The sequence below is a fragment of the Mugil cephalus genome, chromosome 19, assembly GCF_022458985.1.
Source record: "Mugil cephalus isolate CIBA_MC_2020 chromosome 19, CIBA_Mcephalus_1.1, whole genome shotgun sequence".
Classification (NCBI taxonomy): Eukaryota; Metazoa; Chordata; class Actinopteri; order Mugiliformes; family Mugilidae; genus Mugil; species Mugil cephalus.
This window is the reverse complement of record NC_061788.1, coordinates 8,742,645-8,883,922: the sequence shown is the minus strand read 5'-3', so window position 1 is coordinate 8,883,922 and position 141,278 is coordinate 8,742,645. Positions and strand designations below refer to the sequence as shown.

The following is a 141,278-nucleotide window of genomic DNA, read 5'->3' as shown; positions in this document are numbered from 1 at the left end:
TCGCCTGTCTATCGCAGGCCTAACACAGATAAAACACAACCACTCATACTCACCCCTGGAGTCAATTTAGAGTCACTCATTAGCCTAACCCTAACCCTAACCTAACCTAACCTAACCTAACCTAACCTAACCTAACCAAACCTAATCTAACCTAACCTAACCTAACCTAACCTAACCTAACAAGCTAATTGGTACCTGTGGAAAACCCACAAGGACACAAAAGAGAACATGCAACCTCCACCTAAACTACTGTTTGGTTTTTGCTAAGGTAACATATTTTTGTTAGACCAAGGTTCACCTTTGGCTCTGTTAGAGGAGCCAAGGTCAACACAATCGCTTACTTCTACGTCTATCATTTGGTACTCTAAGTGCTTTCCAGTCACAGTGACACCTCCACCCATTTGCAAACACAAGCACACACCAGTGCCAAGCCCTGTGATCACCTAGGAGTTCAGTGTCATGCTGTCATGAGTCTTCCTCATGTGACATGTTCTGGGGATTGAACCACTAATCCTACTTACCTACTGTCAAGGTTCTATGTCTGTCTTTTATTTTGTGATCATGTTTTGAAGTTCCCTATTTTATTTTGTCAAGGTATCTAGTTTCCTCTCTGTCCTATCTCCATGTGGTTGGTCGTGTGTGTCTGGGTCATGTCTTGTGTTTCCTGTTTTATTTTGTTAAGTTTCTGGGTTTCCTGTTTTGTGCCTCCTTGTCTCGTGATTGTTAATTGGTTTCTCCTGTGTTGATTGCCCTCATGTGTCTCACCTGTGTCTTGTCATCCCTCAGCCCTCATGTGTATATATGTCCTGCTTTTCCCTTCGTTCCTTGTCGTGTTGTCAATGTTAGCTTAATGCCTTCATGTCATGTTCCATGTTTCCACATCATGTTGATGATTTCTTTAGATTTTTGGATTTTGCATTTTCCTGCCATGCTTGCAGCGCCTTTTGTTTGTTATTAAATACTTTTTGTTTGAACATCGTGCCTCATCTATAGTCCTGCATCTGGGTCCTCACCCCAACACCCATCCCCCTTGCCACCCACTGCCACAGTCGCACACAACCCAACCAAAAGCTGACCTGATCGACGCTTTGGAATTTGGCATGAAGACTGAAGGAAAAGCGGCCAAAAAGTTCCCGGAATATGACCGATGGATGGATGGGAAAGTCAGTGCTAGTAAAATATCCCATAGTGAAAGTGTTTCTACTCTGCACACAATAAGCACTGCATCTCACTGCAAGATATTGTGCATAAGTTCAAAGTGGATGATGAGAGCAGGTGGTGGACAGGTGTAAAGTGAGCTGGAGAAGATCAGTGTGTGTGTGTGTGTGTGTCTGGTCGAATCTTAAAAATGTTTGCACATATGGTAAGAGTTTCTGTACAGGCACGTACATTCTCCGGTCACTTATCTTATAGAATTAAATCCCAACTTCTGTTCGGGACTTGGAGTTGGCCCGTTTCAAGCCCTGTTTTGTGCCCGTCCCAGGAAAAGAGAAAGTGCAGCGTCTCAGAACTGATTCATCATTTCGGTTGTGATCCTTAAACATGGGCTCAAGAAAAATGTCTGCGAGAGCACCGTTCTCACAGACGCAGACACACACACACACACGCACGCATTAATAACACCACGTGCGGTCAGCACATCTCTTTGAATCTCAACCTGATCTTCTCTTCTCACCCCATAATCTCATCTTTCTCCCACAATGCACTTCCTGCCTCTTCACCTATTCCTGTTTCCTCTAAGCCGAGAACATCTCAGCCTTGCTTTGAAATCAGGAAATGAAAGAAAGTCTCAGTTTTTGGCAGAGTGAGGGACCATTCTTCCATGAACACCGTATGATAAAGGTTACAGAGTCACAGTAAGAGATAGAGCATCGCTGTTTTCAAGAAAAGGCTTATTCCCATTGGTGGATGGCTTTTTTTCCCCCACTGAGTAAAGCTCCCAGTGAATGATATGGCCTGTCTGTGTTGACAGGCTGGAGATAAGGAAGTGCCCTCAGGTATTAGTTGTCATTCCTTTTCACCAGGAAAAGAGCTGAGAGTACCAACCTTATTCCTCCCCCCCTCCCCACCCTTTCTCCTCACTGGAGCACCTTTTCCTCCTCTCTTGGATGAATAGAGAAATTCACAACAACAAAGCCTTCCACTCTCATTAAGTCAGCCGCAAAGCCAAGCACCACCAAGGAGCACAATATCTGAGGCAGATGAGTAATCCCCCCCGCTCAATCTAGAAGCTGGCACAGAATTTCAAATGTCCATAATAACTGTAGGAGAAGGAAGTGAGGGACACACACAAACATGCGCGGCACACACACACACGCACTGTGATGAAAATAAATGTGTTATTGACCATTAGCCCACTGCAGCAGAGCAGAACTAAAATGTCCTTCATCTCAGGATGTCACACTGTGAGCGAGAGCATGTGAATGTTGGTGCCCTCAAAACCAGCATCTTCGGCAGCACAGGCGTTCGCTCCGGTCAGATTCTCGACTATTTAGCGACCTTGGCTCTCAAGATGACATTTTAATAAACGATCTGCTCGTTCGAAATGAGAAATAATCTCATGAGAATGCGGCCTGGGCGAAAAAAATATATATGCAGATATGCCAAAGTGGTGTGCTAATTACAGAGAAAGACAGGCCGTTACAGCTCCGACTCGAAGCGCCGCAATACATTTTGATACACTTTGTCCTTCTTTTGCGTATTCAGCAGCAGAACAAGAAGGTGAGAGAAGGCCCTTGCCTTCTATTGGTAAAGCCATTTAGCTTCTGCCCGTCTTGGAAATATGGAGCTGAAACGCAGCGATGACTCAGCTGTTTTTGCCCAGGGAATGAATCATTCATCATGGCCGCCAGCGTGGTCCAGGACCGGGATGGAGGGATGGAGGGGAGGAGGAGGAGGACGAGGAGGAGGGGGTTGAAGGGAGGTCGATCAGGACCTGATGGCAAGTTCCTCTGCTGACTCCACATCCAGCTTACGAGGCTATAGACGTAGCTGCTGGCGCCTGATGCTGCTGCTGCTGCGGATGGTGTGAGGATAAAGAGGGGTGGAAGAAAAGGGCGCTGAGCAGAACACGTTTTCATCATCATTAACGGAAAGCTTCACTTACACACGTTGGGGGGGAAACAGGAGATTGAAGAGTGGCCGTGTAAAGAAAACTGTTTCTTTAAGAGGGGCACAGGCGAGACAATCCTTTCACCAGACGAGAACATTAATATCGGGCTATTTTTAAACCCCAGAATTATCTTCAATGGTGATTTTAGCATTAAATTCTGCTAAATATTTGTCATCATTATCATTATAACTTACAGTCAGAAACAGGTCCACACCCCATATGAAGTATATGTCCACTTCCCATACTTACCTATAAAGGCTTCCTGTCCTTCTCTGTTCATCTCAGTTCTTCCCCCACCCTCTCGAGTGGCTCACCTTTCTTTCTTCCTCTTCCATCTTTTATTAGAGGAACCATTGGGACAAGGACCCAACCTGAGTCTCACTCCCAGAGTTATTCCACCCCCTCACATCCCATCTCTTTCACCCCTCTCATCCTTCCCTCATGTCCTGAACTTCCTCGCATCAATTAAGATGCGGCCTTTGTTTGTGAATAGACCGGTGTATGGTTTCGTATTGATCTAAATGTGACTGCTTCAAAAGACTGAGCATAACCTCTGAACTGAAGACACTGAGCGTTCTTGAATACCAAGTACGGAAAGTTTGTGCTTTAGCTTGACTGAAGTCAAAGGACAGCAGGAGGACGAAGCTATTCTGTAATTGGAATAGAATCATACTTGATGACGCCAGCGAAATCCAATCCGAGATACTCAGCTGTCCTAAGTTCACACAAGTTACCATAACATACCGTGCGTCCTCCATAAAACGGGTGCGGCGCGAATGCACCTGGACATTTGGACTGTACTCAGTTGGACGCGTACTTTGAACAACTACTTTGTGGTGATGTTACATCACAAAGTCAAGAAGGAACACGGTTCCTGCAGTGCAGACAAGAACACAAAGTGAAAAACGTCCACCGAGAGCTTAATGTTGGGCCATATGACGTGATGTGACAACAAATGTTTGTTTGAAATTTGTTATTTTCCCCTCTGTCGGTGAGGATAAGGCTGCAGAAGCCCTGAGGGAAATGTGTGATTACAGATAGAAAAACATTACGTGCAGGTCCCTTGGATGGAAGTTAAACACATTTGAAGCTCATCTACCATCCAGACTTACTTTTCACTTTGCTATTTTAAGGACCTGCTACTTCCTTATTTGGCATTTGGCAAGACTTTTTAAATTAAATACAATATAACCCAATTCCTAGTGATGCACTGGACTACGTACAAGACAGTTTGACTGGCCTGCGCAGGGTCTTGACCTTATCCTTCTTCAGCGCCTGTGGAATGAGTAAGAACAGTGGCTGTAATCCAGACTTTATCGCTCAACAGTAGTGTCTGACCTCACTAATGCAATTGCGGCTGCCGGCTGAAGGGGAGAAATCCCTAAAGAAATACCAATGGACACTCTCATTCATCCTGGGCTTCTAATGCATTTTAAGGACATCTTCTGGCGCCCTGACGTTTTATTGCAAGATATTTTTCACAGCTTTACTGTGAATAATCATCCATACGTTTTGTGCATCTGTGTGACGTCACCCAAGTTGCCAGACCGCCTATGGAACACACACATAATCCACGTACTTTGATGCAGTTTCCCTTTTACCGCAATCTGGCACCCCACAAACCTGAATATGCTCCCTGCACCAGCAACACAAGTTGTGTGCTGAATGAATTAACTAGATTACCTTAGCTGTTGTCAAAAATATCCCAGCAGAACAGCATTCCAGCAAAAAAACTAAAAAAACAGTGTTGGGCTGATCAGGTTTACTGTACACCGATCAGATATAACATCATGACCACCTTCCCAATATTGAAAAAAGTCCCAGAAGACTGCAGGCTGCTGTAAAAGCACTCTTTTGAGAATAGATCCAAATACCTTTGGCCACATGGTGTAGCTGTACGTGTTCTTGTTGTGTATTATTTGTCACATTATTTGTAACATCTGCCTGATTAATGGGCAGCACTTTGTCGGGAAGTTGGGAAGTCTTTCAAGAATCCCGTCGTCCTCCGAAGAACTCGTCTGCTGTGCTGTGCCTCGGATTGGCGCGAGCTTAGTTACATCCTGGTAGGACAACCTCACCCAGAGGGCTGGGGAGAAGACGGGAAGAGAGGGGAGGGGAGTCGACGGCAAAAAGGAAAAGAGGGCCGAAGAAAAGAGACAGAGCATATTAGGGAATATGAGGAGAGCAAAAGTGCAGAGTCGAGCTTAGGAGAGGCATCAAGTGACCTCCTCCCTCTCCATTGTTGAAGAACATAAGAGTGAGGCTGGCCAGAGGCCACCAAAGGGGTAGAATACATTAGAAACCAGGCAGAAAGAGAGAGGAGCAACGAGTGAGGCACGAATAGAGAGACCTCACGCTTTTTGTGTAGTAACAGCAAACATCAATACTAGCTGAGCTAATAATGCTTTTTATGCAGGCTGAGCTCTGTCATTGTGTCACAGGTCAAGTTGATTGTGTAAACTGGGCCAAGAGTGTGTGTGTGTGTTAAACAAAAATTTTACAGATGTGGTTTCTTCCAAAGGAAGTGGACAGGGATGAAGAATGAGGATCAGATTCATGAGAATTATGAGAATAGGAACAGGAAGTGGATGATGACACAAAGGAAATCCCTGGAGAGGACGGGGAAACAGGTGGCGGCACCATGTGATCGAGGCAGACGAGCATGTGGAGTTCAGACTCAGAGTTCAGAGGAATGATGCTTCCAGAATCAGCAGATGTGTTATATTGTTGTCTTCTCAATCAACAAGTCTCAGCCTCAATCCTGCGTCAAGTCTGGAAGCGGAATCACTGGATTTTGTCCCAAATGTTTGAAGTCTGTTGAAAATGCATAATGCCTATACCTACTCTGTACTCTGTTTAGTAGAAAATAAGCTCGAGGTTGTAAAATATCCAGCGAAGAACCCAGAGTTTGCATACGTATACAGACATTTATTTCAGTAACTCTGATTTTAAAAGTAATTAGGTAGATGATGAGCATGTTTTTACTACTGATTTTGTATCATGAACTTTGTGGTTAGGCGTGAATGTAGTGGGAAAATCATGTTTATGGCATGTTTTTATATAACTCACCCATTTAAAGTATCTCACTGCATGCATTATTCGGGGTGTGGCCTCTTTGACTGACATGGATTGCAGTTCAGGCACTTCCAAGATAACAATTGGTTGGAGCCTCTAAACTAAGTGTGAAAGTGATTAGGATTCCCTTGGGAATTTAAACACTTTTGTCATTGCTATTTAGAGACACTGCAGAAAACAAGAGAAAGGGCTTTGCAAAATCGTGATGATAGGGTTGCAGCACAATAAATAAAAGAAATAATACACGTGGCAAAGTCGAGTATTATCCCTTGCCAGCCCTGCTCCATTTTTGTAAATCAGTGTTTCAAATCCTTGCGCCACCTCCAGCACCAAGGACGAGCTCCAGCATGATGCGTGCACTGATCGGTGGGTGAATGGCTCTCAGCTGCCCTCCACGAAGGGGCTGCATGATTTCGCGGTGACCAGAGAAGGGGGGAAAAAAAAAAAGAAAAGAAAAAGGGCAACCATCTGCTCTGGAAGCCTGTGAGAGGCAGTAGCTCCTCTTCTAAGGCCCCTATGGAGTTACCCGTAAGCCTACCAGGGTTACTGTTAACATGCTACTTACTGTAAACGGAGGTTTGTTTGCACAGTGTCACGGTGGAAAGCCTCTGCAGTGTGTGCACAGTCTGCGGTGCATCTTGTCCTAGTCAGACTTTCTTGTCTTACTTTCTGCAAGAAATGTTTCATATCTGGCTTTAACGCAGCTTCTCTCAACATGACGAACTCACAATGAAACAAATACATTCTATTGGACAAATACGGCTTGCTTATTTTATTGCTAAAGCTGCTGGAACTGTATGACCTCTGGATCCTCTCTGAATCTTTTTTTTCAAGGCTTTGCACCTCTTTCTTGAGCTCCCGGTGATCAGACGTGCACTATAGAAATCAATACAAGTGGAGATAATAACAAAAACAGGCACACTGTAACGTCAAAGTGCCAACACATATCGAGACAACATAGGCAATCTCTATAATCGCTATAATTCACAGGCATTGATTTTAAAGCACGGTCCAATTTACCCAAACATCATTTGTCTCATCAGTGAAGTACATACTGTTTTGTCCACCACAGCTCGAATCTCTCTGTGTTTTTTCCACCACACCAGAGGGAGCCCCTGTCACTGCTGCTGCCACGTTTTGTCCCCCTGCACCTTCCGGCGCCTTTATCCCTTATGATAAATTAACGGCGGGTGATGATGATGGATATCACCGTGCCAAGGTAACTGCCATTATGGAGCGGTGATTGAGGACCGGTCAAGCGGAGCTGTTGTTTATACTGTCTCCCTGGTGTAAAGTGCTGGTGTGGGGCCTGTGCGATGACAAGGGTCATTAGCTAGGAGAAGGTCACCGGTGTTAAGCTTATACACTTAAATGTGATCAAGACTAATATGCAGCGGAAAGAGGTGAACCGCCATAGCGCCCCATGTGAAATGGGTTCAGTGATAAGGGGGAAAAATGAAAAAACTGAAAAATGGAATGATTTATTTTAACCTCCTATTTAGAATTCATAATCTGTACATAAACTATACAGTATGTGCACTATAAAGTATTTTAAATATTTATAATGTATTTGTCATGTCTGGACTAAGGTAATGGTACATAATGACTCTTCATACCAGCAGGTGGCAGACGCCTGTGTTCATTCATTCAAAAGGAAAAACCGGTACTGCTACTATTAGCTGGGAGGCTAGGAATTAAGGAAGAGCAACAAACGGACGTGTAGAGCTGGTCCCCGGAATCATGCTCATGATCAGTTGGTAATGTCAGGGCTTTAAGGAAGGGACTTTCCACGCAACGATGGCCTGGTTAGATTTGAGTGCTCAAAGGTCAACATGATCTCCCAAAACACATTTTAACAAAAAAAAAAAAATGTATGTGTGTGGGAGTCTAGAATGTTCACTTCTTCTTCCTTTGAAGGAAAACCCAGATAGGGAGCTTAAGGTTTCTCTGGTAGTTCACCACAAACTCATTGAATCTGCTGATGCTTGCGCTTTAGGAGGTGGTGGTGGTGCTGGCTGCGTCATGTGATGAAGCTCTCAATCAGTTCTCTGTTCTCCTCTGTACAAATAGCCTCACTGGAAGTGAGTCGCCAGAGTCATTCACCATGTATGCTCACTTGCCACTTTATTAGGTACACCTGTTCAATTGCTTGTTAACACAAATAGCTAATCAGTCAATCACGTGGCAGCAGTTCAATGCATTTAGGCATGTAGAGGTGATCAAGACAACTTGCTGAAGCTCAAACTGAGCATCAGAATGGGAAAGAAAGGGGATTTAAGTGACTTTGACGGTTCAGGCTGGTGGTGGTGGTGTAATGGTTTTATTGGCACACTTTGGGCCCTTTAGTACAAACTGAGCATGTTTTAAATGCCACAGCCTACCTGAGTATTGTTGCTGACCATGTCCATCCCTTTATGACCACAGTGTACCCATCTTCTGACGGCTACTTCCAGCAGGATAATGCACAATGTCACAAAGCTCATATCATCTCAAACTGGTTTCTGGAACATGAAAATAAGTTCACTGTACTCCAATGGCCTCCACAGTCGCCAGATCTCAGTCCAGTAGAGCACCTTTGGGATGTGGTGGAATGGGAAAGCAGACAAATCTGCAGCAACTGTGTGATGCTATCATGTCAATATGGACCAAATTATCTGAGGAATGTTTCCATCACCTTGTTGTCAGTATGTCACGAAGAATTAAGGCAGTACTGAAGGCAAAACGGGCTCCAACATTTTACCAGCAAGGTGTACCTAATAAAGTGGCTGGTGAGTGTGGACAGGCATGTATCCAAAGTGCAACTTGACTGGCTTGAAGTGGCAGTAGTTCTAATCTTTGTACAAACAAAGCGACACTTGCTTCATATTTTAGATTCCTCCAAGTAGATACAATTTGCTATGATGGCATCATTGCGCAATATCGACCAGCTTCGAGTACAATATTCAGAACGTTAAGCCCACATCAATGCTTCCCAGAGTTCAAGCAGCAGAGACATCTCAACACGAGCGGTTCGGAAGAGGCTGCATGACTCAGGCCTTCATTTGCCGGAGAACATGTCATGGAAACTCTTGTGTTTGAAAACTGATGATACTCATGAGACTGAAAGAGTGAATCAGATCCAGTTCAAGTATTTTCCGTCAGTATACAGTTTATAGATGAGTTTACAAAATAATGTAGAATGTAGAAGACACCTTCCGAGAAACAAATGGACATTAGATCAGTACAAAACTGAAATTAAAAGTTTGAAATGATTAAAAACAAAAACAAAAATTGAGTAAGTAGGTGTGCTTTGAACTATACTACTCAAAATGTATGTATCTGTATGTGTCTCTGTATGTGTCTCTCATTCATTATCTGTTGCAGTTGCTGCATAAACAAGTTTCCACTGCACAGTTGTTAAAGCTGGCTGACAAGTTCTTATTCTTCTTCTTGAAATAAGCCTGGTTAACCTTTCAATCTTTTCAGGAAATGCAACTGAGTATCACGTCTGGAGAAAGAGGGGAGAGGAAACGCTGCTAACACAAGTTTCAGCCAATGTTTGAAAATGATAACCATCACACATAAAGAGTGTTTCAGTAGCAGAAAGCGTGTATATGCTGCATAGTCAGCTTCTCAGGAACAAAGGAGCAGGGTGAATGTGTGAAGCATGAAAGCGCTATGAAACGACTCACCTTCTGGGGCGGTAAAGAAAAACACGAGATAAATGTTTTAATTAATTCTTTTTTTAATTCGGGCCTTCAGCCACAAGTTTGTGAGGGTGCTTTTTAAACATCTTATTTCCTTTTTTTGGTGGCACTGTTGCTACTTGTTCTGGCCAGGTATGCCAAGTCATTCTGCTCAGAACAGGTTAGACAACTCGCTGGCTTCACAGCACCATTTCCCATACTGTTCAGTGTCAGTTTGGTCTCTCCATTCAGTCATAGTTTTACTCAGTTTGATCTTATGTAGAGTAAACCTCTGTACAGCCTCACCTTTAAGTTGTTCTTATTTGAACTTTTGAACCATTGTCAGTAAGAGGCTCCAGTCTCAATCTCTATATCTTAATCTCAAACAGATGAGGTGGACTAGGATAAAATCTACCATCAATTTACAATACAGTCTTAACTTCTGTCCCCTTCTGAAGTTTCAACACTATTCACACTTGGTAGGCTTTGACTGATAATGTCTCGTTAGAGCACCATTCATAGGGAAAAAGGACAGGTACAAACAGCTCCCCTCAATGATAGACACGTATCTGGCCGTTAAAGGAAATAAGTTGAACCAGGTTGTTTACAGAAACAAGTCAAGCAAGAAACCCACAGAGCTTTCCTATTTAACTCTCAAACTTCCCACCAGTACCTTAGAACTGAAGAAGAACTGAAGAGTAGTGAAACATCTTCTCAAAAGTCTACATGAAGTTACCTTTTTAAAACCCCTGCATTGATCCTGTGACTCTGTGGTTAGTACTAATTCCTCCCATCGAGAAGGTCCAGGTTCAAGTCCAGCTCGGGCCTTTCTGGGTGGAGTGTCCATATTCTCCCTGTCTTCATGGGGTTTCTCCAGGTACTCCGGTTTCCTCCCGCCCTCCAAAGACATGCTTGTTATGTTGATTGGTGATTCGAAATTGACCCTAGGTGTGAGTGTGAATTGTTGCCTCTTGGTTGTCTCTGTGTTAGCCCTGCGATAGACTGGCGACCTGTTCAGGGTGTACCCTGCCTCTTGCCCGATTTCCTTCACAACCATACAGAAGCACGAGCTGGAACGAAATTATGCACTCAGGTCCTGGGTGAGATGAGATGAGACCATGCCTGGATCACTGAGAACCTTCACAGACAGAAATCTTCGTTCATCTTTAGATATGATCAGTGCTCCGGCCCGAGCAGTGCTCCAAGCTGTTAAATGTTTTGGTGTAAGCATACGTCAGCCATAACGAAGAGGAAAATTCACAGACTGACTTCAGCAGGGCTTTTTAATAAGGAAACTATAACATCCACAACTGTAGCCTGTTCAGCTTTTACGTGGCATTCAGATGTCATCCTTACATTTTAAGTATCAGCTCAAGGAAGTATAATTCATCAAACTTTAGCATCATAACAACCTAATCCTAAATCACAGACTCAACACTCCAATGCAAAAGGCAGTAATGTACCGTAAACATTCTTTTTCCAATTGCCTAAAAGATGAAGCAGTAATCTAGACTCACTGCAACTACTAATTGTGATAAAACCATCAAATTATCTTATTTCTGTTTATTCTTGGCGTTTTCTGATCAGAGAGGGTCAAATTCAAGAAAAGGGGATTAGAGAGAGAGGATTAGGAGATTGTTATTTCTGTCTAATTACATTAGCTTTTTGGATACTTTATTATTTTCCTAGTTGTTAAAAGTCTTTAAATTGATGGACCAGCTGTCCTGTTTCATTGTATTTGCAGCTAATTGCTAATGTTTGTCTTTTAGCGTCTTGGTCATATAACGTCCCTACATACGTCCCTACATCACTTTGCTCAGTCAGTTATTTCTCTTCAGTTTAGTTACGATGGCCTGAATTTTATGTTTAGCCGACACCTCTTTATACCTGCAATCTCGGTCCCTCGCAGTGATGTTGAGCTTGTGGTTGAACAAGAACTTAAAATCCCATAAACAAATGGGGCTAGCTAAAGATTAGCTACATTGTCCACACAGATAGCACTCTGCCAAGATCAGAAATGGGCGTAATGTTAAGCTAACGTAGCCTGATGTCTGTCACAAAACACCTGTAAATACTTGTTAGATTTGATACATGTGACCTAGAGTTTGTTTAAAGACAATTGAACAGAAGTGGGCAGAATAAATTAATGCTAATTAGTTTGTGTAAATTAATTTAAATGTAAAATACCTTTGTTGTGTGATGAGTAATGCATTTTAAATAACAGCTAATTACATCTTCCACGTAACTTCTCTAGCACAGACAGCAATAACAGTATTTTGATGCAACAAGAAACAGCAGCTTTATTTCCATCATTAAGCTCTGCATTCAGCTCACCACTCTCGACGCCTCCACCTCTCACTTTCCTTACAGTACTTCTCCTGTCTGTCATTTCCTCTCTTTTACCTTTACACCACGTCGCTCAATTATATTTATTCATGCATGTCTTGGTTGATATACAGTATGAATATTCTTATTAGATGCTGTCGTCGAGGCCCATTCCTTTATGGAGCCCTGAATTTATATTCATGACCGCAGATGCACACTCGAAGGTGTGTAATGATGGAGGAGTCATGTCCTACCACACGAGGCTATAGAGGGAATAATATTTGTTATGTTTGCATCAGCTGGAATGAGCCAGTGTTGCATGCACGGGATGACACCTTCACTCAGATTGGGGTGGGGTGGGGGTGGGGGTGGGGGGGTATATTAGATTTGTGTGTGACTCACAGTGGTTTTTGATCATCTAGTCTCACATGTGATGCAAGTCTAATGTAGGAGAGTTGTTTGTTGTTCGGGGAGGAATATTAGATTTGAGAAGGTGACGCAGTCGAGGAAGAACTTTATTTTAAGGATGTTCAAGCAACAAATGTGTTCATGTAAACATTTTAATGTCACAAATGCATTCAATTAGGGATGCTTTTTGGCTGACAGGTGCAATTAAAGAGAAAATAAATAGAAAAAAACATGAATGTGGAGACCAAGAAAGACAACAGGGAGGGGAGCAACCTTCTATTTTGACATTATGACTGTGTTGCTTAAATATAATTTATCTCTACAATCACTGGATCCCATGCTAAGGTTCCATTACAATGCATCATTAATACACATGTACGCACATGCACATAAATAAAAGGGTCTTATGTGTCAGAGTAACAACTAGATAACAACAGAGAGAGAATAAATGAGAAAATAACAGGTAGAGTTAGCTAAAAAGAAAAAGTAATTGTCAATGTACGTGTGTCCTTTGCACCGATGCTCTCCCACAAATAATTAAGGAAAAAATAATTAATTCCTGATCATTTATTTTGAGCTGGCCATTCACAGGAGAGAACAGGGTCGCAGGAAACAACATGTCCCTGGCAGCAGAGAAAGCAAGTGAGTGGCTGTGAAGGAGGAAACAGGCTAGCTGGGGAACATGCTAAAGGTAAGGCTAGCTGAGTGGTTTTAGTAGTTAGTAGTCTCTTGGTTGAAAGTCACACGGTTGTGTGGTGGCAGCGTGGGTGGTGACTCCAGGATGCTAGAACCCACTGTTAATCATTCTTGAGGTGTGGCCTTGAGGCCCAAAGGGAGGTGCCAACTTAATAACCCCGATGATGTGCCGCATGCTGCTTACTGCTTTTGGCTAGGCTAGTTAGCTGGTGTCTACTTGTTGGTTGCTAGTTGGTAGCTGATGGCTGGACTGGACTTCTGATTTGTTTTGTTTCAGATTTTTGGCACTAGGGAGAAGTGTTGGTTGAAATTTAATCGCATATCCCATTACTTCTAACAGAAAACGCCCCCTACTGTCAGGATGGTTGGCTAGTTAGCTTGGTGTCTTCTTGTTGGTTGCTAGTTGGTAGCTGACTGCTAGCCTGCTGGTCGGTTTTCAGTTGGACTGGCCTTCTAAGTGTGTTTTGCCTCGGATCTTGGCATTGTAACATCTCATCCTGTGCAATAATGAATGACTTGTGACAGTGAGTGAGATCAAGCAGACACCTCAAATGTCAGTCTTTTTGAATTAGATTTACAGATAAACTGCATTACGTTTTCATTTACCTTGGCATGTAGATAGCGCAGCGAATGAAATATTGTGACGTTTTGAGCTAAAACCTACACCTCCCATAATGGAGTTTAGCAGCATGTTTTCATTAAGGCCTCAGCATGATCCTCTGTTGGTTGTCCACCACACTTAAGCCAGATTTATGGTTCTGTGTCAGATTTAAGCTGCAGGTACTTGAGGTACACCGCTCCAGAAACAGAAATAATGACTGCGGCAGCACAAGTCCAACATCTGTGAGCATGCAATCATAAATGCTTATCGTGCTGTAGCTGTAGTAGCTTCTCGCAGAACAAGAACAAAAGCTTTACTGTGGGAAACCAGTTCTCACACTTGCTCACAAGCCCAGTCACTGGGTAGGAATATGTGCACTTCCTGTTTCACTTCTTTACTTTTACAGTGGTCTATGTGTTTCTGCTGTGAAGCTTTTCTATTGTTTACTAAATTACCTTGTTCTCTTTTATGTCTATATACTGTAAGTATCAGTAAGAAGAAGAGAAGGCAGCTGTACAGTAGTTGATATTTGTGAGGCATGCAAGACAGTTCAATTATGAAGGCTCACAGGTGCCCCTTTTTCAGTTTTCTCAGACATGAAAAAATACAGAGGCCTTATATAACTAGTTTTACTTTTAGAAGCTTACAAAGAAAGGGTTTGGATATCTTTGATCCTATAAATCATCAGGAAATTTGTCTACCACTGGTGTGGATTTCAAACGGCTGCCAGTTTGTCCAGGACTGTCAACTCCTGTCAGCAGGATCAGCATGTAAATGTGTTGGTGTCAAGTGCATCCATCTGATAGAGAGAGATTGCACAAATTTGACCTGAGTGGGAGGTTTGCCAGGAAAAAAAGCTTTCGCTGTCCAAAAAGAGCATTAAAAGAAAACTACAGCTTGCCAAATAACATAGACTAGACTTCTTTGGAATAATGTGCTCTGGATAGATGAATCAAAGAGTATTTTGGTCGGTTTGACCAAAGACAGCTTTTCTGGAGAGGGACCTCATACCAACAGTGAAGCAAGATGATGAAAGTGTTATGATTTTCTCTTTCTTTGTTGTCTCGACAACTGTGCCGCTTTCAGCTTTTGATTCAACCATGAATTCTGCATGCCTGTAGGTAATAAGAAGCCATTTGTCCAAAGGATAATGATTCTTAGCACGCAGACTAATCCACCAAGGAATGGCTCAAGTTTATTGAATGGCCAAGGCAAGGAAAACAAAAGCTAGACCTGAATCAAAGTGAACTGTTGAGTTAAGGATTGATAAACCAAAGAGTCCATGTGGCGTTGTTCAAGTACACCACGCTTATCTGTAGGCCTGTATCATGTGAAAAGATCCCTGCAGTTTCCACACTGTGTGTATTTTTCAAGCAACAGAGGGCATCATTGTGGACTTCCCTGGCTGCAGTGGAGGCAGTGTCACATTTTGTCAGTCATCACAGCCTCCACCATGTGACAGTGGATCCAAACTAGGCCTACGTACACTAATGCCAAACATCTGCTTGCATTCCTCAATTGTCTCTTGGTGTTTTATTCCGGAAGCAGAGGGAGGTGATGCCGGTCAGTGAAGTCCTGCCGCAACATCTGGAGCAATGTCAGTTTCCACTGATCCATATACTGCCTCACTGAAATCCCAAGAATCCCCAGTGTTCCTTCAAACCAGATCTCAGGTTTTTAACACCACATTTTTTTTGTCCACTGTGAGAGAGGAAGGTGTTGGATCAAAATCCCAATACATCACAGGCAATGCTGGCCAGGCTTGTAGATACAAACCTCTGGTATGTCTCAGTCCTGAGGTGGAATGCTAGGACAAAGTAAATACGGGATTAAAAAAAAATCAAAACTCAACCTGAAATATAATCTTTTGGTTCTTCCAACCGAGAAAAAAAAAATCTCTGACAGATGGAGAGACAGATGAACAGTGATGCAACAAGTCCAGATAGGTAGACAGACAAACAGATGGATAAACAGAGTAGCGGCAGACAAAAACACTGGGTTTAATATAAAGGAGAAAATATGAAGGAGTAAAAAACACAATGTTCCACTTTGGAAATTTGAGGGCGAAAACAGCAATTCCCTTCCTGAAGAATAGATTGTCAATATGACTACCAGCTGCCATAGAGCGACACCTTTGTGACAGGTCTGAGATTGGAAATATGATTGGCTAATCCTGCAGGATGAGCCGAAATGCAGAGTCTTTCTGAAGACCAAGGTAAACTTTGTTGAGGACGGGGAGTTAATTGAAGTGTCACTCCATTCCCTATTTGAATGACATCCGGGACAAATGAGAATCACTGTTCCCTGCTCGCACACTCCCCCCTGCTCTGCATAAATCTCTGTTTGGAGGTCACTGACTGAAAACAGCATCCGGTCAGTTAGTTCACACCAATATCTTTTAGCCACTCTCAGGCATAAAATGGTAGCTTGGCTTTATCTGCTGCCAGTGGGCTTGACTGACATGCATATTAGCTCCTTTCTCCCAAGGCTCTGAAAACACATCATATTTTCCGAAACTTTCATTTTCTCTATTCAGATTACGGCCACATCGAGGTGTCTCGGTTGCATACTAATTGCACGCCGCTCACCTCTGAGAACGAGCAAGACATCTATGCGAGGAGCCAACTATTTTTCACTGTCTCTGTCGCAATAAAAAGTGTCACCCAAGACAGGTTCCCGAATAGCAAAGATCCGTCGTCATCCGTGGAGAACGGGCTTAGATCAAAACATGGACGAAATGTGATTGTTTGGGGACAAAATGTCTACGTGGTAATATAAACACAGCCTCCCCTCATCTGCAAACCCAGCAAAACCACCTTTTGTTCCCCTCGTCCTCTGATGATATCCCCGAATCCCGAGTGTTGTTGCTTCCCTTTCCCAATTCTAATTCTACAGCAATCACCTTTGCTTTTGTTTCTCGGTTAAACGACAAAACCAAGCTCCTTGTTTTCTCCCCTGAAGGCTAGCAGCATTCCTCTGATACGTCTTCCTGCCTCTTTTCCGGCAAAGAGAAAAGATGATCACTAATAAAAATGAAAATGCCAGACTGACATGTAAAAATGTCACATTTCTAAAGAGGAGCCAAATGTGTCTCCAGCACATGTGTACAAATAGAAATAAGTGGTTTGGAAGAGTGAAGGAAATTTGAAAGGCGTAGATTAAATTTGATCAGATTTTGTAGTATCAATAAGGCTTCTCCAAGGTAAGACTTCAGGGATTGGAGAGGTTGTTCACAAATCTACTATGTCTACAAACCTTTTCAATAATATACAGTAGACGAGGGAAAATCTCCAAGGAGAATAAGAGATCCAAAAGAACAGGAAATGTAAATAAACAATGAAGAATCCAGAAATTCTGTTTTGTTGGTCTTTTTTTTTTATTTATTTATTTTTTTTTTATAGATGGCAGGCATGTGACGCAATATGGCCTGAGCAGACCGTGTATTTTGGATGAAATGAGTAAGATGGTGTGTGTCCTTGTCCGTGTGTGGCTTAGGACGGTATGAGTAACATCATGGCGAGCACGTGGAGCCAGAGGATGCATGAGTCGCGCTGGAAGACGAGGCAACACAGCTGCAAGAGAAACTCAAGACAGACCACAACAACTAAAACCAAAGCTCGCATTGTTCTTCCTGTAAGACGCTGTCTGGAATGTTTTCCTCATATGTGTATGTTTTTACTTGGAAGAGGCAAAAGTGGATTTCAAATCGAAAAAATGCAAAAAAAGGTACATACACAAGTTCAATTCGGTGATATGGAGAGTTAATACGCAGCTGAGCATTATACTCTACTACTTTCCTTATGCAATGACTTTGAACCAAAATAAATGAGTGAAACGTGAGCATTTTGTCCTCGCAGTCCACATGATTTGGAAGCTTGAGCAGAAGTTGAACACAGGTAATCGAAGCTGGCCACCTGAGATCGGGTTACCCAAGACCAGGATGTTAAAGCAAGGTCTGAACAGGGCCATGAGACTGGCTTCCTTTTTTCATTAGCACCTCATATATGATTTCACTGTTGAAGCCCAGCCCTTTTTAGCATTTGATTTAAATGGGGTGGTAAAAATCATTAAAATACCTATTGGTGTAATGCAATAGAGTTCTGCAGCACAATGAACTAATTGCATCAAGACCTCTGTAACAAATAAACATGGAGGGTGTAGGAAGGCAACCAAAACAAACTGTTGTTCAGTCACATTTTTTTTTAACAGGTAATTACGCCTCGGATGGGCCAGTGAAATACAAAAGTAATAAATGCTTACTATGAGCCTGCTTAGCTCATTATTTTTCAGTGTTTGTTGAACCTCTTGACCTGTAATGTGTCTCAAAAAAAGCTAAAATCCATTATCAGCTTTGTCATCCAAGTTTGTAAACTGAGCTTAAATCAGGAGCAGGCCCTTTAACTCTCAGAAGCTGAAACTGCTGTTTCAATTCATTATTCCAGTAAATATTTGATGAAGTGCCCTATTAATGAATACATTTGCACAGTAATAGGTGTTTCCCGCCTCTTTGTCTCTCAAATGCTTGAGATGTGTTTTAAGGAGCCATTATTAGGTTGGATCTGACAGAAATCTAAAGTGCCTAGACAACAGATGGAGCCAAAGTTACTACAACCGGATAAAGGTTGAATTGGTAAAAAAAAAAAAAAAAAAAAGAAAGAAAACTTTTACTGATGTGAACTGTTTTTGTTCCTGCATGGGCGGAAAGTGTCAATCTAACAGAGATCATTTAAAAACAAACGTGCATAAGTCTGAAGACACACTAAGCCTTGTTGCCGTGACACAGATGTCTGGCAGGTGCAAGTTGTCAGAGGAGCAGCAGAGTCTATAAATATGAATATTAATGTACAGTAGAAGCTGCATTATTATGCTAAAACCACTGCGTCCTTCTGTCTGATGCAGATTTACAGCTCCAAGTGCACGAATCTCCACTGCACTGTCAGTTCAGTGCGTCAACTTTTATTTTGAAATCTTTTAAGAGGAAGAGGAGAAAAAGAAAAAAAGCACGAGACGACACTTGCAAAACATAATACTGGATTAGGTCGCTGTATGTTTTAAAAGACATTATCATTTCTTGCTGGCCTGTTGCACAAAGTCTCCAGCCCCTGCTGGCTTCCTCTGACACATGGCGTGTGTGTTGCGAGAGAGAAAAAGAGAGGGCGAGGGGCCTGACAAAAGAAATGTCTGAGTGAATTGAATGAAGGCTAAATCTGCCCATCAATAAGCAGCTTGGGCCTGTGCCATGACGACCACATGCCTCCCTACAGATGCAGCACTTAAAAAAAAACAAAAAAAAAAACGATACATCTGGATCTCAAATTATGAGTGCGAATGTGTGTGTGTGTGCGCGAGCAAGCAACTTGGTGCTCCTTCCAACAAGGATTAAACTCTCAGACATAGACTCATCTAATCACTGGTGGCCCAAATGGAGAGAGAAAATCCAATCCCCTCCCAGCAAAGTGTGATCACAAGCACACAGAGAAGCAAATGTGCTCCACAGAGCACGGCTGGATGAAGAGCTCCCCCTCTTTCAGGCCAGTAACCATTGAATTTAAAGGATTACGCACATTACCAAAAACACTACCACTCACTCCCTCATACTCCTGCAATGCAACGGTGGCTGGGCAAAAGTACAATGTACAATGTACAAGTAGAGGCATCCAACTATGGAGTTACCACATTAAAATATGAATTTAAATGTCTCCATGTAACTAAACGCTCTTAAATGCTTGTAAGTGGATTTAGACCAGAGGTTAGTAATTACTACACCTACTATACAAACACAAGCCCCATGCTTACCAGTGTTCATGTAGTATATTTTCTTCAAAACAACAAAGTGCTGATGGGGAAAAAATTATTTCAATTCTTCAAATGGACAAGGATTTTACAAATAATCATAATAGAAGGTGGAAAAGGGTAAACATGGAAATTAATATTCAAAAAAGCAGAATGGGGTATACACCCAGCAACACATACATATACACAATCATACAAATGGCCAAAAAAAAATGGTTATTGTTCGATGCTGCAGCAATACTCCTCATCTGTCATTCATGCCAATAGAGCACGGTGAATTGAAGTGAAATTAAGAGGAATGGCAGGGGAGGAAAGGGAAAGGAAGATGGAACCAATCTGACTTGGCTTTGATTGAATCTTGCACAGACAGTGGCCAGATACACCTGGGTTCCTCTGTTCATCTGAATCCCAATATTACCCCTGAATATAAAGCATCAGAAATTTGACAAGCAGCCTCCAGTGTTTCTGAGATAAGGTGGTCCTCCTCCAGACGCAGTTCAGATTTATTTTTACAAAGGCGCCGCCTGTGTAAGCTGTACTGCCCTCCGACATGATTAGAGAAGAGCACAAACAGCAATATGAGAAAACAAAACAAAAAAATGCACAGAAACGAGCAAGAATATGAGAAATCCTGTTTTTGTTTATGACAGTAATTGTGCAAAATGAATCTCTTTTCCATTCTGCCCAGCTGTAAAGCATCTTGGGGGAACTTGCGGCAGTTCTCCTGTGGAAAAGTGGTGTCACTCAAGTAGAAAATGTTTCCATCAGTGTTAACAAATGCAAATGCATATACTTTCCACTGATGCGTACCCACCTACACTACTAAGATTTTTTTGCTTATTTAAAGCAGATACTGCAGCTCAGAAGTCACTCGGTTCATCTTAAGATGTTGTTTTGTTGACATCGTTCTCAAATGCCATCCTACTAAACTGAGAGAAAATGAATGCATTATTCAAAAGCTAGTCAACCGTTTTGATTGAGTACAACCGCAGAAACGTACAGTCGTGGTGGAGATCGAACAATCTGCTATTTGTTTTAGTGCAAATGTTTGATGTGTTTAATTGACCATATCATACCATATCAGGACCGTAACACATATAATCAGATTTTATCTTATATGCACACAGTCATACGTGGCAATGCACGTTTCAAGAATACAATCACTAAAACCTGAGCAGAACAAATCTTCACTGAGACAATTATTCATAAATGTTACATTAATTACTGCAAAGAGGGAAACTGTGGTCGTGTTGAGTGTCTTTTAATTAAATAGCACTCTCCTTGTGGATCTTTGGCTTTTTTTGCATTAACACAGGCCTGCAAAACAAAGGCAGAGTGGAAAAGACGAAAGTGTGATAATAGTCTCATGGATTTGTTAACATCTACAGCAGCTTCATAAAGTATTCAAACCCCTTTGCTTTTTGCACACGCTGTTGCACTGTAAATGAAACTGGCATTAAACAAAGTCGTCATTGTTTTTCTGTGAATCTACATCCGAAGTGAAAGTGAAAGTGAAATCTGTTCCATTTACAAAATCTTCTCTTTCAAATCCTTGTCGTTTGCTTTACCCTGCAAGACCTGAACGTCCACATGCGCTTAAAAAAGCTTGCGGTATTTGAGTTACCGCAACTAACCGATGGACAAAATTCAAAGCGTGGCTGAACACTGGGAAGTTGCGCTTTCTGGGGGGGAAAAAAGCTGCCATTACAGTAATTATGACACACCGCTGATGTCGGCTGGAGGTTGGGGAGCGAGACCAGTGAGCTTTGGAAGAGAGAGTTGTTTGGAGGAATTTGTTGGTAAAAAGCAAAAAGTAAACTTGGTAAAAAGGTTATTTATACCCTTGAGATGTCACAAAGGTCTTCCAGACAAAAGGACAACTTCCCAGTGTTCAGTCACAGTTTGAATTTTCTTCAACAGAGCAAACCACTGTGTTAAAGTTACAGTAATTCAAATACAGACAGATACTTGTGTGCATATGAGAAGCTGCGTTTAAAGTTGCACGTCAGGACCAGAAAAACAGGTCATCCACTTTGTAGACCTCGACGATTTGAATGTCCCCAGTACAGTGACCTCAAAAAGAGTGAAATGAAAGAAGTTTGAAAACCACCAGCAAACTTCCTATTGAACCTCGTGGTGATGAAATGTATGTCTCACTGACTCTTCAGACACGTACGTAGATGCAGGAAGCGTGACACGGCCTAAGCAGTTTAATTACAGCAGGTCCTTGATCAGGGAGGTGACCTCTCAAAGGGCTGTGACATTTGGCATTGTTGGGCCGATATTGGGTCGTCAGTCGATTCGACGTGTCCAGCATTTTTACAACATGATCACGTGGAAAGAATAAACTGTAGAACAACTTCTCGGGTTGCTTCAAGATTCCAACATTGTTCTATGCAACAGTTTGTAGCTCCCCCATCCTCCCATGTAATAGTTTCAATGACAAAGACTACTGATACTCTGCCACTGTCTGTCACACTCTTTGAGGTGTGTTCAAGTGCAATTTTTTTTTTCCAGGTACAGGCAACGTACCTCTCAGCAGCTCTATGTCAATGAGGACTTCATCATTAAGCAACTGGCAACATTCGCTACTGAGTGAAAGGGTACAGAACAGCCTGCTCTGTACCTCGGAGCACAGGGAATCATAATCTGAGTCTATGAGTCAAAAACTGAAGCGTTGGCGTGGAGCTCTGAGCTCTCACCACTGACCACCATGTGACAATGAAAGATCACATGAGCTGTGACCAAGGGAAGTCACATTTTGGTCAGATCTGAGGAAGAATGAACGTAGTCATATTCAGAGATGTTCTTGAAGGAAAACCCATTCCAGCACATACGTGACTCAAGATTGATCAGCTAGACAGTCTCCAAAAATATACCGGGAAATGATGCCTATTTTCTTGATTTAAAAATACGTTGACAGCATAGAGAAGAAGAAATGAAAAGCAGAATGGTGCTTTAAGGGTTTACATTCGCACAGTACCACCAAGGAAGCATCTGACTGGTTTCAAATTTATTTTTGCAGCATGGCACTGACAATACAGCCATGGTCATAACTATCTTCAGTGACAAGAAGAACAAGGAGTCCTACAACAGATGGTGTTCAACCATTGATGTCAGCACCAGCGATTAAGTCAGGAATTGCAGGAACAGACAAAAGCTACTGAAACAGTGACACTGAGCAATGGTATGTACACAAAAGGATGTGTTTAAACTGTGCAAACGTAAGCTGCAGAAATTGAATCAAGATTATCTGATGGTCTTAGTGAAGGATTGTGGGAAGAAATGATTCTTGTGTTTGCTTGTTGTCGTTTGCATCTGCTTGTTTGCTTGATTTGTATTCAGCAGTGAAAGGAAAGACCTTATGTTTTCTGACTGTGAATGTGTCCTGAACATAGGGCTCCATGTTGGCACCAATGATTTGCCAGCAAATTAAAAGAGATTGACAGATGGATCTCTTGAGGTGCAGTCATTCGTGCGAAGGGAGAAAAGCAGAGGGGGAGGAGAACACATCCTTGGGAGGCACCACTGCCGATTGTTAGAGTGCAATGGTTGCTCGGATCTGTCGAGAAGTTTGTGATCCATTGACAGGCAGGCTGGCACAGTTAGCTTGGTATTTAGAGCAGATGATTTCTACGATGATTGTGTTGAATACCAAGTCCAAGGATCCTTCTGTGTTGCTCCTTCATCCCTTATCCAAGGAAAAAATGTGATAGTTGTTGTTTTTTTTTTTTTTAACTGGTACAAAGAGGGAGTGGACTTCAAATTGTTTCCATGTTCTGTTGAAGACCTGCACGGAGATGGGGGCCAGGTGATCGGTACAGACTTTCAGACAGAGGGAATCAACTCAATATGGGCCAGGTGGCTTCTTGATCTTCTGCCTCTACGTAGGTAAGGCGGTTAGTGATGAGGGGAGATGGGATGGCAGTAGATGCAGATGGCTGTTTGATGTCTGAGTCAGAGTTTCTAAGGGGCGCGAGAGCTGACAGTAAAACACATTGAAGTTGCTGGCCGGTAGATGGTTCTCCACAGCGTGGGGGGATGGTGCGCACTGACTCATGGTTTGCTTGTTGAAAACTAACTTTTCAAGTTTTCAGTGTAGCATTTCTTTGCCGCTTTGATCCATTCTGTCAGTGTTTCTGGTTTGGCAGTGCTCACTACTTTAGTCCTCTGCCTTGGTCTGATAAGGCTGTCTCAGATTTTCCTGTTAACCACCATTTATTGATGTTCCACTGACGGCTTTAGTCAGCACACACAAGCTGTAGCAGCTGTTGTAACAATAATTCGTTGCTTGTGGATTGCTTGTTTTATCATTTCACTCACAGCAAGGGTCACTTCCTCCATAATGCAAATTTCCATAGTAATACCTCCTCATAACCTACCCCATAGCTCCTGATAGATTCTTTTTTTCTTCTTCAGCTCTACAATACAGGTCCAATTTCGATAGCTTCAAATACCAAGAAAATTATCCCTACCTTTGCTGTGACATTCACCATGCCTTGTTGTCAAATCAATAACTTCATAATGACGCCCTGTGAGGATTTTTGATTGAACTGGGAGAGGATTAGACTTTAGAAGACCGCAGCTCCAACTCACCAATTCAGAAGCTGTAACCCAGATTCAGACACTGCAACATCGGATTGCAACCACATTCCCACAATTTTCTCTGATAAAATCTCAACCTATGCATACCTCCTGCAACCCTCCTGTCATTTTCACCTGGTTACATCAGCAGCTCTATGCGTGAGCCATTTGGCCATGCAAAATTAATGACTGTAAACTTTTTTAATGGACTGAGCTGGGTGTATGTTTCTCTGTGTGTGTGCACTGTATATAGACTTGTGCACATGCTGTGCAAGAGGATGTGGATTATAACACCTCTGCTTCTGTTTTATGAGCAGAAACTATAATCCACACCTTCCAGCTGCTAATTCTTGACTCACCTCATACTAGGGCTGGGGGAGAGTGTGATAGCAGTGTGACACAGTTTCACGAAGGATTTTATTTTCCTATTTTAGTAAAATAAACAGTGAAATTAAGGTTTGAAAAGAGGTGACTTGCCATGTTTTTATTTGGTGAAATTGCCACAAAGATCATTCCAGTGTGATAATGATTCCTACGTTACGGTTCTCCAGGGACCAATAATGTGTGGCTATTACCCTAATACTGCAATATTTGTGGGGTTTGGCCGTTTAATAATATCACTTAAGTTCCAATAGCCAAATAGGACATGAGGACATGGGATTATCTGCTGCTCTGAGTTAAGCAGTGTCTTTATTTGTCATCACCACATCTGGACAAGCAGCGCTAGTATTACGTTACTGTGAAACCAGTACAGAAGCTGATCATATCATAAGACATATGTTTAATTTATTTCCTTTTATGACACACGGAAACTGTTTCAGCCTGCTGTGGAGAGTTGAATCCGTCTGTGAAGGCTCCTAGTCATCCAGGTCATGCTATATCTAAAAAGCATTTAAGGAAGGCAACTAGACTTGTAGAGTTACTTGGAAGATGTCTTGCCACTCATCCGAATAGCATCTTCAGTTCCAAGAAGGAACTTAAATAGCAACATCTGTGGGTGTAGCCCATCAGGAAAAAAAAAAACAAAAAAACAAAACTTGTTTGACTTGTTTCTCTAACGACCAGAAAGTGGGAGTTAATTCTGCTGGAAACATAACAGAAGAAGAAGTCATTTAATATAAAAAGATGTCACAGACAGACACATGTGTCATTGTTTTGTTACGGCAGTTTTGCTATCATCATGTTTCTGCCCCTGTGAAGGTGAGCACGTCACCTGATATATCTTGATTGTACTCATTCCACTCGCAGAGGAAGGATCAAATCTAGCGTTTACTCCTCCTCTTCTCCTTCTTTTCCTTTCAACTGTTGCCACAGAGAACCATTAGCTTCCTCCTCTAGACTTACTGCCTGGCAGCTCTAACCTTGACTACTATATTCACTATATCCCTCACCATCTCAACCTCTCTAACTTCATAGACGAAAAACATCTCACGTGAGCTGTCCCTCACGCCCAGAGACATCTTCAGCTCTGCTGCCTCCAGCCCTTTGCCCTAAACCATGCAACATCCCCAGTCTCACCACTGCCCTGTAAACCTTTACCTTACATTCTTCCTGGTACTCATTTATCACACACAACTGTCACCTTTCTCCACCCATTCTAAAAGTGCTCATACTTTCCTATTACAGGGACTATCAAAGCTTTACACCACGTCTCTCAATCTGACTGAAGGCTCCTTCCAGCCAGACTGGATTGATCCAGTCTTTTCCGACTGAGGTGGTTACATGCAGCATTTTTGCTCTGATTTGCCTTTCACAGCTGCTGGTTATTTCTCAGATGTTGCAAGCTAGGCAAACTAGCTGTAACTTTCCAAGCGTGGTTTTCATTTTCCTAGTAGACACTAGTTAGCCTAGCTGGCTAGCATCCAGATGCTGAAGTATTATTTTAGTTGGCATTTCTTGGCATATAAAGCGAGAATTCAAACTGGAGTTCAACTACTCGTGTAAATAAGCATTTATACGCTATATGCAGAGATTACACAAATGCATGTCTGAACACTGCCAGATTAAACTAGTCGGAACAAAGACCAACACACACACACAAAGATCCACACCTCTGCTCACAAACTTTCCATCTAACACACACACATACAGAAGGGAACTGTCGGCCCATGTGAGAGCCCTATACAAGTTCTCATATCTCTCATCCAAAAGGACATCCTCTTTGAAAAGCCTCGCCAACAGACACGCCATTTTATTTGTCCTTATAATTTTGGCTTAGCGCAGCTGACAAGTGTGATGTCCTTTTACACACCGGCTGAGGGTGGGGGGGGGGAGAAAGTGCTGACATGGACACTTGTCCCATGAATTTTGTGCCAGCAACGAGAATCTGCTGACGCCGCCGACTGTCTCAGGAAGAAATCTCAACAAAGAAGTGAAATTAAATGCCGACAACTTCTACTGTGCTTTCTGGAATTACGTCCCGGCTTTAATATTTCATACCTGCTGCCTATGTCCTCTACATTTTTATATTAGCGTCTGTCCTTAGAAGAACCTGGTCCAAGAGTCAAGGAAGAAAATTAGCCAAAAACTGTGTCTGAAAAACCATTCATTTAGATTTTTTGATTGTTGAATTTTGATGAAGAATAGTAGAGACCATTTTGGAATTATCCAGAAATCAAGTGAAACAACCAACCAGTCATTTTGGAGGATATGGGTCGCTATGTTGACTGGAGTCTTTGATTTTTTTTGTGCAAGATTTGACCTGAAGGAAAAAGAAAAATCACAAATATGGTAACTGTCATTTTGACCGGGCATGTACATTTCCGAACACCGCTGCCGGTTTTCCGTCCCGTTATCGGAAATAAAATAGCATGCTATGAGAATGAATTAATTCTGATTTGTAAAGCTTAATCAAGGACGTTTTTTAAAAGTCCTCATATGCAGTTTTTCAGAACACCACAGCCCTGTGTTTGTTATGGTTTCTCAGCCTCAGGATGGTGCATGCTTTTCATTTATTTCTCCTGATTGCATGACATCCTTGGTGGAGAGATGTGACCTTGGAGAGGCAGTGGCATCTTGTAGCGCTGTGGGTGCAACGCAGATATCCTCTTTATGAGTCGCCGTGCCTCGTACAATGGTGCCGTTTTACAAATTCATGGTTTTTGCAAAGGAAATGTTCCGTGTTATCGTCGCAGTATGTCCCTTTGTGTTTACTGACAGCTTACAATGCTCTAATAAAATAGGACTGGAAGCAAGAACTCATTTTCAATCTTACCAAGACAAAGCCCTCAGAGGCTTGTTGAAAACCTGCTATAGAGAGAGTAAATCAGTCTGTCAGTCTCCTCAGTAGGCTAAATATACATATCAGTTTCTATTGTCAGTCTGAAGACATAATCTGCTTTAGGCCTGTTGACTTTGGGGGACCACTTTGGGACCACTGAGCAGGAATCTTAATGATCTTCTGATTTTTTTCATAGTGTCATAAGTTTTCTTTCACTCAGTGAACTATCTCAACTTTAGTAGTCTACTGAATAACTGGTCCTGTAAGGCCATCGTGACATTGAGATTTGTGGCTGGGAAGAATCGTCAGGTCGCCAAAAATTTCTGCCAACGCATAATAGTCCAGAGATGTTTAACTTGGTAAATATTATAGACCCCTTCACAGTTTGTAAACAATGTGACGTGTTTTTAGGGGTGGGGCTTAGCTGGAGGCAAAACATCTCAAACACTATAGCTTGTAAATGGCGGTTAGCACATTTCAACAGATTTGTTTTTGCCAAAAATGGACGAGGAAAACGCATATTTTAGAGAATATATTAATACACTCACTCCCCGAGACCTTGAGTGTTATTTTAAAAAGTTGACTTGGACTGATGGGACTACATTCACCAACCCTTACACTCTCACTCACTGGATGGACGATTTGAGCAAAGGAGGACACAGGGGGGACGAAGTCTGGTCTGTTTTTATCAAGTGAAACCTCTCCTACAAAGATATTAGAATAAGTGGAGAGTAATGTAGTAAATGCAACTTCTACTTGGACACCCCTGAAACATGCAAGTAACATTGTGTTACCTGGTTACATTAGCATTAGCATTAGCATGCATCAAGAATAAATAATCCAAATAATGATCACAATATAGTTTAACCTATAACATTATCGAGCCTGAAAATGATTATGTACTAGACATTAATCTGACCTGATATCACGTGTGCGCTGCAAACAGAGTGTTGTTGTTGATAATTGTCTCACTCCAGACTTTTCTTTTAATCACACAGTTAACAGTAATAGTGTTTGCCTCAAGTTTCCCTCCATTTTGCCTCCAGCTAACGTTGTAACGTCACAGTGACGCACGCCATGAAGAGGTCTATACCTGCTAAACACCGGCAAATTTCAGTAGCATTTTCACTTTAATAACACTAATGTGATTGTTAGCTTGCTGACAATAGCATTTAGCCCCAAGTCCAGTTGTGACTGTACTGACAGCCCTCCCAATCATTTGAGTATAACCAGTCTACAGGTGTAGGCTGGCGACAGTACATTAAAACTAAGGTTTGGCAACAACTGCTACAACACAGTCAGATGCAAAAAAAAAAAAAAATAGAGCATAGTACCTGACTGATTTCTACTGATTCGCAACCAATCAGTGGTAGTAGAAAAGGTTGTCAGTGTTGAGTTTTACAAACAGTTGTGCAATGCTTTGGCACCTGATAAGCCTTCAAACGCATCAGTCTGAGACCATAAATGAAATTCCTGGGTCAAATTTCACGTTTGGACACACCTCCACCAATCCAGCCGCCTGTGCTCTTTTAACACGTTTCTGCTTCTGGTCTGAATCTCCACCGAGTGCAGCCTCACAGAGCTGTTGGCGTGGCTGTTGATTGTTGTTCTGCCGTTATAAGCATGTCTCGTGCTGCAGTTGTGTCCCAGGCAACAACTTGTGACGCCTATCAAAGTCACATGTGTATTGTGCTGAAGGGCAAAGGTTCAGTCCTGTCAAATCTACATGAGAATGGCCGAGAATAGGTTGGATTCTGTCAAATTTTCGCATCTGGGAAGATAGATGAGTAGGGGCCACACAGGGAGTCAGCACAGTAATAGACCAGGGAGAAAATACAGCAGTGGAAATATATTTGATGGTAGGCAACAACTATGATTAGCAACCAAACCAAGCAGAAGGAAAATATGAAGCTGAAGGAGTGGTATATGGATATGAGTGCTTGGAGCTGGGAAGTTGGTTTCAAGAGATTTAAAGAATGACTTAAAATATTTGTTGAGTAAAGCACTGATCTGAAAAAGAGTTAAGTCTGTGAAGAACCATTTCAGGACATGAAGAACATCAGCTAGAAACGTACTCCTCGGCCGCCAGAAACATTTCAATCAAAAATTTTACACTGAGCTATTAGTCAATAGAGATGTTGGAGACGTTATGCCCGCAGGAAAGTCTGTCCTTTGTGTCAGGCTAAGGATATCTAAAAGGCGAAGACAGTGTTTTTTCAGGAGAGTTGGTCTGGAGAACAGAAGAGCAGAAAGAAGAAGAAAAAATCAAATATTTCTTAGTGATTGAGGTGTGATTGTTAGCAATCCATGTTGGTGCCGTGTTTGTATCTCTCCTGCACTCTCAACTCTCCCTGTATTAGTTGAGATGCTTTTAAGGGGGGCTGACAGCAAAATGGATTAAATGGGGTTTGCTGACGGAATACATATCAAATCTGAGGGCATGCAATTGTGGGCTGCGGCATTTGCAAGGCTTATGACTTCTGCTGAGGCTGTGGATCCATCATGCCTTGCCTGCTTTCCTCTTCTCCTTATATTCAGATGTGGAGGAAAAGAGAAGGAGCAGAGGGAGAGGGAAAGGGAAAGAGCTCTTGATCACCTGCTTTGTCTGAAGTGAGTCACCTTGCAAATATATGAATAGCAAATGCAGGGAAAGTAATCTAGTGGCACACTGGTACATCCTCCTATTTGCATACCTGCCAGCCCCTGTAGTTAGCTCCTGCGTTTCAGGACATGGCACCTCAAAAAATGCAAAGGTATGCATATATTTTCTTCCCTTTTTCTTCTTCCTCAGCCTCCTTTGTCTCCTTCCCAGTCCTGTCCATCTTTTCCCCTCCTCTGTTTGCTTTCTCTCTCCTCGCCACACCATCCACACACCCCCAACCTCACTCATCCTTTTTTTTTTCCCTGTGTGTCCCTCAGACATCAGGGTGTATTTCCCCCCTGGCAGGATGCATGACAGGGGAGCAGGTGGAACGGAGAGCAAATGACAAATCTCTCTCTCCGTCCTTTCCTGAATATCTCTCACTCTCTCTTTCACCATCTCACCTACTGTCCTGCCAGAGGCCCTCCTCAGCCTTCCTTCCTCCCTCCTTCCCATCCTATCTGACCACATTGATATTCAAATGTGTCCAGGCTGCATTCCACCTTCTCTCATCGTGAAGGTCTCGTCTAACCGCCGAGGGAGAAGGAAGCCGGGCTGACGCTCCCACGCAGATTCCTAATCCACAACTGGACACACAAGAATGTCACAAGCTGTAGGTTTTGGATCTAACCTAAGATCTGTAAAACGGCTTAAAGTGGTTAATAAAAGATCGTGTAGCTGCTTCAGTGAGAAAATGGCCCACCCTGCAGCCAAATGAAGTCATATTTCCCTCTCCACGTGTCCAGTTTCTGCCCTAATGTTTGTCTGCGAGTAGCTGCTTCTGCAGACGCAGTCCCCAAAGAGAGATGGCCGAATAAAGTGAGGAAAGACTGTTTCTCTCTCTGTCTGCTGTTGTTGTTCTTATTGACATGGTCCCACATGACATGTGAGTGGAGCCAACGTCTCACATCTGGCCATGAGCTATCATTATCTTTGCCTTCTTCTCTCTGATGAATCTGCCCTAGCTCCTTGCTGAGGAGCTGGGCTTTATTTAATGGGCTCTTTCAGCCGTGGTTTGCTAGGCGGAAGCCTCTTACAAACCCATTTAAAGAAGGGTCTATGGATTTCATGGCTCCCCGGGCGCTCTCTCCTTCTTTCAATAAGGTGAAGTCCAAGGCTTTATCCATCCGTCAATGGGCCAGGGGAACAGTGGATGCAGCAGTTTTTAATCCCAGAGATGCCACTGTCCACTGTATGCTTGGCTGTTCTCTGATAGGAAGGCCTCCTCGCACACCTGGGGACTTTTAAGTTCCTGTGGCAGAGCAGATTTATTGTTGAATAGATGGGGATAAAGACTGGGCACCTCGGACTCTGCCTGGAGACAGAAACATAGATAAAGTACGGGAGGAGAGTCAGGGAAAGAAGGTTCAGGTGGTTCTGAAGTCGTACATGTACTGTAGGCTTGACATGAACACACTGATGTGGGCGGCACATGTATCTGTTTCCTTGACTTTTTGCATTTGCATCAGAAAGTATCAAGTTCTTGCTTGTTGTACATGGAAATAGAGAAGAAAAACTACATAATAGGAGTGTCATATTACCAACGATATGCTTTGTTTGTATAATACCATCCGTATATAGGATGCATGTGCAATACGTTCACATAAAATTACACAAAATGACAAGAAATGAGACATAATGGTGCTAAAATTGCAGGTATAATGTTAAATTATTTAGTATTATAATATTAAATTAGCGAGTTGGTTATGCAGTTAGCACAAAACACACAGTTGAGGCCGATGCCAGTGTCATCGGTTTTGAATAACAATACAGTTTCACAGCTGACACTGTGCATCTCTGGGTTGCAAACGATGGACATAGCTACGTCTTCAAGATTTCCAAAACTTTGTCTCACTCAAAAGATATCCTTCCCATAACATTGCTTCAGATTCATTGAAATTTACATCACAGTGTCCTTGACCATGATTTTCAATCTGCAGCTCATGTTGCTGAACTAACCTGAGGAGCTGGTCTAAACCAGTCTGGATTTTACAGCACACTCGAGTTTTATTAGTCGCTTGGACACTGTGATGATATAATAAATATAAGTGATGATATAATAAATAATAAGACAGATGAAGGGTTAGTAAAAAGGGCCAAAACAGTGAACACACACACATACATGGCAGTACCAAAGTCTCCCACTGAGGCTCAATGAAAACTGTCCCTTTGTGGTTTAATTGATAGGGGGCTTTTGATCAATTGGTGCATTTTGAACCAATGCAGTAGAGTAAAGTTTACATCAGATAAATGTCAAGTAAAGATTTCTTGCTTTATTACTAAGATAGATAAAAAGTCAGGAGGTCACCTAAGTTATCAAAATTAGTCTGGGAGGGGTTAACATTGATGTCCACGTTTACTAAGAACCACAATAACCTGCTTATCTGGCACTTTAAATATGCGAATGTATAATCGTAGTAAAGCATGATGTGTCATTTCTTTCTACCAATTCATTTAAACCTCTTTCCTTCCTGTGAACCACTGGTGGGCTTACAGTGCAAAGACCGATCAATGCATTATTCATTTAGTTATAGGCAATATAATATGTGATCTTTTCTTTTTTGCCTTTTGGTAAATTAGGAGAAAGAAACATCCACACCCCTTTCAGAAATATATTTTCCTCTGCTCTCTGTCTCTTGATTGTGCCACGGAGAATTGCAGGGTTTTGGTTAAGGGCATTATCCGTGGCAATCACTTCATTGAGGTCAGAGAATGAGGACTTGAAAGTAATAACATTCCAGACAATGAGAAATTACCCACAAGAACACACACACACACACATGAAGACACAAAGACATGCACTCACACATAATAGTGTTACTAGTGTGCAAAACTTATACTTAAGTATTAAACAATATTCTGCAGAAAAGATCAGCTTTATGTGTTGCATATGTTTTCATCCGTGGGAATCTGAATACAACAGATGAAGAAGCTAAGCATGAGACTAGTAGGTGTTAATAATTATTAGCAACATGAATGCAAAGCTAGATTGCAGTAAGGTTTCAAGTTATCTACCAGAGGCCAAACCACAGTGGTTCAACTAATCAGGCTCATGAGGAACGACTGGCAGCAGTTTTTCTTACGAAGATGGATCACATCCTAGCAACACAAATAACTACACTGATGGAGAGCTTTCAAATCTCCTCATATTACAAAGTGTTGTTGCCAATCATAGGCCGCGATAGGCACATGGGTCATCCAACCAACCAAGTTTTTTTGAAAGAGGCTCTTGTCCAAAGTTGATTTTGTAGATGGTTCCGTGCCACAAACCAAGTGGTGGTGCGCCAAGTTTGTAACGCCCTGACCAGGAGGTGGCCAACTTAATCTTGTGAAATATTCACAAAATATTATGGTGTACATTCTTGGGTCTCTTCACCTTTTGGTGATGTTTTTCTTTTTGTTTGGTTCCCATGGTCCATGGTCCCATGGTCCATGTCCAGATGTTGTATTTTTATACTAGTGCAACACAATCTGGGGCGCACATTCACACTGAGCCTTAGGATGGACTATAATTGTTGTAATTATCTATATCTATGTTTTTATTTTGCATGAGGCACTTTACAATGCATGTATGAAAAGTGCTATCTAAATAAAGTTTGGTTTGATTTTGATATGATAAACTTTGCATCGTTCTTTTTTTTTCTTTTTGGAAATGTTATCTAATTAACCATATTGATCTTCTAACTTTTTTAGTAATAAGAATCATCTTACGAAATCTTTTATAACATTTTTATTTGGTCATAGATCTTGTTTGTACTTTATTTTTACCAAATACTAGCTACTGTTAGCATGCTAACATTTAGCCTCAAAGTTTGCATATAAATCTTAGCGTATTTAGCATTATGTGGATGGGTAGGTCCTTGCATGCTTGGGTTAATAGATTCAGAGTAACTTTAGTATTAGCTATGATCGCAGTTAACATGTGAAAGCGTAAATTATTAACAGCGGAGATGACTTGCTGTTCAATGTAAAATGTAGCACCATGCTGTACGAAATGAAAGCAGGGCCAAGTGCTCAGATCAGTCCGACTTCACTACCATCAGCACCAGTGAAGCAGCCAGTCATTCATGAGAGGGACGAGGGTTAAGCAGAGAAATCCCTCAGCCCTTTAGAAAGGTGATGCATCCAGATAACACACAGACTGGAATATCAGCGCCAAATGAGGACGGATGGTTTATGCAAATTGGCAGGCAGCAGTTGGCTGACAGCATGAAGCTATGGTGGTTCTGTCATGTTTGGGCCATTTCAGATGCACCTGGTTTGACGTGTACGTGAAAGAACGTCTTTACGTTTGTTACCTGCTGATTGCGATAAGTGAAAATGCATGTTTCATCTAGTGCGCGTTCGCCAATTGATTATTTGCTCTTTAGAAAAAGGTCTTTTTTTTTTTTTGGTTTGTTTTGTTGTAACGCTGTGTTCCAGTTCGCCCTTAATAACTTGAAACACTATCTATAAATATGATGATTAGGGCCATTTTGTGTGTCCATATTTTAAAAGAAACTGAAATGCTCTTTTTTTTTTTCATGTAGAAATGAAAAAAAAAGCTCCCTCTGAGACTGTTATTTCGTCTGCCATCGCAAATTGTTGTGTGGCACAAAATATATAAAGTGCTCTCATTCAAAAGTGCAGTTTAAGTTTAGACTGCTGGAAATTACATTCAGATTACACAGCAGGTATATCCACTGTTCCTCGTGCTATTTTGAAACGTGCTGTAAGTGGAGCATAATCATTGTTCTGCCTGTTCTCTTTTGATTTGGAGGAAAATTTGTCTTGAGACTGCATGAGGGTAAAAAAAAAATATATAAATAAAAAAATATATATATACTCAAAAAGATCTCACAGACGCAGCAAAGACTGAATAGAATACACACCTCAGCTACTGCTACGAAGGTTTCATGTTACATTTGAAGAACACCTTCAGAAATTCTTTTAATTGTTTTTATTCGCATTCTTCTCTTATGAGTTATCTGGAGATGCATTTAAGATACAGCACTGCGGGAAAGCAGGTTAAATGGGAACAAAGAGACACACCTTCAGTCAACTTCATGGCTCAAAACCACCTAATTTGCATATTTAAACTGTCAGGTACCCGTGAAATTCATTCGAACACAAGGAGAAAAACAACATCTAGGAAACCTCGAGGAGAATAAGATATCAGTGAAACTTTAAAGTAAATTAATTAATCATTTATGATTATTTCTCCATTTGGGTGCATGCCACATCAATTTATTGGATCTAATTCTGTCTAATAGTCCTTGCAGGCACAAGTCCATGGTTTTACTTCCATTTTATGGACATTGTTACACTTGCGCTTTGTAATTTAAGTCATCTGTCAAAGCGGCAATGAGATTTTTGTAGGATTTATTCTGGGAAGACGGTGCAGATACAGCACAAAAACATATGTGCAGCTATTTCTTTTTATCACAACCCTATAGAAAAGTCTACTGAACTAGAAGAACAAAATCCATCAGAGTTTTTTGATTGTATTAAAAAGGAAACTACGGTGAAACTGAACTTGCACGATATGTATATATATTTATATATATGTACATTTCTTATGTGTGATGCTTTTTTAATAGGGAGAGAAGTGAACGAGATTACAAAAAAAAAGAGGCGACCTGCAGGATGATCCGACTCTCAGCTGAAGGTAGTTGTCCATGAAAACTCACCCTGTCCCAACAGCAATCATTTTATCTCCTCGTACATCCTCTGTACTTTCTCCGCGGGGCCGCGCGGGTCAGACATCTTCTAATGTTTGCTGACCCGTGCAGGACTCTGCTGTCTCAATTCCAATCTCGAGAACTTTTCAAGGAGGTGCTTTTACCCACACATGGGAGAGTACTCTGGATTTAAATTCTTTACCTTGAATGACTTTCATGTGCAGAAATATGAAGAAGTAATTTCACGAGTGAGCCTTTCTTTAATTATAAGTATGTTTTTTTATTATTATTTAAATATTCAAATTAATGTATACAAATAGCAATTGATCCCCCTCCTCTTGTGCTCACCCACCACTCTGAATCCCTGTCTGCTGTTTTGTTTTTAGCCTTGCCTGGTGGAGGCTTGGCACGGTGTGAGGGGGAGGCCGGACCACTGGGGATGTCCTGGTGCATTATGTCCTACGCCGTACGCCGGACTCCTAACCATCCCATATTAATCAGATTTGCCGCAGCGGCCATATGTCCAAGCAGCATGATAAAGCCCGGCTGCTACCTGGCACACACTGGATGCACTGTCAACACAGAGCGTGTGTGTGTGCATGTGTGTGTATGTGTGTGTGTGTATTTCACACGTCATTCCTCCTGAGACATTCCTTCAAAAGATCCGTCGAGACATCAGAAAGGTACCTTAGGCTCTGTTTTGTGTTTTTAATTTTTTTCTTCATATTTGAAGAAAAAAAAATGAAAGAAAAAAAGAGGGCACCAGAGGTAACCCTGAATGAGGAGGAAGTCATGTTTGGGCCAAGTAATCATTGGCCACAGTGTTTTGGGAAATACATGGGGCTATGTACGTCACTGCAACACAAGAACTGGCACTATGGAAGAGCATTAATAAAGACTCGTTCCTGTTTCCATCTGTCGCCTTATGTTTAGCAGCACATTATATGTTTTATCTTTGCATAAGATTCCTATTTTGGATGCTGTTTGTATCCTGACATTTAAAAGCATTGTAGAGAATCTACTCGAGTATTAGCATCCACAGAGACATGGGTAGCAGGCTGGTAATGCAGAAAGTGACTGAATGTAATTTACCATCTCTAGCTTTGTATTAAATTCCATAAAAAAATAATATAGATGCATCCGCAATCCATAATTCATAACTGATCCTCGCAGGAGGCAACATCAACACTTGTCAAACATGATTAACTACGTCCGTATCTTACACAAATTTAATTCCTCTCTGTGTCTCTGCCTGTAAATCAGACAACAAATGCTCGCTCACAAGATTTGTGGCTGAGGGTTTTCATGTGTTTGAGCATCGCAGACAGAAACTTTTTTTTTTTTTCTCCCTGAATGAATGAAAAACCTAAAGCACACAGAACAGTCCACGTCTTTGTTTGAGTAATCAGCGCAGATGTTGTTGTTGCCATCTACTGTCTCTAAAAGACGGGGAAAAAAACACAAATGTGAGCACCATGCAGAGAGCCGTAATTATTATGAATGAGCACGAAAAACTAAATATCAACCTTCACATAATGCTATATATATATATAATTTTATTATATTAACATATTTCTTGTAGATCATTACAGTTTGTCTAAGTCTGAGTAAAGTTAAGGTTTATCGTTAATGTTGTATATGGTACATAAATTGGTGGCACTTGAGGCCATCTGATAGTCCCAAAGTCATTTTGCACCACAATGACAACCCCAACCTTATAATCACAGTGTCAAATAAGTATCTTCAGCAACAAGAAGAACAAAGAGTCCTGCAACAGATGGTAATTCACCCCACCCAATGTCCCAATTACCCCAATCCTCCACCCCCAGAGCCATGATATCAACAACGACGGAGTCAGTCTGGGGATTACATGAAGAAACAGAAGCAACTGAAATAGTCATAATCCAAAGAGATGAAGCACGTTCTCCAAGATGCTTGGAACAAACAGTCTACCCCAAAATGATTGTGGTGCATTTTAAAGATAAAGAGGAACTGATCCAATGCTGAGCTGAGTTATTCCTATTTTAGTTCGGCGTCCGACGACAATTAAAAAGTTTTAAAGTGTTTTTAATCCTAAAAACATTGTTGCAGTTCTGCAGCTGCAATCGTTAAAGCTCAATAATGTTAATTTATAGAGGGAAAAAAGGGGATGTCTGCATCACACAGCGCATACAAATCCTGAATCTCATGACAGTCGGAGTCTTTTGAATATATGGGGTGTGAACATCAGAGCATCCACATCTGTGCACCTATTAAACGTGATTAAATCTTAAAATGCTCCCGACGAGAGCCAGACGGGGAGAAACCCGTCCTCGGATCATATTAGGGTTGTTCAGTCATGCAAGGTGGACCGGCTCTCCTCACGAGCCAAGCCACCCACCCACCCATGTGCGTACCCCCTTTCGTGCGGCGCAGCCCCCACCCAGCCATCCATCCTGACATACATCTGAGCAGGACCCTGCACCTTTTGTCTTGGGCTCCCTCTTTGTTAGCAGCTGGTGGACAGAGCAGCAGCCTGCAGCACGTCTACAGTAACAGTGCAATGACACGTCAGCCATGTTTATTATTATTATTATTATTATGATGATGATTTTTTTTTGGCACACAGTGACAGCAAAATAGATGATTTGAATTCATTTGATGATTCATTCACTCTTTTATTCTTCTTATTTTTATTTGAATAAAGACCTTTGGAGGATTGCGATATGTGCTTGGGGGACATGTTTTATTAAAAGTGCAGAAATTTTTGATTAAAAAAATATATTTAGAATATTTTTTAAACACACTACATTTTTATTTTTATTTTTTTTATATTCTCATTTTAATATATAAGGATGTGTATCTATCTGTCTGGGTGGTTGGGGTATGAAGCAGCATCACCACCAAAGTGAACTGCAGATAACCTCATGACGTGGCAGACATAGTATGCAAGCCTATATAAAAAATCACGGTGGCCGCATGTGCCTGGTGGTGGTCTGAGCCGCTGATAAGGCTTTGCAGACAATCTGACTTCAGTCTAGATGAAGGATGAGCTTCTCAGGCATAGACGTTGTCCATCCTGCTGATGCTCCCTCGTCTCATCGTAAACTCTTGTGCACCCTCTGGTGCTTGCTAGTCTCCCAAACTTCTTTGTGTAGCCTGCTTTGCAGATTGTCTTCCTTGTCTGTGTGGTTGCTCATTATTCAGAGACAGACGGATCTCAGGTCATCTGCAGCTGCAGCAAAGGAGAAGCAGGAAAGATGGCGATCATCCATTAGACCGACCGGGCGCACGCATGAAATACGAGGACAACTTTTGGGAGGATCGCTTGAGGAGAAGATTGTACCAGTGAGTTTTCCCCTCTTGCACTATATTTCCAGTTTCGTCAAGATTTCGGCTGGGCTTTCAAGGTCTGCGAGAACGTCGGTATGGTAGATCATGGGATATAATTTGGAGAGCGCCTCGTGAATGACCTGGATAGAGCTGATCTCCCCTCGTCTCTCCCTTTAGTTCAGGTCCTGGCGACTCGGGAGAGGAAGTCGGGGCGAGATTTTTTAGTCGGGTGGGCGCTCCGGCTGGCAACCATGCAGCCAAAGTCAAGTGGGTCTTCTCGCTTCCCAGTTAATATCCTAAGCAGCCTAGCGCTCCCCTCGCTATGTCGCCTTTCGGTTTGTTGTCAAAGTGACACAAGGAAATGGACGCGGCGGTGTAGAGAGGATCGGCTGCGTGTTTCGGCAGCACCGGAGCGGAGTGTTTCGTTATTCTGACATGTCTGGTCAGGGGAATTATTGGCCCCGGCTGTGCGTCCCTTCTCCGGCCGTGCGTGTTGTTGCGCGTTAGCTTCATGGAGAAGCCATTGCACGGATTGCTCTCCTCTCCCAACCAGCCTCCATTAGCGACACACAGTAGATGGCATAGCCGCTGGTCCAGTACACACACACACACACACACGCTCACTCACTTACACATGAAAGCCATGTCCATTGTGAGGAGGCTATCCTCTGTGATATATTTTTTATTATTTCTAAAAATGTATGTGGCGATTTAGGACTGTGGTTCTCCACGGTGTTGGAGCTGGATATCTCGATGGTCGAATGTAAAAGTGTGGCTTTAAATGTTTTTCCTTTTTTTAATTTTTTTTTTATTCTAACGTTTTGCTATTTGCTACATTTGCTACCCGCTCGCCCCCCCCCCCCCTCTCTCTGCACTGTTTGGGATGCCTGATCGCTGTCACTGGTCTCAAGTCAGGTATGTGACACTAGTAGTAGGGCTTCACCATAAAATGGAGGAAAGCAGATGAGTCTCCAAGGAGAGAGCCCTGGAGTCAGACAGGCAGGATCCCTCACGCCAGAACAAAGGTTGTGTTCAGAAACCGATTGGCCACATCCTCTCCTTCCTCCTCCTCCTCCTCCTCCTCCTTCTCCTTCTCCTTCTCCTTCTTCTTCTGCTTCTGCTTCCTTTTCTAGCCTCGGAAGTTTAGTCTGCCAGAGGAAGCAGAAGAACTCTGAAAAGTGAGGTTAGATCTTTTAGCGGCGGCTGTCAAGGTTACCTTCGGTCTTTTAACTCCACCAACTTCAATTTTTTTAAAAAAAAAAAAAAAAATCTGTCTATCACACATGTGCAGTTTTCAGAAAATGTTTACACTGGCTGAGGGACACGTGGATGAGATAGGAATTTTAATGCTGATAAATCCTTTTTTTTTCTTTCTTTCTTTCTTTCTTTTTTTTAACCACGCAGGTAGTTAATGTTCAACAAAGTGTTGTCACCACGCACATGCTTTCCCTCTCCCTCTTCTGCTTTTACAATTGTGAGGGTGAAGTAATGACTGCTACAGATAGTTTCTTAGAGGAAGTTCTCCAGATGATTCTCGTTTTCTTTTTCTGTGCTCAGACGTGGTCAAACTGTTCTAGAGGCTCGAAATAACTTGTTATTTGCACTGGCTGTTGTAGGCTGATCGTGTGTGTGTGTGTGTGTGTGTGTGTGTGTGTGTACAGGGCAGCATGTGAGCTTGTTATTGCGAGATTATACTTTATTTATTTGATGTTCGTTAAAAGTCATTTAGACTAATGGATTAGACTGTGGGCCACTTATTAACAGGCCTTATGTTGTAATGCACTCGGCGTCCACTGTGCAGCCTCAGGTGACTTTTCACACTTTATATCCTGAAGGTGTCTGTTGAGCAGCCTGTCGGAGAAGTGAAGGAGGCGTGTTTTCTCGCCGTAGTGTGTGCTCGGTAGCTGCTGTATGTGTGCGAGGGTGCGTGTCTGCGTGTGGTTGTGCTACGCTCTGCAGTTCCACTGGCCACTGTGTGAAATCTTGCTGACAAGGAGACTGTGAGCTTGACACACTGTGCTGCGACAATGCTGAGGCTGAGAAGAGCAGTCAAAATGGTGGCAATGCTCCTTCTCCCTGGCGTGGCAGGGCAAACAGGTTCTCAAGGAGGAGCCGACAGAGGACGAGCAGACAGGAATCTGCTGCGCTCGACACATTCGTCTCGCGGACACCTGCAAGTCAACCATCTCATGGATGGTGGATGTTCTGCAAATGAGATCAGTGTCGTAAACCAGGAAGTGATTATGTTGTTTTATATATATATATATATATATATATATATGTATATATTTATTTTTTCTTCTCGAAAGCTCTGAGTCTACGCAGATTATCTCTGCGATACTGTGTGGTCTGTCTTTGCAGTAGCAGTTCCTGTAATGACTTTCACAGGGTTTCGGCTCATTCTTGACCTATTCACGCAACACTAACAGTTGAGGGTCCCACAGACTCTCCAAGGCCCCTGAAGTGCCCGGCTTCTGTGTGTGCAAATTTCACAGATGCAGTTTAATAAGTGACACATCTGTGTGTTAACATGCGTCACTAATTTGAGTAAGCGAAATGGAAGTCGCCGGGGCTTAAGGTGTGCTTCTGCGCTTTCTTGAAAGATTGTCTCTAAAATGTTAAGCTCGCCTGTCATTTAACGGATTATTTGGTGGACAGAATTTAATTGTCAAAAGTATTCACTTGCCCATCCAAATAATTGAATTCGGGTGTTCCAATCACTTCCATGGCCACAGGTGTATGACATCAAACAGCTAGGCATGTAGACTGCTTCTACAAACGTTTGTGAAAGAATGGCTCGCTCTCGCGTTCCCTGGAGTGACGAATCATGCTTCTCCATGTGGTTATCTGATGGAGCAATCTTGGCGGTTGCCAGGTTGTCAGTATAGTTGTCTGACTGGATTGTGTTGAAGTTTGGTGGAGGGGGTGGGGGGATTATGGTGTGGGGTTGTTTTTCAGGAGGTGGTTTTGGCTTCTTGGTACCTGTGAAAGGAACTCTGAATGCTTCAGCATACCAAGAGATTTTGGACAATTCAATAGTTTGGGGATGGCCCCTTCCTGTTCCAACATGACTGAGAACCTGTCCACAAAACAACATCCATAAAGACATGGATGAGAGAGTTTGGTGTGGAAGAACTTGACCGGCCTCGACCCGATAGAACACCTTTGGTAAGAATTAGACTAAGACTGTGAGCCAGGTCCTCTCATCCAACATAGTCAAATGGTCAAAAATTTCCATAAACACACTCCTAAACCTTGTGGAAAGCCTTCCCAGAAGAATTGAAGCTGTCATAGCTACAGAGTTGGGACTGACGTCATATTAAACCCTATGGATTAAGAATGGGATGTCACTTAAGTTCATATGCATTTAAAGGCAGATGAGCAAATACTTTTGTGTATTTTAAACTTCTGATATGACTAAACACATAATGTAAGCGTATAATCTGGACTGTGAGTGAATGGTTACTTGATGATGAATGAATTGCAGAAACTAGTACTTAAACTAGTTCTCTGACACGTGGTCCATATCTGTGAACAGAGCAGCGTCTTAGTGAATTTATTCCGAATGATCTCAGATACACCTGGGCCTCTGCGACTACAGTCATACATCTTTGCAAATGTGCTGAAACTTACTCCATTTATAATGTAATTTCACAGCACTGAATTATTCAAACTGCCTTGTAACATGCTATAGGATATTCCTGTCGCAACACGCCACGCAGCATCAGAAGTTAATTTCATGGTCCAAATCTGTGACGTTTAAGTCGCTGTGGTTGAATCCTGCCTCACCCGTGTGAAATATTTAAAACACATTGTACTTGCAGCCCAGCTTTAAGGTGACGGGGCAGAACTGAACTATGGCAGATAGAAAAAAAAAAAAATTACATAACTGGATTTTGCAAGGTATTTCAGGATTAAGCTGGAAAAGCTCGACAAAGAGGACAGAGGATCAAATAAGAGAGACTTGTGTGATGGCCTGAACGCTGGAAGGAAGTGGTCGTGAAGCTGGCCTCTCACCATCTCTCTGTGTATCTTGCTTAAACACACATACAACCACTCCCCCCCCCTTCACTCCTTCCTTCCCTCCATCTCTCTGTCATTCACTCCCTCGCTCACACTGGGTGATGCACTTCTCCATTCTCCCCTACCTGGGGCAGTGAAGAAGGCTGGGGAGGCACACAAAAGCAAATTGAAATGCTCCAGTGAGTGCTTTCTTGACATGATGCATGGCTCATGAGATGCCGCCCGGCCCCGCTGCTGCTACAGTCGCGAGCGTGCTGAAAAACACATCCAGACGAGTGTGGCCGTTGTAGTACGGCACAAACCTCGGACTTTCTCATGCGTTTTTACTAACCTCACTTCCTAAAAATATTGCTTTATCATTCGGCCACGAAATAGCTCAGAGTTCAAACTAACGCTTGAGTGTTGAGATGTGTAATACTGTGTATCTATAACACGGGCCTGTTTGATACACTGAAAAGCATATCATATAAGGGTTTAAGTGGAACAAGGAAGTGGCTTGGTGAAGGTGTCATTCCAGTTTCTGTTGTCAGTTGCCACGTTACACTGCTGCAAAACTGGTTCCTCCTCTCTGCTTTCCACCAGAACATCAACAGTTCAACGTTGTCTTTTCCCCTCCTGGAAAAAAAAAAAAAAAAAAAAAGGGACTTCTAACCCAGTGAAGCTCACAGCTGTGCCTATCTCTATCTATGCTAGTCCTTTCAGCATGCGTATGTTAAGCATGTAGCCGACTTGTTTTATGATGAGCTTAACGTGACACGTTTGTTCAGTGAGGTAAATGAAGGCTTCTACAACGAGGTTTCCAGTTTAGATTGCTTCTGAAATGAGACACAGTGCACCAGCTCTGTCAGCTTCAAGCTGCCTGTGGTGGAAAAAATCCTGAATTCTTTGGAGACGCCCGTTCCTTGGGCAGTGTGGTGCGACTGGACAAGGCCTTCATTGAGCAGGAACAGGAGTGGTCTTGTAGAAAGGATCCACACTGGCTCGGCCTCCGAAGCAACAGAGCTGTCCAAGGACGATTAAATATTTAAGAGCTCGGAAAGGAGGTCTCAGTGGTAAGTTAATATTGATGGGTCTCTCATCTTTCCCTTCTCAAACTTGTTGCCTCAAGTGGTTGGTTTGGTGGACCTGGAGAGGAACCTTACCCTTTTTCTGTTCTTAAATAAACTCATTGGCGACTTTAACATGTTTCTGCGAGGAAACCAGACCAAGTTTGACTTTTTAGATCTTTGTTTTGATGGAATCCTGCCTCCTCTAAAGGTCAATGTGAAATACTTCATCCTGACTAGCTTGTAACCTCACCCACTCCCTGTAACTGTAGTAACTGCCATGTCAGGCTTACAAGGAAGTCAGCATTGCAGTGTTTTCTGGCAGTTGTCCACTGAGAAACTCTTACTAGAAACCCTGTAGTCTTTCCATGTAATCTGGCTTTTGTTCTCTGGTAGAAGAGGAGAATTGGATTCAGGTGACGGCATTTACATAAACAAAAGAGATAAAATCAAAGTTTATGCTTCTGATTTGAATGGTAGTGTGCTTGAGTGAAGAGACAGTTAGAAAGAGGGCATATTAGATTCATCATCATATAAATACCGTTCTCCTTACTGGTTTTCTTGGATGCTGTTTTTGTAAACTTTGATACCTCGAGAGCAGCCACTGTGTGCAGTCTGTCCATAGTTATTTTGCTTACTAAAAGTTTTTGTGCCCTTGAGGAGTCCTGGAAGTAGACAAAGAGAACCCAAGCAGACAAATGAAACTACAGTAGTATTATATTGATGTTCTCATTTACTCAAGAGGATTAATCATTTGTGCATATCTCTGAGTTTAGTGTCTGGGGTGACCCCCTTGTGCAGCAACTAAAGTTTTCTGGTAACTGCTGATCAGTCGTCTACGACGGCTTGGAGAAATTTTTAGCAATTTGCTCAGTACAGAAGTGCTTTAGTTCTGAGACATTGTTGGGTTTCGTCACATGAACTGCTTGGTTCAGATCTTTCCATAACATTTCTATTGGATTAAGGTCAGGACTTTGACTTGGCTGTTCCAAAACATTTATTTTGTTCTTCTTCAACCATCCTTTCGTAGAATGACTTGTGTATTTGGGGTTGTTGTCTTGCTGCATGACCCAGTTTCTCTTAAGATTCAGCTCACGGACAGATGTCCTGACATATTCTTTTTTTTTTTCTTCATTGGCCGTCCTGGCCCAGATGCAGCAAAACAGGCCCAAACAAGGACGTTACTACCCCTGTGTTTCATAGACTGGATGAGGTTCTGATGATGGAATGCAATGTTTTTCATCTTCAGACTTGAGGCTTCTCATTTAAACCAAACAATTCTACTTTGGTCTCATCTGTCCACAGAACATTTTCCTAATAGTTCTGTGGCTTTTGCACATGATGTTTAGCAAACTGTAGGCAGGCAAAAATGTTCTTTTCAGAGAGCCGTGGCCATGTGCTTGACACTTACATGGACACCGTGGTTGTTCAGTGTACTTGTGATGGTGGATTCATGAACATTAACTGTGGTTAATGTGAGTGAGGCCTTTAGTTGTTTAGAAGTTACTCTGGGTTCTTCTGTGACCTCTATCATGCGTCTTCCTGTTGGAGTGATCTTTGCTGGTTGACCACTCCTGTGGAGGCTAACGCTCGTCTTAAATCTTCTCCATTTGTTCACAATCTGTTGGACTGTGGATTTATGGATTCCTGAATCTGTAGAGATGTTTTTTTAATCATTTCCAGGCTGATGAGAACCAACCACTTTGTTTCTGAGCTCCTCAGAAAGCTCCTTTTGTCCGTTTTGTCATGCATCATGGATATGTGTCATAAAGATCAGTTGGACAGTAATAAGTTATCATATTTTTGTTTCATTAGCTTGATGTGGTCCTCTTTATTTACTTTCAGGTCTTAATTTGACTCATTACCATGCTGAAAATTCTGAAGCATGCAATATTTTAATTTTTTATTTTTGAGACGTTACAGAATTTCTTCTAAACAGCAGCAGATTGATTTACGTCAGGAAATAGTTTCCTAGGAGAGATGGACTACAAGGCTGCATGGAATGTAAGGTTTCCTGGAGTAATTGTCCTTGTGGAAAAACACTTCCTGGTTTCTCTCCAAGATCTGTCCTTGGACATCCTTCACTTGCATGACTCTTTGCTGGTGTTTATTTAGCCCACAAACCCGTGTGTTTCAGTTTTGGAAGATCTGGCTCGAGCTTACTGTATGTGTGCAGTAAGGCTTTTTTTTTTCTTTAAAGCTATAGCCTACTTGTGTACACTGCTTAACACAATGATTTTTCTCTTTAAACTCAAGGGATGAAACCTCTTGAGAAAACCAAATATTCCTTCCCATATAAAATTGCAAAAATAATCACGCCTCAGGCTATTAATTAAATTGTGCACTTAATCATTTTTGGATGGAATATTTAATCATGTTGCTGAGGGTTGCTTCAAGTTTCATCTTTTCAGCTTCGAAAGAAAGATTTCACCTCCGTCACAAAGTAATAAAAGCTGATGTTGGATCAACTGATCATCTCATACAGCAGTTTTATCTACAGAAGCTTCCTCATATCTTCTTAAAAACCGTATCACAGCTCCGTATATGGAGGTACTATCATGAGATTAAGGAGATTGTCTACAGCCTGTGAAGCCACGCTCATAGGTGGCCATCTTGGCAGTGAAGAAAACCACACATCTCACTTCTCCTTTTTTTGCTGACTGCCATGACAGTCTGCAGAGGAACCGACAGGAGGGGAAGCTGCTCGCTCAGGTCCGTGCTCTTAAAGTTAAACACTACCATCTGTGTAACCAGATAGCAGAGCGAGCAGAGGCTGCTCCACTCAGCTGAGCAGGACAGTCAAAGACCTTGAGGAGCACAAAATGGTGGATGGCCATGCCACTGATACTCCAGCGTGATTGGCTCTGTCTCCTTAGCCACTGTGGGGCTGGCTGTGTGAAATGGAGTCCTCTGTGTGGATCGCTGGCCCAGCCTCAGCTCTGATGCAGAAGATAATTCTGTCAGCCCCGAGAGAGAGAGACGAGAGAGCAGCCAACTGAGGTGACTATACTAAAAGAAGGCTGAGCAGTAGACTTTCAGATAGCTCAAGCTTGCCTGCTTGCTTCCACCTCTGATCCTCACCTTATTTCTGATTTTCATTTGGTGCTTCTTCTTCTTTCTTATTTATTTTTTTTTTTTGCATTAAAGAGACCCTGCAGGAGCTTCAAGAAACGATCGGCTGAGATGAAAAGGTTCATTTTTGGTTTTGTTAACAGGAATGAAGAGAGTGACTATGCAAGGGTATTCATTATCTAACCTTCACACCCAGCAGGCTGTGGCTGAGGGATTTACCAGCCCCCTGTTCTGTTGTTTTGTGAAAATTTTCAGCCTTGAAGGTCACATAAATATCTCCGAGGCTCCTGATTAAAACGTAAATGCAGGAGATTTTCGACACTGTCAGTGCTACATTGTGAATGGACTGTTTTTTTTTTTGTTGTTGTTGTTTGTTGAAGGTGGAGCTTGGGGGGTGGTGGTGGTGGTGGGAGGGGAGGGGGGGTGTTCACCATGACAACCTGAAGATAGTAGCCACACGAAAGATGACCATTAAGGCTTGCGTCCTCCTAATCTGCTTGGTCATTATCATCTGTGCAAAAGAGGCCAAATGTTGCCACTGAGTGCTCTGTGTTGCTGCTGTCCCCCTTTTCAGAACAATCTGAGCCCTTTGCTAAGCACAAAGGCTACCCTTGGAGCAAGGTTACTTGTACCACGATGGCCAGCTTCTTTTCTTTTTTTTTCTTAGTTCAGCTTTTGAGGGAAACATGGAATTAGTGCTTTGGATGGCTTTGATTGAGAAGGGAAATGTCTTGGTTTGAAAGGGTACAAAGAGGAGAGCGAGTGCACTAAAATTAAGTATTAAAGGCTCTCAGGCCGGGTGGGTGATGTCAGGTAAGCATCTGTCAAATATAGACGGGCTGAGACAGGCGCTGTCTGACCTTGCAGTATAGATGACCCAGAGATAAAATAGAAAACGGTGATCACTGCTGGGGATTAGTGGAGTATTCAAACCAGGAGCCGTCCCCATCTTCCCTTTCTCTTTTGGATATGAGAACTTGCATTTGCATACTTCGCGGTCCAAGGATCACAATATTGCAACCATCTAAATTCTACTTGTTGTTTCTTATTGCAGGGTTCTTTCATATTGTGTGATTCATTAACGGTCGAATCAGAGGACGATGAGCATGATTTTGCTTAATAAATCAGTTTTAAGAGCAGTAATGCTGTTTAAACGTTCCTTCAGTCAGCCGCATTCAGCCAGTCTAATGGCCTCCTGATCTTCTCCTTCGCTGAAAATCCTTAAGGGTTGCTTGAGCCTGCTGCAATGGGTTGTTTCTTTTTTACGCCCTCTGAATGTGACACTAGTGAAGGTCAGGCTGCAGACAGATCAGCAAAGCTTGCTGGATTTCAGCGTCTGAAAGGCTCTGCACCTGTATTTACCAGTCCTTTGAGACAAACTGGGATTACTGATCTGGTTTCCTGAATGTTAGCAAAATCCTTTCTTTATTCGTTCTGTTAAAGAAAGTTTAACACAAAAGGCTACTGTTGGCCTGTGCTATCTAAGAAAGGGCAACAATTTCTGTTATGCAAGTATGCACAAAACTCCTTGATGCAGACGTGCTGTTATATAAAGCCTGATTGCAATGAAACTCGATCTAATTTTGCCTAAGATCAAATTAAACTCGATTCTCAAATGTCAAAGAGTTATAGTAACAATGTAACATAACATTTTAAAGAAACACAGACGAGTCAGACATCTAGGAAGGAAGTATGGCAGCATGGGGACCTTATCTAGATCAGGTCATCTTTCTATGATGGATGGTCATGTAAAGAGGAAGCTCTAAAGGAAAAACTACCAAGAGGCCAAAAGCAAGCTAAAAATAACTGAAGGACTGTCTAGCTGAGGCTGTCCACTACATGCACGAAGCCAGGGTTTTATGCGTTCTGCACTCTCCTGAGCTGTCTTCAGAGCAACAGCAAGAGGCTTCTTTTCGGGCAAAAGACACATTGCAAGCGTGTGGTTAAACCATGACGGGAAATGGAACCTGTGGTCTGATGAAATCAAGGTAGAATGTATTGATCTTCCCAAATTCAGAGGAATGACATGGAAGGTACAGGTCAAATCCTTGACTCCACAGCTGCTGGCTCTTTTTTTTTTTTTTTTTTTTTTTTTGTTATAGGGATAGTGTTGAATTTTCCAGAAAGCTCTCAGAAGTTCAAACACTGCTTCAGTCTGCATAAACGCAAAAGGTGCTTCTGCTGTCTTTTAAGGTAACTGAGGATATGAAAAGCAATATACTTGTTGTTCTTGGAAAGCTGACGTTTTATAAGTGTAATAAATGTGAGATGGTAAATTTGAACCTCTAACACTTTCAAATTTAATGCAGTAGCACAGGTGGAGAACACCAAACAATCTCAATCCTCCAGCAGTTGCTATCTTCATTAGCCCTCATTAGCTGCTGGTTACACCACAGGAAAAAAAGGCTGTAGTTTGATTTGTAGGCGAAGGAGTTTGTTTTCTTGTTTCCTAATGTATACTGTCTACCTTCGATGCCAAGAGTTTTGCTTGACATCAAATATTTAACATTGATTCATGGAGAAGGAGTGCCAGAAGAACGTTTCTAGCCAAGGCCACTGTGTTAGCTGGTTAATGGTTGACCTACTTCTTTTTAATGCCACATGCTTCTTGAAACAGGTTTGCAGTTGGGCTGGCAACGGCATTTTTAGTAAGCTCGCTGATGTTATCTTCTGATAATGTTGATATAGTTCAACACTACCGAATGCGTGTTTGACTTTCACGCTTTACCAAGTTGGTGGACTCTGTGTGAAGATGACGTGGCCTCTATGTGAAATTAGCATCAGCTAATTTCTGATATTTAAAAAAAAAAATACCAGAAATATTCCTATTCAAGTTGCCGTTTTTCTTCTAAGATATAGTAGCAAACCTAACAAAAAAATTAAAACTGGATTATAATCACAATTGTGACGAATACGTAGTACAAACATTGCAAGTTTAAACATGCGCTAGCTTACAGGGTGATGTGTGATGGAATTGCTGATATATTTCCAGCTCTGTCTGCATTTCATGCCATTCCCATCCCTATCATTCAATTCCAGCAGACGTCTGATGAATGTTATGACAAAACGTTCATACTGAACATTATTGATTCCTCCCATCTCCTCTGCAAGGGCCTGGTTCATTGATCGGGCAGGTAGGAATCAATGTTTCATCTCTGTGTGTTCAGACTTGCGGCATCATGTGATCACATCAGTTAAGGAAGCTCTCTGCTCTGATCACAGGCAGAGAGGAATGAGGTCAGTGTCCAGCTAAATGTGCTTATCACCCAAGAGCTGAAATGCTGTTGCAATGAGATAGATATGCTCATCAAGGATAAATATCGGTCAGATCCAGGTTGTTAGATTGTGGTTTTGTGAATTAAGTCCTTGGGATTATTTAGATCCTATTTTGTCGTGGTCAAACATGCCTGTAGTGCAGAAAATCCATGCAAGTTTGTGTTTCTCTTAAACTATCTTCAGTTACAAGAAGAACAGGCCTGCAACAGATGGTAATGCACGTCCACCCCATCCAGCCCAACCCCCACTCTCTCCGGATTCCAGATCTCAACAACATGGAGTCAGTCTGGGATTACATAAAGAGACAGAAGCAAGTGGGACAGCCTAAATCCACAGGAGAACTGTTTAAGTCCTACAAGATGCTGACAAACAAATATGCACTAAGGCCACATCAAATTGTGATTTGATTAATCTTCTGATTTGGCTACTTGAATTATGTAAACTCATGAAATACAGCAACTCATGGTAGTACGTTTGACTTTTAGGGCTGAAGACATTTGCTAAACATCGCCCTTTAGCACTAAGCATTAACATACAGCCAGTCAGGCATAACATTATGACCGCTGACAGGTGAAGTGAATAACATTGACTATCTTGAGACAATTTATTATTCTGCTGGGAAGCTTTTGGACATGGCATTTGTGTAGATGTTACTTAGACTTGTATCACCCACCTAGACCAGACCAGACACTCCCACCCATAGCAGCATTAGGAAGGCGTCATAATATATTGAAAATGTGACCTGACGATTTCTCCAAAGTCAAAGACACACCGGACGGAAAGGGCAGCGAATTGCATGTCAATAGTTGTTGAGACTTTTCACTTAAACCCACCACTGTGAACCTAAAGGTGGATTTAGATGAAAAGCCAGGTTATCAACCTCTGGGCACAGTAGAAGTCTGCAACGAATTAAATGGAAAACCGTAAAACCAGACTGAACATTTGAAGACTACAGGAAAAAAAAAAAAAAAAAACTCACTTGGCTTTCATGAGAACCTGTACAAACAAAGTCAGCATTAGTGAAACACGGGTGTCTCTCCTTTTATGTGGTTGCTAATGCAACATGAACATAGCATGGAGTGTAGTGGTTGTATCTGTCAATATGTTGTTCTTCTGTGAAGAGATGAGGCTCAGTATTGGAATATGAAGGTCAGTCAGGTCGGACCAGCTTTTCTGTTTTGAACCAATGTTGTTATCTGCTACAGCGCTGACAGATAAAAGCTCTACTGTGAGCCAACAAAAGTGTGAGCTGCACCCAGGCCAGAGAATCGCTACAACCAGACATTCTTATTTTGGGCCACCATTCCTAATCTGAACCAAAATAACTTCCAAAGCATGTGTTAAGACATTTTTGGTGGTCCTTTTTAGGGAATAATGCTGTGTGACATATTCAGACCCTGTGGCTTCAATGTGTGTACCTTCAGGTGAGGCTAAGCCATGAAAAATTCAAGGCGAGTTGACGCTGGAACTCTGCACTTTGTGTGTTTGAGGTTATGATGGTGCTCAGTGGCTGTGTGTGTGTGTGTCTAATCCGTCACAACTGATTGTTGTGTGTGCAGGGCAGTAAATTTAGGCACATATGGGTGCATGTTAGTTGACAGTACAGACGTTAATTATGCTTCTTTGCTGGCTGGCCATTGGCTGGGTTTTCAGGGCCTGTAGCTCTCTGTGTCTGTTCACCATAAAAAATGAAATTATATCATAAAAGTGCAGCTCCAGTGCACTGTTAACAATGTCCCCTTATTTAATTTTATTGTTATTATTTGAAGCTGTGAGAGAAACAGAAAAAAAAAAAAAATGAACATGACGCCGGCTAACAACGTTTTACGTTGATACGTTTGCATACAGTTGATAACTTGTGCATCCTGCCGTTACAGAGCGAAGTTATCATTCATGTGTTTGGAGTCATGTTTCTGACCTCTTGGCATCTTTAGCCTGAGTCCATCTCTTATGTCTGTTTTTGGTCTCTGTCGATCTCTGACGCCTCTTTAAGTTCTAAATGCACCACAGTGTGTGCTGGCTAGTTGCTAATACCAGATCAAGTAAGTAAGTAAAAGACTATTAAGATTCAAATAAGGTTGGCTTTTGATTTTATGGATTTAGCCCTTAACTGTCAGCCCTTCACTGACAAGGATAAGATTTAAGACAAAAGAAAAGTTTCTTTTTTTTAATTTTTTTTTTTTACATAATCTGACTTTAAAGTCCGGTTTAGCATTATTCACATTTTTTACTGGTCTCAGCTGACGTAGCTTACAGTTGACTGGTTTAAAGCCAGGACAATTCAACAGTGACTTCAGTATAAAACAAAGTGACACCACAAAAGTAGCTTCCTCAAATGTTTCCAGAACATCATCTAAAAAAAAAAAAAGTTTAATCCTCGTGTGTTAAGAGCTCTCTGAGTAGTAGTTTAATATTATGGAGCGTTGATAAAATGGAAAAGGAACTCTTCACCCGGTCAGACGTTTTTGTGGGTTAAAGTTTACTTTAAAAACTGCAGCCCCAACAGAAATAGCACGTTGAGATTCCCCACAGATGTGGAAGGAGTGACTCAGTTGTCTTTATCCACCGGTCAGTGTCTGTGGTGTCTGTATTTGTAACTCTGGGTGAGTTCGGTGGTTGCGGCCGTCACCTAGTGTAAACTGTTTTGATGTTCCATCAGAGTAACTTTGTTTTCAACCTGTTTGTTTGGAAGTTTGCCTGATACTGTACTCAAGGTCTGAGGGGAAATCTAGTCTAGTCTCTTCACCATCTTGGAATTTTCTGTGGAGATGTGAAGTGTTTGCATTTTCCAAAAAGACTCATGCGTATTCAGCACATTGCTTTGGTGTCTCTTAAGTAGAGAAGGTGCTGTACTGTGAGGTATCTCACATAAAACACACCTAAAAATATAAAATACTTGGTCATCTAAGAAGATGTTCATCCCTTGGCTGCTACTAAAACAATTCCAACCCACGTGGTCCTGGTCTCTTCAAGACCTGGAGGTTCCTTGTGGTATCTGGCACCAAGATGTGAGCAGGAGATCCTTTAAGTTCTGTAAGTTGGGGAGTTAGAACTGCACCAGATGAAACTTGTTCTTTCAGGTATTTTATGCTAGCTCAGTTTTCTTTATCCCATTTCTACAACACGTTGACTATAAGAATTGAGTGTTGTAATATGATCTAATATATCCTCTAGTCTGTAAACTGATTTTACATATGCATCTGTAGGTAAGAAACAATAGTTTGGGACTGAAAGTTGGCCATACTTTACTACTTTTGTGCCAACCAATCTTAATTAATTTTCTTTTATAATGTGTCCAACTGCAAGCCACTGTATTTATCTTATTAACGTGCTCCACCTCCATGTATGGTTCCATCTAATGATGCAGTCATCAGGTGTAGGATGAGAAACCAAAATAAAACTTTTGAAAACTGAAGCCTTACATCAGATATCTTCTGCTTTCAAAGTCTCTCAGTTGTATCTGGTAAAGAGAATGATTAAAGGTTTGGTGCCAGAATAAATACGTCTCGCTGCTGCTTGACTTAGCCCATACTTGCATCAGCGGTTGCTGGATTTCAAGACGTCACGTTGAACCATCACACACAAAAGGTGTGCCGAGGTTTTTTCATTCTGATACGGAAAGTTATTGTAAAAAATCTGTAATCTATTGCTCTTTTTTTTTTTAACATAAGAAATAATAAAAGCGAGGCTAATTGAGGAGAACGTTTCTTTCCTAATTTCAAACCGTACAATACCAGAAGTCGTGAAATAATTAAACTTTAACAAAATGTACTTCTACATCAATTTTTAATCATAATTGCACACATTCGGAGACACATAGGCAGATTTTGGTAAATAAGGAAAACGGGTTGTGCAGTGATATGTTTACTAAACTTAAACCAAACAAGTTATAACTGCGATGTCTTGTTCCAGAGAAAAAACACAGAACATAATGTTAGATGAAGAGGTGAGCTGAGCAGGTTCCAAGCTTTATTTAGAACTCAGTTAAATACCAAATATGTTCCATATCTGACTAAGATTTTGATGCCTCTCAGCAATACTTCATTCCGGTCTTACAATATTTCTGTTGTAGGCTGACAGTCAGTCAAGAGATATTTTGGATTAAAGTTAAACAATGAAAACATTTATGTACAGTAATAAACCCATTTGGTTACCCCTAAAGGCAACTTTAAAAGTAAAATAAATTGTCAGAAAAGCCTTATTCTGATTAGTTCAGGTCAAGAACTCACATTAGAAGCTGTCAGCTGCGGTTGTCACCATGAAAACCTGGAAATTAAGCTAAGTGATGGCTAAAAACCAAGGAATTAGGAATTAAAGGAATTCCACCGTCTGAAACTTAACCCAGTTAAGAAGAACTGTGAAAGTCGAGACAAGATCTGAAAGCCCAGAAAACTGCAAGGGCAAAGCGGAATCCATACTACACAAGATCCTCAGAAAGGTTTAGCTGACACGGGGGGGTGGTGCATCGTTCCGCCGTTTTGCCGTGCGTCGCTGCTTGCAAAGGCAGCATCTACCACCTTGCATGCAAACTCATCACAAAAGACAACGCGCGTATGCAAAGCAGGACCTGCATGAGCCAGTCATTTTGGAAACCAGTAGACACAAGAAGTTCAGGTTGAACTCCCCTGCTGCCATTACCGAACGTTTGCTAGCAGAAGGAATTGACATTTCCATGAAATTCCACTTAACATCTGCAAACGTCCAACAGTCAAGAAACTGAACAGAGGCTGGCTCCAGCAATGAGACAAAGACCTCAAAATCCACTATGACCTACTTAAAGAAACACAAGCTAAAGCTCTTGGAGTGGCCCCCACAGCCCCCTGACTTGAAGATCCTGACAGCCTGATGTGCAGGGAAATTTTCAGGGGTGAAAAAGACAGAACACTGTCATATCTGCTAAGCAGAGAGAAAGTAGAAAGAAAACATTATTTTTCCTGTATAATGTAGGTGAAGGATTAGTTGGGAATGATTTGATTGGTTTTGTACATGGATTTCCAGCAGTAATATGACATTATACTAGTGGATTAATATCACTAGAGCAGCAGTGTCAGCAGTCATTCCGTTTCAGTCATGCTTTTTGTGAATTCATCATGGTTTGCCTTTGTCAGAAAAGATGTGACTGTTTATTCTTCCTTTTCGTTTCTGATTACAAAACAATCCTATTATGTTTTATGTGTTATGTCCTATTATGCGTCATGTTGCACCTTGACAGTGAAAACTTTCCATTGCTACCAATTTAAATTTAACTTCTATCAATTTACACCCGTCACGCATAACATTATGACCACTGACAGGCGACGTAAATAACACTGACCGTCTTGTGAAAACACAATGTTCTGCTGGGAAACTTCTGGACCTGGCATTAAACGTGTCATGTAAAAATGCGATTCGCTCTTCTTCATCGGAATTATTGCAGTGTTTGATATTTCATAACAGTGATTGCATGTGGTCAGAAAACAGGTGCACAGACTGCTGTGGGGAAAACATTTGGGTGGGGATTACTGAGAAACAGGAAAGGCGCTGTTTTTGGCATGCTTATGAAGAAAAAAAAATAATTAGAATATTGGTTATTTACACAGAGAGACAGTGTGCCAGCATTCAGAAGCTGCTGGTTAAGAACCCGTTTATATTCTTTGTGTTGGTGTGCAGCAGGCACCTTTTCTCTTGTGGCTTGAGTAAATTTGGGATGAATAGTCGCAGCAAGGAGCTGCAAAATATTAATCCATGTGATTGAATCTATCTTGAACCGGGTGAAGCACCGTCAGAGCCAGGTTTTAACCCTTTTCTGCTTTCATTGTAAGGCGTCTTTGTTGCTGAATATGACCATCAGGTGTCAGGAAATGTGTGTGTGTAATCTCCTTGAACGTACTGTTTTATTGATCATCTATTAATTTAAATTTAGCGTAATTGGGACACTTCTGTAATTGATGCAAACATTTGCTTGTATAAGGTGCCTCCATAAACCTATGTATAGAGGAGGTCCTACACCATATCAGTCCAGTACAATGGCCTTCCAGATAGGTTCATTCATTTATTTTTAGACGTATACCAGAGAGGTGGGGTTTGCAGTGTGCTATTTGTATGTGAGAAAGTGTCCAGCAGACTGTCAGATCCGGTGTGTTGAGCTCTCTAGGGCTGCTGACATCAGAGGATGGGAGTAGCCATCTTGATCTCCAGCTCTCGATCTCCTGTTTGTGCAAGAGGCCAAATTCTCTTTGGTCCTGTGACGCAACGCTTTGCTGCTCCTCTGCAGGCACAATGAGATCTTTCTCCCCTGCCTTTTCCTCTTTGCCTGGGTAAACCTGGTGATCGCTGTGGACTAAAGAGATCAGAACAGTATCAAACAGTTATCTGTGCGCTTCTCTGTCTTTTTTTTTAAATTTTTTTAATTTTTTTTTTTTATATATAATGTATTTCTTGAAATTGCAAGTGTATTGATTTGTCTCTCATGTTGTCATCCCATCTCTGCAAAAATCAATTTCCATGATACTGGCAACCTGCGGATACCGCCACTGTGTTTTTCCTTTAAAATGCAGGCTGTCATTTTCAATCAATGGGTCATTAATTATTGAGGCTGCTGTGCAGGTTGACAAGATGCACATCCTGCCTTGTTTGCCAGGCGATTTATCTGCAGCCAAGACATAATAATGTAACACATTCGTGGACTTTCCTGTCCCAGACGACATGAGATGGTAGCAGTAACCAACAGTTAAGGACAAAACCTCTGTACTCCTAATCAGCTTAATGCTGGCTTATTCAAAGGCCCTCTTTCAGACAGAGCAGCTGCTGTCAGCCAGTTTGAGTAGAGGGTGTGACTGCTGGCAGGGCTCACCGATGCAGAGAGACCGGTTGGTGATTAACAAATGTCAGTAGACTTTGGAATCTGGGGAGCCCAGTCTGATGGCTTTGTCCTCTGTCACTGCTTACCACTGAAGGTCTTCCAGGTGGCTCCAACATGCCGCCTCGCCGCCTCCCTTCTCCTCCCACCCTTCCCTTCTCGCTTCCCCTTTCTCCTCAGGGCTCGGAGCTGCCGAACTCTTGAGATAAAGAAGTTCAGACATGCCTCGCATTTTAGACCCCCTTGTGGAATGTACAGTAGCTGGCAGCTTCTGCAACATGCATTTGCTGTATGTCTCTCCACAAAGTGTTGATTTGCACTATTCTTTAGTTGGAAAGGTGGTTCTAGCATTTCTCTGAAAAGCTCTTGATGTGGGAGATAATGTCCCCGAGAAATGAAAGTCAGGCCGGTGAGAGTGTGAGATGTTTTCTGCTGAGCTGTGTGGGCAGAGTGCTTGGGTACGCTACTGTACATCTGGCAGATAGATTTCTGTCAGCTGCTTTCCAGCGACAGGCTGCCTGCCTTTGAGGAAGAGGATCAGATCTGTGGGTCCATGTTGTGTGCTGGCTGAACACCTAAGCGCACATAGTCAGCTCCTAAAATGGCTGCCCTTGAAGCTCGGCTCAGAGGAGGATCTGAGCAGCCCGGTCGCTGTCTGTTAGAGCCCCAGCTGACTAGATGAAAGCAGTTACACAATCTCACCCATTAACTTGGTGCGGTGCAGGGACCGACTGGCTGAAAAGACAGAGCCAACTCTAAGGCAGATGGTGGTTGTGTAGGAGTTGTTTTTTTTTTTCCCCCCCTCTCCGGGCATTCCTCTCCACATCTTTCTCCAAAAGGATTCTCTTGATATCCATGTCAAGGAACCTGGCATTAGCAGGCAACTTTGTTCAAAACAGCAGTGCACTGCCAAGGGGGCAGGGTGGGGCCACGTGGTGAGGCTGTAACCTGACCCTGAACAACAATGGATCCCCTGGTTACCCAGGGACAGTTTGGCTGCCTCACAAGGACCTCTCCACTGGCTGTGCAGTTGGGTGTGGGAAGCAGGGTGAGATTCCCAACTGTCTCCGGCTGGATCTCACTTTTTTTTTTTTTCTCCTTTTTATCCCTCCAGTGTACCACAGTTTGTTTGGTTAGTTGAATTAAACTGGAATTGAATTTTCTTCTCAATTTAAACAATTTAGAGTTTGTTCTGACACAAAGTTTAAAACTAATTGAGGCAGTTTTATTAGGTACCTCATGTTGACATGTGGGCCAACTTTCGTACCGTATGTTAAATGTAACACAGACAGGTTTTTTTTTTTTTTTTTTTCCCAGTAAACAAGTTGGATTAAGCCTGCGTCTATTTCAGGTTATGTAACTTCATCTTGTCTTCAAGCTGCCTACAGAGTCAGAAAGGCACTTTGATTACAGCGTTGTCATAGCAGTTGCTCCACAAATGATTCTTTGTCAGTGCTGACGGTTCAGTTGAGTTGCAGGTTAGTTATGCTAATAGCAGCTAATGTAGCACTCAGTATGTTTCCATACACACTTATGATTGATTAAAATTGATTAATGGGACAAGACAACGCATGCTCCAAGGGCCACTGCACTGGCGTATGACCCCAGAACAAAAACATCGCCAGAGAAAGCCGCTCGCAGGAGAAGAAGGTAAACAAAGCCGGTAGAAGAACCACCGGAGGGATAGCGCAACTGAGTTAGTTTTTTTTTCATATGTAACAAAAGTTCTCTGGAAGACACGACATGGTCTTTGCAGCATACAAGTTTAACCAATTTGCGTTAGATTTTATATTAATTACAAGCTTTGTCTTGTGGTGTTGCCTAAATTGTACTCGAATAAAATAACAATGAAGTCTTTACCAGGCCTAAAGGAGCCCTTGCCTTAATGTCCCTTTCCAAACCTTTTGGAGAAAGAACGCAAGTTTTTCTTTAAATCCATTTAAGTCCATTCCGTGCTAACGTAGAAATGCAACATGGCAGACTTCATAGAAGAAGCCACCTTTAATTCATTCCACGCTAACAAAAACACAGCAATTGCTGTTTGCAAGCGATTACACTCTAATGAAAAGAACTTCATGAGGTTGCTCTTGTGGTCGGAGGCTAATATTGAAGCTGTAACTCTATTCTTGATTGTGATTTTATTATATAATGATTATATATGCATGATGAGTTTATCATTAATTTCTGATTTATGTTTTTATGGATAACATCAGTATCTTGTGGCATTTGGGTAAGACTAAAAGCCATTGGACTCAATCGTCTTAAAGACACTGACTACAATGTTATAAAAGCTAAATATTTTGGGTCTTCTTCTAATAGAACACACAAATGAACACTTCAATAAATATGTTATATCTAAAAAGGTGTAAATGTGTTTCCAGTTTGCAGAATTATCTTTGTTCCTCAAACTCTGTTTCAGTTAAATCAGTGTCGTTCCCTCACTAATACACTATAAGTCTCTTAAAATGCACACACAGGTGTCGCATACTCAGACATCTGCCTTGGTCTCTGGGCCTGTTGTGTAGTGTGTGTGTGTGTGCATTAGTTCATTTATGTGTACACAAAGTGTTTAATGAAGAAGGGACACCTGTGCATTTACATCCTGATATAGTATAGGTTACCATATGTTCAGACCTGCAGGGTGCTTGCAGTGTTCATGAAACCAGTCTTACTCTTTAGTGTATTGATCCTGAAAATATGGCAACAGCATGAATGACTGGTGTCACACATAGTTCCAGTTAATGGAGTCATTCTGCCTAAGTATAGATCAATTAAACCCGGACACTGGTCTATGGTTGACAGTCGCATAGGTGTTTTACAGCCTTTAGTCGATAGTTTGTTGGTATTAGACAAATGATATGAATACAGCTCGGGCACTGTTATTTGATTTTTATATAAATAACTTAAGAATAGAAAGAAAGAATAGTGCCTCTGGCTGCCACGCAACTCCATAGCAGAATACACTGACGAGCCATAACATTATGACCATCAACAGGAGAAGTAAACAACATTGACCATCTTGTGACAATTGTTTCTTTGGATGGCTCTTCCATGTAGATTCACTTTGTGTTACTTAGGGTAACAGTGCACTGCCACAACTTGTGTCAACTAAAACGGCAGATATTCGGTTACAGTATGTCTACATAATTGTATCCGTCTTCATATGTGCACCTCTGAATCCTATGGATCTTCTCTGGGCTTGTTTGAGCTTCCCTTAACTGCCATTGTTTTGGAAGAAAGACATTTCAGACAATGGAAAGTGTCAGCTGGGAGCGCTTTGATAGCCCATGGTTGTTGAGTGTTACTGTAAAGTTTAGTCGGGTAGTTTAACAGCTGTGTTCGAGTGATCGCAAACTTTTGTTTATTATTGTTTTGTATTATTAATTAATATTTGTTTTTTTGAGTAATATAGCCATACAACCCTTATGTACAGATGTATGCATTCTGTATTTGATGGTAAAACTCAAACTTCACATCTCATATATTTGATTTTCTTCAGTCAAGAAGGCATTCACCACACTGCTAACCTCTTGTCTCAGAAAATACAATATGTTCTGATGAAGGAAATACTTCTCTTGTTATTGTGAAAAGAAAGTGTGGAAAATCAGATTGAATGGGTTTTGATTCGAGAGTAAAGGATGTAAACTGTGCCCTTTAACTGCCTATTCAGTAACCAGCGTGAGCTACAGGTCCTGCAGTCTTTATATGGTTTCAAAACAAAACGACTGATGATTAAAAAGCCACGATGAAAGAGCCGTGAAATGATGACCGCACCATCGGCTTCCATTTTTCTTGCCAAGTCCGAACTACAGAGAAGCCCTAAGACATAAAGCCTTCATCTTATTGCAGAACGGTTGATTCAATCTGCTGGAATAGTCTGCTCTAAATACTGAGCTGTGAAGCTGCTCTCCAGCTGTTGCTTATCCCAAGGTAATAAAATGGGACAAATCAACCTATAATCCCTCCCCAGTCCCCGCATTGTTCTTGGAATGATGCTATTCTAAAAAATGGGACCTTCTTATTATTCTGAGTAACACCAGCATCTGCTGAATTTTCCTCTGTGTCGTGGTTTGATGCTCTGGTCATTGTAAAGATTTATGATACTTAATCTATGTCGTTTGGTCATCCAAGCAATCAGTGTCATAACAAAACCTTTATAGGGTTTGTTTAGGATTTTTTTCAATTAGATTTTGTAACAATACTCAGTAACAATTTTGCAGTGTTTGCATGGGAGATGCACTATATTGCCAAAGGTAGTCACTCACCCATCCACATAACTAAATTCAGGTGTTCACTTCGATGGCCCCAAGTGTATAAAATCAAGCACCTAGGCATGCAGACTGCTTCCACAATCATTTGTGAAAGAGTGGGTCGCTCTCAAGTGCTCAGTGAATTCCAGCGTTCTACTGTGATAGGATGCCACCTGTGCAACAAGTCCAGTTGTGATATTTCCTCACTACTAAATATTCCTCAGCCAGCTGTCCGTGGCTGTGTTGCTGTCACTCCCTATGTTATAATACCATTAAATGGCAGGCCATGTAAAATGACGGAGTGAGGTCGCCAACTCACTCCGCAACTCTCCCTTCAGATTAGCTCAAGATTGGCTGCATCCAAGCCAAAAGTTACCAAGTGCAATGCAAAGAGTCGGATGCAGCTGTGTAAAGCACACCACCACTCTAGAGTAGTGGAGATGTTCTCTGGAGTCACGCTTCTCCATCTGGCAATCTGATGGACCATTCTGGGTTTGGTGGTTGCCAAGAGAACGGTACTTGTCTGGCTGCATTGAGCCAAGTGTGAAGTTTGGTGGAGAAGGGGGGGATTATGATGAGGGGTTGTTTTTCAGGAACTGGGCTTGGCCCGTTAGGTCCAGTGAAAGAAACTCTGAATGCTTCAGCATACCAAGAGATTTCGGACAATTCAATAGTTTGGGGATGGCCCCTTCCTGTTCCAACATGATTGCGCACCAGTGCACAGAACAAGGTCCATAAAGACATGGATGAGAGAGTTTGGTGTGGAGGAACTTGACTGGCCTGCCCAGAGTCCTGACCTCTACGCGACACCCCACCTTTGGGATTAATTAGAGTGAAGACTGCGAGCCAGGCCTTCTAGAAGGATGGCCAAAAATTCCCATAAACACACTCCTAAACCTTGTGGAAAGCCTTCCCAGAAGAGTTGAAGCTCTTATAGCTGAAAAGGGTGGGCCGGCGGCATATTAAACCCCATGGATTGAGAATGGGATGTCACTTAAGTTCATATGCGCGTTAAGGAAGATGAGCGAATACTTACAATAGTGTATTTCAGTGACATATGGGGAGGCATTACAGTAGTGTTATTATAATTGTGTCATACAAGTGTTAACGTTACCTCTTAATTAGACCATGTCATTCCCTTTCCACATTCCCATTTATAATTAAATATTCATGCAAATAATCGTTCTTTATCCCCAAATGTTTTATCATCAAAGTGCTGCATTCCTTTTTTCTTCAAGCACATTGTAAATAAAAACTCTTCAGTTTTATATGTAATGAATGAAGCTATATTGTAGGATAATATCTTTTGAGCACATAATCATGAACATATTAAAATATTTTAATATTTTTCTAACCACATTTGTTATGTGGAAATGGCAAGGATCCATCTTGAACCTGATTATTCTTTGTTCACAGCAGGAATTGCTTTAGTAATCATGTAAGAGCATCACTAAGCTCGTTCTTGTAGGAATGCGCTTGTTGTGGAAGCATTACATGATAATATTATCCCCGAATCTTGAACTGTATCTTGACTTTCACATCAGATTTTTTACTCTCTGTTTATATAAAGTGAGTGATATTTAGAAAGTGCCCATTAACCTTCAATGTAAATGGATACTAAGTCTGATTCGATTCATGTGAAGTGCTTACAAATGCTGAATGTATTTTTTTTTCTTTTTCTCTGCAGGTTTCCCTGATTTTCCAGGGAGTTCTCCCCCTTTTTAGTGATGGAGGTATTGCAGTGTGACGGCTGTGACTTCCGCGCCGAGTCATATGATGACTTGAAGACTCACATACAGGAAGTGCACACTGTTTTCCTGCAGCCTGCAGATGCAGATGAGTCGGATTCTCTGAAAGACGAGGATGAAGACGAGGAGGAAGAAGGGGAATTTGAGGATAAGGATGACAAGGATTATACGCCTTTGAAACCTGGAATGAGTAAGCCTACCACATTAATTCAGATGTTCCTGTTAATTTGTTGAGGATTAAGAAACACGTCTCATAGTAGGATGACCATATATTTTCACTGAGCAGCATAAACATTTTTGTTGTATTAACAGAAAGAAAAATGTTAAGGTTCTTTTGTTTTTCAGGGCATATCTCATGTACTTTTTTTTCTTTTAGGCCCCAGCTCAACTGACAGTCAAAATCAAATATCAGACAAGCAGACAACTGAAGCCCATCCGCCGTTTTACCAGTGCAAGTTCTGTGTCCGTTACTTCAGATCCAAGTCACTCTTAAGAAACCACACCAAAAAGGTGCATAATGTCACAGAGGAAGATTCGAATGCAAGTGTCTCCCCACAGTCAGCTAAACAGCCCAGTTACACAGTTATAATGCACAACGATCATTCAAAAATGTATTCCTGTCAGTATTGCACATACAAGTCTCCACGCAAGGCAAGGATAATGAAACACCAACTGATGTATCATCACAAAGTTCCCTCAGATACCGCTGGAGATGCTCCAGAATACGTCGACACTGGGGTGGAATCTGACCCAACTAGCGGGCTCATGAAAGGAACATTTGCCTGCGAATGGTGTGACTATCAGACTGACCAGAAGGACAGCTGGACTAATCACGTGGTGAAGGAACACAGTGACAAGGTCAAGATAGTTTCCTGCATTGCAGAGCTTGAAGGGGAGGCAAGTGCAAACTCACCCAAACCAGATTCCCCCTCCTCTTCCCGTAGCCCGACTAGATCAAACATGAGTTTAGTTGATGTCGGTGCAAAGGAGGAGTCAGTAGGAAATGCATCAGAAAATACCCTGGAAAAGTCTGTTGCAGAGATCTCATCATTTCAATATGCACAGATAAGGGCGGTTACACCCAACAGCACAGGTTCCTCCATTTTGTCTAAAAGATTTGCATCGTCTGATGTTTCCAACAGTGTCACAGACCTGGATGCAAACTTACTCAATGAGGAAGACTCAAAGAGCAGCGTAGAGGATGATGATGATGATGAAGAGTTGGGTGACATAGATGACCCCAGCTACACTGGAACCCTGTCTGCAGATGCAAAGCAGCTATTGACGGATGATGATAATAAATTACTGGAGACTAAAGGAATACCTTTCCGAAAATACATGAACCGATTTCAGTGCCCTTTCTGCTCCTTCCTCACCATGCACAGACGGAGCATCTCCCGGCACATTGAAAACATTCACCTGTCTGGCAAAGCCACAGTGTATAAATGTGATGAATGCCCATTTATTTGCACCAGCCCTCTGAAACTAGGTACGCACAAACAGAGTCACAACTCCTCAGATTTAGAGACCTTGGACCTAACAAGTGATAGCCCAGAATCTCAGAATGACAGTACTGCAGAGCCAGTTAATGGGAGTAATGTAACTTCCAAAGTCAATGGAAAAAAGACAACCAGCACACCGAACGACCAGCAGAACCCTCATCGCTGCACACTCTGCAGCTTCTCCACCACCACTCTGAAAGGTCTGAGGGTCCACCAGCAGCATAAGCATTCCTACTGTGACGATCTAGATCCCACTGTCTTTGAAACTCAGCTGACTGACCAGGCAGATTCTGAAGCAGAGGCATCTCCAATCTTTCTACAAAAAACCCAGACCTCAATTCTAGGACTTGCCACCAAAAAGCCCTTAGTAACAGGGAAAAGAGCCAGGAAGTCCATTAATGACTTGCCTTTGGATCTGTCCTCAGTCAAAAAGAGAACCAGAATTGATGAAATTGCCAGTAATCTTCAAAGTAAGATAAGCCAAAGCCAACAGGACATGATCATAAATCTGGATGACATGGACGATGAAGATCTAGGAGAAAGTACTAGCGCTGATGAGGACAGAAACCAGGACGTCCAAAACCCTGTCTTTGCTTACAACACACAGCATTTTCATGCAAGAGAATCAGCAATCATTCATGAGGGAGGCAGAATAGGCAAAAGAAAAAGCAACCCCAAGTCAAAGCCTAGAAACATTCCTCTATCACTGACTTTCTCAGACGATAGCGAAAACATCTCTGCTGATGCAAGTGACAGTACTGTCCAAGAAAACATGGAATATTCAGAGGATCATGGAACTACACGTTTCTACTGCAAACACTGTGACTACCACAACAAATCAGCTCGTAGCGTTAGCACCCATTACCAGCGGATGCACCCTTACATCAAATTCAGCTTTAAATACATCCTGGACCCTGAAGACCAGAGTGCCGTCTTCCGATGTTTAGAGTGCTACATTGAATACACAAATTACAACGATCTGCACCAACACTACATGGATCACCACCCTGAAGCAAGCAATGTGCTCAACTTCAACCAACCACATCTGCTATACATGTGCCGCTTTTGTTCATACACAAGCCCCAACGTCAGGAGCCTAATGCCACATTACCAAAGAATGCATCCCACAGTAAAAATCAACAATGCCATGATCTTTTCCAGTTATATTGTGGAGCAGACGCACAAATCAAGTGAATCACAAACTCTGAGGGAAATACTGAATTCTGGCCCTAAGAATTTTAACTCGTCCGCTTCAGTGCCCATGGCCTCCACAAGCCCAGTGCCGAAATCGGTTTCCAAGTCCCCTGAAGCTAGCACTGAAACAGAACTTCTCAAAGAAACCATGGGTGGTAATGTTGTTGTTTATGATTGTGATGTGTGTTCCTTTGCTAGCCCCAACATGCACTCTGTTTTGGTCCATTACCAGAAGAAACACCCAGATCAAAAAGCGTCCTATTTCCGTATACAGAAAACCATGAAAGTTGTCTCAGTCGATCAGTCACAGCCTGTTGCCAACTCTTCATTTAACTCCAGCATGTCTACAACTCCGAAGAATTCAAGTGCAGCACTGTATGGATCTGATGAGGAAATGTACTACTGTAAACACTGCGTGTACAGTAACCGATCTGTTGTTGGTGTGTTGGTGCATTATCAAAAAAGACACCCAGAAGTGAAAGTGACAGCAAAGTATATCAAGCATGGTGCTCCCACCCCTGGTTTGATGAAATTAATGGATGAATTGCAAATTGCAACCCCCAAACAGTTTTTGAAACAGTTTCAAAATAATGGCCATGATGGATCTAATAACTCAAGTCCCAAACCAGGAAGTTGTGAGAAGGGTGAAGACGAGCTGTTCTTTTGTCAGCACTGTGATTATGGCAATCGCACTGTAAAAGGAGTGCTTATTCACTACCAGAAAAAGCATAGGGAAACCAAGGCAAATGCTGACCTTGTACGTCGTCACACTGCAGTTGTACGGAGTCAGCGCGAGCGCGCACAGATGGTTCAGTCCGGTAGTGTCTCTTCTGCTGTGACACCAGCTCCTCCAGACTCTGAAAATGTTACACCTTTGCGTTCCCTTAAGTGCAGACACTGTTCCTATACATCTCCCTATGTCTACGCCCTAAAGAAGCACCTGAAAAAGGAACACCCCACTGTGAAAGCCACAGCTATGACCATTTTACACTGGGCTTACCAAGATGGCATTCTGGAGGCAGGTTACCACTGCGAGTGGTGCATATACTCCCATGCTGAACCCCAGGGTCTGTTGCTCCATTACCAAAGACGCCATCCTGAACATAATGTTGACTACACATACATGGCCAGCAAGCTTTGGGCTGGGCCTGAAACCACCCAACAAGGGGGCAATTTGGAAACTAAACATTACAAATGCAAAGACTGTGCCTTTGAGGCCTGTACAATATGGGACATCACAAGTCACTATCAGGCAGTCCACCCCTGGGCTATCAAGGGGGATGAATCTGTGCTGTTGGACATTATCAAGGGGAATGGTTCGGCTGAAAACATCCCCCAGCAGGTTGCCAAAGAACATGCACCTCTGAATTGCCAGTCTGTTGACGATGATGGAGCACTGGTCATTTCCACCCCTCCTCAAGAAAGTAATCCCCATCCCTCGCACCCACGCCTTTCCATCTCTAATAATCCTTATCAGTGTACTGTATGTCTGTCAGAGTACAACAGTCTCCACGGCCTACTCACTCACTATGGAAAGAAGCACCCAGGCATGAAAGTAAAAGCTGCAGATTTTGCACAGGAGGCAGACATCAATCCTAGTTCCGTGTATAAATGTCGCCACTGTCCATATGTGAACTCCCGGATCCATGGAGTCCTAACTCACTACCAGAAAAGACACCCCTTAGTGAAAGTCACTGCAGAAGACTTTGCAGATGATGTAGAGCAAATCACTGAGTTGCATGAAGGAGATGACAAGTTCAAAACTCAAAGGCAGGGCTATGGCGCATACAGATGCAAAATGTGCCCATACACACATGGGACTCTGGAGAAACTGAAAATCCATTATGAGAAATATCACAATCAGTCTGCTTCTGATATGTTTGCCACCTCTCTGACACATTTTTCTTCCAGTAAAGACACAGAGCCAGTAGCTGAATGCAGCGCTAGTAATATGTCAGGTGCAGCAAAAGTCCAGGAGGTCAGTGAATTGGACCTTGCACTCTCTCAGTTACCCGTCAATAAGACAGAGAAACACACTATATTCAAGTGTCAACTCTGCAAATACTTCTGCTCTACCAGGAAAGGCATTGCTCGCCACTACCGTATCAAGCACAACAATGTCCGTGCTCAGCCAGAGGGTAAGAACAATGTCTTCAAATGTGCTTTATGTTCATACACAAACCCTATACGCAAGGGTCTGGCAGCACACTACCAGAAGCGGCATGATATTGATGCCTATTATACACACTGTCTTGCTGCTTCCAAGACTTTGAGCGAAAAGCCGAACAAAGTGGTAGCACCCCCACCACCAGAAGGGGAAAATCCTGAAATGAGTGAAGATTTGCGTTTGGCTGTGGAGAGACGAAAGTGTTCTCTTTGCCCCTTCCAGGCCTTCAGCAGGAAGAGCATAGTCTCACACTACATTAAACGCCACCCAGGTGTCTTCCCCAAGAAGCAGCACTCTAGCAAGCTTGGTCGCTACTTTACTGTTATTTATGCCAAAGAACCAGAGAAGACTGCTGTCAGTGCATTGGCAGAGGAGGACAAGGAGATGCTGGAGGTTCCGCTTGAACCTGAGGAGGACAAAGAAGTTGAATGGCTGCCATTCAAGTGTCTAAAATGCTTCCGGTTGTCCTTTAGTACAGGCGAGCTGCTCTCTTTGCACTACAATGACCACCACAGCAATGACTTGAAGAGGGACTTTGTGGTATCCCCTGGTCCGGAGGATGAGGACTCTGAGTCCGAGTTATACCAGTGCTCCCACTGTGAGCTGAAGTTCTTGGCTCTCCCTGCTCTGGCTAAACATCTACTGAATCATAATGAGGAGTTCCAGAAGAGGGCCATGAGACAGGAGAGACGAAGGCAGCTTCTCAGTAAGCAGAAAGCTGCAGAACTACTCGAGTCCAAACTTGAAAAGGTAAGCAAAGACAGTCTGAAATCTTGTAAAAGAAAGAACAAAACCAGATTTAATTGATCCTGTAGTCACAAACAACTACTCTACATGTGTCTGTTGACACACAAGTTGGAGGCTTCTGTGTAGTTTTGTTTTCACATATTAAAAAGCATTAATGAGCTTCAGCGTCCTACCCAGTGTGTTTTAAGCAGATTTTCTTTTTCTTTTTGATCAGGAAAGCCTTGAAAATAATGTTCCCATTGGATTCCGGTGTAAATTCTGTGTGGAGATACACCCAACGCTTAGAGCAATCTGCAACCACCTTAGGAAACACGTTCAGTACGGAGAAGTCAAAGAGGGACATGTCAAAGTAAGTGAAGTTGGATTTATTGCTACACTTCTGCCATTTCAGTTGTGTTGGAAGTCATTTGATAGGAACCCAATTATAATAATAAAATAAAAAAAATAATAAACAAAGATTTATTGTTAAAGCACAATAAAAAATATATATTCGTTTATGTGCAGATAGTATTAAAGGATTAGATTTACATTCATGGAAACACTTCCTTTTATGTCAGAATGTTTCTACTTAAGCTAAGTTAAACTAACCTGGTGCTAGTTGTCTTATCTTAAAGCTAAAAAAGCTTAAAGTTTTCATAAAATTTTCATAAAGTAACCTTTATGAAAATGTTAAACTATCCCTTTGTGTTGGGCACCTACAAAATCAAGCATGTGTGGTATTATAAACACTGTCACAAAATTTGTTTGGCTTGAAAGTAGACAAAGAGAACCAATCCAAACAAATGTAGAAGAAACATTATGCTTGTGCGCTTATTTATTATTAAATTTGCTTATCAGTAAGTTGCAAAAGTATGCCAACTCTTGTTTTCAGTATCTGGTGGGACTGCAAAACAAGCGAAAATGGCAACTAAACAGTAAATGTTGAATGAGTCGTCAACAGTGGTTTGGGGGAATTTTTGCCGAGTCAGTACAGAATTGCTTCAGTTCTGACATGTTGGTGGTGATCCCTCAGATGAACTGTTTGCCTCGGGTCCTTCCACAACATTTCTTTGGATTAAAATCAGGACTTTGACTTGGCTATTCCTAACAGTAATTTAGCTCTTCTTGAACCATTTTTTGAACGACCTGTGTGCTTGGGGTCGCTGTCTTTCTGCATGACCCAGTTTCTCTTAAGAACCAGCTCACAGAGAGATATCCTGACATTGTCTTGAAGAATTTTCTGTTATAATTTAGAAGCCATTGGTCCATCAAGACGTCCTGGCCCAGATGCAGCTAAACGGGACCAAACAAGGACGTTACAGAATGAGGTTCTGGTGTGGGAATACAGTGTTTTTTGTCTCCAAACATGAGCCTCTCATTTAAACCAAACAATTCGACTTTGGTCTCATCTGCCCACAAAACATTTCCCCAATCGTCTCCTGACTTATCCACATGATGTTTGGAAAACTGCAGGCAGACAGGCAGAAATGTTCTTTTTGAAGAGCAGTTGCTTTGTCCTTGTTCACTGTTATCTTGAAGATCAACTCATTAACATCAACATTAGCCAATGTGATAGAGGCCTATAGCTGCTTAGAAGGTACCCTGGGTTCCTTTGTGACCCCTAAGACTATTGCTGGCTTTTGGAGTGATCTTTGTTGGTCGACCACTCCTACATTTGTTCACGATTTGTCTGACTGTGCAGATTTGTGGATTCCAAGCTCCTTAGAAATGGATTTAAAACCTTTTCCAGCCTGATGAGTAACGACTCATCATTTTTTTTCTGAGGTCCTCAGGAAGCATTTACACAAACATGTGTTGTGAATATCAGATTGTGAAAAATCTGAATTTTTTTTTAAACAAAATGGGGCACTGAACGACACCTGAGACTCATTACACTGACTGACTGGAAACACTTCTGTACAAATAGACTTTAATGTGGCCTTGAAATTAACCTTAGATGTGCGTTTACGTTTGCAGTTCGCAGATATGTAAAATATCTTTGTTTCATTTGTTCGATTGCATTCTCTATGAAAATCTTCATGTTTTGGGTCAGTTTTTAAATGTAAAATGTAAAAAACTGTCAAATATGTAATGAGCCCCAAAACATTTAACTGCTGCATAGCTGTTGCTCTGAAGTGCTATATGTAAATATATAAAAAATGTAAAAGGGTATTTGTTTCTTAACCTGCGACCTCCTTACACTGCAGTGTTCTCAGTTCATTCTGTTTCCCGTTTTGTTTATCGCAGAGAGTGACTTCTTGTTAGAAAGTCTGTCAGACTCCTCCAGATAAAACATGTATTGCTGTCCTATTGCTGTTGAGGGGGGTTGGAGTGTTTAGCCGTAACTTTTAGGGCAGCGACGGTTAACTATTCGAACATTGGTATTCCAGTGAGACTGCCAGTGAAGGGAACATGCCTAAGGATCCAACACCTCACCTAAATGGAGTCTCGGTTCCTCTATCAGACACACAGCATGTCTTGGCGTATTTAAGCTGATACGTTATGGGTAAATGGGTCAACTGCATGCAAACAAACGCTCCTCTTCATAATATCACATATACAGTTCCGGGACTGAGAACTGCGCTGGTTTCCTCGTGTGCTCGGATGAAGAGCAGGCTGACAGTGCATTCAGGGACTGGACGGCAAGGTTGGGGCCTGTGGATGCCACGTCTTATTTATGGTTGCATGAAGTGCAGGGTCAGGTCCTTCCACTGAAAGAATGAGTTGCCTCAAGGCAATAAAGAAAGTCATGGTGGTTGTCTGTCTACACTTGATGACTGCAGTAACCAGTCTGCTGTCTAGCAGACGAAGGAAGTAGAAATGGATGCAGAGGTTTTGTTTTGCAGTTGCTGCTGTTGTAGCCCAATTAATGCAGACAGTTAGTCTTTTAATAAATGCTTTTTATAACTGTGGGAATTAGTAACTGACTTTGGAAAGAGGTAATTTTGTTATATTCATTCTCATTCTTATAAATTGGAAAGATTTAGAGGATAATATTTCATGCTAGATGATTCAAAATGGCTGGACATGTTCCAGTCGCCTTCTGTTGGGAAAGGGCAGTCAACTCAACTCAGAACAGTGTCTCTGTACTCTGAGACTAGAGAGTTGCGGGTCAGGGTTAAAATTATACAGAGTGAGAAAGAGAAGCAGAGTCAGACTGAGAGCGGTTTGTAAGGAAGGCTTAACTGTTGCTGTGACAAAGCATCGGCAGAACCAGAGGTGTCAGACAGATGTTTAACAGTTGCAGTTGCTGCTGTTGATGTGGCGCATGTAATGCATTTAAAAAGGGCTACAAGTGCAAGACTGAGTGACAAAACGTGCTCTGCACCCACATAATGGAAGTTTTTGACAGAAAGCAAACAGGCACCCGAAGCGCTGCTGGTCATCTGAATTTTGTCCTCTTTGTTTTGCAGCAGGAAGTCAGCGACGTCCCCCTGACCCTGCCTTCAGAGAGCCTAACTAATGGCAACCTGGAGGGAGATGAAGCCACAGACGCAGAATGCCTTGAGAGACCTGCAGCTATAACAATGGGCCCAACCTTTTCCGCAGCTTCTGACGGGGTTGACATGGAGACGCTGGATCCAGAAACGGACGATGCCGAAGGAAGGGCAGCGGCCCTCGTGGCTGCAGCCAGGGCTGTGGCGTCAGAGGACGAACTGAAACAGCGGTTAGTGGCAGGGGGTCACCCGTGTGCCCAGTGCGACAGAGTCTTCATGTCCATGCAGGGACTGAGGTCCCATGAGAGGAGCCACTCAGCCATGGCACTGTTCAGCAGAGAAGACAAATACAGCTGCCAGTACTGCCAGTTTGTCTCACCCTTCAGACACAAGTAAGAAGAGAGTCGGAGGGCCTCTGACTGACAACTAATAGTGCTTTTACAGTAGAGTCCCCTCTGTGTAATTTGGCACTTTATAAGGAAACGATTAGAGAAAGTTGAGCAACTTTGCCCAAAGTAAACACACATTTAGCCTCGTGTTATGTTATCTGTTGGCCTCTCCACTGAACATTGAATAATCCTGACGGTTTAGTTCCAATCATTACCTTTCAGTGAGGTAAGTTCCTGTTATAATCCCCCACCCTTTTCATTATGCCCGTATTTTACATCACTGCATTGCTGTGAGGCTTATGCGTGCAAACCAATATGAGACACATTTTATAATTCAAAGCAGAATAAATTTAAATGTCTTAATTTTCGAATGAAGGGGACCTCTGAGGCGTTTGAGCCAAATGCTGGCCGCTGACCGGTGTCTCCGGCTTGGCTACGTGTCCCACATGGTTGTCACTAGTCAGGCCCCTGTGGGCCACTTATGAGTCACTTAAGCATTTTTAATTGGCAGCACCAGCCTGTTAGAGACATCTCTCTGATTGGTTGTTTCTGAAGTGTTTAAAGGATGCTCTTCCCTTATTAATGTAATCTGGACATTCAAATACACAAATATCATAAACGATGACATGATCATCCAGAATGAATAAGCTGTAGACCAAACCGATCGGTGTGAAACCGGAGAGGCCAGCTGTGTACGAGCATTCATAAGTTGCTCTTTTGATTAATGAACACAAACTACTGTCCCCTGCTGGTATGAGGATTCATTTCTCTTCACACAGGTGCACGATGTACATTGGCGCTTAAACATTTTTTTGCACCCTTAACAATTATCTACATCTCTGCATGAACTCTAAACATCAGCCTGTGTTCACACATATCCTAAAAGTAGATGAGGAGAACCCAGTCCATCAAATGAAAGACAAATATCATGCTTGGCCATTTATTTATTTATTCAAAAAAAAACAAACATTAGTATATATTTGTGAGATGCAAAAGTAAGCGAACTCTTGTTTTTAGTATCTAGTGTGACCTCCGTGGACGGCAATAATGGCGTCTGAGTCATTTTTCGGTAACTGCTGATCAGTCGTCTACAGCGGCTTGGAGGAATTTTAGCAGTTTCCTCAGTACATGACTGCTTCAGCTCTGAGATATTGGAGGGTTCCCTCACGTGAACTGCTTACCTCAGGTCTTTCCATAACGTTCCATTTGGATTAAGATCAGGACTTTGACCTGGCCGATACTTGACGTTAATTTCGTTCTCCTTGACCCATTCTTTTGTAGAACGACTCGTGTTCTTGGGCTTGTTGTCTTTCTACTTGACCCAGTTTTCCTTGAGACTCAGCTCACGGACAGATGTCCTGACATTTTATTTTGGAATTTGTTGGTATAATTCAGAATTCATTGGTCCATCGATAATAACGGCAAGCTGTCTTGGCCCAGATGCAACATCAGGATCAAACGAGGATCCATGATGTTTAGTAAACTGCAGACATGTTCTTTTTAGAGAGCAGTGACAAATTAACCAGGCCCACCATAGTTGTTCAGTGTTATCCTGACATTAGCCTGTGTGATAGATGCCTCTAGTTGCTTAGAAATTGCCCTGGGTTCCTTTGTGACCCCTCAGACTAATTCGTTCACTCTTCATTCACGGTTTCCAGCCTCGAACCTCTAACTCTGTTTCTGGGGTTCTCAAAATGCTCCTTTGTCCATGCCATGACACGCTTCCACAAACATGTGTTGTAAATATCAGACTGTGACCAATCCCTGATTTTTTTTTTTTTCTAAAACAAAACGAGGCTCTGAACGACACCTGAGTCTCATTACACTGATTGGAAACACTTCTGAACAGATGGACTCTAATTTGGCCTTGAAATTAACTTGTAATCCTCGAAGTGGATGTACTTCCGCAACTCTCAGATATTGCACGTATCGGCTCATTTTTGTGAACAAACAAATGCCCAAGTACAGTATTTACATTTCATTTATTTGACTGGGTTTTCTCCATGTATATGCCAGCTGTAGGTCCGCGATGTTGGTATGGTTCGTGCGCACCTTTAAGAATCCGATAAAATAAGTTGACAGTCAGCTCTTTATCCAACTGTGCTGGGTTTTTTTTCTTGTTTTATTTGCCCTCTTGCAGATATTAAAAATGACAAGAAATGGCTAAATGGCAATATTCCCAGAAGCAGTGCTGAATGGAGTGCACTCGCTGACAAACAAATTGTGTCCCTGTAGTATATGAATGCTTCCAATGTGAATACTAGATACTAGATATTGCTCAGTTTGGCAGTAAACAATGGGTGTGATATTAATGAGATAAAACGACGGTTTTTGCGAACCCGTACGACATTTTAGCCTTGGTAACGGTACATGTTAAACCTTTATAAACCCATACCAGTCTTACACCAGCTGTTCTTCCAATCATCTGGACGTTGAAGGCTTTTTGCGCCGAGCGCACTTTTACACCTTATTTTGTTTACCCTATCACAATCCCTTTGAATCTCCAATCTTCTCTAACATTCCCTGCCTCCTAGGAGAGCAAGACAAACAGCAAACAGCGAGACAGGACATTTTGGCGGTGTGATTTGTTTTATCCATCACAGAGACACAGAGTGAGCGGGAAAGAGAGAGTCCTCATCTCCTCTGAGCTCCCAGGTGTAATCCCTCTGTACTGTATGTGCCCTGACCCAGAAAGAAGCCGCACTCCCATGCCACCTAGGAGGCTGGCATTAAAAACACAGCTACCGTCCCCACAGGCGCTCACACGCTCGTTCCCGCTGGGGGATTGTGGGTAGATGAGTTCACCCCACGGCTCCTTGTTCGGTAGTCATTGGAAATGTGCGGCTGTTGTTTGTGTGGTAAACAGAATCGAGCGCTTTAGATGCTCCTGAAAAACCCCGCTGTTGAAATCATCAAAGTGGATGCTGTAGATCTCTCCCTCTGTCCGTCTCTTTCCTTCCTGTACTCTATTCTTGTCACTTTATCTGCTATCCTTTTGTCCTCATTTCATCATTTTTTTTCTTCTTTTATCCTCTTATCTCATATCCTCCCTTCTGTTTTTTTGTGTTTGTGTTTTTTTCTTTTATATATTTGTCTCATCGCCAGTCTGGACAGACATATGCAGTCTCACCACGGGCACCACAAGCCCTTCAAGTGCAAGCTCTGCCCCTTTAAATCTGCCTACGTGAGCCGCTTGAAGAGCCACCTGCACAAGGCACACACAGGTAAACGGACACATGCACACATTTAAGTCACAGCTGTACTCACAACTAACCGTGTATTTTGTTGGCCCAAAAAGCAAACCTTCCGCTTTTCTCACCTTCCACATAAATATGCAGCGCTTGCTTTAAGCTAATCCAACACAATGCAACCAGTAGACCTGCATGAGGAGCAGCTCCGTTGTTCTAAAGGAAACAGATTAAAATTCAGATTTAAAAAGTTACATATTGTCTGTTAGGATCACGGTGAGGTGGCTGGGTATAAAAGTCTTTAGAGAGACTCTCCAGAATGAACCACACAGGAGTGATCCAAATACATGAAGATGCATATGCAAATAAAACTCCACCTGAGCAAGCAAAGTGAAACTTAAAACTGCCAAGCTCGTTTTTTTTTTTTTTTTTTTAATCTCCAGCCGTTGGGCGCTCTCACATGCCTTACCAATGGCATAAATCAACCTTAGTTGCAATTACATTTGAAAAGTATGAGTTTGGAGATTATGTAGGCTTTGGGAAAACTTTAGATCTTATCAAGTGGCGATACTTTGAGATGACGCATGCGCTGCATCCAGGAGCGCTGCTGCTCAGAAAGAGAGAGCCGCTCTTGCGAGGAATGGTTCAACGAGGAAGTGTTTTCTTTGTTGAAGCACTTCTGGTAAAGACAGTCAGATCAGATTTGGGTGTAATGGCTCCAGGATGTTCCTTGGATTAAGCCGTTAAGCAAATACATTTAACAGAAACAGGAAGTATGATGCCATAAATCCCCCATGCGGGCAATGAAAACATCAGAGCAAAACCAAAACAACAAGGGCATAAATCAATGGAGAATTCTGTCAATATATTAGATTTTAATTTGGCGACGTAGTGATGCAGTGAAGTTGCTCCTTCTTTCAAATACTTTTACCCTAACAAATCCAAATTTTCAAAAATGAAATATTTCCATACCTAGAGACAGATTTTAATAGACACACTGCAGTGACACTTTAAAATTACATTTAAAAAAAAAATGCAAATACCACGAGGAGCACCGTTGACTACAGTATTTCTGTCATTTTGTGATGTTTTTGTACACATGTAAAAGTCAAGTTGTTGACGTGTGCCTCTTAATAATCCTTCAGGTGAGCAGCACACATACAAGTGCTTGTCGTGCCCCTTCTCCTCTATGACCATCAGCCGGCTGAAGGAGCACTCCCTGAGAGACCACGGCGAGGTCCTGACGCTCCCCAAACTCAGAGCTGCTACCCAGGCGGCGCATGCCACCCTCAGGCTGTCCCGACTGGCCAGCAACACAGAGCAGGCTCCCTTGGCCCCGGATGGTATGAGATCATCTGTATTATCTCTTTGGTAGATATGAGATCACATGATAAACTGGCCAAGCCAGATTTAGGAGAATGGTGGTGACGCATTAAAGTCGTGGTTTCACATTTTGGAAAATCCTCTTCTAACTGAGGGGAGAGTCAAATGAGAGGGCAGTTTCACGTTGTTACACTACATTTGCAGCCTTAGCTGTCAGATTGTTAGCTTCACTTTAGCATAATGGTTGTTAAAGTTTATATATTTAAGACTTTGATTTGATTGGCAACACTCACAAGTAAGTTTTTCCCAAAAATATAAAATTATTTATGTTAAACAGAGGAAACCACCAAATACTGTTTCTCAGCTTTGAGACTGAGATCCCATGAGGATTTGCACCGATCAGCCACAACATTAAAACCACTGACAGGAGAAGGAGTGATTTAATATTGACCATCTTGTGGCAATGCAATCATCTGCTGGGAAATGTTTAGACCTAGCATTCATGCGCCTGTTACTTAAACGCACCACCCACCTAGACCAGGCCAGACACCCCCACGCCATAGCAATGACACTCCTTGATGGGAGCAGCAAAATGCAGCCTGACACAGTAACTTTAACAGCGGCACAAGGTGTTGACCTGACCTCCGGATACACTAGATACCAAAATGGTCTGTCTGTGGGAGGCACTGGAACAGGGCTAATCCACAGAGCTCGAAGTAATCTGGAAGGGAGAGTGAGTCCTAAATGAAAAGCAGAAAGAAGGTTTTTACAAGCTGTGATATCTATTAATGCAACAATAATATGCATTAATATTTAAGAATGGCATTTTTTATATTTACTTAGCCCACACGTATGCAGTTCTCTTAAAATGAGATGTAAGATTCGCTGTAAAATCCACATTTAGTGTGAACATGAGTGAAGTCTACGGCAGATTTGTGCGCACAGAACAGATGCGTTTCTTCAGATGTGTCGAGTCAGAGAGGTACCCTCGCGGTAGGTTGGTGTAGCAGTAAGCTCCTTGATGAGGTGCCATGTTTTAGGCGTTTTAGTGGCTTTGCGGCGGCTGCTTTAGCATGCGCGCTGTTCTTGGCAGCAGCTGTCACCTTGCTGCTGGAGCTGTGGAACCTTCCCTGGAGCTGGAGCGGGGAAGCATTCCTCGATGCACCATCCACCACTGTCATCTGTGCCCTACCAGGACAAGTGGAGCATTGAGAAAGAGCAGAGCTGACATATTGGATGTCTCTCTGCCCTGCTACCACACTAGCTACCGCTACCTTCATCTGAAATACGGACGGAGAGAGAGACGGTGTTTTTGCAAATAAATTCCGTTTGATTGCCTCTTATTAGCGCTGATATTTACTCAGATCTCCTGAAATGGGTTCACATTCACAACCTGTCACTTTGATCCAGATCTCAGCAACCGATGGATGAATTGCCATGATATTAGCGCACACTCTTGGTTCTCAGAGAGTGGATCTCAAATGACTTTTGTGATACCCAGATTTTTCATATAGCACCATCATGAGGCCAAAATGTAATTTTGTCAAATGCATAAAAAGCCTCAGCTGCATTTTGCCTAAACGCCAGCGGCTAAACCAATTCTTTCGCACCAGCACGTTGGCTTTGTTATTATTAGTATTCTCTCCCTCTACTTCTTCAACTTCTCACGCTCGTATTTCCCACCCTCAGTGACGCCAGTTTTGACACGTCTCCATCAAACCCGCAGAAATTGCTCCCCATCCATCTGATCTACATACACGAATCTCCACAGCGCAGAGAGGATATTAAAGAATAAATCATCTGTGGCATTTGTTTGATTCGTATGAATTCCTCCGCCCCTTGTGCAAAAGTCAGAAATTGGATCTGAAGAATTTTCTGAAGTTTAAAAGAAAAGTTGTTGTATTTTTTTTATTTTCTCCCCCCCCCCTCGCAGTGCTGAACGATGCATTTTTCACATGGGTAGATATTCTATTAGTGTCACAGCAGTTTATTTATTGATGTGTCGGAGGCTCAAAGTAGGACGAGAATATGAGCTCGCTTGCTGATATTATAGACTCTCAAAAAAGGGAATGAGGAAGGAAAGAGGAAGGGAGTAAAAGATGACCATTGGCTACACTTTTGCGTTGGAGACGGGCACAGTTGAATATTTCTCCCGTAGAAACGTAAGGAACCTGTGCCATCACGTGTCGGCCTTTAAATATTAAAGGTAAAATGTACTGCCCATACTATCATTTATTTTATTTATTTGGAACACTAATATGCCTGCTTTATTCGTGCATCTATCCAACCAGCTAGGTGTTTGGCAGTTTTGCAATAGTGAAATCCTGCAGAGACATTCAGGGGCTTCAGTTAATGTCCTCATCCAACATCTGAATTGGTGGTAAATGTCATTTTAGTGACTTTAAACTGTGTTGTGATCAGGGGTCTTCAACGCCTCCTGCAGTACCTCCACAGACCCCCTCCCCCTGTTGAAGACCTATGTGCTAGATTGGTTTCATGGATTTGGTATTTAGAGTTCAGTCAAAATGATGAAAGAAAAGCAACCTTGTTGATGAGAGGTCAAAGGAGACTGGTCACGCTGTCTGGATTTTAGAGAGAAAAGCTACAGTAACTGTGGAGAGCACAAAAGCATCTCCAGCTACACAACGCATCCAGTCTTTTGGCAGATGGGCGACTATGGCAGAAAACCACAATGGGTTCCATTACTGTCAGCCAAGAAAAGAAATCTGAGGGCTGTAGTGGGCACAGACTCAAAAAAACTGGACATTTGAAGACTGGACAAACATTCTTCTGACCAGGGTCAGAAGAATCTGTATTTCTGCTGAGGCTGCAGATGGTTGAGTAAGAATCAACAGCGTGAGTCCATGGACCCAACATGCCTCGTGTCAACATTCCTGGCAGCTGGTGGTGGTGGTGTAATGGTTTGGAGAATTTTTTCTTGGCTCACTTTGGGCACCTTAACACCAACCGGTCATCGGCATCGGCTGCCGTCTTTTTCATGTCCCAGCCTGTTTGAATATTGCTGTTGATGATGTGCTTCCATTTACGACATACTTCGACATTCTTGCAATGGTTTATTCCAGCCTGACAAGGCCCCACATCCAAATTCAATAGCACGTCTTGATGGGAGATAACAAATCTGAAGAAATCATGTAATTCAATCATGTCAACGTGGTGCAGAATTTCTGCAGAATATTTTCAATATCTTGGGAAATCCCTGTTATGAAGAATTGCAAAAGGACCTGGTGTTAGTTACAAAAAGTCTTGTTTTTATGAGCTGTATGTCTTTTATTTTTGTAACCAGATATCTCAAAGCATACAAATCCGGATAAAAGTACATTTAACTGTGGAAAAGTGTTAGCAGCTTCACAAATTCACTGTGCACTGAAGTGGATGATTCCTGTGGGATGAAAAAACTAGCGTATATTTTAAGAGAACATAAATGTGTGTTTCGGTTGAAGTGACTTGGATCTATGCTTGGACTAATAATATTTCAAAGGGAGAACAGCCTTAATTTGACCTACAACCATTTATAAAAAAAAAAAAATGCCTGAGTTAGATGCAAAATTTATTGTTGCTTAAAATAGAAAATCCTCAAAAAGCGGGTTCGGCCTGATGCTCTTTGCCAACGTTACATCACCCTCTTGAAACGTCTTGTTTTTAGGGGTCAAAGCGTTCATGGGTTCACTCCCGAATGTTCCTCCCCTCTCTCAGATCCGTCATACCTGGAACCGGCCGACGTCCGTCAGCAGCTCAGCCACTACCAGCTGGCCTCCCGCGGTCAAATGTCTTCCGGCTCGACGCCCGGTGGCTCAACCCTGGTTGACAATCGTCCGGATACTGTCCTCAAGTGCGAGTTCTGCGAGTTCAGCTCTGGGTACATGCAGAGTCTGCGCCGGCACTACAGGGACCGCCACGGTGGCAAGAAGCTCTTCAAGTGCAAAGACTGCTCCTTTTTCACCTGCTACAAGTAAGAAACGGCGGGGGAGGGGTAAACAGAAAACTGCCCAACACGTATTGTACTCTGCTACGTGTTGTATATGGGGGGGGGGGGGAAGTGTACTAATTATGTAAATATATTGTATAACTGTTTATTGCTATAAAATGCTACGCATTGCAAGTACTATTCACATGTGTACAAGCTCTAGAAACACTTAACTAACCCGGATCGTTCATTGATCTTTCTGTCTGTAAATCTGCCTCAGGAATACGTTCACCATGCATGTGGAGGCAGGTCACAACAACAATGCACCCGAGGACCTTCCTAAAGACCTGCGCTGCCCTCTCTGCCTCTACCACACCAAACACAAGAGCAATATGATTGACCACATTGTTCTGCACAGAGGTGCGCTTCACCAGGCACATAGTAAACTAAACTAGTTCAGCATTTTGAGAACGTCATGTCTGTGTGGTGAAAAGCTTACAAATGGGGGAGGGGTGGGGGGAGAAATCGGGGGAACTGCTACTTTTTCATGGCCTTGAGACTTGACTGTCTGCCTAGCAAACCCCTGCTGATTTCAAGACTGAATGAAGTCACCGGCCAGCCTGTTAAAGCATTTAACATATTCAGTGAATATTGTTCAGAGTGACTGACAAGCCATGGTATGGTCCCCTGACGACACAGATATACGTCCGTCATACATGTACAATACATGAGAACATTCAAAAACACTCAAACAACAAGTCATGTCAGATGAATTCTCTGCCTCTGCGTTGGCTTTAAGTTTTATTTTTCAGTTTTCAGTATCAGTGTGTTGTCATATGGAGTAAGCAAGTTTTTATTCAAACACGAGCAAGTCGAACAGCATATATGCATCATTAAAAAGTGTTGACCCGACCTCAAATTCCCTAGATCCTAGATCAAGTATGTGCGGGATGCACTGGAACAAGCCTGATCCACATAGGCCCCTCCCCTTTACCCTGCTAACAACATTCACTTACCAGAAGACTCGTGTCCATCCTCTGATGAGTCACAACTGTTGAGAACCCAATCAGACTAATTAAAAACATGCTCTGCTTGTTTATAAGTCTTTTCATGAAAATTAACCAATATTGCGCATCTGTGAAGTGTTGTGAGACTCGGGTATTGTTCAGTGCCTTCTTACGTCTACAACAAAATGAAGGATTTGTCCCAGTCTGGTCTTTGCGACAAATGTTTGTCGAAATGTGTGATGAAACTGACAAAGAAGCATTCTGAGAAGCTCGGAGAAAGAGCTGTTGTTGCTCATCAGGCTGGAAAATGTTACGAAACTATCATTTAAGAGTTTGGAATCCACAAACGGAGGAGAAAAAGAACCTTTCTTACTGTCTGCAGTTTGCTAAACATCATGTGGACCAGCCAGAAAACCGTCGGTGGAAAAAAAAATTTTGTGAACAGATGAGACCAAAGGAGAATAGTTTGGTTTAAATGAGAGGCGTCATAACTTGGCCATTTCAAAACATTAAATTTGTTCTTCTTCAATCATTCTTGTCTGCGACTTGTGTGCTTGGCGTTGTCGTCTTGGTGCGTGACCCACTTTCTCTTATGATGTCCCGACATTTTCTTTCAGAATTTGTTGGTTTAATTCAGAATTCATTGGCTGCCAATGATGGCAAGCCGTCCTGGCCCAGATGTAACAAAACAGGCCCAAACAAGGACATTACCACCCCCATGTTCCATGGACTGGATGAGGTTCTGATGCTGGAATGCAGTGTTTTTTCATCTCAGAGCATGAGCCTCTCATTTAAACCAAACAGTTCTACTTTGGTCTCATCCGTCCACAAAACATTTTCCCAGTAGTCTTCTAGCTTGTCCACATGATGTTTAGCAAACTGCTGAAGGACAAAAAACATGTTTTTTGGAGAGCAGCTTTGCCTTTGCCATGCAGTCTTCTCCCGATGTTGGATACATGACCATTAACATTAGCTAGACTATTAAGCGTCTTTCTTTTGGAGTGATCTTTGTTGTTGAATGATCTTAAATCTCCTCCATTTGTTCCCAATCTGTCTCACTGTGGATCTGTGGATTCCAAACTCTTTAAAGATGGTGTTGTAACTGTTTCCAGCCTGAACAGCAACAACAACAACTCCCTCACTGAGCTCCTCGGAAAGCCTGTTTGTCTGTGCCATCGTACACGTCCACGAACATGTGTTATAAAGATCAGACTGTGACAAATCCATGATTTTTCTCAAACAAAACGGAGCACTGAACGCCACCTGAGTCTCATTACACTGATTGGAAACACTTCTGAATAAATGGACTCTTGAAATTAACTTGTAATCAAAGAGGTGCACTTTTAAGTCGCTTAAATTGCCAGTGTTTAAATAATGAATTGCTCACTCTATATGAGAACATTAATGAGAACTGAAAGCGAAATGTAACACTTAAAAACCAACAGAAGTGAATGTAACTTGTTTTTTGAGGGTTTGGTTAGTTTAATCCGAGACTGTCTCCAGTTATCTAGATCAGGGGTCTTCAACGTTTTTCAAGCCAAGGACCCCAAAAACTGATGGAGAGATTAAGTAGGGGCCCCCTACCTACTATATGGGTTTTATAATAAAACTAGCGCTTTCTATAAATATACATTTATCCTGTACACAGTAGGCCCTGCCACCCATCACTACCACTGACTCTGAACATAGGTAAATACTAACAAACAAAAATATGTTGGATTTTTGTTAATGTATATTTAAACAGATTTATATTTGTGGGGTAAAATCGTGGGGGAAAATTAAAAATATATATATTAAAAATAAATGTCTAATCAACCAAAGATTTTCCGACCCTCCAGCAGTACCTCTGTGGACCCCCTAGGGGTTGCAGACCCCCTGTTGAAGACCTATGATCTAGATTTTAAACTGAATAGGTGAAAAAATGGCAAAACCATTTTTTCTTTGTGTGTGTGGTGTGTGTGTGTGTGTGTGTGTGTGTGTGTGTGTGTGTGTGTGTGTGTGTGTGTGTGTGTGTGTGTGTGTGTGAGAGAGAGAGAGACAGATGTCATCCGATATCTTCCCCCATTCTTCCCATTGTTGACGCATGCTGTTCTTCTCCCCTCCTCTATGCTTCTTCCTCTTCCCTTCCTCCAACCTAATAATAATCCGCTCTCCACTTCCTCCACCAGAGGAGCGCGTGGCTCCGCTGGAGGTCAGCCGCTCCAAGCTGTCGCGCCACCTCCAGGGCCTGGTGTTCCGTTGCCACAAATGCACGTTCACATGCTCCAGTGACCAGGCCCTGCAGCTGCACCTGCAGAAGCACGCTGAGATCAAGCCCTACCAGTGCCAGCTCTGCTATTATGACAGCAGTCGACGGAGCCAGCTGGAGGAGCATCTACGCCTTGAGCACAAGGTCAGTTGGAGTCCACGTATGATGAAGATTTGAGTGGCTAAATTTAAACTGATACGCCTAACTAATCTTTTTAACAATCTTAATTCAAGAAGCCAGAAGAATATGGCCGCCAGGGGTTGCGGTGTTATTTAGCAGATGAGATACTTTCAAGCTAACAACCAGTACAGAATTTTAATTAATGTGTATCAACTGGCAGGTTGTGTTATGTTTTTCATCTTTGGCCATCAAAGTCCTTAAGAGTTGAACTGAGATGAAAAAAAAATCAATAGTGTCTAGGTTTTGGCTCCAGTGAAAATATGTAGCATGCAAAATCTCACCTATAAGGGGGAAAAAATAAAGTTATGTCTGCATACTGAAACAGTAAGAGTCATAGTCTCATGAGTTTTAATGATATTATGAGAAAATATTTTATTCATTGTGTGTGTGTGTGGCATTATATTTCAAACTTAATACATACATAAAGATAAATTATAAATTCTGATAACAATTAGTTATAAAGCCAAGTTTAACCTCCCAAGACCCACCCTATTATTTGTTATGCATTTTTAATTTCTCCAAGGTATTTGGGATCAGTAGGACCCAAGACTTATTAAAAACTAAGCATCATCTTTGAACAGGAAGTAGTAGTTTCTGAAAAACACGGTGTCCTCATATGTGGACACTGGGATTATTTCATTATTTATATGTATAATAAAGTCTGAACAAGAGCTGAACAAGGCTGTGTAAAGACAGAATTGCAAGCAATGACATCCCAGCGTCCCCGTTTTAACCTTTGCTACCACTAGATAGCAGACTAAAGTGTCCACTTATGAGGACAATGGGTTTAAATGAAGTAGAATAAGCTGCAAAGGAACCTAAAACTTAACATATGGGGACGGGGGGTCTCAGGAGGATGAAGAAATACCATTTTAAAAGTAAGCACTGACACTGGCACACTGACACAAATGGAAACTTGATGCTGAATATGGACAGATAAAGCAGGAGATAATGTAATAGTGAAACCGCTACTGAATGATAAATTGGAATAAGATGAGTAGGTGCACACGTATCAGCTTCGGCATATTCTAACCACATCCAGGAGACGAAAAGGTTTTTGCCTCTCAGCCTCACTTAATGGCAATAATTGTTGAGATGATGCGAGATGATTTTTTTTATTTTATTTTACACGACTAAATGCCTATTTATAAGCAATGCATGCTGGCTTAACCTCCAGCTGTGGATCTTGGGAATGAAAAAAGGAGCCTGGAAACCCTGCAGTTAGTGTGAGGGAGGAACTATTGTGAAGAATCTGGTATACAGCAGGTCAAAGGAGGGATTAAGAATTTCTGGAGCAGTTAAAAGAAGCAACAGGAAATCTTTAATTTGAGATTCTTCACAGCCATATATTTTTACAGTCATGGTATTTTTCCATTTCAGCTGTATCTATTAGATTCAGCTGTAATTCTGTTGGTTATGAGATGTACCTAATATTTTGAGATTTTGGGAGTGGTGATGAATCTAAAACATCAAAAGTGAAATAAGCTTGTATGCTGGGCAGTGTTTTGGTACTTTCCTGTGTGGATGAGGTAGAAAAAATGCATATGAAGTAGTTGCAGAGATAAAGCATTACTACACATTGATTATTATTTGTTTTGTGGATTATATATAGTACAGTGGTGTGAGTATTTGATTTATTTCTTATTTTTTGCACGTTTGTCACACTTAAATGTTTATGATCATCAAACAAATCTAAATATGAGACAAAGATAACACAAGAAACATTAAATGCAGTTATTAAATTAACGTTTTTATTATTAAAGGGAAAAAAATCTAACCTACTTGAGATCTATCAGTCTGGAAAAGGTTATAAAGCCATTTCTAAAGCTTTGGGACTCCAGCAAACCACAGTGAGGGCCATTATCTGCAAATGACAAAAACATGGAACAGTGGTGAACCTTCCCAAGAGTGGCCGGCCGACCAAAATTACCCAAAAAGTGCAGCGACAACTCATCCAAGAGGTCACAAAAGACCTCACAACAGCATTCAAAGAACTTCAGACTTGCCTCAGTTAAGGTCAGAGTTCATGACTCCACCATAAGAAAGAGACCAGGCAAAAATAGTCTGGATGGCAGAGTTCCAAGACAAAAACCACTATTGAGCAAAAGAACATAAAGGCTTGTCTCAGTTTTACCAGAAAACATCTTAATGATGCCCTAGACTTTTGGGAAAATACTCTGTGGACTGACAAGACAAAAGTTGAACTTTTTAGAAGTTGTTTGTCCCATTACTTCTGGTGTAAAAGTAACACAGCATTTCAGAAAAAGAACATCATACCTAGAGTAAACTATGGTGGTGGTAGTGTCATGGTCTGGAGCTGTTTTGCTGCTTCAGGACCTGGAAGACTAGCTTTGATAAATGGAACCAGGAATTCTGCTGTCTACAAATAGATCCTGAAGTAGAATGTCCAGCCATCTGTTTGTGACCTCAGCTGATGAGAATTTGGGTTTTACAGCAGAGCAGTGATCCACAACACACCACCAAGTCTGACTACCTCTGAATGACTGAAGAAAACCAAAATGAAGACTTTGGAGTGGCGTAGTCAAAGTCCTGACCTGAATCATATTGAGGTGCTTTGGCATGAACTTAAAAAGGTGGTTTATGCTGGAAAACCCTCCAACGTGGCTGAATTACAACAATTCTGCAAAGATGAGTGGGCCAAAACTCCTCCTTAGTGCCGTAAAAGACTCAATGCAAGTTATCGCAAATGCTTGATTCCAGTTGTTGATGCTAAGGTTGGCCCAACAAGTTATTAGGTTGAGGGAGCAATCACTTTTTTACTCAAGGCCATGTGGGTTTCAATAGTAACAACCTTCATTTAAATTTAATTTAATTTAAATAACCTTAACATAAAAACTTAAAAATCTTTGACTAATATTTAAAATTTGTGTGATGATCTGAAACGATCTGAAACATTTAACTGTGACAAACATGCAAAAAACAAGAAATCAAAGAAGGGGGGGCAACACTTTTTCACACCACTGTAGTTATATGTTTCAGTCCTGTAAAATAAAAGTTCATATCCATGGTAGACGTGTTACTAAACAGAATCTGGATAGCTGGAATATAATAATAGTTGGATGAGTAGATAGAGATTTTTGGAGGCTGCAGTTCTGAGTCTTCAGGGAGAATGGGAGGAGGATGTTACTCAAAGGCCTTGAGATTATCTGTGCCCAGATGCATAAGAAATGAGCTGATTTTGTCTTAGATTATTCCTGTTTCAGATCATTCTAGTCCATCTAATGCTGAAAAGGTCTCTTGCATAACTCTATTCTTGCAAATCAGGTCGATCTTATGGCTGATAACATTATGAGTAAGAGAAAATGAGAAGTGTTTACTAAAGCAGGGTTTCACCTTCAAAAGATTTTTAAAAGAACCTAGTCACTGTTATCCCAAAAGCCATTTTTGAGCCTTTGTAATATAGTGCTATTTGTGTTAGGATGAATGAATATAAATCAGAATAACCTGGTGGTGTACATCAAGAATCAATTGCAAATAGACAACAATAAAGTTTGTGGACTTAAGCCGGACTCAGAATTTATAAAAGTTTTTGAATTCTTGAGCTTCTTCGGTGAAATAGATTCATAGACATTAATATGTATTGACTTTAAAGTTGCAGTTCACTTTCAAAAATGACAAAGAAAGCAAGGAGCTGCAGAGTTTATACTGCTGCAGAGAGAAAAATTAAAAAAAAAAAAAAAGAAAGTGCCTTATGCTGAAACTGAAAAGTCCCTCCTGTTTGTGATCAGGTTATCAGGAACTTTGAGCTGATGGGCCGGGTCAATCTGGACCAGCTGCAGATGATCAAGGAGCGAGGGAGCAGCGCCGAGGAGGACGAGGCGAGAGAAATTATGGAGATGGTAGCAGACGGAAAAGAAGCTCTGGAGGATGAGGAAGAAGAGGAGGAGGAGGAGGAGGATGACGACGAAAGGATGGAAATTATAGAGAACATAGGGGAGGACCAGAGAGACATGGATGATGAAGAGATGGACGACAACATCAAGGAGGAGGAGGAGGACGTGGGGGAGGAGGAAGAAGAAGAAGAAGAGGTGGAAGAGGAGGAGGAGGAGGAAGAAGTCAAAGCAGTGGAGGAAGAGAAGCCCCCCCTGCAAGGTAACTACTAGGTGTCCCTATCAAATAAGTCAGTTCATGAGCAATATAAACATATCATTTGAGATTATTTTAACAAATAAACAGCAGTTGGGAGCTTTAAAATCAACTTGAAGTGTTACAGTGGCCGTATTTGTTTTCAGAGAAAAGGCAGATACCAGTCATAACGTGACTAATCCTGATGGTCAATAGCTGTCTGGGTTTCTGGGTGTAGAAGACAAAAACATATGAAAATGCTCAAATCCTTCCCTTTACATCACACTGTTGAGCCACTTCCTGACCCGGCCAGTCGAATCCAAATGCTGACAGAAAACCACGGCGTGAATCACCACCAGCTCAAAATCCTTTATTTATTTATTTCGGATAAGAAACACAATGTCTCCTGTGTCTTTTTTAAGACAAATAAATATGATTTATAATATGATATATAATTAGGATCGTCAAGAAGAAGTTGTGAATCTGAATTTGTTATCCTATTTTATTCTTTTAGTCTATTGTTAGCCTAATAGTATAATTATGTAAGTCATATTTGTTTTCAGAAAAAAAAGATCATTTTCAGCACATTGGTATTTTTGTTTATATTTTTTATAAATCAAAGTCAAAAAAAATAATAATCTATTCCAGAATAATGTGGAAAACATCCAGATCATCTTTGTGCCCAGATCTGCAGAGGTGGATTAAAGTGGAGGATTTTTTTTTCTGGCAAACATTCTGGCAAATAGGATATGAGCAGCCGTGAAATTACTACATTCTCAGACCGACCAATTATTTGAACTCCATTTCCCAGAGGTCCTTGCATCTCCCAGCAGCAGCAGCAACAGTTCTGGGCCGAGCAGTGTAGAGAAGCGTCTTCCCTGTGAGTTCTGCGGCCGCTGCTTTACCAACAGCTTTGAATGGGAGCGGCACGTCCTTCGACATGGCATGTGAGTGTTTTTTTTTTACGTCTCTTCCTCTGCTCATGGTCACATTTCTGCTGCTTTTAATTCAACTGCTTCATGTATAAGATTATAATTACCTAGTACAGGGGTCTTCAATGTTTTTCAGGCCAAGGACCCCCAAACTGATGGAGAGATTAAGTAGGGACCCCCATACCTACTGTATGTGTTCTATATAATACTAGTGCTATTTATAAATATACATTATTATCATCATTTTGCATTCAAAAGTAAGCTATACAATTAATACACAGGTTGCATATTACACACTGACTGTCAGGTTCCCCTAATAACAAAACATTTGGCTATATTTACGATTAAACTGTATCTGTCAATTATTTTCTTTATCTGTCAATTTTATGTATACCTATAATTATTTTCTTGACTGTTTTAACTTTAAACATAGCTAAATACTAACATACTAAACTATGTTGGATTTTTGTTAATGTGTATTTAAAGACATTTAAAATTGTGGGGCAAAAAATAAAATATATATATAAAAATATAATATATATATAAATATATATATATATATATATATATATAAAATGTCTAATCAACCAAAGATTTTGTGACGTCACCCTCACCCTGCAGTACCACGGCGGACCCCCTAGGGGTCCCCCCTGTTGTAGACCTATGGCCTAGCATGCAATTTTCAACACTTGGCTGTTCTGCATCACTCATCTTCAATAGTGGGCAAAGTATAGTGAATTATCAAAACAGTGGAAATACGCAACATTAAAACCACCGTCAAAAGAAGTTAATAACTTTGACCATCTTGTGACAATTTAATGTTCTGCTGGGAAACCTTTGGACCTGGCATTCTGAAACCAGTTCATCAGTCTATATCTGTAGGCTCTGTTGTAATATGTATAATAATTAGTTTTCATCTTTGATCGTGTCCTTCCTTTCAGGATGGTTAACAACAGTCGACGGGACACCAGCGCCGCTTCAGCAATAGAGGCCTCAGCTCCATCTTCCACCGCCTCCTCGGCGTTCCCAGACACAAAACTGGACCCGTCCACCAACGGAACGGAGGACGGGCACCCCGCTGATCTTTCTCTGACAAGTCAAAGCCAGTACGCGGAAGACAAAGAAACGCTCGACACCAAAAAGGATCAACAGCTTGGTTGAACTGACCGTGGCCTCTTCGGGTTACTGTGCTAGAAAAAAAAACGATAACATTGGGTTGAATCAGCGCTGGGTGGGATCAGAAAATAAGATGTCAAAGGAAACGGAAAGGTTGAAACTTAAAGTGACTTTTTATGAGTTGGTGCATTATTAGATTTTAGGTGTTACATATATAAGTATTAGGTTGTGCTGCATAAAACGGCTGAGCTCTTTAAATGGGCGGTCCCCTAGGACAGATCTTAATATATTGGTAACCAATAGTGAACAGAACTCTTTATTGCTGACATTCTGGTCAAATCTACAGTGAAAGATCCCACCTAGATAAAAACTAAGCTATATATAAAGAATGTTGTCCAAAACAATTAACTAAATTTAGCATTTTATTATTTTAAGCACCTTTTACACTCCTCCCAGCTCATCCAAAATATGGGTACTGTACTTGCCTAAAAAGAAGAAAAGAAAAAGGTATGAAAGCATTTATAATCATGGCCCTCTGTAGAGCTACCGTTTCTTATTTCTCGTTGAAATTCGAGACAGTTTTTTTTCTCCCCTCATCTTAGCCTTGCGTTAAATGTGTGGAAGTATTCCTCGAGGAAGAGTCGCACCTTATCTATTTTAGTAAAGAAAAAATTAACAAACAAACCCAAAAACCCACGTTTTCTCCATTTGTAGAAGTACTTGCCCCAGTGTTTTGTAGCAAATTGCTATAATTTAAGTCCCGTAATATTATACTACGTATAAGCCTTCAGCCTTCGGCACCCTGTCCATTTTAACTGTGTTGTTTTTATTGTCCAGTAATTTCAGTGATGAAATCGTGGAAATAATGGGATTAGTCTCAAGCTCCCCCTCTCCCTGTGAGATTACATATAGTTTATAGTTACCCTCTGAACTCAGCAGATCAATATAGACAACAGAGATGTGTTTCATGTGTCATGACTGTACCCGTTCAAGATTCGCATAGAAGAGGTTTTAACTGTAGTGGCGTCTCGACCAGTGGTTTACACTTGTCTTTTCAGGGTGAAATTTGTAAGATGGGTTTGTTGGAATACTTGCCTTGGTGAATTGGGTGAATTCTCGTGAGATTTGCAATGTAATGGCAGCGACGGGTGTGTTTTAGGTTTGACAACGGCGAGAGGCAACTCTTTCTTCAAAAAAAAAAAAAAATGGCTGACAAAGAGGTTAGCACTTAACTTACACCACAGCATCATGAGCTTTCTAGCTTTCAAAAGTCCTCATACCTTTTTCACCAGGTATTATTTTTGAAGTGCCTGCCCCCTTTTCCAGCAGACATTTTCAGACGCATCCTCCAGCCACGTTCTTTGAGGGATGCCTAGTGTATGTGGCTTGAACCCCACAGAGATGGATGGTGGTCTGGCTCTACATTACATCCGAATCACACCGTACCACGTTCAGGCCGCGGGTCTGCTACATACGTTTTCGAACCGGTGCACAAGTGCCTTAAAAATGTTCCCGCTCCAAAGATACAAATCTATTGGACTTATTCTGATGTGTGCCTTGGTGGCAAATTGGAAAGTCTCTGATCAATTAGGATGAGATAAAATTAATTTGTTTTCATTACAATATTGCCAATTAAGCACCAGTACAGTAAAATGTGGTTTAGCGCCTATTACAAGGATTTTGAGGCTTAAAGCATTGATTTAACCAGATTACCAAAAGGATATTCTCCTCTCATTGCCCCGAAGTAGTTTTTAGCCATATTGATATTTATTTCAAGGTTTCTGCGTCTCAGATCTTTGCTGCCGAGCTGATCCAGTGGAAATTAATGGTACCAGTGCAACAGTATCATAACTGGAGGCTTGTATTGAGATAATTAGATTCAGAGATGAAATGTACGGCTGATGCCATGTTGAAAAGACAAGTGTAACCAGATCAGACGCCCTTAAACCATTCGTTTCCACATATATAGAATATATACTGTATGTGACACTGGGACTTTTTTAAAGGTGTCAAATCCCCTAGTTTAAATACCCGTTTCAATTCTCATTCTGTGTGGACACATCTGTCATAACTTGTTTGATTTTTTATTTTATTTTATTTTTTTTGTTATGTTGTCGTTGATGTAGACAAAAAAAAAAAAAGGCAGAGATTGTATTTGCTGGAAGTTGCTGCTTGAACGCCCTAAAGCCTTATGAGAATAGCAATGAAGTCTAAAAATTTGTGTCCAATTCCGATAAAACTATCAAGCAATGTGAATTAAAGTGGCTCCGAGATTAAAAATTCGTAGAGGAACACGTGTAATGTAACTGTGTCCCTTGCGTCGAGATATTTCCCACGCCTGCTGTGTTTGCTGCTGTAATCGTCACTGAACTATTGAGGGGAAATGGCAAATCTGTTTCTGGACCGTTAGGATTCTGTGGAGTTCTGTGGGTGGAGCCCCGCTGAACTACACGTCTGCAGCCATGTATAGAAAACAAAACTACTCGTTAAGTGTTTGAACTGTGGTGTTTCAGAACGGATTATTTAACCCCCCTCTTTTTTTTTCCTTTAGGTGTTCTCATTTTTTTAAAAAAGAAATTACATAAAAAAGAAAAAAAAAGGATTATAGCTAACCCTTTGGGGTGTTTGCGACCCCAATCCAACATTTTTACGCTGTTGTCTGGTTACGATGAAAAATATCCCTTTTTTTTTTGTACTGTAATGGGAATGAGCAGATAGGAAGCGCAGTGTGGTTGTACAATATTGAGCATAAAGGAAATGTATGCAGTTCTCCACTAACTAATGGCTGGGGGCTTTTATTGTGAAGATGAAGGAAGATAACCGTTGTTCCTTTGGGAGCTTTTGTCTAAACCGCTTGGCCGACATCTGCAGCGGCCTACAGTCCTTTGAGATCTACCACATACAATCCAAACCGTGACACTCCAGTATCTTTTCTCTATGACCAGTAAGGGCATTAGCTCACTTAGTCCTAGTGCACCCGCCCACATTTGACCCACTCAACAGTACGTAGCGGTCCTCCAGCTTCTCAGCTGCTTTCAAAACCAGTCGGTGAGTCGGTGCTGAATCTCAAAGCCCTATTTCTGTTCTGCAGGTCCAGCTGCGGGTGTAGTTCCTGGAAAGTAAAACCGTTGTTGTAGAAATAAGCTTTGTAAAGGCAGCTTGTTGCCCAGTCTGAAAACCCAGCGAGGTGAATTGCGACGCTCTGGAAAGACGAAGCTGTCAACCCAAATTAGTTTGTTGTTCTGTGATCATTTTGTTAGAAAATGACTATGAATCCCTCACTGTGTGCAGTCGCTATAGACTGTGATATTCCCAGTTTTACCCAAAGTAACGCCCCCTGCTGACGACACACTGGATACTTGTATATATGTTTAGTTTGTTTCCGACGCATTTCTCTTTTCAGACTGTTGTCTCCATAGTTTGACACTAGAATCTCTCCTTCTTGCCTTTCTCCCATATAAATCTGATTACCTGATGGTGGGTTGTGATGTTGCCTAGAATGATTGTTTACAATTTTATTCCATTTATCTCTGGATATTCTGTAAATATTGTAATTCATTGTCTTTTTTTAACTTGATAATAAAGTTATCAGATAACAGCTAATTGTGTGTATTTCATCTATGCACATTTTTATATATATATTTTATTTTGCCCCACAAATTTAAATTTCTTTAAATACACATTAACAAAAATCCAACATATTTTAGTATGTTCGTATTTAGCTATGTTTTAAAGTTAAAAAATAAGTTAAATGAAAATAATTAAATATATATAACTTAATTAATAAAATAATTGTGTGTACAGTGTGTAATTAGAGATAGGTGCAGGGCCTACTGTGTACAGAAGGGTTAGATTGAAATAAAAATAATAATATTTGAACCTGGGTATTATTTAAAAAGCTTACTTTTGAATATAAATTGCTAATAATAATGTATATTTATTAATAGCACTAGTTTAATAGAGAACACATACAGTAGGTAGGGGGGTCCCTACTTAATCTCTCCATCAGTTTCCGGGTCCTTGGCCTGAAAAACACTGAAGACCTCTGAGTTCAAGAATTGTGGGTATTTCCACCTTTAAAGTTGATATGCTCAATATCATGCTTAACAGGGATATAACTTCAGCCAAAGTATTTCAAATTCCCTGATAAACCTGAACAGCAGATTTAGAATTAGAAAAGTATGCGATAGGGGCAAAGTAATTTATGTGAGGCCCCCCCTCAAAAGGCCAAATACCTTACCTCACAAGTACCAGACTTCCAGCATCGGAGCCAGCCTTCTCTTAACAGAACAACATTATTTGTTTAAATCCTTAAGCAAACATTTGGGGGATTACGATCCTGAGCAAGACTCAGTCAGTTCACCGCATACATCGATCAGCCGCCACATTAAAATCACTGACAAATGCACAACACTGACCATCTTGTGACATTTGTTGTGTTGTGCTGGGAAACGTTTGCATCTGGCATTTGTGTGGATGTTACTTAGACACGTACCACCCACCTAGACCAGACCAGTTCTCAGTTACACTTAGCAAATAATTAGCCAATCTCAGCGTGCCAAGAATGCTAAAACCGTGATAATGTTATAAACACGCGCCCGGTGAGCATCGGCATATCAACATCTCCACTCTTAAGATTTGGCTCAAGTAACACACACCACCAGAACATCGCTCACAGTTACTGCTAGAGTGGCTTCGCTCCTTCTCCTGTATTTATAATGAAATGCTTTGCCCTGATATGTGCGTTCTAACATGTGAGTGAGTGCGGCTCGTTTCCTGTTTTCAGTGACACATAAATTCCTTTGTCACATGCCCGCGGAGGCCCTGGAATGACCTATAATAAGTCCCTGCACCTTGTTCACAGGAAATAGCTTTGGGCTGAGAAGGCATCTCAGTGGCCTTCACTCTGTGTTACACCCTTCCACCGCTCTCCTCTCGTCTCCATTCCTCACCATTCAAGAGCTCTGCTGACCAGAAACCACAAACCCGAATGTCAGTTGTGACTTTGTGTGCTTTGCCTTTGTGTGTCTGTTTCATGTACATGCATGAATTTGCTGCAGCTCCTGCACCCTAAATACCACCGAGACCAGCAGCTTCATTTAGCTTTCATGTTTCACTTGGCATTTTTTTTCTTCCCCCCCACTCTATGGCAATCACTTTGAATCGTCTGTTAGCATTGTCTGTCTGTCGAGTCTCGATTTCACTGCATTTCCTCTTCTGCATATTTCAGAAGGTCAAAGTCTTTATTTCACATGTCTAACATCATCTCTTGAAAATATCTCCAAGTCACGGGGGATAAGACTGTAATCTCTGCGGCTCACCACTTCAGAGAGGGGGGGGGGGTGGCAGACTGACGACCCCTGGAGACAGGAGCAAGAGGCACAGCCACAGTGGAGAGAGGGGAAAGGAGGACACTGCTGCTGCTGCCGCTGCTTCTGCTGCTGCTGCTGCTGAGGCCAAGGGAGGCAAGGGCAGCGCTCCCTGTCGTAATAACTGGATGACAGAGAGAGAGCAAGAGGATTGAGAGGTGAGACCGAGGCTGAAGTCGGGGAAAGAAGAAGGGCAAAGAGCTTCAGAGGGGCAGAGGAGTGGCAGTTAAAGACAGGCAGACTCATGCATAGAGTGGTCGAGCGTAAGAGGGAGAGATGCGAGAACAGGGGAGAAGTGGCCTAGGGAGGAGACCCCATTGAGCACCAGCAGATTATCTCTCACACTTAACAGTCCTCTTACAGTCAGAGGTGGGCAGCACAGCTGCATGGAAAACAGAAGTCAATAATACCACTGAATACTGAGTGTTGGATGGGAGACATTGAAATTCCTCCTGGATGGTTGAAACTTTTGATACGGCGCGAACTGCCATCACACGTTTCGTAAGGGCGGCGAGTTCTTCTTTGTCGCAATGTCAGTCTTGAGAAAAAGAATCTACTGAAGTTTTTGTGGCATCTCAGCTAAAATGCAGCAGAGCTAAATGATCATGGCTGATTGAGTTGATTTTGTATTGATGATTAATGTGCATTTCATTTGAAGAAAATTGAGAAGAGTGCATACATTGACCTTATTTATTATTCAAGTGGAATCAATTAACATAATGGAAATTCGTCAGACATGCGTTTGATGGTTCGCTCAGTCGTGGTTTCCTGTAACCTGTGGTTTATGTGCTTTACCCTCTGTCTAGTCAAATATCTGCTCCTAAACGGTCTCTTGTTAACTACTAATGTGTTTGTGACAATGCATGTGAGAAATGAGGCCTTCAAGCCTTTTAGTTTCCTTCTTTACCCTTGCAAAGTATGATAAAATGTTAGAACATGTAAAAAAAATAAATAAATAAAAAAAATCCTGATGATAAAATGAGTATGTATTTTGAACATTTCTTTCACAAAAAAATCATTTTATACCGTATATTCTGCACATCAAATAACATTAACTTTAGATTTGTAATAGGTACAGAACATATTACAATGACAGAATTATAAATCGGTAGTAAATTGTAAGTAACACTCAAGCCAAAGACATAAATAATGAAAATCCATACGCATTTAATTTAGTCAGTTGTGCTTACAGTACTTTAATTTATACCCTCAATGCAGACAGTGGACTTGTTAGGTGTAACTTAAAGTTAGATGATTACCTCTTATTTTCTTTATTTTTTAATGATATAATATATACTAATTTTATTTTATGCTATGGAACTTATTATTATTATTAGTATTATTAGTACCGTAGCCGTAGTAGTGACCTTTACTGCAATCTCAAGACTGACCACCAGGAGCGCTGTGACTCTTTATTGACCATAGAAGAAGAGAAGTCATGGCGGCTGACAGTTTGTAATGAGCTAACGAGCACTAAAGACTCTTGTAAGTTGGATATAAAGCCTTTAAACCAAGCCCTGTGATAAAAAGTCTGCCGGCAAAATGCAGATAACTTTGAAGACATTACAACAGCAGACGTTCAAAATCGACATCGATGAAGAGGAGACGGTGAGACTTTCAAAAATGAAATAACTGCATCTGTGAAAGGGGGTGGAGTGGGAGTTGGGTATGTCCTGGAACCGAGTACAGTGTATGACCGTTTCATTTTTTTCTTCTTCTTTTTTTAAAACAACAAATAAATCAGCCCAAACGCGATTGGTTGTCTTTAAAAGGAAACGGTATTTGGGTCAACATGGTTTGCATTTGAAGTTAAATTCCAAACAGATTTGCGGTTGTTTTTAATTGCAGGTTAGGAGAGTAATTTGGTTGTCAGCATTTAGTCGTAGCCCAGTTATGTTTCCAGATGTGGGGTGAGTTGACGAGTTAGCGCCTACTGTTCCTGAACCAGTTGTATTTTCTGAAGTCATTACAAAGTGTATTATTTTGTATTTGTAAAGTAAAAAAAACGTTAGCATAAATTTCTATATATTTGCGGTTAATTAACGTTATTTAGTGTATTTATAGCTGTTTTTATATAATTAACGGTAATAATAAGTGAATACAACATGGAACCAACAAAAGTTTAGTAAAAAAAAATAATAATAATAAATGAAATGTTAACTACAACTATCGATAAGACGATCTAGCTACTGTCCATTTTATGACACCTTAGCTAGTTAAATTTATATGGGAAGCACCTTTAAACGTTAACTTTTACTTTCGGTAAAGTCGCGCATGTGATGACGTCGGCTAAAAAGACAGTCACCATATTAACGCTATTAACTTAACATTATTGAATTGGAATTATTATGTGTTTAACCTCTTTATGTTCCCAATATGCTATTTCAACTCAGAGTTTATCAAATTTCCCCTCTTGGAGTCAGAAGTGTCATCGCTCTTCAGCTCCAATTTAATGAGGTTGTTAGCAGTAAATGCTCAGTTTGGACTTTATCTTTACTTGTGTTGAAGCTGTGCAGCTACTTAGTGCTAGACAAAATGATGACAGAGTACATGAAAGTTTGGCTAAAATAAAAATAGCAAAATTATAATCACGGATCCTTTTGTTTCACAGGTGAAGACATTAAAGGAGAGGATTGAGCAGGAGAAGGGAAAGGACCATTTTGCAGTTGCGGGACAGAAACTGATCTATGCCGGTATGTTAACCGTCCCATATTAATTTATAACAGCGTATTATCTTGCTTCATTATAGTCAACATGATTCAAGTTATTCAGGTTTATGAGCAATGCAGCCTAACTTTAAATTCTTTGTTTGATTCTTGTCTTAATAAGACGGCACGAGAATAACACCAGACTAAGGTGTGGTATGAGCTCACAAAACCCCAGAAGATAATGCAAAGTTTGCCATTTTCATCTTTCAGCAAATGCTGCACGCTCTTCGTTCTCTTGGTATTTCACCTGTTTTCTTAGAATGATCAGTCCCAGTGTTATAGCCTTACACAAAGTCCATATTATTCATTCAGTTCAAGGTCCGCTTGGCTCTTTAAAAGAGCCCTGTCTTGTAGTTTACCTCGGGACGTCCCTTTTCTTAGGAGTTTTGGAAATTCCAGACTCAAATCCAGTGTAAACAATTGTTCAGTGGAGAAATGTGATTGTCATAATTCATTTTTGTTGGTTTGTTGTTGTCTGACTTGAGCTGTAACATGATGCCATACTTGAGTTTACATTTACATTTAGATCAGTAACAGAGCCTTTAAATGGCAGTAGTTGAGACCCAGGTCTTTGTTATCACTTGATTTCCTTTCAGTTATGTTTGACAGTGTGATAGAATTTGTGTTGTTGTAAACAGGGACCTGTTTCCACCTCTCTACCATTGCTGGTGTTTGTTCACAAACATTAATTTGTTGTCTTGGAGACGCTTTATAAATGTGATAAACATACAGCGATAATAATGCAGTGGTGTGTAGATGTTTAAATGTATTGCTAAAAATACACACACAGAACTCCTGAATAGTTGACAGATCTATCATATTCACTGACGTACAAAGTTTCTATTATAAATCAAGAAACACCAAGACACGTGTATCTGCTAGACAAGGAAAACATTAACCCGATAAGTGGAAAGATTGTAGCTTAGCCCAGCCTTCATTTCTTAAAAAAAAAAGTTTGTCTTTCCAAATGTGTCTTAAGATAACACAGGAAAACACGGGGAAGAAACAGGTATTTTGTCAGTCTCTAAAGTTTCCAGTTACTCGTCTGTACAATGTGACAACGCATAACGTTTTAGAAATTAGGTATTTGCTTGACCTACAAAAAGTTTCTCACATATAACACAAAACAAAAAGCAGAGCTCCGCGACGTTACAAGAAGAACCAGATATGGGGACAAAAGCTGACAATTTATCGGCTCAGCCACCTTCTATTCAATGATAATAATATGATCCCGTCTATTGTTACACCCCCTCATGTTGTTGAGGTCACAGCAGGTTAAGCCGGTCATTTGCGAGTTATTTTTCTGCCTCTTCGCAGGTCGAATCCTCAGCGATGACTGCGTCCTCAAAGAATACAAAATTGATGAGAAGAACTTTGTGGTCGTCATGGTGACAAAGGTTTGGGAAATATAAATAGTTTTGGTAAATATTAGGTTTTCTGTATCGAACACAGGAAGCTTTTCTTTGCAGAACACGGTGTTCCTGAGTATACTGAACTGTGATTAGGTTTTGCAACCTTCCCTTTGCACTGCCAGACACTGATGTGTGTCTGTTCGGGCTGTTGGACAGCCTCTTCTAGCGCACGGGAACAAGTAGTTCACAGGAGTCCACTACAGATTGGGGTCATGTTGTCTATTGTGGTTAGTTGTATATCCCAGTACACGGTGGGCTACTTGTTCCAAGCAATTGTAAGTTTAATATTAGTTTTCTTTTTTCCTGCGTCAATAAATGAACTATTTTATAGCAGAGCTGTTCAGGTTATTGCCTCACAGATTTGAATGTTGATATGATATTGCACTGAAATTAATTGATATTATTGTATAATATGCTGTATCTGTAGATGCTAACTCTCAAAAAGCCTCAGATTTACATACAAAGAATCGTATTTTAGAGCCAGCCCTAAATTAACATTTTGATTGCAACTTATGCAGAAATTACCAGACATAACTGTCAAATGAAATCAGGGAAATAACGAGGTTTTATGTTTATTCAATTGTTTTTGCAGCCTAAAACAGCCTCAGCCACCTCACAGCCTCCACAGTCCACTTCAGCTTCCAGCACAACAGCTCCTGCAACATCCCCTGCCTCATCGTCCAGTTCGGACAAACCTGAGGAGACAACGGACAGCAAACCGGAGGAGAAGCAGTCTTCAGGAGACGAACCAGCTTCCACCCCTGTCGGGTAAAGATGGGTAGATGTTTGTCTTTAACTATTTATCTGGTCTCAGTGTGTCTTGCATTGATTAATCATGCATAGGTCATGCCTCACCCGAGGTCTGTTTCTCTTGCAGAAGCTCCGAGGCATCAACCAACACAAACTTAATTAGTGAAGCAGTTTCAAACCTAGGTAAGGCTGTTTGTAATCATAATTATATAACTTCCTCTCGATCCTGGATCTGACACAAGAGTAATAATGAGTTTGATATTGACAAAGTAAATCTTTCTTTCTAGTTGCACTACTGATATGTACTTGCTGTCTTGTTGGTTTCAGTGACAGGTGCATCATATGACGCTATGGTGAATGAGATGATGCTCATGGGCTACGAGAGGGAGCAGGTGGTGGCGGCTCTGAGAGCGAGCTTTAACAACCCAGACAGAGCTGTGGAATACCTGCTCACGGTGAGAACTTCTATATCTTTGGCCATAGCAGATGGATCAGTACATAACCTAAACCACTGTGTCGCTTTGGATAATCATAAAGCTTGATGTCTGTGTAACAGTTACAGTGGTTTTGATAAACTGATACGTTTTTAGGTCACAGACTACTTCATGTACTACTTTAGCTAACTCACTGCTTCGTTATCTAAATATCCTGCCCATAACCACCTCAAGTTAATCCACACGAAAGTGTGATACTGCAGTTTATTCAGTATTTATGAGATTCAAAATGGTGTTAATTTTCCTGCAGGGAATCCCAGGCAGAGATCAGGGCCAAGCAACAGGACCTGATGCAGCGGTTCCTCCATCTAGTGGCGTTCCAGCTGCTCCTTCTGGCGGTATCAGTGTTCCCGCTAACACTGGCTCCTCACCAAGTGCTGAAGGAGGTAAATGGCCTGTGCTACGTATCACAGCAGCCTCCGTGAGCATATGCTTGTCCGCGTTATTATCTCTCCCGTGCATGTCTTCTTGCTGCTTACGCTACCGTGGTTCATTCTCGTAGGCAATCCCTTGAGCTTCCTAAGAAATCAGCCCCAGTTCCACGTGATGCGACAGCTTATCCAACAGAACGCAGCCCTGCTCCCCGCCCTGCTGCAGGAGATCGGCAGGGAAAACCCAGAACTGCTGCAGGTGAATTATTGACAGAGCTTGTTGTGCTGATATAGTAGGATGTGTAGATGTTTGGATGCCAAAGTCTGAAGGCATGTCAAGGCAAGTTTTACGATACGGTTAACTAAGAAAACAAATGAATGAAACTAAATATTATGCATACTCGGTACATACATCAGGAAATAGTTGTCAGAACTGATTATTCACTCAGCAGAACATAGAACCAGAGCTACTCACGCGAGTGGCCAAGTACTTCCAAAGACTTGAGTTGTTTGGAAGGAAATTACAGGAGTATTAACGTTTTATATTGAGAAAAGCAAAGTAACCATTCACGCGGTTAAAAGGCTGAGTATAGTAAAAGAAAAGATCTTGAGAACAAGTAAGAGCCGTCAAGCCAAACCTTTGCGTTGGTACATATACCCCGTCCTCACAACAAAACACGAGAGAAGATTGCGCTGCGATTGGAGAAGACATTTTACTCGGCTGCAACAGATCTGTGGTCCAGAGGAACGAGACCGTTCATTCTACTGACGAGGACTGTAAGTGATGCTGTTCTTACGTTGTTGTTCTGCTCAGTAGCGGCACTTTATTGTAGAGTGGTCAGTTGGAGTGGTGCACAACTATGTGAAAAAAACACTGTGGTGAAAGGGAGACACCCAACCATACTTGCAGTTACTTCATATTTGTATGTGTAACCGTACCGTAATTTATTAGGCGTCCGCGGATTCATTTTAGACATTAATTCTGTAACATGAGTCCTTTATATATTTCACTGAGGAACTGAATGTTAAGTTTTTATATTAATGTATTTTTGAAGTTGTCACTGCTAAGGACTGTTAAGCCGTGTCTGTACAGTCATCCCTAAGTCGTTTCATTTACTGATTAATGCAGGAGATCAGCAGCCACCAAGAGCAGTTCATCCAGATGTTGAATGAGCCCAACCCAGATGCGGTGCCAGCCAGCGGTGGAGGTGTGGCGGGGGGAGCGGGGCGAGCTGGAGGGATGGGCGGTGACACAGCTGGTGGCAGTCAGATGAGCTATATCCAGGTCACACCACAGGAGAAAGAGGCCATTGAGAGGGTGAGGAGGAGTGCGACACTGCAACCTTTTCCATGATTTCAAAATTCAGTGCTGCTTTTTTCAGAAGGGCTGGAATAATAACGGCCTGGTCCAAAAAACTCACTTTATTCTCCAGTACTCCAGAGTAACATAAAGCAAAAATTGACATTATTAAAGTTGTTCGACTAATTTACAATTCCTCTCTGACTCTTTCTAATTCCAGCTAAAAGCTTTAGGATTTCCAGAAGGACTTGTTATACAAGCCTACTTTGCTTGTGAGAAGAACGAGAACTTGGCTGCCAACTTCCTTTTACAACAGAACATTGATGACGATTAAAAAAAGGCATCTACCTGTTTTTTTTTTCTTCCACTCTTCTTCCTTTACTTTGTGATTCCTGATGTTCAGCATATGTGTACAACAAGCTTTTTTTTAAATTTGATTTAAAAAAAAAAATGTTCTAGTCACTACTTCCACATTCGACTCTCCTAATAACACTGGATCGTTAATAGCTGGTGGCTGGTGTTCAGCGACAGGCTGGTGTTTGTGATCACTTTAAAATGGAGGAACCATTAAAGTACAGTACATTTGCATCAGATGCCACTTGTGTTCTATTGATTCATTTTTTTTTTTTTTTAATGCTTGAGTCAAAACCAATATGATTTGTTTTAACAGTATGATTTACAAATACAGTATACTTTGCTTTTTAATTAAGGTAAGTTCAGGGCAGGGTTAGCACTGATTCCTCACAGCAAGAAGGTTCCGGGTCGAGTGTGTGATGTTTGCATGTTCTTCCTGTGTATGTGTGGGTTTTCTCTGGGTTCTCCAGCTTTCTCCCACCATCCATAGATGTGCTTGTTAGGTTAATTGGTGATTCTAAATTGGTCATAGGTGTCAGTGTGAATGGTTGTTTGTCTCTGCGTTAGTCCTACGATAGCCTGGATAGCCTGATGACAGCTGGGATAGGTTCCAGCCCCCCCAAACCCTCTAGAGGACAAATAGTTATATAAGATGAAAAGTTCAGGGTAGATCTGGAAGTTGATAACAGTATTCATGCACTCGTTTGATTTGTGTTTTTTTTTATCTAAGTGGACCAACGGTGGAGATTTGAAAATCGAAAGTTGTGCAAAAAAAAAAAAAAAACAAGCAACATTTTCTTACTTGAACGTCCCTCAGTTTGCATGCAACTCTACAGGATGACTGACAGGAGCTGTGTGATGAAGTCTGACTGTGACGCATAATATGAAGTCATGTATAAAGTTTGCATACATTGGCTAAGGCTTAGTTGTCAATGACAAATGTAAATTTTACCGAAAAAAAAAAATAAAGTTTTCCAGATTATTGAAAACGATCCGTATGTGGTTGTGGTTGTTATTGGCTGTGAAGAAATCGGACTTTTTGTGTAAGTAAATGATAAGTGCAGTACAAAAAGCTAAAACAAAAGAAACTGCGCTTTTCTTGAATATGTGTTACTACTCATGCTGCTTTAGTTCTAAATGACTGGTAGGGAGTTAAGGTATTTATTTGCAAAATCTGTGGGTGGTGCCCACCTGAACCTCACGTGACTAGAGTCAACAACCAGCTACTTGCCAGTTTTCCCTTCAATGAGTCCTACTCTAACAATTCATTAACCGCCAAGAGCTCCACACCTTAAGAGTGAATGGAGGTGAAAGTTTTTATGACAGAACACTGTGTTGCCAGTGGCTTATGTCCTCAAGGAGGAAACTATATGTTGGTCAATGAACACAATAACCTCAATCCATCTTTTAGCAGCTCTTGTGAAAGGTTTGTTAAATAAAAAAAAAAAGCACCTCTTGTAAACACTTTAACCGTACTGTTTCCTTGCTGCTGCTTTGAGGCGCAAACCAGAGAGATCTCAGTGGTCTTAACCTGAATTCACCTACAGGGGGCAACTTAGACCACAACATCTTTCCAGCTTTCAACACTGGTAGCAACTTGAGCTATTTGCCAGCTTGCAGGTGTGTGGTATCTAAAAACTGTAGTAGACTTGGAGGTAAACTAGCGCAACAGTTTGGCCTTTAAGGACATTTAAAATATTTAGATTTCTTTTTTCTTGTTTTTACAGAATTTGTCCACAGTGTCCCCGGGACGTGGCACACTCTCCAGTCCGTTTAACACCCATATACGTAATGTGGTTGTACAAAATGTGCAACTTTTTTCATAAAGAAAGTTATACCTTAAATAGATGTCCTAAAAAAAGAGCAGAAATGATCAACAGAGTACTGCAAAGAACAAATTCAGGGTTTACTTACGATATACTTTAAACCATTCATATAGTAAATAGCGTGTGAAGCACTATTCTGCGCTGTCGTTTAATAGAAGTTATAAAATTGCTGAGCAAATGGATATCGCACACTCAACAATGAGTCACAGTGTGTAAATTAAATGACAATTATTGCACTTTAGAACAACGAAACCAAACGTTTTAACATATATTAGATCTACAGTAATAGCTTTTTTTATACCTTAACCCTTTGACTGGCATTATAACCGCACGGTTGATCTTTTTTTGTGGTAGAAGTAGTAGCCAATAAAATGCTTAATTTCTCATTTTGTACAGAGTTTCTAACCACTGCTAGTCATTCAAATGTTTGAGAATCTGAGTTTTAAAACATTAAGAACTCAGCTGCTGAGTGGACACATACTGTGGGATTTAATGCATTTAACTAAAGGTGTTATAATGTTACAACACGCAAGTAGAGCTCACTGTGTAGAATTACACACGTCGGTCATATAGCAAAGACTCATTAAAACTCTATCTCTCTGCAGCATCTCTGTGGGTTTTTATTCATATTGTGCACCTGAGAGCTCCAGCACGGAGTGGCAGTCATATTTGGTGTCGCCCTTGAATGTCAGCCAGTAACTGGGTTGTCCTCCCCATTCTTCCGCCCTGACAGGTGGAAAGAGAACCCCATGGAAACGGGACATTTTAGGAGTGAGTTTTCTTTTGAGAATCTTTTTAGCGGCGGCATTGTGTTAGTTCGCCCGCGGTGATCTCACCATTGTCAGGTAGGACATTGTGTGTGAGCTGACTGTGAGCTATTGCTGCCATTTAAATGCAAAGCGTCTCCATTACACTACCTGGGAAATCTTCAATTACGTTAACTAATGATGCTCAAGAAAATGTCCTCTTTTTTTTCTTTTTTTTTTTTTAATGTAGTGATTTTTAAGATTTCAATTAAGTATAAGCATATTTTTCTTTTTCTTATTCCAAATACATTTTTTTATTTTATTATAATGTAAAATACAAAACATTAACAAAGCATTTTTATTTACAAATGTACAAAGTTCAAGATTATATTACATATTTTGGCTATAAACAAAAAAAAGAAATCTTTGTTCAGAGTTACTCATTCAATACAAAAATATGAATGTCTCATATAAATTATTGCACGCTGCAGCTGCAGTGCATCGAAGATTGCCATCACCATTTAAAAAAAAAAAAAGTGTAGTGTTCACCTGATTCATGTCAGATTGTGGAAGAGAGGTTTCCAAGAAACACACAAACAACCATATGGCACTTTTTTTTTTTCCTTTTCACCCTTTTATCCGTTTTTCCTTAATCTTTGGTACCTTTTATTAAAAAGAAAAAAAGACCTTCTTCAGAGTTACTGAGCACCATTTGGTATAAATTAACATTGTACCTGAAATCAATGGCATTGCAGGTGAAATGTGGATATAAATATAGACGTATCTATTAATACAGTATTTTTGAACAGTGTGTAGTTAACGGCCTGTGACGTGTGATGACGTGCTGCTGGTAAAAAGGCATCTGGAGATGTTTGTCTGTTGCTCCTGGTTTCCCTGACAGAAATACATTTCCAGTTAAAAGCTGCTGGCACCTGGTCCTCCAAGGTTTGTCGGTTAAATAAGACAAATTCCAGTTTGGTCCCTTTCATAAAAGTTTACAACCCTGGCTGAGAGGTCTCGTCGAGTCACCTGCTCAGAGTGCATCAGTCTTGAAAGAAATTCTCTTAAAGGAGTAATGCTCGTTTTTGCCATGAACGCCACAGCTTGTCTTGTTGCTTGACACCGGCTTGAAGGCAAATTATGGTTTTAAAAAAAAAAAAGTTCTACTAACTTATATATATATACTTTATATTTCCTGGAGCCTTCATCCATCGCCATTTTGTCTGGTCCTCCAACCAAGTCTCATAAGTGTCTCTTCATATGGAGAGCGAGGTGGTCTGACCTCGAAAAGGCCCGGTCACATTTCTGACACTGAAATGGCCGGTGGCCTGTGTGCTTCCTGTAGTGGCGAGTGAGCTCATCCGAACGTGCAAACTTCCAGCCGCAGCCCTCCCAGTCGCAGTGGTAAGGCTTCTCCCCTTTGATGGAAACACAATACACAAGCAGCAGTTAGTCCTGGCCCTGAGGTTAAAATGGCCCCAGGCTGCCAACCTCTGGGAAAAAAGAGGTCCATCCTGTCCTGCAGCTAGTGTGTGTAGGCCAAACCACCCAGCCTGGGGTTTACATTTGAGCAGGGATCAGCATCAACCTGTTTCACCGCACCTGCCAAACAACTCGGCTACCCCACCCCCCACTGTCTAACACCCACATTCATACTGTGGTTGCACGAAGTGTGCAACTGATGTCGTTATTTTTCGATAATCGCCAATGAAAGCCATACTTTAAGCGCTTAGGCGCTGCAAAAGGACGAACCACGTTCGGTTGGCCTACCTGTGTGCGTGCGGTGATGAGCTTTGAGGTGGGAGCTCTTTGTGTAAGTTTTCCCACAGCCGACGTAGTCACACGTGTGTGTCGCAACCCGCTTCCTCGGCCAGGAGCGCCTGCCGCGTTTGGGCTTCGGCTCCTCCGGCAGGCAGTCCCCGCTGGAGATCATATGGGGATCTGTGGGGGTCAAAAAGATCATGGTCATCTTCTCTGTAGCTCATCTTATGCTACCACATGGATAGAGAAACTATATGTCGGCAAAAGGGTCATATACTGTGAAGTAACACAAAAGTTGAAGAATCATTTAAAAAGACTTTGTTTCTGTTGTCAACGTCAATATGACATACGAGCAAGTAACTCAAACAAAATGCGGCAAAATATAGCATAAGCAAGACTGTGACAGTACGATGAATAAAACGTGTTTATATTTTATATAAGTTGTGTGTTGTTTTCAGTTTTATTCAAACAGTGATCTTACAGAGTATAAAGTATACGTAGGCGCTCATGTCTAGCATTTATTTTGACAACTTTATGATGACAAGATTGTTTTTGTCAACCTTTTGAACCACTAGTTTTATGGTGCGTGGTAAGTTTAAAGCCCTTAAGGTTGTATAAAAAAAAAAAAAAAGAAACAATAAAATCGACCCTATGAAAGTTGATTGTCTAGTACTGGCCTCTTTAAATGTTTTTACGTCTGCTGTTTGACTGACTGATATTTGACTGTGTTTAAGTTGCTCCATATAGAGATTACAGGCAGAAATATGCACATATGTGTATATTAAACGAGCTCTAACCTTGGTACTGCATGGACGACGTCTGAGGGTAGGAAGAGTAGCCCTGCGGGGAACTATGGTGGTATCCCTGTGGAGGTAGAGGGATCTGAGAGTGTGGGTGGCCCAGCCCCTGGTGCTCCCGACTGAGCGGATGGTCTGGGGAGAGGGAAGAGGATGAGGATAACCTGCTGCTAGTCATGGATCGCCCTCCGCCAGGGAACCCGTGTAGATCCAAGTGGCTGGGACGCTGCTGCTGCTGCTGCTGCTGCTGGTTCCCACGGCCCTGCGAGTTTACCCCGGCCAGGTGTAAGTCCATCGGCTGCGAGATGGTGCAGTTACTGGGATTCTCCTGCTTTATCCGATGGCACGTAAAAGACGGCGAGGCACGTGTAGCGGTTGGGTCTGACACAGCATTAATGCAGGCCTTCATTCCTTGGCTGTATTCTCCCATGTCCATTGTTGTCTTGACCACAAATTTGCCGTGGAGGCTGGTAGGGTGCAGGTATGCCGGGTCCAACTCGGGCCTCATGAGCTCTGCCACGAAGCCTCCAGAGGGCGAAACATCACTGATGTCTGGGATGGTATAGAGCAGCTCACTGGCAGTTCCTTGAGGGGAGGGAAGAGGGTAAGACGAGGAGAAAGAGCCAGGGGAAGGAGACAGGGCCTGGGCAGAGCCTAGCGCCATGGCGTCCTCCTGCTGCTGCTGCTGCTGCTGCTGCTGCTGTTGCTGCTGCTGCTGTTGCTGTTGTTGCTGCTGCTGCTGCTGTTGCTGTAGAATAGAGTTGGACAGAATGAAGTCGTAGTCCAAGTCCAGGTCTGGCTCTGTGTCTTTCTTGGACATGCTGGGGAGTGCGGTGCTGGTGGAAGTGGGGTGGTCAGGATCAGGGCAGCTGCTTCCGGCTGGCACACTGGTTCTCTTAAGATGGGACAACTCCTCCTTCCATCTCTAAAGGAAAGTTACAGAGGTATTAATAATCGTGCTGGTATAAGCTGAATGTCTTTGTATGAGACACATGACCGAGAAAATCACATACAGGTTTGTCCTGTCCTGATTTAAAAATAGTGCTTGTTGTGAATAGGGCAAAGACAATAGACACAATAATGGATTTAGAATGGATGATTACAGAGATCAAGAAAAACAGTCCTTCCCTTCCAAAAATACTGGTTTATTTCGCCCTGAAACAACATTTGTGCGCACTCGAAGTGGCACACTGAAGGTACACTTGTCTCTGGTGATTAAACAGTGAGCTATTTAGGCTACTAGAGCGCCATCAGGAGACTCTAGCGGTCAACTTTCAGCCTTTCAGAACGGCGCACTGATCAGACAGCGCATCAGCGTGCTCTCTATCCCATGTGCGCCCTCGCTCCATGTCTCCCCGTGCCTGCTGAAAACCTACTGAAGTAGCCTGTGTAAACTGGTACACGCCCCAGCAGAGTGTGGTGTCAAGCCCTGACTGTGGTACAATAACACGAGAGCGAGAGATCGGGGGGGAAACACAGAGTAAATAAACTGCACCCACTGCATGCGCTCCCTAACAGCAGATTACTTGCTGCGCACGGACACTTGGCACGTATTAAGAAGAAGTGACCGCAGGATACTCACTAAATTGGCACTTCCTATGGATTTACTCTTCACGGTGGGGCCGCTGGCGAACGTGGATATGGATGGCAAAAGCGTCCCGCCTAAAGCCATCTCGATGTCATTTGGAGGCTGCCTGAAATTAAACAGAAAATAACATGGTAATTCCTTGGGCGAGGGGATCCTGGAGGAGCGAGAGCGCAGCCTGTTACAAGTCCACAAGCAGATGTTAAATCAGCTGTTATTAAAAGTTTCTCAAGGTCCGCACCTCATCAGTTAGAATCTGCGTGGAGTCCCTTCTTTCTTTTCGGCGCAACTGCTGCTTGTTTCTTTCTTTCTTTCTTTTTTTAATGCTTAAATGTCCCCGCGTTTAAAGTTTCTGCTCCGCTCCGCGCGTAACACTTTTGCTCCAAGACATGCCGCCGCGGATGGGCGCGCCGGTGAAAGCAGCCAGGCTGATTGAAATTTAAACGCTGAAGCAGTTTTTACTTGGGAAGACAGAGAGGCGACGAGCAGGGGAATCCCTCCCGCCTGTTGCCATGCAGGGACCGGCAGTCTGGACTGAGAAAGCCGCGTGAGAGGTATCACTTAAATCGCTGGAGCTCGGGGAAACGCCTTCGCTGCCTAGCAACAAGCGCGGAAAAACATTAGCGTGAGGGGGGAGAGAGGGAGGCAGAGAGAGAGAGAGAGAGGGAGGCAGAGAGGTTTGTTTGTATTCCTAGCAACGGTGCCGAGCCTTGCTGCTGCGAAATGTGGGTGAAGAAACGCATCTTTCCGAACGCAACTCACCGACTGACGAGGGAATACCAGTTTCTGTTGTTTAATTATGTCTGTGCGGATCACATGGGCGCGAGGACTTCACTCAGCCCGAGCGCCTTATCTTAGCCTGCCATTTAGAGGTTTGTGATTAAAACAGAAAAAAAAGAAAGAAAAAGAAATCACATTAACCAAGTAACACTTTTAACCCCTACCGATTATTACTGCACTTGCTTCCGGAAATAAAAGTGAATGAGCTGGCAGGTGATAGCCCAATAGATCTCTACCAGGGAGGTATCCCGTGTCATTCAAAGTATTGCGTTTGCTAGGTTGCATCAGTAAGCATCTGTAAAGTGATATATCCCACATACACACACACACGCTACAAGGCAACATACTTATCACTATTGCTGCCCTTTATGTTTGCAGGCGGAAAAAGTAACATATGTATAGATTTTCTGTGGGCTATTTGCACATATGAATAGCAGACACAATAAAGCTTATGCTCGGCTAAAATTAGACTCAAACACATTACTGTCTGTAGGTTAACACGTAATTTATATGAAAAGCAAGCAGTTTATCTGGCTACTGTTTGTCGTCATTTTACTGTCTTGAAACAGATGTTTGTAGCGAGCAACACCAACTAATCTTCTCCATTGGCTGTCCCCCCTTATCGCAACACGAGAAAACATAGTAAAGATATACATGATTTGTTTCATGGGAAACAAAAGAAACTTACCTTTACCTGGGAGCATTAAATGCACTGTTCAGCGTTGAGTTTGAACTAGGTTCAGGCAGTGTTTGCACAGAGCTAGCGAGCTAACACAAGCCTCTCTATCCAACATAATTAGACACATTGACTCAAGAGTTCAGTGCAAGAGCAAACAAAGCGCTCTCCGCTGATCCTGCTGCATCAGGATCTTGTCTGTTAGGCATGTCAACAAACATGCCGTCATTTCAACAGGACACGTTCACTGCAAATGTCTGTTGGTGTCTTCGCGCAGACTTTCAAATTGTGTGAACGCACAGAGCTTTGGTTGGCAAACAAGGACTGGTGGGAAAAAATATGGACGACAATGGTGGAGGGACTTTGTAAACAGAGAGCGTATCCTGTTGGGCAACTTGTGATTATTGAGACTTAATATGAATCCAAGCAGTTGTGTAGGTCATTGTCTTTAAAGGTAGGAATGGCCTTAAACTGACGCTGTTTGAACTACATCTCTTTTCCTTGAAGACCTGCTTCCTACAGCAGGCAGGGAAACAATGGAGTCAATGTCATCATAGCCATATTCTTTATGATGGGAGATAATGGTTCTGAAAGTGATCCCGGAAAACAAAGGCCCGACTTTGACAACCGAGGTGCTTTGCGTCGCGATATTGACAGGCCGAGGAGGAACACAGGGAAGAGATAAAAGAGGAGAAGATGACACCACTGTATGCCGTGCTCTTTTCCTGACACAATGAAGTCATGGCGGTGTAGTAGCTCACACAGAACACTTGCACGGAACAGATTAATGTAACGCTTACAGTATAAGCTGTATGCAGGGATGAGAACAGGAAATAGCCTACCTTCAGTGCATGACATAAGATGACTCAAGGCTTGGATGCGGTCATTGCATCGACTAATATTTTCCTTTCACTTGCTTCAAGTGTCCCGATAATGTTGTTTTGTCTACTCGTCAGCGTGGGTAAAGCGCGGGCGTCGTGGCAGCCACCTGCAAAGAGCACATCTCCAAACTGTCACCGCTTCAAAGGTGAGCTCAGGTGTTGCTCTTCGCTGAGCGCAGACTTTCAACCGACTGCTGACACAGTCTGAGGTTATTGGAAATATTCAAACACAAATCAAATACCGCATAATCCAGGAACACAGATATGAACACAAGTAGGCTGTGCAACTCCTTGAGTATTTTGGCTTTACCCTCATTGTTTCAGTGTCCCTCAGTGAAGTTCCCCCCTCCTGGAAAGCACCCAAATGAATATGAGTATCAGCGGATCATAACTCCAGATATTGAGGTTTTCTGTGCTCACTTCCAGATGCTGTTCAGTAATTAAAAAATAGCTTTCATTCTTTCCTTAATTCTTGAAAGCTGAGGCAAGCTTTGTTGATTCTCAGTGATGCACTTCCCTCCACATTAGTCTTAATACGGCACGTATGTAGGAACACTCAGTGTTTTGTCACACGGAGGAAAGCTAAAGAGAAACCTGGGTTCGCATGACTTTGAGATTAAACTGCAGGTCTTAGTGAAGTATTTCCCCCGTCGCCGTCATGATTCTGAGTAATAATTCTCTCATCTGACATAGAATTGGAAGACGTCCACTGGTACTGCGCAACAAAATATTTCCACTAACACATATCAGTTCAATTAATGTCTTCTATTTAGCTTTTTTTTTTTTTTTTTACTTAATATTTGAAGAGAGCATGTGTTCAAACACCATAAACTGCTCTTTGGAAAGGTCATGCAAAACTACTTCAAAGATAACTTGTTTAGTCTGAACCAACAGCCCAAAACCAAAAGACCAAAGAAAACGCTCGACTCGCCAAATTAAAGGAACTGGAAGATTTGAATGTTTGTCATTTTTGATTGAAACGTGAATCCAACAGTTTGGACAATTTCCCCAAAGTTGTGAGTGATTTATATCCTGTCAACTGACTAACAGCCGCAACTCAAACAATTTCCCTATTTAAGACAAAAAAAAAAAGTTTATTTCTCATCATTTTTTTTTGTTAGACATTCCTAACAAAAACAAAAGTCTTTTAACTGCATTTGTAACTTTAAAGCTAAAAAGTTCTCCTCGTTGCACATGTCAGTTTCCATTTTAAAACTCATCTAGATGCGCAGAGCTAACGTGACGGGGCTGATCGGGTTTCTAATAATGTAGCATTTAAAAAGTTATTGATGAAGTCGTGTCAAGTTCAACACAGCTTTCGGGCCTGCAGAGTAACACACCTGTCACTACAAGTCCAGACATTCACCAGCGAACAGACCCTCGTACATAAATCATCCCAGTGACACAAATTAGTTCTGGTAATTTTTAAGGCAAAATAAACCTGTATTTGTTTTGGTTGACGGTTCTGCCGTGCGAGGGTATGCATATGGATGAGGTCTTTGAGTCAGCCAAGCATAGCTGGACATAGCTGCAGGCAGCGAGGCTAGGACGCGAGATTTCATCTCGTCGTGTGATTTACTGTCGCGGTGGGCTTTTTCACTGACGTAGGGAAATGTGGTTGAGGTATGGAGTGGTGGTCGTGTTGCAGGGCTTGCTGCAGGAGAGGGAAAAGTTCGGGAAAGGAATGGAGACTGAGAGGCAGGAGAGAGAGCTCCTGCCGGGCGGCAAGCTGTCCAGCTTTTGCCTGCTCTGGGATTCCTCAGCAGCCTTAAATATGCCAGTTATTTTTAACCAGCGACGTAACAGAGCCCAGCGCCAGCCCCCTCTCTTAGAATGTTTCCTTTTTGTCAAGAGGGGAAATGGAGGGGAGCCACACTTCCTGGTCACGTGACACGGTCCAGGCTGGAGAATAAGAGACATGCAACGGTGGGGGGGGGGGACATGGGGAAGAGTGAGGGAAGGAGAGGGAGCTTGGTTGGCTGCTTCGCACTCACACCAGCCCACACATTCACTCAGCGCCTCCTTTCTGCTTTCACTTTAACCCCCTCAGCCGCCCAGATGAGGCAGTGTGTTTTAATCAGGTCCTCGACGTCAGAAGCCAGGAGGACTGGAGCAGTGATTGGTGCTCTTGAGCTTGCGGAGGAAATGAGAGTGTGGGTACAGCACATCAGCAGACAGAGGGATGGAGGGGGAGGGCCCCGTGACGTCAGGCCAGGGACCCACCAGGATTAGAAGCCTCTAAAAAGAAAAGGCCCGGGACTATGCTGCCAGAGAGGGAGGGAAAGTGTTTCTGTGTCTGTCTGACATGGGAGAATCAGGGACTTACCATGAGCTCACCTTGTTGACATACAGAGAACTTGGACTGGTTCACGTCTCAATTTGAAGACTAAAATCAGTACCAGCCTCGCACCGCAGTGCGTATTGTTTCTCGGTCACAGTTGAATAGGTTAGCATGCAGAATATTTAGTTTGACTGCACAATACAATGGCTCAGTGTTTGTCCTTATTTTCATTCGTATATCAAAATATTGGTTTGGTTGGACGATTGATCATCCACACCACACTATTTCAAGCTTATATGTGCAATTTGCTACTGATCATTAACAATTACACCGATCGTCCACTGACAGGAGACGTACACAACGTCGACCATCTTGAAACAATTCAATGTTCTGGTGGGAAACTCTCAGACCTAGCATTCATGTGGATGTTACTTTAGACCTGTACCACCCACCTAGACCAGACCAGACACTCCTACCTCATAGCAATGACGCTCCTTGAAATGTGGCGTATGGCACGATGTCCTTTAGCAAGTTTAACAACAACTCACAAAACATGAAGAACAGCACAAGGTGTTGACCTGGCCTCCAAATTCACAAGATCCCAAATTGATCAAGTATCTGTGGCCCCTCCCCTCAACCCATATGACCCAAAGGCTCCCACTAACAACATTGTGTTGCCAGACACCATAGGGCACCCTCAGAAGGCCCATGTCCATTCTCTGAGAGTCACAACTGTTTTCAAGAAACAAGGAAGACCTACACAATATTAGGAAGGTGGTCATAATGTTATGTCATACATTATTTTATAAAAAATGTTTTAAAAAAAGTTGAAAAGTAGTTGATTCTATTAATTGTCACCACCTTGTCACCGTTTAGGTTCAGCTTTTTTTTTTTTTTTTTTTGTTTCATGCCCAAATTATTAAGTCGTCTGCATATACATGGCAGCACGTGCAATTAAAATCGCTGGCGTGTCCAGAGGTTGTACATAGATAGCAACGGCTTCTGTCAGCTGTAAAAGAGATAAGACTAATGGGAATTATCAGGGCTCCAAACTGACCGAGTCGTCTGCGCCGGAACTTTGGATACAAAACAGGCTTGTATGTGGGAAAAAAAAAAGAGAAATTATGAAGACTACTGTGTTAGTTGGACAGTTGTAGCGCGTTATTTCATAACCAGTAATACAAGCTGTAGCCGTGCAGTCGTAGTTAAATCTTTTGTTAAATGTTCCCTTTATCAGTTGCGATACTAGGTCCTCGGGAGGCTCCGAGCAAAGACGCATGTGCTCGTTTCATTAACAAAGGTCCAATCTAGTGTTACAGAACACAGGCAGAGCAAACTAGAACAATCTGTCATAGGCTAAGTAGAAGGAGGCTCCTAGGGAGGGTTGTGGAATATTGTTGATGGACTGTAGGGCCTTCATAGGTTTGAGGGGGTTTATGGGGTTTATTGCAAAATATGCCAAAAGGTAGCCATGTGAGGGGGGACCCTTTCTCTTTATTGTGCATGTTCCCAAGGAATTGCTTGGTTTCCCCATCCTGACAGTTCGTTTTTTTTTTTTTTCGTTGCTCACCGCTATGGATTTTAAAGTGCATTTCGAGGGGGAACATGAGCTACCCTGAAAAATCTCTCTCATGCTTACACTATAAACGCCAAGCGTGCAGTTCTGTCAGTAACCCAACATGACATCTTTTCCAAGGCTCCTATAGAAGCACATTAGTATTAAAGTCTTTCATTTCACCGTACGAGTCTTCATCAGACCCCCGCTGCAAGGCAAATATGGCAATCACCAGCGTTCTTCAAGGGAGCGCTCGCTGGCGTCGATTCAAAGGCAGCTAACCAGCGTCGATCCTCCCGATGCTCTGCCGTTAAAGCGCGGCTGTCACTTTTTCACAACACTTGATTAAATCTTTATGTTCGTGAGGCACACTGGAATCCGATACGCAGCGCGATAGAGGCACGGGCGGCTCAGCGACACAGACGGGGAGTTTGATTTACAGGGCTTTGAGTGCGCTTGCCACGAGTTTTATACATCTGTGATTTGAATTCTGCAGCAGATTTGGTCGAAGCCTGAATACTTAAATGCATAGCTTTTGCAGTTAAAGCTACCAAACTGCCATAATGTCCTTAGCTGATGATCTCCAGATTGGGGGAACAGCATCGAGTAGAGGTCTGCAGATAAAGCGTTTGGCATTATAATATGTTGAAATTCGCGCGGTAATTGTTGTCAGATTTCAGGGTAGCAGGCCTCTGCGTTCCTGTGAAGGTGTGGACTCTCCTGTTTTCCCAGTGGGAGCCGTTGGGAATGTGTGACCTTTTCCATGGATCGCTGTGTTTCAGGCGCTGGATTGCCTCGATGGAAACATGCCTGCGATTGGTGCAACCGCTCAAAGAGGTAAAATGACAGTCCTAATCCTGAAAATCAGCGCGCAGGCGATAAGATGATCCACGGCTTGTAGGAGAGAGGAAACAGTCGTGGTGGGGAAACTCCCCACTGAAAAAAGAAAAGAAAAGAAAAAAAAAAACAGGGAACTCCTAATAAATTTGCAACAAGAGAGGAGAAACATAAATGTCACCACTTTCTCCAAGCCTCATTTTGGTATGCAGTTTAATATTCAAGCATAAATCTAAGAGCTAGATGGCAAATCTTTGGAAGAACTGTAAAAACGGAGAAGGAAAATGATAGCTGGAAATGTAATTAAAAGTTCAAGCTTGTTCAGACTTGTTCAAGAGAATCCTGAGTGGGCTATACTGTACATTCACCTTCCCCTGTGCATTTTCTCTTCTTATGCACCCCCCCACTAATAGGCAAACAACTTTTGTGGCAGTGTTTTTCGAGCCAAGCGCCCAAATCAAATCAGAAATGGCACATTGTGGTAACCTTAATCAAACTACAAATCATTTTAGACTGATCGGCCCTGCTGGAATGCTGAGGAAAGAACAATACTTGACAGGCCCAATTTAAGTGATGGCTTCTCCAGTCTGACGTTTTATTGACATCATGCTGAGTCTAATTGAGAAGGGGGGTTTTGGTAACTCAAACCAGATGGGCCACCAGCTCATGCACTAACGTCCGCTCCCCTCCTCCTCCTCCCCCTCTCGCTTTCTCTCTCCACTTACAGAACTATTTTGGCTCAATGAAATACTTAACTATGAAAAATGTCATAAAACTGACCTATTTACATTGATTGAAGGAATTTGATAGCGCGCAGTTTATCATAACGGCACTTGAAGCTGGCAGGGGAAAGTAGAGTGGTGAAACTATTATCTTTTCATGTTAATTTCATAACAGATTTAGCTTTTCGGTGCCGACGGTATAATCTAATGAAAACCCTGGAGGGAATGGTTTGGAAATTTCTTAAAAAAAAATTATTAACTGCTTTATTGCCAAGAATGTAGATAAAAAGATTAATAAACGATTGAATGTTTTGTTTGCACAAAGCAATAAGAAAAATCATAAGAAGATCTGACATGGGATTCGTGAAACGTGCACAGACGTCTCCCCAAATTCCAAAATCTGCTCTTACTGACATGACGTATCGCATTTGATCTGCGTAACGACAATAATGCCTAGTTTTGTGTTTGGGATTATGTTATTTCTAGGCCAGGACTCGTTGCCAGGCAAACCAGGCGTATAATGTATCAATATCATGGACTTTAGTAGGTTACTAGTAAAGTCTGTGCTAGCTCTTTTTGCTAAGCTAATCTAACTGGCTTCAGCAGTCTTCTCATCAAGACAGCGCTAAGACTATTCTCCAAAATATCAAAGTACGTATTTGAGCCCAAAGTTAAGTACATTACACACATGTGCGCACGCTATTACAAACACACACAGAGACGGAGAGCTACTACACAAGCTGTTCATTAGACGCACGGATTTAATGAGTCTGAAAAGAAAACTGGCTGTTAGAAGTGAACTAAATTAGTAGGTTCACATGGATTTCTTTGGAACCAAAGTGGGAAATTTGCCACACAAGCTAAGGCACTCTTCCTTTATGCACATATTTGAAAAAGCATCAGAGGCTTTTTCTCCTTTTCGTACCGACCGTGCACTTTGAAGGCATTAAAGTAAATTCGCCCCCTCCGCTAATGACACTCATGACACAGCTCGTAGACTACGGCGCTGTGATCAAGCAGGCTTCGGATTGAAACACTGAGAAGTTTTTCAGAATTAAATTAGGATTTCCTTGGCAGAGCCTTCCGCATAAATGGCCATAAACATGACAAAAAGAATGGTAATCATTAAAGTTTGGCGCTCTGAGTGGTGTATTTGTTGCCCACGGATTTTATTGATCTTTAATGGGAAAGAAGAAAAAAATCAGCTTTAAACTTCAGTGTTTATAAATGTTTCAGAAACTTTGGGCAGAGTAGTCATTGAACAACTAGAACTGAAGCTGAATCACAAAATCACATCAGACTTGGATCTTGATAATGTTTTATGTCTCGGCTATTTCCACAGGGACACTGTTACGTGGGAATGGTACTGGTGTGTGAGTGAAAGCGACACATAGCTAACAGCATTATAACCTCTCATGTTCATTATTTTGGAGGTGGACATTATAAAGCGTCACATTTGCAGTGTTTTAAACCAGTTTTCTCACTGGACTGTTCTTTAATGCACTTTTTTCAGTACAAATGCCTTGTGTGTGTGCTTTTCCAACAATACCTCAAGCCACCAGACTTTTAAAAAGAAAACTGTGTGACTCACCCAGCAGTTCCTTCATGTGACCTCGTTGCCCTGCATGGTTTTACAGACTTTACAGCCAGAGTGGATGCTCTCCAGCTTGTTGATGGTGTCAGAGTGTATGTGGACTTATTCCACTACCCCCACGGTGCCAAGCTGCAGTATGTATGCCCGCTCACATACGGTTCATGGCAGACATGAGCTAGTTACATCTGTACCAGGGAAAATGTGATGCAGGGCACCGGGCCGTAGACATAATATGAAAGCTCACAAAAAGCCTGTAAGACGTGGGCATGCAAATACCGTGTAAGCATATGCGCGCACACACACACACACACTTGAACACACCTCTGTGTGTAGAAGGAAAAGTACAACTTTTCTTGTTTGTCTTGGAGGCTTCGGCACCGCGTACGGCAAGAAAAAGACCATTTTGCTATTTAAAGCGCAGCCATGTGTTATTTCTTTTTTTGTTAAAGAGGCTACTTCCTGCGTAGAGCAAACAAGCGCATGAGCTGGCTCCACGGCTCGCATGATGACGTGAAGAGAGGAACAATCAGGAGTTTGTGTACCTGTTGTGACTGAAGTGTCGTCAACGACTGAGCGGTTGTGTTTGTGTTGTCACACATACCCGGGAGCTTTGACTATCCTCATTTCCTCATTCTGCATGCAGTTGTGTGTGTCTGAAGGAGACGTATGAATAGGAGACCAGTGTATTGTATACCTAAGAAAATTATAGTGTCAGTTTCACTTCTCTGTCACCGAGCTGGGAACCACCATAGGGAGGACATGAAGCTATTTTTGGAGATAACTCACCACCGGGTTCATGAATGGCCTCGAGGACTGTAAAGATGGCCATGACACAAAAGGATCTCAGGAAACATTAGCTGACTTAAAACCTATGTCTTGTTATTTTTATGGTTTATTTTATAAGTAGTGACACACCAAGTTATTAGGTGCAGTCGGGGAAGGTGTGCCATCTGTAAAAAGATTCTTTAGCTGTGTTAGCTGTTTGTTCGGGAGCGTACCTATGTTCCCCGGGTCCTATGTTCCCCGCTTTGTAGCCGGGAAAACATAGGGATGATCCCGTTTGTTCTTAGCAAACTAAATACTAACGTCAGGACGCTAATCAGAATTTCCCTAAGTCGACGTTATTAAAAGAAAAGAAAACAGAAACAAAAAAAAATCAAAGGTAATCAAACGAGTAGCAGTAGAGTAAAGAGCAAGAAGGAGAAATAAATACAAAACGCACACGGTATTATTTCTCAAATATGCACAAATACACAATAGACTACTACACATAAAGCTACTGCACTGAATACATATAATTTACTCACAACTACTACTAATCACAATCCTAATTTACCGAACTTCCTGAGTTCTCCAACTTGGTTTAGCATGTTAGCGTGCTAATATTTGTTAGCATGCTAATATATGCTACTTTGTACTACAAAACACAGTATTATTATTGATGTTAAGCATCACCATTTTTTCTTCCATATTTCATGCCACTGTTACAAATACGGCAATGAGGTATTTTAGTCTGGAACGCGATTCGCCTACCATTAGCATAAAGATAAAGAAGATAAAAAGAAGTTCAACGGGTCAAGCAACAATGAAAGGTTCCTTCAAAAAAAAAAAAAAAAAAGGAAGGTAAACATTAAAACTGTCCACTGTGAACATCCAATGCGCTTTAAAGGTCAAAGCTTCAAGTAAAGTAGTTATATACATATACACACTTTCCTAATCCATGACGGATTGCTAGCAGTGCGCTTTCTTTCTTTCTTCTTAACTGCAGTTTAACTAGAACCTGCCTGATCATTTCTTTCTTGCGTTACATTAAATCACAGTGACAATGGTCTCAGATCAAAGTGATTAATGCATTGGAATAACAGCAGCAATACAGTCGGCTCAGCATTTTACATTTTACAGTGGATTACATGAGAATAGCCCCTCTTCCAAATCCCTGTTGCTCTGTTACTTTCCACTTTAAACTCTCTCTATCCCTTCCTTTTCATTTGAATGCTCTGTGCCCATTGCAGTCATGTGCACGCATACCACTCGTCGACACATCTCCAACCACTTTCCCTGCGTTCCACAGCAGAAGAATCCAGATTGTGTAACTGTCTGTCAAACCAGTTTTTTTTTCTCTCTCCTACCCACTATTTAAATACCTCACCACAAAGTTGCAGGGAGGGAGGAACGACCCTCCCGTCCCTGTGACTCATTCTCATACGTGCGTAAGCAGCTGCTACGGGCCTTGGAGTAGTATTCCATTACTATTACCATTATTGTTCTCTTCTTCGTCGTCACCATCACCAGCATTGCTGTTGTTGCAGCGCAACACTGGTGTGAATGACATGTTCGGAAACGGAGCACGGCCCACTTCGGCGGCAAGATTAACATCATCATGTGGATAATGTGTCTCTGTGAGAACGCCATTTAGCTTCTTTTGCTTTCTTTGCAGTGCAGTGTTTTAATGTTAAATAAAAAAAAAAAAAAAAAAAGGTGCAGGGAGAAAGGAGGGATGTGAAGGGATGGTGGGAAGTGAAAGTGTGTGACTCTGCAAGCGGCAGGTGTTGAGGACGTAGTAACACAAGTCTGGTGAATGAAAATGAATCATTGTCAGAGGGGTTTTCCACTGAGTTTAGGGTCTCTGTAGTATTATGTCACTGTTGCAGCTCCATTAAGCCATAATGAGGGTGTTGCCTAGAATTATAATGTCACCATGGACACAGCCAGCAATACTATTACACTTGGCTTCATAAACTATCGAAGCTGTCACTGTATCGCCGTGCCCATACCCAACCTAGCTCTGGTTCAGGTCTGAAATTTAGAGAAAAAAAACAGGAACAAGAAATTTGACTTCGATGAGGATCAAAGTGAGGCTGTCGGGACACGTTCGGCAAGAACGGAGGCACAGCAACCACGTCAGATGCCATCGTGAGAGAGAAGCTAGGGCACCAGGCCAGAGGGTAAATATTCACTTATTCACGATAATGTGCGTGCTGATGTGGTGTACACGCCCTCTACCCACAGATAGGAGCAGCCTTTTATCTCAAACTATACACACAGGCTCAGTAACAGTGAAATGTCAGGAAAAAATAGCAGCACGGAGTGGTGGAAAAGTGCTGATCAAGCATCTTACGGAATATGTGAACAATGGCAAATTAATACGTGTATGTAAATCATAATTAAATATGAAAATAACCCACGGACCTATTTCAAAACTCTCTTCTCATTTTAGGTGTTAAAGTGATTTCAGATGCTTATTAAGATACATGTGTGACAGGTTGACCATTTGTCAGTCCTTCTTTTCTCTCGTCCGTAATGAGTGTTATTTAGCCACAGGAAAAGGCGTCCTTTTCCTGATGACTACAGCCACGAAATGCAAGAAACAGAGACAGTTTGTGTCGCTAACAGGAGCAATTTGATGTTTATCGCCATTTCAGTGCGCCACTTGGTCTCCACCGCCACTTCGTGACCAGCTACGGCCCAAAATGCTTCAATTCTTTTCCAATAGGAAATGTCTGAGTGTGCCGCAGAGCGCTGGCATCATCTCGTAGTTTTATCAGATAAGGCGTCAGGCCGCAGAGACAAAATTGCACCTGAGGAGCTTCTAAAAGAGACCTTTTGTGACTTTGTCCCGTTCACTGTCCAAACAACACTAATAAAAGTGCTCGCAGACAAGGTCCATTTCTAAAACACACACGGGCACGTAATTATTGGCAGATAATTGGGTAGCACAACGTTACGGTACAAGGCCAGCGGGGTCGTTAAAAAGACATTTCCTGTTTTAGTTCACTGATGCTTTGATTGATAAGCACAAAGACACAGTTTTACATCGTCAGAGATTACAGGCACCAGTCTAAAAGCAGAGAAGTTGTAAGATACAAAGCGGGTGCTGTGTGTGTGCGCGAAGGTATCAGAATGTAATATTTGTTCACCTTGGCTAATTTGAGCCAGGTCAAAGTGTCGTTCATAACAGGGAACAACATTTAAGGATTCAGTGCGCTTGAAGCTAACTTGATGTCCGACCACCTCTGAAGGCATTTTAAATTTGAATGATCAAACCAGAAAGTGGAGTGAAAAGCCTGCATCTTACTCCTTCTCTGAATTCTCTAGACATCTAGACATCATAGACATTTTTTATTTTTTTACAGTTTTTTTGTTGTTTGATTGCACTTGGATGCACTTTGACAAAGTTGCAAAACACGCCTCCGGAGCCACGGCGGCCATTTTCATATAATTCCAAGAAGGAAATTCCTAGAAATTGATTTGTGGTCCATTGATAAACTCACGGGATATTTCCCTAAGAAGCAAAAAAGCCAGCTTACAGGTGGTGAAAGAGAAATGTCGGGAGAGCACCAAAAAAACAAATACACATTGTCTGGACGTGAGAGTATCTGTATTGAGTGTGATGCATATCGAACTCATGACAAAACTTGTTCAGGTTGCATTATCAGACAGAACGACAGATGAGTTTAAATCCAGTTGTCTTCCCTGCCTACACACATCTGATTTGCTGGTTCAATCCGGCTACCTTTGAGTCATTTCTAATCTTCCATTGATCAATATTTCTTTTTTTTTTCCCGTGTGTTTAAGTTATGACATAATGTTATCATTTCCACACCCTTATATACGTGCCCCTATTGTAGCGTGAGGCAACTGACGTAACTTCAGACTCAGACCTACTTTCACTACATCACAGGATCCACTAGGGAAAGGAAGGAACAGGCTGGAGCTTGAGCCCGGCTGGAGAGAGGTAAGCAGGCATAATGTCGGTCAAAGGACGATGACCTCATAACATTGTGCTATCAAACCGTAGTTACGCAACAATCCCAGCGCCACCCATGTTGGCGAGGCCGGGGAGGAAGCTCTGAAGACAGACAGATCCCCCCCTCCGTCGCCCTCTCGGGGGGCCGGGTGGAGAGACAGGCCAGAGCTCAGATCTGATTTCGCAGGAAGGAAAAGAGCAGGGAGGGGAGCGCTGGATAAGAGCGCTGTCGCTGCTTTATTTTGTCCTTTCTCTCTGTTAACTGTGACCCCGGCCTGTGTTGTGAATGCCACAGAGGTGCAGTTATTACACGCACAAAGCCAAGCCAGGTCTAATCTTGTTACTATTCTGTCCAGTAACAATACAGGGCTCATTTTACGGGGGCCACAATTCAGATAAGTGCAGTTCAAGAGAAACAAAATGAAGCAGAAGTTATGCAACGCCGTGAGCAGTTGCTGCCTTCAGGCCGACTTAAGTGTTTTACAGGACCTTGTGACATTTCTCCATTCCTAAATTCACCTCAAAGCACTTGTTCTTGTTCGTTCCCCTTCAGCTTCCTTCACTGTCATGTACTTCTTCCCTGGCTAGCAGGTGATTTTTTGAAGTGCATGTCCGCATGTCTGCCACAGGCCAAGGGGCGCCTCAGTCAAGCTATAAAAAGACAATTACTACAACAGGAAGCTTGTGTCAGCTGTAGAGATACACACAAGAAGGAATAAAGGAATGCACACACGCCCTGCCTGCGCACACAAACACGACAAGTGCCTTCATACACGCCTCACATATCCACAGTACGCACATTCACTAATTCTTGCACCTCAAACAACGTCGTCTGTGCCCACTCCAAGTCTCTCGTCCCCTCCCTCATTCTTCGGCCGTGACGGGGCACGTCATCGCCAGACAAGACATAATCCCTCCACCCACCATAGGACCCGGAGCGCCGTGCCAGAGATTTGACACGATGCTGGCACAGGAAGTGTACCCACACCCTCCTGGCCAGCGATCAGCAAATGCAGACCTCACTACCTGTCGGTCTCAGCTGTCAGCGTAAGAGTCCTAGAGTTGCCCATGTGAATAGGAAATATGATAAAAAACCTTTTTAAAGAAAAACGTTAAATGTTCTGGAAAGTCCACATATTCTTTTCCTTGATGAGGAGACGGATAAGAGTCTCGTGTGTGCACTTAACATACATCTGGAGCTATGACCTGGTTAGCCTAGCTTACGTGGTGGCTAAGCTAGTCACCTGGCTGTAGGTTAGCTTAGTGTGAAAACAGAAAAAGGTAAACAACTAGCCTGGCTTTTGAACACACACCTTGTTTTGTGTGTAAAAAAAAAATAAAATGTGCCGTACAAAAAATTGCTTGGGTCTCTAAACCTCCTGGTTTCAGCCACTATATTTATTTTTTTATTTTTTATTTTTTGTTAAATCTTTTAGCTGCTAAATGTACTTAAATCCCCCTTTGTTTAGCTTAGCATAAAACCTGGAAATAGTGAGAGAGATGTTCTTTAACACATGTAACGCAGTGTTAAACAATGTTCTAACATTTTTACGCAAAAGTTATCTCTGGTTTTATTTATCTGTCCTAAACTAACCCTTCTGGGAAATGGGAAAACAATTAGTCAGAGCTCTGTCTAAAGCAGTTTGTCTATTTAATCTGTGCAAAAATGTAAATATATAAGTGTATTAAATCCACAAATAACCTGTGTTGAATTATTATTTGACGTTTTAACACAGTTATTTTTCTTCAGTTTCAGTTTTTTGTCCTGAGTGTATCCATCTGACTGCTGCTAATAATTAGCCACCAGATGGTTAGCTTAGCATGAAGGGGAGGAAATGGTAAGAAACAAGACTGGCCCTGCAGTAAGACCAGTGTTGGTGCCAAAACAAAACCCAGTGTTAAATTTTGTAGTAACGTTTCCCCTTGTTTAATCTTTTTCCCTCGGCTAAGTCATGTGGCTGCAGGGTATATTTTCCTATAGTATTTGTCACAATGTACAGTGATGTACACACATGCTATACATACATATTTTCATTTTCATGTTTACTCACATTGGATTGTAAGTGAAAAGAATAGTCCTAGAGTATTAACAGTGTGTAAATATTCCAGTAATATCCGCCAACGTGCTTGTGAACACCCAAGTCACCCTTAACATCGAGAGTCAACACTTCAACCCAGCCATTGTTTTATTTCATATCTAAGGTGCTGGAGTGCGTCCAAGACAATTAGAGTCATATCACTGTCCAAATACTTACAGGCTGCACTGTATCAGTAAATCTATATTTACTACAATGTATCAGTTTCAGTATTTGCCATTATTAAATGTTCTTTTGTGAATACAGCCATACACATCTTTAAATTGCAGAGACAAGCATTGAAGATCTGAGTTTTCAACATTTTCTCATATAATCTTTTATCGTTCAGCAGTGCAGCGTTTCTCCAGTGAACCGTGCAAACATTGGCAGACTTGTTTTTGTTTCTTCATCTTTGACTCCCAACTACTAAAGCTGCGCTTATAAAAGTAAATTACATGTCTATAAACTAACCTCCTGGGTTTGCGGGGCCATATTAGAAGTTACGTCATGGCAGCAAAACAAACCCCAAATTATGCAACAGTCATGGTCGTGGTGCTCTCTCAGCCCATCAACTGTAGGTATTAAGACATTAAAAGAGACCCTTTTGAAAATATTTTGTTCATCACATTTTGGTGGCTTTATTTTGGTTCACGATTTCCAACATAAATCTTTTTTTACCTGAAATATTTTTAGCTTTTTCAATTGGAAAAGTGAGAAATTATGCTGTGTAATGATGAATGCAATCCATTCAGAGGTGAAAACTGGTCTGTGCACCTGGTAAAAGTATCACTGATAAATTTGTCTTTGGTGTGTCACACCATGTTCTTATCTTAGGTTTTTCTACATTGATATCTCATTTGTTAAAATTATCTGGAAATGACTATATACAAACCACAAAGTGTGGCAACTCAACAAACAACTTGGAGCCGTGGAATGAATGTTGAATGTACATGTCCTTAAATGTAGAAGTACACTGATCAGCCACAACATTAAAACCACTGACAGGTGGAGTGAATCGCATTACTTTGCACTGTTCTTGCTGGGAAACCTTTGATCCTGGCATCCAAGTAGATGTATTTAAACACATACGACACACCTAGATGTTGTCGCACGCCCACCGCATGGCAACAACCAACCCCAATGACAGCGGCACCATCCAGCAGGACAATGTGGCTCGCGCACAAAACCGCTCAGGAACAGCTTCAAAAACAAAACAAAACAAAAGTCCGACATAGACCTTGTCTCCCAAATGGATTGAACATCTGCAGGCTGTGCTGGAGCAACCCTGATCCACAGGGGCCCATCCCCTTAATCCATAAAACCCAAAGTCCCCCACCACCACCCTCCCACCACTACTACCACCACTATCAATGTCCTGGTGCTAGACACCACAAGATATCCTCAAAAGGCCCATGGTCAATACCAGATAAGTCACAACTGTTATAGAGGCAGAAGAGAGACCTACCCAATAATAGGGAGGCGGTTTTAAAGTTGTGGCAGGTCGGTTTATACAGGTGAGTTTATGATCCATGGCTGAATACCAAGGTAACATCCCACTCTTGAATACCTGTGTCTCTCATTCTTTGACTGACCTACTTTCACCCACACATGAGTCATCGCAGCAGTGCTATCCGATAAAGACTCATTGTCCTTACCTCTATTTTTGAAAAAAAAAAAAAAGTTTGTCTACCTGGTAGTCTTCCGTTACTATTTTCACTTGTCCTTGGCTATAATTGTTATCTTTCATTTGAAAGGTCAGTGCAACATAAAGGTGTTTCTCCTCCAGTGTTGTCACAATATGAAATTATGAGCAAGCCACAGCTGCTGATATTCTCTTATCAGTTGTGGACTGCGTGGGAGGTTTGTCGTGCAGTTTACTGCCACAAGGAGGCCATACAAAGTCCAAGAAATTACGACAGGTTTACCTCGCTGACCGGACAGGGGGGGTAAATATATACCTGAAGGAAAACCCTCTCCTGTGCTTTGGTGTCTGCCCTGAGAGACTGTAGATAAGATTAGATAGAACAGACTTTCGAGTGTATGTGGTTCTCTGGATTTCCTCCTAAATCACTGATAACAGGATTGTTCACAGGTTTCCACTGAACTTTAGATCTCATTACAGAACAAACACAATAAACGGAATAAATAGCAAAAAAAAACAAAAACAAAATCGTCATGAAATTTAATTGTTACAGAAATCCAGGTTCATCTGTGAGGGTGAATTAAACAGAAGTTCAAAACCAGTTATGGTCCAACCATGTTGAGTGAAGATGGTGCACACAGTACAACACCAGAATGCTGGGACTGCCACTGTGAGCATGCTAGCATGTGGATATATGGGGCAAGAGTCGCAGGAACATGTAGGAGCCAATGGAATTGTGAAAGAGCTTGTGGAGTGGTATTTGTTTCTGCACATTTCGAGCATGCACCCTGCCATCAGTCAGCATCAGGCCTGCCAGCAGAGCGCTGATGTTGAAGGATAGATGCAAAGGGGAGGAGAAAAAAAAAAATTAGATTGGATTCAAAACATTAACGTGCCCCCTGGTGCAGGATCTTATTGTTTTTAAAGTAATGTGCAATACATACAGTTTGTAAAAACATAAAACTGGGGTAATTAGATTTCATCCGGGCTTTTAAGCGCGGCCTCGCAGCAGGACTGGCAGCAGACAAATTACCCTTGTTTTCTGCTATCTCTTGGTTTCTTGTGCCATTTCCACCCCTAAATCACAGATCTTAAACGTTTTCCTTCCTGCCCCCCCATCACCCCCTCCATCCATCCCCCATCACCCCCCCATCCATCCCCCATCCCCCTCCACTTCCTCGCTCTTCTCTTCTTCGATCCTTATCCTCCTCTGCACGAGCGTAACAGCGAGTGTCCGTCCAAAACTCTGACTGACTGCAGAAAACCCCAGAGGACACTTGCATACTTTCACCCTTCCCTAACATGCACATACACACAAGCACACATACCCCTCTCAGCTGCTAGTCTAATCACCACACCCATCTGCTTGACATCAGCTCGTGATGTCATCATGGGACCAACGCTGGCATGCTGTCCAGTGCAACTTCATCATCAGCATCATCATTCTTTGGCAGCAGTGGACAAGCCTCGGATGGGAGGCAGCTGGATTGTAACAATTCCTTCACCCTTTGCGCATGCATGCATGTGTGTGTGCGTGTGTGTGTACACACAGCAGGGAGAAGAGGGGAGGCTAAAAGACGCAATTGCTGTAATTCAAACAATCTGACTCCGAGACGGAGCTTGACTTTCATTGACTTTGTCCTGCTTCTAAGGAACTCTCTGGGCAGATTCACGTCATGTTTGTCGAATTTGTCAGCTGCGAGGTAAATATTGCAGTGACACTTCTTATTAAAAAAGAAAAGGGGAGAGGAATGTGAGGCAACTGAGAGACAAGAAGGGGGGGGGAAATAAAAAAAGAAGCTGGTGAGGCAATATTCAGAGCGGAGAAATAATTTGGTATGGATGAGACTGGACAGGACAGGATGGGTTGGGGTGACAGGGAAAGGCAAGGCATGACAGGAAAGGAAGGGACGGGACGGGAAGTTGTCAGTGTGCGTGAGGTGGATCGGGAGGGTGGAGCAAACACAGGAAAAGTGGTGCAAAAATCTGATGACTTTCTAAAAAAGAGACCGTGTGGGGGGAAATGATTTGGTGCTAAGTAAAATCTTTTTAGCTGCAGCTGCAGGACAGCTCGTTCAGAACATGGGACCCAGTGGAATGGTGCAGCTCATTGTGCTCAGCGGTTGAGTTTTTTTTTTTTTTTTTTTTTTTCCTAGGCTTTACCTTTGATTTGGACTTTCAATTAGCGTTATAATTCTGTTGCAGATATAGTTTACTAGTGTGTTCAAAAGGCGGAAAGTGCTGCACTCACTGACATCTGACGCAATGTATTTCTGTTTGATATGCATTTATTGTTGTGCATTTTATGATATTGATTTATTTGTTTTATTGCTTTCTTTATTGATTTATCCTCGGTAATCACACCACGCGGATTTTCCGTTCAACCTAGAGTGACAAGCTCCATTTGACGTCATCAACCATGATGTCATCCAACATGAGCCTGGTGCTCTCCTTAAAAGTTCAAGCATGAGAAGTGGGAATTTTGAATTGGTTTTATTAGCCACGTTCACCGGTTCTTCTGTGAAAACCTTCCTGCTTTCACCCGGTGACAACTTCACAAGTGTGAATAAAGCTGAACAACATTAGGGCTCCTCCACGCGTTGGTCGGCAACTTTCTAAATACGGCGTCAGGACTGCTAGAGGAATCTAAAGATGGAAAGGGTTAACGAACCGAGAAAAGACATCAAATAGACCTTGAATGTGCGGCATGAGGTAATTTGGTCAACTTCTAAGTTTAAAACTAAGTTAAACATATAAATAAAAGAAGAAGAAAAGCAAAGTATTTATTTAAGCCGAGATGGCTTTAATTTATCATGCTGTTTCTTTGACATCGAAGCCACTCTAATCTAAATGATGACCTAATTTATCAGTGCCTCCTCTGGTGCCAGCTCCCAATGAAGATAGATGTTTTATAAAGCACGCTGGCTGTTCCAAATTGTTTCTTAAAGAGGTGTAAAATTATGCAAGAGCGTTAATAGCTCGGCCCAAAGCTGCGCTAATGACGGTTAACTTGGGTTTTTTGGGACTGGAGCTGGCTCCGGCTCATTCGAACCGACTGTTCGTGAAAGCTTATCACGAGGAACCGCAGCACTCTGGCGCCTGTGTACCGAGTATATCTCCTGGAAACAACCACAGTGTTACAACACACCTGGAGCCCATCCCAGGGACAGACAGACAGATATAGACAGACAGACGGAGGGGGGAGAAACAGATGCGCCTTTAACCTCAAAGACTGTGACATTGGTTCCAACAGAGAAGTCCGTGCTGCTTTTTTTTGAAAGGGGGGGTACCCTCTCCTTCCTGCATTGTGCCGCCATTCTATACAGATCATCTCCAGATGTTTCATGTATAGATCCCATTCACAAAAGCAGCACGCTCTTGAGCCAGCTGCATAGTGTGCGAGTTGCTGTATTTCTTTACTGTTTTGGGGATTTCTTTGAGCTCACCTGGCCCAGCAGAAACCTATAAAAATAGTCACTTGAGAAGACATCTTACCGGGCTGAAACAGCCTTCTTAGCATTAAGCCCTTGGCCAAGAGCCTTTGACTTACTTAAGGGTGTAGAGGACTAAGGTATGTAAATCTGATGCAAATCTGATGATCTGAAATATTCGGTTTCTGCCAGAGAAGCCTGGGGCTTCCAGAGGGAAAATACTGCATAGATTGTACAGTATTCAGCTGAGTTGGACAGCAGAAATCACCAGTGATGAATGTTTTACATTAGGGCAATAAAGCGCACTGGAAGAATCCACACTGGATCAATAGAGCCGGGCAGCTTGCCAAGCCGTGTCATTAACCGCATATTAATTCTGGCAGCAGCCGCCGAGCCACATTCTGATCGGGGTGGTTTCTAGAGGAGTGTTTACCAAAACAAGACTTACAGCTCCGCTTTAGTGGTTTCACAGAGCTATCCAGTGACGTAGGACTCCTGGACATATTACCCACTTTATGTACGCATGCAGAATTGTGAGGTCATGGCAGCCTTGTAAGTGTACTTTCTCACCAGAATGTGTTGTGCCGTGGACTGACTCCCAAAGAAAATGAAAGCCTGGTTCTGCAGTGGATCAAAAGCACAGTTTTTTTTTTCTTTCTTTCTTTTCCTCTAAGAGAGCTTTGCTGCTAACAATGAGAATGTGAAAAATTGTCTCCGGCAGGAGCTCATGCACTAAAAGTGAGACTCTTAGCCATGAATGCTCCTCGTGGACTTAACAATACATGATTGTATTGAATATCTTCCACACCATCTCCACCTTCCTCTGCCGATGATATCTGATTCGACTCGCACCAAATATAAGACATGTGTCAAAATGTTCCTCTCCTAATTGACCCCTAATCACATTTGCTGAACACACAGACGTCTGGGGGGTCCGTCCAAGTTATCTCTCCTGAGGGTGTCGTGTTTGCTCCGTCCCTTCCGCCCGACGCGACCCCTGTCTCATAAATGCACCGTACTGTTCGCACAATCCATATTTTCCGTGATAATTGTCACCCTTTAATAAAAAAAAGTGCTCTTTTCTAAAAATCAAACAGGGTAATTATTTTAATCTTCCGCACGCCAGTTACACACCCATGGCCTGAGTTGCCCAAACAAAAGCAGATATAAATTCCTTTTCAGAAATGATTCAGCCACGTATATGAAACCTTCATGGGTGTAGACATAACAGAGTAAAGACAACACAAAGACGTTTCCGTGAATGCAAACGAGCAAGTTTAAAGGAGGATAATTTAATGAGAAAAAAACATTGGAGATTCAATGCCTGCGTCTAGAGCAATAGGCAGTTGACGGAGGTGAGGGTTCATGCTGATACTTATTATTGGCTTATTAAGACGTATGCTGACCCCTGACCTCGCCAAAATCCAAACCACTTGTGGCCCAAAGACAACACTAATAAAAGTCTGATCTTATTAGTCTTCGTGGCAGTCTAATCAGGGACTACGCCACAAAAAAATACCATCTTCTTTGTGCGTGATTTCGCAATACGCAAGCCAAAACTTTCAAACGTGTGAGGTTTTATCAGAAACAAAAGTTGTCAGCAGAGTGAAAATGCGGTATTTAAATGGAAAGAAACACGTTGTAAAAGTCAATATGGTCCATCTTGGCGAGTTCATGATGTTAACTCAGTTAGTAAAAGGTAATTATTTCAAGCTGATTTATTCCAGTCGGGCTAAGAGTGTTCAAACACTAAAAGGCTACAAGTTAATTGGATTTTTATTAAGTTTTTGGTTCGGAACAATGAATCTAAATAAATGAGTGGTCGCACAGATTGAAACTGACTTTTTAAACTTTGTGCAAAGTACGGCACGCTGTCAAAAACAAATAGGGAACATGAGTTAAAGCCATATTTCGCATTATGGTCTTCGTTCTCCTAACAGGCGAACTGAATCATTGGCTTCAACTTTCACCTCCGCTGCATCTCTGACATCAGCGCTCAGTAAACCATTGAGAAGAATTTGGCAGCTCATATCTGGCTCTAATTAGGATCTTTGTAACAGAGAGGCACAGAGAAAGGTTTGGGAGGAGGGGGTGAGTTTAATTTTTGCAATCTGAGATATGCTATTCCTTATTCATTGTTAAATGAAACTTGTCTATTTTTTTCTTCTTCTTCTTTTTTTTTTTTTTTTGATTGGACTTTCACGCATTTCAATGAGCGCTCACTCAAAATGTTCATGACGTGAGCACCGAGCGTTTTACAATGCAAATACATTCATGAAAAGTGACAGCTGTGTATTTCCCACCGCACTGGGCTCATGCGAAGGAAACAGCCAGCGGTTTTCACAGCGAACTAACGTGGCGGAAAGTGAGGATGTTGTGGTTTGGGCTGGTGGATGGTGGATGGCTGGATATGTGGCCTTAAACTCTGGTGACCTGGCTCTAATTCTACTGCGAGTGAAGCTTGAGCTTTTGACAACATACTTCTTTCTAAATCCCCTACCAAAACCTTAACCTCACTTTAACCAAAGATAGAGTTTCTCAACCCTAAACATAATCTGAATCAAATTGTTTTATTTGCCTAAACCACATATTCTTAACCCTAGCGCTATAATTTTTGCTGCAGGAGAATAATCTGCACATGATTTATGTCAACAGCGTGCAATCATCCCAATTTCTGAGTTGTGCTCATTTCTCTTTATTGGATCATGTGCACATCATTAGCACCATGTATCCACTGTTGGAGTGTAGCAGCCAGCGTGACTGTTTACGTACTAAACGTCTCTGTGGTTTGTTAATAAGGAAATAACTGTACATTCTTGAGTCAAAATGGTATCTGCTGGTTAGTTTTCAGTTTTAATGCACTTCAGGATAAGTAATGGCTACATGTTGTGATCAAATAGTTCCTATACTGAGTATGAAGTGTCTGTTTACTATTTTTGAACCTAACTAATAATTGAGTGAGGGGTTTCTGTGCTGCTGAGCAGTAGTGCTACAAGTATGTTGAAGCCAGGGACCGACAGGCCATCTGGCGTATCAGGAAATTTCCCAGTTGGACGACGTGCTATTTGGGCTGACACTTTTTTTTTTCTTTTTTTTAATTTATATATTGGTCTGACGGGCCTGTAAAACCAGTAGATCCATGGCCTGATTGACACTGGGCTGGTCCAATCATGTTGTTAAACACCAACTCCTTTCCCTTTGGTACTGCCTGTGTAATGCATTTGGCAAAAAAAAAAAAAAAAAAAAAAAAGTTTGTTTCCTAACCACCAGCCCTTGGCACAAACTGGTCTGCGGCCCATTAGTTAGCCTCTTCACTGGCACGGGGGCTGGTCCAATCATATCACGAGACACCTCCGCCCTTTGGATCGGTGCAATGTTGGATGAACGTTATCTTTTTCGGATGTTCTGAGATGGGGAGTAAAGGCAAAGAAAGAGAAGAAAAAAAAAGAAACCTGCTCTACAAGCAACTGCTGCCAAATGTGCCAAAATTACAGACATGTTTGCCACGGCAGGGCCTTCGTCGGCTCCTCTGTCTGATGACAGTGGCGGTGGCGACGGCGGTTCTGGCAGTGGCAGCGAACAGGAACATGTAGCACAACCTGCGGTGAGCAGGACTGTTTTCACAACACTTAGGCAATGAGTAGGCTAAAGCAACCCAACCCACTGGTAAATCTGATAAAATTATAAAGTGTCAAAAAAAATAACTTTGGCTAATGTTCTATGGCCCAATTAGTTTGTATTGAAAATCCAGGTGAAATTAGCTAACGCCCTTACCACTAGTAGCTATTTATAAGACATTGTGTCCAATGACTGGGTGAGAAAAGCGTAGGTTAGTACTTTTGTGTCTTCCATCTGAACTAAATAGTCTTGAACGTGAGAACACTTTTAAAACCACCATTAATCAACAATAACAGTTAGTCACCGGGCAGCATTTTAATTTCATTGTTAGACTATTATTGTATGTGGGGTAAGTAGTATGCTAGCCCGAGGCCGTGCTACTTTTCAGCCCTGGAAAAAAATGTGTTAGGCAGTTTTTATGTAGGTGGTTAAGGACAATGTACAGAAATGAAAGAAGAACATACTTTTAATAATTATGTAATTTTTGTCAATTGCCTGTGTTAATGGTGTGTGCTCCTCTTTACAAGAGAATCCAATAATTCTAGGTGTATTTGTAAATGTAAAGCCACCACTCACCAACATGAAAAGTGAGTCAGTGGGGGGATTTTTGATTTTGTTGTTTAGCAATTGATTGTTTAAGTGGTAGGCCTAGGCTAAGCTACTTACTAGGCCTTTTATGTAGCCTGGGCGTAGCCTAAGGACAATGGAGTCTATAATGAAAGACCATCGCACTTTATAACAATGAAAAATCATTTTGTACATTGCCAGTGTTACCTGACCTGGCACTCATTGAAATACATGTATATTCGAAATTTCAACCCTAGAGCGTTATTTTACAGCGTAAGAAGACAGAAGATTTGTCAAGATTTTCATTTTCTTGGAGAAAATCAAGATCAGTGAAGTTACCATATATGTGTCCTTGCCCTTATGCAGTAAAAAAATGTAAACATGTATGTAGTCCACAAGGCAGGTACTTGATTCAGGCACTTGTCAACATTATCACATTAGACAACACTTCTTCGTTGTACTTAATGGAGCAGTTAAGAGGTTCATGCAGAGCTGGACCTTGGAGACCACATTTGACCCTGATTTAACCTGAGAATGTTTCCCTTGATCTTCTTTGATTGGCTGGGTGAAAACCACATGCTCCTAAATCACAAAATATGGTTCCCCACCCCGTAAAAGAATAAGGTATGTGGTTTTAAAGAGCTTCACAGTTGGTATGCACATTCAAGAGACCAAAAAGACAGAAAAGTTGTGCGTTATCGAATGTGGTGGACACGTCTAGTCCAAAATTCCAGGGTTGATTTTGGTTGCAGTTAAGTTTTTATCCAGTTTTAGCCTGTGTTTTGTATGATTCACCTTTTAGACCTTGGTTACTTTAAATTTATATCCGTAACTATATCTTTTAACTTGATACATGCATTTTAACTGGAGGAAAGCTCTGTTCTTACAGAGAAGAAATCTGGGCAAATGCTTGCAGCAAATTGGCTCTCCAACTGGCTTTTCTTTTCTTTTCTTTTTCTTTTCTTTTTTTTATAAACAAAAAGCATTTTTCCATCCTTTTGCAGATTGTAATAACTGGGCTCCTTCATGTTTGAGTAGCTAAAACCTCTTTTGATAATTTGGCTCCCCGCTATGGTGTACGGTAACTTAACTCAGTCACTGATAATACATTTCCAGTAGCTCAGTAGTTTTAAGCCCAGTGCAAAGTCTGACACAACATATACTACTTTTTAAATCAGACTAAACAATTTTATGATCCTCCTTTGCTTTTAATGTCTGCTAATCTAACATTTTCTAGGTTGTTTTAGTGTATGCTTTTTAAACTTCCTACGCTCTCCACACCCTGCGCTCTGTTCTTTTTAACTCCTTTAAGTATAATGCTTTATTTTGGCATTGAACCGCGGAATAGTAAACCAACACATGCGTGATGGTTTTGAAAAAAGTGCGTACCCAGGTTTTAGGTTTCAGTGTTAATGGTTTTCTTTGAAGATTTTGCAGTGTTTGTGGCCTCAATTGACAAAAATGAGAAACACTGTGCGTTTTACTTTTAGCCATGATAGAAGTGACGCTCAGTGGGTTTGCTAAAGTTTGTAAAGTCCAATTTTAAGACTGAATCCACTTCTACCTAACCACCTTCCAAACAGAGTTCTACTTTAAGTTTAGTGCTAATTAGCAAAAAAAGTAAAAAGTATACTAACACAGCTGGCTTCTTATCCAAATAAAGCAGAAACAAGGGCACCTGGACTTCTACAGTTTCTTGTAGAGGTTTTGCCACTAATCCAAATAGCTTCTTAAACTTCAAGAAACTACTTTACTCTAAGTTCAGTGGCCCCTTTTTGGATATACCAGGACCTGATTTACTTACTGAGAACCGTTTCAGACTTCTTGGTCCTTGATAGCTAACAGTATGCTAAGCATCAACATGTTATGCTACATTTGGTAACCTGGTTATTAGCTTGCTAAACTGTTAGCCTCCGTTGCTTATAGACAGCAACAATTGCCTACCAGAGGGGTCCTCGTGTACAGCTGATATCAATGCTTTAACACCAAGCATTTTGTGTGCACAACATATTAACATTGAGCTCACAAGTTCCACTTGAAGGAGTGAGCCCGTAATCAGTGCTGACATTAGCATTTAGCTCAAAATACAGCTATTCCTTAGCTTTTCAGAAACGCTTGCATGACCGTAAAATAATTCTTGCTCCTTTAATCATAGAAAAAGAAAACACGGAAACCCACCAATTAGAACTAAAAGCTGTAAACTTCCTAATGGTCACAGTGAGTGAGCCCAAAAAAGGGATTAGCAGTAGGACTGGAAATGGCAACATTAGAAACTCGTGATGTGCTCATATTTACTCAATTTACTGCAATCACGCTGTATTTTAAACACAAGACGATTCGGCGAGTTAATATATAATATCCGCAAGAAAGCTGCCAAAGCATCACACTGTTGTTCCCTTCGGAATAAATTCTGCTGTAACACAATGCTGGTATATTGTACGTAATATTACTTTGTTGTAGCTGTCTCTAACACTTTTACGTGACAAGCTTTTATTGTTACTGTCTTTAAAAAAAAAAAAAAAAACACACACACACACACAGAAACACAGTATTAAATTGAAGATTAGTAGATTAATTCGAACCAGGACAGAAAAACAAAACGCAATAATAAGTAACAACAATAAGTAGTAGTAGGAGTATTTCATTAGTCTGCCAAAGCTGAACAAGTTATAGTGCACATACTGTAGGCACACACACTCACACACACATATATATATATATATATACCTGCATAGATGTAAACAAGACTATTTAACTTGCGTAATCAAAATTATTTCGGGTGAAAACCTGCAGGATTTAGCTGCGGCGTGGAGTCGGTACACAGTAATTATAATGGAATTAATAATAGCAGAACACTGACTAGATGTTTGGGGCTTCTATTGAAAACACTTTTATAGGATCTGTGAGTTGCCCACAAACACTCTGCCTCAGTGAAGTTATGATTACTATAATGATATAATGTGCTAACCACCTCCAATTTTTTCCCCCTCGACACAGAAAGATTGATGGTGGCCAGTCAGACTGTTCCCAGAGGAATCCTTTGAAAGCCTGCAACAATGTTGATATAACAAAGATTCATTATGACTTTTATAAAATAAGTTGTCCAGTAAGATTGTGAAAATGATTTATTGCCTTTTGAGGAAAACATTCCTAATTCCTAATAAGCTGCAATAATTTCAGAGCAATCCGCTCCATCTACGCTGGTTATACTACACAAGACACAATGTCTCTTGCTAAATAAAATAGCATTTGCAAACAATGATTTTCTCTGAGGGCTCTGACCACAGGAATTTGACAAACTCTTGCTATTAATCCTGGTAAAATACCAAAGTCCAGACAGCACAAATATAATTGTAAGCCAACATAAAGTCCCAGCTGGGTTTGTAGTTAATTAATGCATAAAAAACAATTGTTTTAATGTTGCTTTATCTTAATGTGCAGCGTCATTTGTTTTTATGTTGCTGAAATAAAAGTAGATTTCAAGGAAGAGAATATTTGATACGCCTCGGTTCGTGTTTAATTTTTTTTTCTTATAGGAATGGTGTCGACATTTGAACAGGAAACTTGATTTCGGAAAACATCATATCCCACACTGAGCAGAAGATCATTTACAGTGTGAAATGCTGTGGTCCCTTCCAAAAAAACTGATTAAAAGCTGAAATAGAGAAGCCAGTCCAGTCATGAGCGGAATCAATCATTCTCCGATCACACGCCACTGTTGCCTGATCCAAGTGTTGATCTGACTCAACACCAGCTTTTAAATCAGATCTACTAATTATTCAGAGTTACTTTTGCTGTGGTTCGCTGGTCGTCTTAAAAATGGATCGAGTCTCTCCTGCTGAGCGAAACATGGTTTCAATAACAACACTGTAACGATTTGACAATCATCATGGTTGCCATTCGCCACATCTGAAATCAGCACATTCTTGGCTCCATGCGTCACCTTGAGGCAGCTCAGAGGAGCCATACCTCTTGTGAAATGAATGTATGCTGCTCGTGTAATATCATTGCCAAGGTCAAAGGTTAAAAAGTCTCATTTGACAAATAATACTTAGGCTGACCCAAGGCAATCACTTGAGATGCTGCTTTGTTGTGAGTGAGACGGGGCTTGAGTTGTCATTTGGCCAGTGAAATGAGCTCATCAGTACCACATGAGGCAACATCTGGGGTGTAATGAGCAACGGCAAAGGTTCTGATTGAGAAGCCAGAACGAGCCAGAACTGTTCTTAGGACAGCGAGACTTGTTGAGTCTGTAATGTTTGTCTTTCACTTTGCGTCACCTGTACTGCAGTAACTGGCCCGACACCGATGCGTATTCTCATTGCTATTTTTTCTGGAGAGCAATTAAAACATGCTGATTAGTCATTCTGCAACTGAGGGAATGAATATTTCTTCTTCCAATTAAACAATTTCTTTAATTTTCATGTCCCTCCCTCCTCAATTTCATTCGAGTCTTGGCTCGAAAATATGATGGGCTGATTATGCAAAACCCCCTCGTACTGTAGCTGACCAATCAGAGCACCCTGGATGGGCAAGGCCTTCCTAGCTTCTTGTTTTGAGGCATCATGCAAATATGTCGCATGCCATAGCACTGCAAACTGTTTTCCAGTTATAAAACCACAGAAAGTCTCTGTGATTGAAATCTGCACAACTAAATAATTTAAAACAGGGGTCTTCAAAGTTTTTCAGGCCTAGGACCCCCAAAAATGATGGAGAGATTAAGTGCTCCCCCCCCCCCACCTACTACATTAGTATTATCATTTTGCATTCGATATTAAGCTATCCCTTATGCCTTTACTAAAATATGTTGGATTCATGTTAATGTGTGTTTAAAGAAATTATATATATATATATATGTGTGTGTGTTTGTGTGTGTGTGTGTGTGTATATATATATATATTAATTAACTATATATATATATGAATCCAACATTTTTTTATTATATATATATAATAAAAGTCTCCCCCTGTTAAAGACCTATGATCTAAAAGTTAAGAATTAGAATGAAAAGCAACCACTTTATTATTTCACAGTCAAAATTGTCAACTGCATGTGCTCAAGTGGAAGATTTATTTTTTCCAGGATCTTTAACGTTTAATCCAGATCTCTTGTGTTTCCCTCGACAGAGTCTTCTGCAAACAAAATAAAAAAACTCAAAGGGTAGCCAAACATATGTAGCTCTCCAATGGCCTTGACACTGATTCATTATGAGTGGATTTATTCTCATGAATCCCTGCGCTACTGTGGCTCGGACAGTACACAAACGCACAAAGCACTTGTACTTTTTTTTTTTTTTTTTTTTTTTTAACACTTCAAACACTGTGTAGGTGAGGCTTTGTCTTTTTGAATGCAAATTTTTATTGGCAGTCAAAGTAATAGGATATTTCATATTTTATTGCATAAATGTCAAAAATGCAAATTTGCAGAATCTCAAACTAACCATATGCCCTTCAAAAACAAGCGAACTGTAACGACACGTCTGTTACTGCAGCGTATTTTTCTTTATTTCCTGCAAACACAGCGTAGCTTTTTAAATTGTAATATGCTTCTCATCACATCCTCAAGCTGTAAAGGTATATGTTCCCTTTTATTCCCCTTCCAGGCCATAAAAACCCTAATTGATTATTGTGAGAA

At 41.8% G+C, this 141,278-nt stretch overlaps 3 protein-coding genes across 8 annotated transcripts; 2 read left to right on the top strand and 1 right to left on the bottom strand.

The window, feature by feature from the left end:
- The first annotated feature begins 38,412 nt into the window (after window positions 1-38,412).
- znf462 (zinc finger protein 462) lies at window positions 38,413-94,368 on the top strand. 4 transcript variants are annotated; one of them, XM_047569072.1, is made up of 13 exons: window positions 38,413-39,107; window positions 63,285-63,535; window positions 63,722-68,958; window positions 69,170-69,304; window positions 72,348-72,763; window positions 75,866-75,984; window positions 77,094-77,291; window positions 80,986-81,241; window positions 81,477-81,616; window positions 84,372-84,595; window positions 88,381-88,744; window positions 89,529-89,664; window positions 90,591-94,368. In XM_047569072.1, the coding sequence occupies exons 2-13, from the start codon at window positions 63,325-63,327 to the stop codon at window positions 90,808-90,810; spliced, it is 7,656 nt and encodes a 2,551-aa protein (XP_047425028.1). In that variant the 5' UTR covers window positions 38,413-39,107; window positions 63,285-63,324; the 3' UTR covers window positions 90,811-94,368. The 4 variants fall into 4 exon arrangements, with proteins under 4 accessions (XP_047425028.1, XP_047425031.1, XP_047425029.1 ...); XM_047569075.1 differs by having other exon boundaries at window positions 38,414-39,107; window positions 72,348-72,601; XM_047569073.1 differs by lacking the exon at window positions 38,413-39,107 and adding an exon at window positions 46,883-47,161.
- A 3,187-nt stretch (window positions 94,369-97,555) lies between these two features.
- rad23b (RAD23 homolog B, nucleotide excision repair protein) lies at window positions 97,556-104,513 on the top strand. 2 transcript variants are annotated; one of them, XM_047570444.1, is made up of 10 exons: window positions 97,556-97,742; window positions 98,746-98,827; window positions 100,160-100,239; window positions 100,847-101,022; window positions 101,135-101,187; window positions 101,332-101,459; window positions 101,749-101,884; window positions 102,001-102,128; window positions 102,999-103,187; window positions 103,390-104,513. In XM_047570444.1, exons 1-10 carry the CDS (start codon window positions 97,677-97,679, stop codon window positions 103,501-103,503), a joined length of 1,152 nt encoding a protein of 383 aa, XP_047426400.1. In that variant the 5' UTR covers window positions 97,556-97,676; the 3' UTR covers window positions 103,504-104,513. The 2 variants fall into 2 exon arrangements, with proteins under 2 accessions (XP_047426400.1, XP_047426399.1); XM_047570443.1 differs by having other exon boundaries at window positions 101,132-101,187.
- Window positions 104,514-106,439: 1,926 nt separating this feature from the next.
- Window positions 106,440-110,799, bottom strand: klf4 (Kruppel-like factor 4). 2 transcript variants are annotated; one of them, XM_047570573.1, is made up of 6 exons: window positions 110,480-110,799; window positions 110,236-110,347; window positions 109,390-109,578; window positions 108,654-109,356; window positions 107,866-108,036; window positions 106,440-107,513 (listed from the first exon to the last, which is right to left on the bottom strand). In XM_047570573.1, the coding sequence occupies exons 1-6, from the start codon at window positions 110,482-110,484 to the stop codon at window positions 107,338-107,340; spliced, it is 1,356 nt and encodes a 451-aa protein (XP_047426529.1). In that variant the 5' UTR covers window positions 110,485-110,799; the 3' UTR covers window positions 106,440-107,337. The 2 variants fall into 2 exon arrangements, with proteins under 2 accessions (XP_047426529.1, XP_047426528.1); XM_047570572.1 differs by having other exon boundaries at window positions 108,654-109,578.
- Between the last annotated feature and the right edge of the window lie 30,479 nt (window positions 110,800-141,278).

Coding starts and splice junctions, on each gene's coding strand:
- znf462 (XM_047569072.1), top strand. CDS start 63,325: ATGGAGGTATTGCAGTGTGACGGCTGTGACTTCCGCGCCGAGTCATAT. Junction 69,305..72,347: donor TCAAAGAGGGACATGTCAAA/GTAAGTGAAGTT, acceptor TTTGTTTTGCAG/CAGGAAGTCAGCGACGTCCC. Junction 81,242..81,476: donor TCCTTTTTCACCTGCTACAA/GTAAGAAACGGC, acceptor AATCTGCCTCAG/GAATACGTTCACCATGCATG.
- rad23b (XM_047570443.1), top strand. CDS start 97,677: ATGCAGATAACTTTGAAGACATTACAACAGCAGACGTTCAAAATCGAC. Junction 101,188..101,331: donor TGAAGCAGTTTCAAACCTAG/GTAAGGCTGTTT, acceptor TGTTGGTTTCAG/TGACAGGTGCATCATATGAC. Junction 101,885..102,000: donor CTCACCAAGTGCTGAAGGAG/GTAAATGGCCTG, acceptor TCATTCTCGTAG/GCAATCCCTTGAGCTTCCTA.
- klf4 (XM_047570572.1), bottom strand. Junction 109,579..110,235: donor CCATAGGAAGTGCCAATTTA/GTGAGTATCCTG, acceptor ACTTTCCTTTAG/AGATGGAAGGAGGAGTTGTC. Junction 107,514..107,865: donor TCATCACCGCACGCACACAG/GTAGGCCAACCG, acceptor TTTCCATCAAAG/GGGAGAAGCCTTACCACTGC.